This window comes from Teleopsis dalmanni, chromosome 1 (genome assembly GCF_002237135.1).
Source record: "Teleopsis dalmanni isolate 2A chromosome 1, ASM223713v2, whole genome shotgun sequence".
NCBI lineage: Eukaryota > Metazoa > Arthropoda > Insecta > Diptera > Diopsidae > Teleopsis > Teleopsis dalmanni.
In genome coordinates, this window is record NC_051846.1 from 73,553,008 (window position 1) to 73,697,186 (window position 144,179).

A 144,179-nucleotide genomic window follows, 5' to 3' on the forward strand; every position below is an offset into this window, starting at 1 on the left:
CTTTCCCCTCAAGCTGCAAAAAGGTAGAATTCCATTTGTGTTTTTCTTGGGATTTTAACAAGTGATGCCATTTTCACGGTTTGACAAACATGTTTCCTGAGCTTGGGTGCCTCATCAAAGCAAGTCGATGAGGAAAAAATTTTTATATATAAAAACTGTAAAAAGGACACTTTTCTTAGGAATTCTTTTAAATTAAATGAAAAGATGAAATCTTTATTTTTAATTTTAACGCTTTATTTAATTATGTTGAAGATGTAACAACCATGCTGATGTCGGCTATGATGATGATGATGACTAGACTACTTGAGTTGAAGGTTGCTAATAAAATATAAAGGAATTTTTGGTTAAAATTCAGTAAAAAAGAAGGAAAAAATGATAATAAGCTTATGCATGTGGCAAGGGGAGTGCAGATTTTTTTAATAAAGACATCTTGAGTTGGTGCACAGGAGTTGGTAAATGAAAGTTCAAACAAGTGGCGATAAAACCTTTAGATTATGTGTCCTTTTTTGTATGTTTGGACTTTTTTATGGCCATTGCCTTTTGCTGCAATGTAAATAGTGACCATTTGTTCCTAGTGTTGATGGCGTTTGCAGATAAGGTAGCTTCAAAGAGCAATTGCGGATAAGGAGAAGTGCGTTGTGCCGCCTGCTTGATGCCAAATATTACAAAGGTCATTATGTATTTCCTGTTGCTATAAAAAGGCGGAAAAAGTGTTGATTTTAACGCAAGTTTTTAACTTTTTATGCAGTTTTAGATAAGATTTGTTGTTTTTTTTCTTTACTGTAAAGAGAATATTTTTTGCTTAATGTACATTGCAATCTAAAGTTAATTAAAAGTTCTTAAATGAGTTTTTTTAAATTATTTTTGGAACAAAATTCATTTTTTTAACGATTAATAAATAAGTTTAAAATAAGTTTAATAATCTTAATAAGTTTAAAATCCAACAATTTAAAGGTGTACATATTAAACATACATACAGTAGTTACATTTACGCAGTTACTGATCTACGAAAGGCTATAGTTAGCAAAAATATTGTCTTATAATAGTACCGCTAATTAGTTAATGTTATATTACTTTTGAAACTTCACTTTCTATATATTATTTATTTTAAATCAGCAACGTAACCAGGATTGTACCAAACAAGATTTTGGTATTTATTACTAAAATCATTCAATTCATTTTAATAAAAATTAACAGCAATTTGATGCAATTATATGCTTATATTCATATGGAATATGTAGAAAGTAATATTCTTATTAATCTCATTTTTCATAAATTTCTTTATAAATATAAAAAACGTAAAATATATATATAGGTTTTTATATATTTATACTCATTGCTCAAAACCTGAACCGAACTATTCAATAAATTTTTATTCACACATCTATTTATCTACTTATTTACATATTAAAATAAAAAAAATGCTACATCTTCCCCTTAAATTAAAAAATACCAGCATTAAAGAAAAATATGGATGGATTTTGATTTAATAGATTTTATAATATTAAACCTAAGTGAAATTTTATTTTCTATTTAGATCTTATTCCAACACGAATTAAATTATTTCCTAAACTAAGGTAACAACTGAACAACTTGTAGAAATCATCATTTGAAATATTGGAACTATGCCCCGCGACTTTTATTTTACTATATCCATTTTTTATTCTAATGGTGTTTTCGATTGATAAATCTACAACAATCTTTTCAACCAAGATGCTCTTTTAATGCACTTTAAGTGCAATTTTCATTTTCGATTGATAAATCTCGAGTGAAATGTATAACACTTGAGATTAATTTATAACACTCTAGATATTTTGTTAGAGTATCAAAATTACCCTGAAATTAACAGCTAATTTGACAAACTGTGATTTAACTCGATATATGAATATATGTTTGTGAAAAATATAAATGTCTACTAATAAAACAAAAAAAATTTAGATTGCTATAGAAATGTTCGATTGGACAGAGAAATGTGACAATAAGATAATTTTTATTTTATTTAGTTTATTAGAATAAGGTAGAAACTTATCTAAAAACCTACCTGTTTATAATTCATCCAAAAAGTCATTATCTTAATTCCAGAATAGATGCACAGTCTTTACATAACGCTACCACAAAAAACTTTAGATAAAACAGACCTAGGTATCATTTACTCTATCTATACGACATTTTAACCCGCGTTTATTAGAACCAATGTAGTTAGACACGCACCTATAAATACATTTTTAATCAGTATTTTAATAGTTTAGCGTGTCACAATTAAGCGAATTAAGAGGTATTGAAATGTGTTAAATGATTCAATTAATTCAATTAAATAATTTTTTGTGTAAATAATTTATTTAACAAATAGATTTAGAAAATTTCAATTTTCAAACAAATTTTAATTTTTAATTTGATGTTGATCCTATTAACTACTAACATAACTTTCAAAGATGGGATTAAAATACGCATCTGTTAATTCTGTAAAATTGAAAGTATAACACTTATCCGTCCTATCCGGTCGTACCCTACTATTGTCAGCAAATTGATTCAATACTACCAAAAATTATTGTTGGTTTTATTAATAAATATTAAAACATTCAGTCGAACATTTTTCGAAGTATGCGAAAAAAAGTTCGAAAAACTTGCATATATAAAAATGGTCTTTGGTAAAAAAGAAACAGCGACTAAGCACCATACTCAAGCTGTAGAAAAGTGGTATGGACTTGATAACGCCTACGTTGAAGACGACTAAAAAGATGTTTATTGATTTATATATTTCTTGTGTTTTTTATCGAATAGTTCTATATACTTCGGTTACTAAATATATTAAATAAAGTGAAAATTATTTTATTTATTGAAAAAAAATAAGTTTAACAATTTATTTCGATTAGTGTTTATGTAATTAATGAAGTTATTAAAAAAATTATTATTAGAGGTTTTACGATAGCAAAGAAAGAAATAACAAACACAAAAATTTACTTAATTTTATTGAAATTTGGCTAACCATACAACGCTGTTTTGAATATTGCCAAGTACTCATCATCAGTGGTCTTAGGAAATATTGGAATTTTTTAATTAGTGTATAGTCCGTATATAATTTGTTTGAACTGTAAGTGCCAGGCTTAGAACTCGTGCCTGTCAAATAAGAAGTGATAGCTAATCGTGTTTTTTCACAAGTAGCCAAGGATGTACAAACTTTCAATGCTCATTCCTTGCTGTCTGAAAACCCTCTAAATTTTAAAGATAGCTTAATTGTCATTATAAGAAAGCGTAGCTTTTTCGGCAACAGTAATAAAAACTTTAAGAACTATTATTAATAATAATCTTTTATTAATAATTATATATTGAATGACTCATCATTTGGGTAGAAATCCTAAAATGGGGGTAAACCTCATAAAGATAAAATATTTAGTTGAAAATTATAAATTTTTTATTCTGGTAGAAATTATTGAAAGTTGTAAACATTTCAGTAAAAACACAAAGAACTGACACGGAAGCTCATCCAAAAGATCAAAACTTATACACTCAGTATTAAAATAAATGACTTGCCTTTCATGAAAAATATGAGAATCGATGTGGTATTTATCACTTTAGCTAAAAATCCTATTTTTTTACTTAAATTGCATATCCTTTAATTATATAAAAATGATCTGTATCATGTTCTTTCCAAACCATAAAACCATTGCCAATTTGCACTGCAAATTGATACCACTTAAATAAAATCTTGCCAAAATCTCATAAAATAAACAGAACAATATCGATAACAACGGAAGTTTATTCTTCCAACTGATTGCCAGCACACTTAGCAATCAATAAAATAAAAAGACTCTAAAAAAAAATGTACGGAAAGTCTCCCTCAAGTAAAGTTGCGAAAAATGTACAAAAATAATTTGCTTTTATTTGACATATTGCTGAGGGTGAAGAACAAAGGTGACATCCAAACTGATGCCCCTGTTATTCCTGAACCTGTGAACACGAATGTTATCCTTAATTTGAATAAAACGTTTAACGTGGAAATTAGTTCAACAGCATTTGTGAGTAAATCAGTCAATAAGTCTAACGATTCACCTGTTGTCAGAGACGTTGAAGAAAAACGGAAAAGTAAACAGACAAGGTTTAAAGTTGAATTTCAAAATTATGCCAAGTGTGCAAAATTTCCACTTCTGACTTTTATTGAATTTCAATCTTTAAAATCAACAACTTTTATTTGACAAGAAGGCAGGAACTTTATTTGTAAATATTTCCTTTTTTAAATTGATATTCCTACAGCAAATTTAGATTACATAGAAAATTATTTCTAAATAAAATGCATCAACTACAGCAATGCTAATAGAAGCGTGAAAATAGTTTCCTCATTTTATTCCGGCCAGTGCCTAAAGGAACAGACAGCAAATTATGTGCATATTTCGTATTTGAGGTATGAAAATTCATAAAAATTGTCAAGAAAAATATGAAAATTTATAGAATCTGAGATATTGTAAATAAAAAATATGTACATATTATAAGTACTTAAACACAATGTGTGAATTGAATTTTAATCTGCATAACATATATCAGCTTTAAAAGAGTTAAAAATATGATATATTGTATATTGCTTATAGGTTATAAAATTACATAGAAACGATTAAATTCACACAAATATTTTATGTTTATTAATAGACAACATATTTCAATCACATCCAACTCTTTTCTAAAGAAGAGTTTTTAAAGAAGAGTTTTTTTTTCAAAGAAGAGTTAACACAATATAAAAAAAACATAGATTGTCTAGATTGTCTACAAAATATGAAAGGTTCTATATATGCTGGTTAAGGTTCTAGTTTAAATTAAATAACTAATAATTATAATAACTATCGGTAATATCTACATCGTAGCTTAGCTTAAGAGAGATTTTGTAGTGTGCAGCTAAAGTGTAATATTGCAGTGAATGTAAGAATTTTTGTATTTTAGATAAAAAAATAAAGTCCAAAGAAAGTAACCAGTAGATCACCAAATCTCAAAATGTTGGTATTCAAAATAAATAATCTATTGCAGAATAATTGAAGATGTAACGAAATTTTGTCAAAAAATGAGTTTTTCATAACATCAAAAGAGAGTAACATACATACGGAAACGAAAATTGCCACTCCGAAGCAGTTTTTGGAATTACTAAAAAAGTGACATATGACTGAACCATTAACATAGCCAAGGCAATTGGTGGTGCAATACGTAATACGTATACGTACACGTATTACATATAACCATCCATAAAATGATAGAGACACTAGTGTTCAACAACCTCTGTTGAGAGATCGTTTTTAATAGAATGGCTTTTTTTATTTCATTATTCTAACACTAAGGTAAATGCATTCTGTTTTAACTTTAATTTCTTAAACACATTTATAAAATTTTCTAGTTTCCTATGCTACTCTGAAAGTTTTTTTTTTAAAATTTATATACTTAAACGCCCAAATGCTAGCAATGCTAATATATTTATATACATAATTTATATTACACTAGTATAATATAGTAAAAATTTTATACATAACTATATAGATACCCGTAGTGCTTCGTTAGTACTCGTGTATTTACTGGAGTACTAACAGGACACTGCCATTAGCCCTATGCTCCAAAGGTGGCGAGTTTCAACATTTGGATTATGCAGGAGTGCCCAAGATGAAGAGGAGGTAGAATCTATCAACCACTTCCTGTGTCTCTGACCAGGCAACTTTAAAGTCTTAGGGATCGTTTTTCACTGGCTTGGAAGTGATACCGAAAGCAAACTTATCGGATCTCTTGAACTTCATTTGGAAAACCAAATAGTTTAATAAGGATAACAAAGGTTAGCAACTCGTCTCTGCCGGCAAAATTTTTGAGGGCATCACAATGGGTAATATATGCCTCCGAGTGGAAGTACCATAGTACCATAGCTAGAGATAACTAACGCCTTCTAAACTTAACTTAACCATATGCACCATAGTTAGAGATAACTAAAGCAAACTAAAGTTAGCAACTTCCCGCTCCCGGCAACTTTTTTGAAGGCATCACAACGGTTAATATACGCCTCAAATGCGTAAACAACAATGCTGACAACTGTCAACACTCGCCTTCAGAACCTAACCTAACCTAACCATATAGGTAATCTCTTGTGAATGTGATAGTGTTTACTTCACCACTGACTATCGGTTAAAAGATAATTTAATTTAAAAATAGAGAAAATAAACTTTACCGCTTAAAAAAATTAAGTAATAAAACCAAAAATGGTCATATATTCGTTTTGTCTAACAGACATCAATAAAAATATTTAAAAAAGTTTAAATATTTATCATAATTTTAAAATGAAATAATTTAAATTGAATAAAAAGATTTTGTGAAGGAAACATTTATTGACTTACCACTGTGTAGCATAGAAGTATAAACAACGGCGAAAATGCTGTCGCTGCGCTGTTTTCAAAGCAAATTGAGCATAGTTGGCAAAGCAGCGCAGCAAAAGTTCTGTCGCTGAGTATAGTGGGTATAGTTGTATCCAGTTATTAATTTACTGCTACGTATAAATAGATATTATATACATACTTAAATTGCATTATAAATTTTTATTTGGATAATTATAACAAAAATGAATTATTTATATTTCTGCACACATTTCGAATATAATTTTAAATACATATTTTATTAAAAAAATGTACACAAAAATTATTGACAGAAAATTTGAATTCACTGGCATTGATGTCACAAAATTCAATATGGCGTTACATATTTAGTTTTCATAACCTAATAATATTTTGTCAATATTATAATATAAAAACATGTATAAATAACGAATCATTTGTATATTTATAAATTTAACTACATTAATTAATTAATAACATATTTTATATTTCAAAATTCAATATTTATTTATTTTTAAAATTTAAACAATTGTTTGACACTCGCGGACATTTTTTAAAAACAAACACAACGCGCTGTAACGGACGCACTTTAACTGATGTCAAACTTGTATTCTGGTTTAATCATTCCTCTCTTTGTTCTTATGTTTGACATTATTTTGATCATAATTACGGCAGATCAGACCTTTGCAAAGGTGACATTATGCAAACATAATTGATTACAACTTCACACAAACTACAAATACAAATATGTAGGTTTGAAGTAATATAAAATTGTTATTGTAAATATTTTTATTTTGGCATACTTGTATGTTTATAAGTTGAAATTATAGAGAATGAAATATGTTGCATGAAAAAATTATGTACGGCTTTTTATTTTTCTGCTGCTTTTGTATTTACTATGCGAGTTGCATTGTAAATAATCCAGTGTGGAGCCATTCCTAACTTAAAACCTTTGAACTGAGGAACATGTCAAACATATTGACATATTTTAAATAGCCGTTCAATTGAGATAAGCTGAAACACACAATTATCTGAAACCAGCTATCGTATTTCAAAAGTAACAAACACATATCGTCTCCAAATAAATAATATAGTCATCCAATCAATTATATAACTGCAGTATAGCGTTTCCTAGCAAGAAATTGATTTCCAACCATGTGAGTAGTTCTGCAGTGTGTTAAGAATGACACAATAAGAATTCTAATAAGACATACTTAAAACAAAGGTAGAGGGCACAAAGCCTGTTGTTAACGTAAGGGCCATGTTATACTACGTTCAGACAGCCAAATTTCCTTAATTTTATAAAAATTAAATTAAGTTCATTTTGAATGTGTTCATACTGAACAAATTAAGAAAATCATATGTTTTTCCCAATTGTATCTGGGAAATTTGAAAAGTAGATTATTATAACTATAATGGATGGCATCCAGTAGTTTTATTAACTTAAGGAGATTTCAACTATGTGAATAATTATTTTACACTCTATTTTAAATTAATAAAAGTTACGGTTTTTTTCTCTATATTCAAATTTAAAAATTTGCACTACTTTCAAAATCTTTTCCCGGTTTTATTAAACTCAATTGTCAGTGACATTTATTTAAAAAAAAACATCATTTATTCGTTATCTCAACTTTATCTTTTGCATAAAATTCATCTTATGCAAAGTTTCATTTGAAATGTCTCTTAATTTCAGCCTTCGTTTCAACGATTTAATTTCGTTTCGCCATTTTCTTTAATTTCGTTCTAACGTCAAAACTGAGTTTTGTATGGAAAAAACAACTTAATTTCACTGAAACAAAGATGAAATTAAGATTTTTGCGATATTAAAGTGTGTCTGAATATAGTATTATGCAAAATGTCATGAGCTTTCTCTCTGACTGATGCTGTTCATGCATAATGAAACCGGTGCGTTTCTTTAAAATTTTGAAGGTGTCGGTAACTTTACTCGACGGTTTACCAAAACGATTTAGTGGAAATTTTTGATATTTTCCAGAATTATTACCTCTCTTAAGCGACCAGAGGGTTCGGCTTCATCGGTGTTTGTGCGACTGCGTTTTAGATCAGCAAACCACTTCTCTAACATTTGTTTCGATGGAGTGGAGTTTCAGTAGCACTTGTCAAACCATGATAAGTTTCAAGACTCGAAATAGCTTTGAATTTATTTATCTAAAAATATGAAAAGTAAATGTAATGAAATTTTGATAGACATTATTTGAAGTTTATCACTTTATGTAAAGTTTTAAAAAGTTGAGCTTTTAGTGTGTGATCTTACGAACTTATCAACCTATGTGTTAATTATGTGTATGTATACCAAATCTACATCATCTATGGTTGGTTTAATGGGTTACAGTGACTGTACTCTCCAGTGACTCTCTTCTGCCACTTCAAGGATATAGTTTTTAGTGGATTACAATTCCAAAGGTTTACATCAAATCATTAACGCTATAGAAAATAAAAAGTACTTATAATACAGTGAATAACGTGAATGCGAACGCGGTTTAACTCACAGCGAAGAAGGAAGTATTAGGCGTAAACAATTGCTTCTACGCTTTATTGCCAGTTGGATTAGCAAGATAGTCACATGTGCAAAATATTTTATACGTCAATTTTTGGATGATTACTAGGATTTAAAAGTATATGTAAAAAATGTTTAATAAACACCAATTGCAAAAAATTACCACAAATCAAGCGTAAAGTGGCAAATAAAAGAAACACAAGTGATTGGATTTCCCTCCAGGAAAATAGCAAATATCTAATAAAATAACATAAACACCCGGAAAAGTACATACACACAAAGAAACAATTATAATGCTTTCTTAGATCGGAGAATCTCACTCATATTGTTCCCGTGTAGCGGGGTGTGAGTACAAGGGGATGGAAAATTATGATTTTTTTCTGATGTTTAGTGTAATTTTCTTTGTGAATTTCATACTCCCTTTTATGAGCGAATATTTTTTTTATAAAGCGTTAAGCTTATGTTAATAAGCACTGAATTTCAGGTCGCAAAAAAGGCATTGGATGAAAACAAAAAGGCGCGGGGTGCAACCGCAAAGTGCACAGCATCTTAATGTTCGGTTGTACCAGTAAACGATGCCTTTTGATAATTACGTTTTTATGAGCCTTTTGCCTTTTGGCTTGTTTACTTGACTGCTTGAGGGTCCTTTTTTGTGTATTTACAAGTGTTTTTTTAAGGAAAATAACAGCAAAATAAATTACATGTCGAAGTTTCCAGTGAACGACTAGCGTGAAACGCTACAAATCGATTAGGAATGGTAGTAGATATCATATGGTATATGTAGAATAATATGAAGAATAGAAAAGATTGCACGGAACCAGTTATGAATAACTTGATATGAAATCCCAAAAAATTCTGAATGTATTATAAAATGCGGATTAAAAATTATTAATAGAAATATTAATTATATTAATATCGAAATATTATTAAACTGTATATACTCTAAAGTCGATAAAGCTATCAAACAATCCACCAGATAAGATGAAAAAAATACATGAAAAATTTAATAGTCAAATGTGAATGTAATGATGAGGAGAGGAAATCATTGGATATATATTGAACTTTTCAAGATGGCTTGAATTGCTCCATTTGCAGCATCCTCCAATGGATCAATGGAAACACCACTGGAATTTTAATAGTTATAGAGCTACACCTCTATAATATTGGAGCATAAATTCTGAGCATCAAATTTCTATAGTATTACAATGCTATTTATTGGACAGCATCTTACAGGCTCGCTTAACATTATCAATATATGTATATGTATATATAAGAAAGGTGAGTTTTATGAGTTAAAGGTCACCTTATTACGATCTTATTCATTAAAGTGACCATACCATATAAATAAAATCTAAAAAAGTATCCATATTTTAATTATACATAAAACCTATGCTGTTGTATAGATGAGAAACATGATTCGTAATAGCATGTTTAAAGCAACCTACTTAAAATCTAGAACTTATAGATCTACTGGGTAGATCGAATATATAATGAAAAAGAAAACAATATAAAGCTAAGAAAACATTATGCTTGTAAATATCAATATTCTAAAACAAAAACTTCGATAGTTTGGCCAAATATTGCATAAATCATCAAATGTTGCCAAGAAAAGGTCACCTTAAAATAACAGCATAATTCAACTTTTAAAAAAATCAAGTAGTAATATATACAAATAGTATTAGAAGTATTAGAGAGCTAATACTATTTTTATATACTCCAAGTTTTTCATTGATTTCTTTTAAAGTTGGCTTTCTCCGTTATTTCAAGGCGACATTCTTCTGGCATCATGGCACTGCAAAGACAATGGATATTTACTGTTTTAAACTTATTCTTTCTTTTTTCAAAGACTACAAATTCTGTATTTTTATTGTATTATAAGAAATACCATTCTAGGGCATACGAAAGTTATGAACGGATCACAAAAATATATTTTAAGAAAAGGTTATTGATTTCAATATTTTATCAAAATAAGTGCGACTTCCTTTTCCATAAGAATGCATTTCAATAGCTTCGCTACATCCTACTACCATATTTCACTTCAATTATTTGATAACAATTTTAACTATATCTCTAGCAGAAATGTGTGCAATATACAGGTGTGTATACTTTAATTCTAAACGCAATTATCAGAACCTTAAAAAAGCCATCCCAACTGATAGCCAGTCAGCAATAAAAGCATTCGCAAAGCTATCCTTGACTAAAATAATTGAATTCAGATCCTATGGGCACCAGGTCACGTTAGAATTTCCGGCACTGAAATTGTAGACAAACTAGTCATTATATGGATTGGAAGCAGATAATATCTTTTCATTCGGAAAAAAGAGAAGAAACAAAAAATGCTACACTATAATAATCTATAATAGTTATCACAATCGAAATCACTTATGGGGACTTTGTTAATGATTTAAGAATTATACACAACTAATTGCAAATAACTTAAGAATCACTACAGAATTTTAGCAGGGCATTGTAGGTTAAACCATCAACTTATAAAACTATGGAAATTGCGTTTATGAATATTGTAGAGAAAAGAAAGAGAACTCAAAACACATAATGTAGTTTGTTCGACACTGATATGAAAATAAAAAAAAAAAGTTTGCCATCTCATGTTAGAAGACAAAAAAAAAATTAAACTCTGCAATGTAGGTTTAATACTACAATATTAAAAGAAAATAGAACTTTAATTATACTTTTAGTCTATGAAGGGGACATAATAGAAACAATAGAATAATATCAAGAAATATAATAATTTCAAAAAGCCGTAGTTTCGTAAGTTGAACCCGTTTCCTAGATTGCAAATCAAATAATATCAACAAATATATTAATTTCAAAAGGCTGTGGTTTCATAAGCTAGATATGGAATACATCTATCGTAGCCTAACATGAGTGTATGATTTTTTCCCCTTAATTTTAGCATTATTCCGTATATAATATATATTAATCTTAATTAACTATGTGTCCACTTTTACTTTTTTCAAGTCTGCAAGCTTGCTTATATATCGCGTTATCTATGTAATACTACTATTTTGAAATCTATAATAATATAATAATATTCTCTAATAATATACATATGTCTAGTTTCATTTATTAACATATATCATTTATTTTACTTTATCAAAGTTTTTCTAAAATGAAATCGCAAAGGGTCTCTGTTTTTCATATCTTCCTATTTATATCAAAATGTCAGAATGAATCAGAATGTAGTCTGTAAGAAATAACATAGTTGTATGTTTTAATATATCCAACTTAAAGTAGTATCTTTGTTTAATCTCTCCTTATACATACTAGTAACAGCATGGAATATACTTCATCTAAGGACAGTAAAATGCCTAATGTAGAGTGTCCTTCAGACTCTTAAATGAAACAAAAAAAAATACATATTCCATATTTTTTATCTTGTAATTTTCACCACTTTATGTACGGTAATTTTGTGCTGAAAATCATACTTGAGCTTATTATTAGATAATATTCTTATGGTCGAATAAATTTAAAAGTGATAAAAAGAAACATTTTGTGGTTATTGAGGTTATGTTTTCTACAGAATTACAAGATTTTATTTTTATTTTTTTTTTCCTCTCAGATGAAAGCTTAATAAGAAGAAATAGTAATGTGACTGATGAAAGTATGGAAATAGATTAGGACAAATGTATTATTTATTTAACTTTTTTTTTTTTATCTATATTATGCAGTTTTTTTTTGTGAAGCAAATTTAAATTTCAAGAAAAAAGTATCAACCAACAAACTTTGTTTTGGAATGCAAAACGGTTATAAATTGCAGTAATATCCTAACAAAAAGGACTGAAGTTCCGTACAGATAAGTCCTGTACAGAATTTTAATTGCGTAAAAAATTTACTGCACAAACGGGTTGACCACGTAACAGACCAAAAAAGATCCAATGTATGAACGAGTACTACTCTCCCACCACAAAATATCTGAGCCAATATTTTTATTCTGATTGAGGCCCGTCTTGTTTCATTACGAGAAAAAAATTTAAAATTGGCAGTGAGAAGAAAAAAATTTCAATTGTTATATAAAAAATCCATACTATTGTAACAGCGTCATTGCACCGTGTGCATTAAATAACCCAATCCAGACGAAATGACTGGGAAGGCAGATGGAAAACGAACAAAATTGAAATCAATGACTAATTTGACTTGACATTCAGTCATTCACGTTTGCTGTCAGTGCAATTAGAGAAATTTTTAATATTCAAAGTTCATCGCAAACATATTTTCGGCAACAAGCTCAATTGTTATTACTGCAGAACTGTGGTTTTTTTTTCAACAAAACCTCAACAACCTTTAGATAAATTTGAGAAAACTAGATACAACATCTATAACTCTTAATATAAAAAATATAAATTATTTTTAGAACAATTCATTAGTTATCTCATCCCAATCATTGAATGTGTGGTTTGATATTGAAACTACTATGTATTATCATGCATTATGGAAATGTTATTCCAGATTAGTCGAAAAAAATAAATAGATTAGAAATAGATTAAAAAACTTAGATAATTTTTCTATTAATATTATTATTATCTTTAGGGAATTTACCACCTAAAGATCTACTGTGTCCTCATGGACTTAAGAGTATTTCTAAAAATCCAAATTCCTTTGCAAATTGTAGTTTAAAATCTATATTATAAAATTTTATTTATTCATCTCCAATATGAGATACCCCCTTACGTACTTCTTTCGCTTATATATCACTGCTGTGCAAACTCTTATCATGTGTTTTGTGGTCTCATACGTTTTTTTGCAAAATCTACAAGTTTCGCTAGAGTAAGTTCCCAGTTTTATGAGGTGATAGTTTTAACTACAAAGACCTTTCAGAATTTCTGAAATAATTCTTAAATTATTCTTACTTAGTTGTATGCAATTATTTAACCGCTTATTATTAAAAGTCCATATAAGTTATTTTGATTGTAATAGTCCTTGAAGATTATCATAGTATAGCTTTTTTCCCTTTTTTCTGAAAGGTTAAAAGTAAAATAAATTACCTCCTTCCAATCCACAGAATGGTTAACGACGCTGCCTATTTTCTGGGTCTGAAGTTTGTCAGCAACTTCATTACAGGAAATACCACCGCGACCTGGAACCCATAACATCTATATGTGATTATTTTCGTCAAGGATATTCAACACTCCATAACCAGTCTTGATATCATCTGATGAGAACTGGGTGCCTGTTTTGCGGACTGGTTATCAGTTAAGATGACTTTTCTATAGTTCTGACATCTAAGCTTAAAGTATATACACCTGTCTATCGCATAAGTTTCTTCTTAAAAGGTAGTTGTGCTTTTGCCAACTACTTTATCTAATAAAAAAGAATATGACTAATCAACTAATTGAAATTCGACAATTCATTATATTTTTTACTACAGAAATTGTTACACACTTTTATAAATTGTAATACTTCAATCAATAGTAAGTAAATTCAATTTCTAAAGCCAAGCGAAAATGACCGTTATCGAATCGAAGTGAGACTGCTGAAATGGTGACCAAGCCAGGATTGACGATTATGAAGCTTTTGTTAAGTGTTTGGTGGGATTGGTAACGAATCATCTACTATAAGCTGCTTCAATACGGCAGAACTCTTAACTCAGAACTGCATTGTCAACAAATGGACAATAGGAGAAGAATTGTGTTCGCCAAAAGCTCCGGGAGCTTGGTTGGGGTGTACTTTTATATCCACCTTATAGTTCAGATGTGGTACCAAATATCATCTGTTCCTGTCCATGACGATATAATTTTTTTGTGAAAAATTAGCTTCAAGAGAGGCTTTTGAAAATCAACTGTCTCAATTCGATTTTCAAAAAACTGTCTCAATAGTGACAAGGACTTGTATGAGAGAGGCATAATGAAATTACCATTAAAACGGTGACAAATCATCGAACAAATCGATGCATATTTGACCTAAATCGGAACATTCTAACTATAGTAAATAAGCCTACAATTTTATACAAAACTAATGGATTTCTTTTTACTACACCTTTTATAATAATATATACTTATATATATATTATATATATCTTTGTATATATAATTCTTCTGTACTTCTTCTAAAAGGCTGAATCGATTTTGATGAAATTTTTTGTGTGTATTCAAGTGGATTCAAGGATGGTTCAGATTCACAATTTGGTCCACTGGTCAATGTTTTTTTTAATTATTATAAAAAAAAATTATTTATATTATTATTATTATTTATATTAGACATTTAAAATTTATTCATGCTTACTTTGATTTGTTTAAAAAGTTTAAAGTCTCTAAAATGAATCATTCAACTATCCTGTTGAATTTTTGAATTCGCTGGATTTACCAGGAATGCCACCACATAACATAAAGGAAAAATTGGCTCACCTATAATTATGCTACGGAAGTTAAATGCACCTAAGCTATGCAACGGCACAAGATTAGTCATTAAAAAAATTATGGGCAATGTACTTGAAGCTACAATTTTGAATGGCAAATTTGAAGGTGAAGCTGTTCTCCTGCCACGAATCCTAATGATCCCTTCAGACTCACCTATTCCATTCAGACGTCTACAATTTCCAATTCGCTTGGCATTTGTCATGACTATTAATAAGTCACAAGGTCAAACAATGTCGATTTATGGGATAGATCTAGGAAATCAAGTCTTTTCACATGATCAATTATAAGTTTATTCATTTAAACTCCTCAAGAATTGACTAAAAATATTGTTCATCAACTCGCATTAAGATGAAATTAAACAAACATTATTGATTATTACGAATTGTTTCGTAATTATTTGTCTTTCATTTCTTACTTTGTTTAATATCCTAATCGCTTAGTATATCATGCAAGACAACATCTGTCGGGTCCGCTAGTATTATATAATTATTATTATGCAATTATTATTAAAATTAAGACACAATAATAATTATATCCAAAATTATATATGAATGAATCGAAGTTTCTTTTTAGTTCATTTAGGTCTATTTAACCTGAAATAATCCACGATTACCATATGCTAACACAAATTAAGACGTTGCATAAACATGCTTAACATATATATTATAACACCTACAGACATGGTTGATACATTATTTTATGCGGGAATGTTGCAACATTCCAACAAAGTTATTTTATGGCAGTCTGAATGGGCATGCCGTAGTCATCGCAAGTTAAAGGGAAGTGCAAAAAAAAAGCTACCTATAGATGGAAATATTTCTAGTGAAGATAATACTAAAGAGGTATCTGTTGGCATCCCAGAAAATGTTTGCCCAACTTAACTAAAATCTATATGTGAAATTGTATTGGCTAACAGTTGACGTATTCAAAATTTCGATAGAGAAGAAGATGAACATCCCAAATCAATGATGCACGGTTATTCGAAACAGCACAGAGGCAAAACAAATGTACCGCGTACTTGTGCGATCACAGAATATAACAAATATATGTGTGTAGTGAACAATTTTGACCAAAATTTTGCGCATTACCAACGTAATGCTATGTGTCAAATGTGTCAAATGTTATTCGATCTATCATACAAAACCATGAAGGATTTTAACTCATAAAACAGTTCATTTTCATTCAACTTCAATAATTGTCTACTTCCCTGCAGATTTTCTTAATAAAAATGCATTACTTCTTTATAAAATAGTCTTTCTTTCTCATATTTTCAAAGGAAAACACGAAAAAAACCGTTTCCTTTTAAAAAAACACGTACCCTAGGCGACCCACGGTTACCATATGGTAACGCAGGTTTTTCATATTTTCCGAAAAAGTGTCAACACGAATCAAAAAATTGACCTCATATTATTGCTCCAGAAGTCAAAATACACTAATATCCGTCTTATTAACAAAATCTGCGACAAAAATTTAGGTGGGCATTACCGGGTTAATATAATTCAATCTTGAAATAAATTATTATTCTTTACTTTTATAATCATAATTCTTCTTATAAATGAATAAATTTTTATTTAAAGACCATTAAATGCATTCCCTTAGGACATCAAAATTCCATACTTTATTTATATAACAATGCTGAAAAAACCTTCTTTATTCCAAAGTTACTGCTATGTCAAAAATTCCATAAACCTGAGTTCTAAAATCATATTAGACTCAGTCACATTTAAATCGGATGCCAGAGCAACCAAATTTATAAAAAAATAATATTCTTTCATTTATCAGGTTCTGCATCAATGTTTTTTGAATCCGATAGCCTGGCAAATTCCTAACACGGTTGGCGTAATCAAAATGAACTCAAGTCATAATATAGTTATATATATTATATTTTTATCAGAGTCAAGAGATTATATAGGTAAAAAAAATTTAAGAGATTGCAAGCAATAAGTATCGGATGTTTTTTTTAGCTGCATGAGAATTAATGATACCGATAACTATGGTTTGTGTTAACATTCCTATTCAGTAAGGTTTGGCAATTCATCATGAATCGTTTAACGCTAGAACAACACTTCCAAATTGTGGAAATTTATTTTGAAAAAAATAAATAAACGTCATACTGAAGAGAATATTGCTGCTGTAGCACGTGGTGTTAAAGAAGACGCTGAAATAAAGAAGGAGCTGTCGGTGTTACGGTGGAGTTACGGTGAATGGCGAGCGCTATCAAGCCATGCTGACTGAATCTTTGTTCCCAAAAATTAATTAGTTAGACATCGACGACATTTGGTTCTAGTTCCAACAAGACGGCGGAACTTGCTGTACAGAGCGCTTAACAATCGATTTATTGCAAAATCAATTTGGTAACAATTTTATTTCTAGAAATGGCCCTTTTAACTGATCCCTCATTCGTGCGATTTGACGCCTCTCGATTGCTTTTTATGGGGCTATGTTAAGTCATTGGTTTATGCCGACAAACCAGTAACTCTTGAAAAATTGAAAGCCAATGTTCATGTCACCATTCACGCCATACGGCCACATTAATTGCAAGAAATAGTTAATAATTAGACTGATCGAATGGACCATCTAACTCGTAGTCTCAGCGAACATATGCCGCAAATCATGTTCAAAAAATAAATGCCAGAAATTATCTCCCAGATTATAATAAAATTATCTACCAGATAAAAAATTCATTCCAACAATATTTCTGTCTTGTATTATCATATTGATGCATATTGATCATGCAGCTAAAAAAATACCCGATAGAATTGCCCGCAAATGCTGGGAAAAAGTGCTGAACCAAACTACTTACATTAAATTTCCGCCTATAACTTTTATAATTATTTGAACTACATTTATATATTTTTATATCTTGAACTCTAACTCTAACTCTACAAATATAAATGTCTAATATAACGTTCAACTTCAAATATAATTAGCGATGCTATAACTTTTGTATCTCAAGAAGCAGCATTTTCCTCTATCACCCTAAACTACACCAGTTTTTTCTTATTTTTTTTTTTTTAATTAAATGCAACATATATTATATTATATATATACTACTGATATATATAATTTATGTGCAAGTTAATAACAATTATTAAAAACATACAAAATTATTTTATGGCACATGCCAATTTCAAAACAGACATAAGGTTTTGAAGTCAAGAATTATTTATGAATCTTTAGTCTGTAAATTGTAATGAACCCAGATCTTGTCAATACATCGGTTATATAAATAAAAAACAAAAGGTTCGCTTAAATTCGAACCTCAAGATAAAGTATAAAAGCGCAGGCATACCAAAATTACTCCAGAGAATTAATAAAATTTAATTCTGAAAGCACCTTGTCACCACTCAATTAAAATGTCTCCATTACGTTTTAATCTTTTTTTAATTGGTAAATATTGTTATAAAAAATTATTATATCTTAATAAAATAAATTACATTCTGTCTTACATATTTTAGTCTTCATATCTACTGTCTATCTATCATATGAGGAACCTATTTTGGGATTATTAAGTCCAGTTGTTAATATCCTAGGTGGAGTAACTGGTAGCGCAACTGCTACTACTGCTAGACCAGCCACAAGTTCAGTTACTGTTGCATCTGCAACGGGAGCAACCGGAACTGTATCTGCGGGTGCAACTGGAAGCACAACTACTGGTTCAAATGGAGTTACTAGTACTAGTACTGTAGTTACTAGTACTAGTACTTCCACTGTTGGCACATCCAATGCAGTGTCCGGTGGTGTTGGCAGTATTCTAGGAGGAATAACTGATCCAATTACAGGTGTTGTTGGGATAGTTACTGGAGCTACTGGTGGTGATGTTCTTGGTGGATTAACTGGCGGTGGAACTGGTAGTGTAACTGAAATATTGCCCGGTGTTCTTGGTGGATTAACTGGAGCTGCTGGGGGAGGTGCACTTACTGGCCTTACCGATACAATTACCGGTGCTATTGGTGGTGTTACCGGAGCTGCTGGTGGAGGTGGAACTGGTAGTGTAACTGACATATTGCCCGGTGTTCTTGGTGGATTAACTGGAGCTGCTGGGGGAGGTGCACTTACTGGCCTTACTGATACAATTACCGGTGCTATTGGTGGTGTTACCGGAGCTGCTGGTGGAGGTGGAACTGGTAGTGTAACTGACATATTGCCCGGTGTTCTTGGTGGATTAACTGGAGCTGCTGGTGGAGGTGCACTTGCTGGTCTTACTGATACAATTAACGGTCTTATTGGTGGTGTTACCGGAGCTGCTGGTGGAGGTGGAACTGGCGGCACAACTGTTCCTGGTGGTGTTATTAATATTCTTAACGGTGCAACTGGATTAACTGGTGTTCTTGGTGGTGCTAATGGAATTCTTAATGCAGTTCTTGGTATTCTCGGCTTATTACCTGGTGCGGGAACTGGATTACCTGGTGGTCTTGGTGTAATTCCCAATATTTTTGGTTTATTACCTGGTGCTGGAACTGGATTGACTGGTGGTCTTGGCGCTCCGAATGAAATTCTTAGTGTAATTCCTAATATTCTTGGTTCAGTAACTGGTGATCTTGGACTTCTTAATGCAGTTCTTGGTATTCCTAATGAAATTCTTAGTGTAATTCCTAATCTTGGTTCAGTATCTGGTGGTCTTGGAATTCTTAATGGAGTTCTTGGTATTCCTAATGAAATTCTTAATGTAATTCCTAATCTTGGTTCAGTATCTGGTGGTCTTGGAATTCTTAATGGAGTTCTTGGTATTCCTAATGAAATTCTTAGTGTAATCCCTAATCTTGGTTCAGTAACTGGTGGTCTTGGAATTCTTAATGCAATTCTTGGTATTCCTGGTTCATTAACTGGTGTTGGAACTGGATCAACTGGTGGTCTTGGTGGAATTCCTGATATTTCTGGTTTATTACCTCTTTTAACTAACTTACTTACCGGTGGTCTTGATGGAATTACTGGTAATAACCCACTCACCGGAATTCTTACTAGTATATTTCCTGATTTGCCTGGTTTATTAGCTGGTGGACTTGGTGGACTTGAAGGACTTCATGATGTTCTTAACATATTAACTGCTGGTTGTACTGGTACCACAATTGACCCAGTTACCTGTGCTCTTAGTGGCATTGTTAATGGTGTTGGTGGATTAGCTGGAGGAGCAATTCAAAGCGTAGCTAATATACTTTTAGGTATTGCTGATAAAATCTCTGATGCTACTGCTGCATTAGAAGCTGGTTCACATTCAATTGCTCTCAGCATTTTGACGGATGTACTTACTAATATGTCAAGCATTATTTATAATACAACGTGTGGTGCTACCACAGCAACGAATATATTGACAAATCCAACGGGTGCATTTACAATTCTTCAATCATTATTGCCAGTGTAAGCTTTCGCTTATGATTTAATTGATTAATGTTTTAAAATTACATAAATTTTTAAGCTTTTATGTTACATTTATGAATTATGTATTTTAGATTAAATTCACTTATGTTTTTAAGTTAAGTTCGAAATTTTTTGAATTATTAAATAAACTAATATATTTTTACAGAAATTTATGCATTATATTAGTTTGGGTCAGATGTAAATCATAAATTATAAAAATTTAAATAATTTCATATGTCTACTACAGTTTTAGAAAGACAAAGCAATTTAAATAAGTAATCTATTAACTTCGTAAAGTTCAGAATACAATTACCTATGAAAATATAAGTATCCTTAATGAAGTAAAAGTCTGAAATCATTTTTTTTTTGTTTGAAAATTATGAAACAAAAGACTATTCTATCTAAGAAACAATTTTAACAATATAAGGACAAATTTATTTTATACTAATCACTCACTCACATAATTAATTTAAATTTAGACTTTTGATTGCATTCCTACTTAGAAAATATGCTTAACCTATCATTCCAGTTCTTTAGAAGTCCCCCAATCAGAGTTCTAATGTCTCACGTCACTTACATAAAAATAACACACATCACCTCTTTATAACAATTTCTCTTCAAATATCTTAATACTGAAGAAGTACAGTATTACTTCACAACTAGAGTTAGCGCATATAGCAATAATTACACCTATATATTTCGAGAACATCATTAATTTAAAATAGATCCTTTCGAAAATTATCCCATTATAGCTGTTATACGTAATTCACCCAACAACAATATTATTAGAATGTCGTCTCATCTTGAAAACAGATGAGACCTATGGTCAAAAACTTTATGTTTGTCTAGCTTTGATCTGTACCAGAAAAATATTATTGATCCGTGAAAACGATATCAACGAAAATATAAATAAATGAGAAATTAATATTGTCATTGCTAAAGATCGACGTTCCGCAGAACATACGCATTTCAATTAAACTTATGTATTCAAAATTTGATCATACTATCTATATAAATAGTTAAATAGGCAAAACTTAAGAATTTCAGTACAGCCACTAATTGCACTTTAATTACTTTCAAACGGTTAACATTTTGTCTTTCATATGAAGAACTGAGTATCTTCTCCTCAATTAAAATCGATTAGCAGCACAAAATATCATGATCGTAATGCCCTGCACTGATGAGTGACTGTACCAACTCTTATTCGTATATTATCAATCATTCTCCAATTTAATATTGTAACCAATAACCTATATAAATTTAATTCAAGTTCATGGGTTTGCTTGGAAACCAACTGTATAAACAAATGTATAACTTAAATAAACTGATGAATCATTTAGATATAAATTATTGTTTATCTTTCTACGAGTTCACAAAGCGTATGACAGTATCGGTTATTTAACACATTCGAACTTTGCTCACAGATCATTCATATACTTTTCTCGACAAATGGTTTGCACTACGCCATTCACTCCCTTGAAAATCTCGGTGATAATATAACAAAGTCGTACCAGATCTCGTGCGTATGCAGACGATATTGCAGTCATAGCAAAGAGCGATAGGAACCTATCAAATGTATTCAAAAAGCTAGACGAAAGCACAGATAAAGTTAGTCTGAGAATTAATGAAACTTAAACTAAATATCTTAAGCTAACGAGAAGGAACAAGAATATGGGTACGCCACATATAGCAATTGGTGAATACAATTTTGAGGTTGTAAGCTACTTCATCTTATTAGGTGCGCTGATTAGCAACAATATTGATGGCAAAATTGCAATAAGAAATAGAATACAGGCAGCAAATAAATGTTTTTACAAATATTTGAACTTAATAAAAACAAGATTACTATCTAAGGAAAGTAAGCTACTTATAGCTCAGAAACATGGACAATGACAAAAGCGAACATAGAAGCTTTTAATCTACAGGCCAATCCAAATTGATGCAGAAAATATATAGTAATATTGTTGGACTTCAAGAAATATAGAAAGGACACTATATTTATGAAATAGAAGTCGAAAGTATTGCCATTTTATTAAAGAGTTCTAATCGCATTTTTCATAATTTTGTAAATTTCATACAGGATATTCCTAAAATCTTCATAAGGCCTTTTCTTTTGTAAGCATATCACAAAAGAACAACTGCTTACTTTAAAACATATGAAACAACAATACAGCTGGCTTATTTAGTCCAACCTTTTTAAAATTGCTTAATTAATAAGCAGCTCAAATCACATGGTTGCCAACACTAAAAATTCATTATATTAATTATATTAATTCATTATATTATATAAAATTCAAATATTGTGCACGATTTTTGGAAATACATATGAAATTTCCAGTTATCTGCCAACGAATGATTTCATTAATTATTCGTATTGGTGTCGTCATTGTTCGTAACAAATATGTTATGTTTTCTATTTATTATTTTACTGTTAAAAAGCACGTAAAATTATACATATATGTGTACAAAAGAAAATACCTATTATAGTTTTCCTCTAAACAGCTGACTAATTGACAGCTGCCTTAAGAATGCTTTTAATTCTTGTGCGTAAACGGTCTAAAAACTAATTTTAAAATCAGCTTTAAAAGTTATTTTATTTGGTATATATCTCACATGTATATGAGATTAATACCGAAATAAAACTGAAAAAATTTTTCATTGCAGCAATTGAGCATATTTAATTATTAGGAAAAAAAATTTATCTATCTATTAGGAAAAATTTATAATAATTTATCTATTAGGAAAAAAAATTGATATCTATCTTGTTATCATGTCTTGTATTCTTTAAAAAAGTTACCAAAAAAACTTTGAAGCTACCTTCTACAGCGAAATGGTAATGCCAAATTTCAACAGTTTAATCAGCTCCGGAACTAGTTAATTTTAAGGACCTCGTCAACTTGTTTTATATAACATTAACATATGATTTTAACAGTAAGCCTAAAAAGGTTGCCACTTTCGAAAAAAATATTTATTTAGTATTAGTGTCGCCATCTATGTGTCAGTCACACACATTATTGAACGAAGTGTTATAGTTCATAATCAGCAGTTATATGCTGCTTCGATTTAAGCTGTCGATTAAGTATACCGATTTTATTATAAGCAAAAATTTTAAATTGAAATTGAGGGCGAAAACTAATATTCGCTTCATAAAGCAATATATTACATTTTTTTTTACACAATGCAACACTGCCAAATTTTTTTTTAATATGAAAAACGGTACTTAACCGAATGCCCGGCGTCATTTCATATTTGATGCGAAATGCCCAGTGTTCATTGTGAGACTAATTTAAGCTTCAAAAATAATTTTTAGAGCTTATTCCTGTAAAATTATTTTTAAATAGTTAAAATACACTCAATAAGTTATCGATTGTATTTAAAATAATGACAATATTCTTACTAGATATATATTTTTATAATAACAAATTTTAGCGTCCTACGCTATTGAGCAGTGTCTTGTATTGAGTAGTGTCTCTAAATTCTGAATAACAACGATAATCAAGATGACAAACCTTTTATCAGAAATAGAAAATGGAAATGGCATGAACGATGAGTTTTGTGAAACTAATTTTCAAGCTGAGGGTAAGAAATGCAAAGACAAGCCGAATTTGTTTCAGGAACTTGGTTTAAAACGTAATGAACAGGGTGGGCTCGTGAATTATTCTGATAACGATGACGAGCAGCCAACCACTTCAAGTCGTGCAATAAAACAAACCCAAGCTGCTAGCAAATCTGTTAATAAACCTCAAGTTGGGCTTGTAAATTATTCTGATAACGATGGCGAGCAACCAACCACTTCAAGTCGTGCAAAAGAACAAACCCAGGCTGCAAGCAAATCTGTTAATAAAGCTCAATAAAGTAGGCTTATTGAATATGAGAGATTGCGTAATCTTCTTTTAAAACTGATTACGTTAATATCTATGGTAATCAACATCATCGTAATGTCTTAATGGACGATTATTCGCCAGAAAAATTTATGCAACCATTTTTAGAGTGTGAAGAAAAAAATTTGAAAGAGGAAGCAGATTTGCTACAAAAATATCGGTGTAAGCTGGAAGATAAAGAACAATCCAGAAGAGTATAACAGAACTCTTACCCGTTACAATATCAGCAAGCGTGGGGGAATTGAATAAAAACAGTTGAGACTATTAAAATAAATTTTTTTTTATTATGAATTGGACATATTTAATTTTTTTTATATATAATTTTTTTTTATTTAATTTTTTTTTATATTTAATTTTATTATATATTTAATTTCATTTCATATTTAATTTTTTTTTTATATTTTTTTAATTTTTTTTATTTTTAATTTGTTTCGACTTATTTTTTTTGTCTTAATTTTTATTTATCTTTTTATTTTTTAATTTATTTTTTTTTTTTGATTAAATTTATTAATTTCGATCTAAGTTAATTGAGTCGCTGTATGACTTAAAATTGTTCCTTAACATTTAAAGTGAAATATATTTGACAGAGAAAATTTGAAATTAAAAGCAAATATTATTATGTTGAGGCTACTTGAGTCAGTGCACCTGAGCACTTTACTCTCTATTAACTGCGAGGTTTCTTCAAAACCCCTCTTTCCGCCTTGACTAGATTATTATTTATCACTTCATCAGACTAAGCAATAATTGACCTCAGATTTGCATACCTCCCCGAGGAGCCTGTAACCATTCTGAGATTTGATAACGCGGTATTGGTAAGTCTGTCAGATTTCGTAAATAATTTCAGGGCTCTATTCTTTATGTATTTTTTAATAGGATCAATCTTGATGTCCCTGAGGATGTCATTCGTCTAAATGAATCTCGACCAAAGTTTAATAAGGCTGAAATTAGTTTGTGTATAAAGGTATAAAAACAGGTGGGCTGCCCCGTAGGGAATAGAGCTACAGTTAGGGTACACATTAGATATAGACGTATACATGCATTGCTTGATGTATTTGTTGTAATAGTTTCTGACTTTAGAAATTTTAACGTACATACTAGCTTACAAAGTGGTAAACATCAGTGACTATTCGAGTTATGCTTATTATTTATACACTGTGTTATCTTCAGATATAGGACACCGTTTTTAAAGTGCTCTCTTTATGCTATCCCAGTTTTACGCTATTGAAAAATCTAACAACCGGTGCAATTTATATATTTATTTTCAAAAAAAAAATAATGATATAACTAACGGACAAAAAAGTATTGATTGATGAGGTCTTGGACTTTTCGAATATGGGTTAAATATTAACTAATTTTTGTTTGCGGATTTAAGGTCTCAAACCGTGTATAATTGATTCTATGAATATTCACAGCATCACTTCCACATAATATGTCATATATTTGATTATTATTTATTTATGTAATATGTCTTACATTTGAAATGTCCCCTAATTTTTTTCTTCGTTTCAATTAAATTAAAGCCATTTTTCTTAATTTCGTTCTAACCTTAAAACTGAATTTTGTATGGAAAATACCACTTAATTACGCTGAAACAAAGTTGAAATTAAAATTTTTGCTAAATCAAGGTGTGCCTGAACATAATATAAAACATGTTTTAAAAAATCGTTGTGTAAATTGGTTTAAAGAATTTGCAAGCATAAATTTATAAATGCAACCCTGTTGTTAAAGTTTTTGTTCTCCCAGAGCGTTTATTTTTATGACGTCGACTAATAGAAAAATTCTTGGTCGCAAATAAGAATTTTTACATTACATTAAATGAAATAATAAAAATTAATTTTTTTCTTTTGTGTTCAGAAAGTTAAAATATTTTAAAATATTCGTTACATAAAAGAAAAAATGTATAGATGCTTTTTAATTAAAAAACTAGAAGCAGAACAAAAATTAGCATGTGACCTCGATTGAACTCTGGTCCACACAAAGCTAAAAAAAAATGAGTAGATATAATTATAAAAAAAATTTTAGTCAAATGTAAAATATTCATTTTAAAAACTAAAGTACTTAATTTAGTTTTTATTTTAAGTCGTGTAAAAAGTTTAGTTGAAAAGTTTTATTTCGCGATGGGCACAAGCGGGGGCTTCAAAAGTGAAGGTAGGCTTCAAGGTTCTTTCCACATATGTATATACGAACGCATATGTATTCTACTGAATATTTATCATACATTTTTATATATATTTTTGCAGATAGCAAAACACTTGTCAATCACAATGCACATTCTTCCGGCGCTAGTAACGTTAGTGTAGAACTGTGCCTTGTGTGTGGTGATCGAGCGTCAGGTCGGCATTATGGAGCAATTAGCTGTGAAGGCTGCAAAGGATTTTTTAAACGTTCCATACGTAAGCAGTTGGGATACCAATGTCGAGGCGCCATGAACTGTGAAGTAACTAAGCATCATCGAAATCGTTGCCAGTTCTGTCGTTTGCAGAAATGTTTGGCCAGCGGCATGCGAAGTGATTGTAATTTTCATTTAAATCGTCGAAAACATCTTAGAAAACATATATTAATTTATTAACAAAATTTTTTATTTTTATTTCTGTGCTTGTGTTTATGTTTGTCTTTGTAAAATATAAAAAATTTTAAGCATATTTAAAAACAGAGAACTATTCTAGTTGCATGTATTGTATAAATGTAGTAAAAGCATTTAACTTTAAAATTTAATTCGAACCTTAACTAAATATTTAGAATTTTAACTTTAGGATTCATTACTTTTAATTTTAAATATTTATTTATAGTTAATTGATATATTTATATAATTAATATATAAATTTGTATTTTTTTTTGTTAAGTTCATTACTGCATGCATTCATTCATTAATTTTTATTCTAATTTTTATTTTCACACGAAATAATTATTGTTTTTAACTTAGCTGTTCAACATGAGCGCAAGCCAATAGTTGACAAAAAAGATATACTAAACAACACAAACTTAAGTGCTACGGGTTCCACTACTGCAGCGAATGCTGGAAATTTACTGTCAGTCGGAAAATCTAAAAGTCCAGTGTATCAACAACAACTATTAAAGCAACCTGTTTTTAATCATAATCTGAACACCACATCGACAGTGACTTCATCTAGTGTCACAGCAGCTGCCGTAGCCGCTGCGGCTCTATCCCTGGATAATAACATATCGAACGCTAACGTTTTTCCAATGGGTTTAAATTTAGCTGAACTAAGACAAACTTTAAGTAAGAAGTCTACACAAGTCTAATATTTTAATTAATATCCAATTTTTATATAACAAATATTACTATTACAGTGTTAGCAAGCCAACAACAGCAACAGCTTTCAACTCAACCAAACCCAGCTCTTTTCTTTCCCACAGAATTTGCCAAAGCCAGTGATGATGAGGACTCTATTGATAATAGTAGCACTTTATGCTTACAAAATCTTTCAACTACTACAAACAATAATAATTCCCAAAATCACAATTTCAATGTTGAAAACTCACCAAATCCCACTACTTCGATTGGCTTTCTGCAGTCGTCATTGGATAGACGCGCTATTAATAAAGCCTTACAACTACTGATTCCTGTGCAACAGCATTTAGAGCGTATTGCAGCATCGAATAGTGGTTTAAATACATATAATATTAAGAAAGAAATGGAAGACTTCGAAATGAGTGACGGTGAGTTGTAATTTTATGGCTCATAAATATATTATAACAAAGCACCAACCTTTTTTTTTAAGGTAACACCGCTGGCGATGGTTCTGACGAACAAAACGAAATGGATGATTGCTCTACTGATCGCTTTGAATTTATTATTAATGAAAATATATTTGAAAATGGTTTGTTAAGTGGCACACAGATCTATTTTAATTTGCAGGCTCCGGCCTTAGTGTCATCGTACTTAAGCATGCATTACGTTTGTGAGACTGGTTCACGTATTATATTTCTTAGTGTGTATTGGCTGCGTAAAATTGCTGCATTCCAACAATTGGATGAAGAAACACAAGCTAAGCTTTTGCGTAGCGCGTGGCCCGGACTTTTAGCAATTGCAATTGCACAGTCGACTAATTTATCTGTACCAACTATTGTGTCTACATTTATTAGTAACATAAGACAGCTATCGAATATTGATAAAATAGAACCACAAAAAATTCGCAAACATAGTGAACATGCCACGAATTTATATGTCTTTATACAGGAGATGCAAACAAGCGAAGTGAGCCACATAGAATATGCTTTACTACGTTTGGTGTACACATTCAATCCATTTCTGATTATCGACCCAAAAGAACGAAATTTACAAACTTATATAAAACGTGTACAAATGTACGCTCTAACAACTCTGCGCAATCACATTGCAACCTACAAAACAGCTGCGGAAGTTGAAGAGCGTTTCAATGAACTTGTTATGAATTTACTACCGTTGCGTGCCTTGGAAACGGAAACAATTGAGGAGCTTTTCTTCGCCAATTTGGTGGGACAAGTGCAAATAGATAGTATGATACCATTAATTTTGACGCTTAGCGCAAATTATGGTGTTTAGAACGTTACAACCCTAACCAGTGTAGCTATTCTAACATACCAAACCCAACGGAAATATCGTTCAATGGGATTTTTTAAAAGAAGCAGAAATATATAAATTTATATATAAAGACAATATCAAGCATAGACTGAACTCGTATAGAGGAAGCTTTAACTTGTCCAACGTTTACAATTTTTTTTATTTTATTTTATTAAACCTGTTGAAGCAACTTTCCTTCGTTTTTATAAGAGTATGTATACAAAATATATGGAATATATTTAAAATGCAATTAGATGTTAAGTAAGATTTAATCTTAAAGACATAATTTTTTAATATTAATACAAAATATAACTATTGAAAATAGCGTTGTATAAATAAAGGTTATACAAATATTTAAAAAAAATGTGTCTCAATTTATTTTTATTCCATATGTGAAACTTTCGATAGAAAAGTTCTTCGTTAAAAAACAGCAGACATAATCCTTTTCCTTTTATAATTGTGTGAGCATACGGAACTGAGATTGTTGCTTTATTTCCGTTATCATCTTGAATATCTAAGGCCTTTTGCGATATTGTACTACGGTTTTTGTTAATATAAGTTGTAATTCAAAGTAAAATTTTTCAGACGAAAATGACTATTATATTTAATAGAAACTTAGAAAATTTCATAAAGAGGTTCTTCGAACAGTAGTGAACTACAACAACAAAAATTTATTTTATATTATTTTAATGAATTGAATTTTTAGCTGACGATACAGCTGTTTCGTTTATTGACAAATACCCATCATCAGTGTTCTTGGAAATAATTCTTGTATTTAATTATTCGTTAATAATTTTTTTCGACTGCGAGTGCTAGGAATCAAACTCGTGTTCTGCCAAATTGGAAGCTCAGAGTCAGCGCACCTTTTTGGATAATTTTATTAAGAATGCAGGCAGTTGTTGTGTCGCAAACGTGCGGAAAGTCAGACATATTCCCAAGCAATAACTTTGGAATAAATGAAACTGGTACCACATTCAATCATTTCAGGTGATTCTACTTATCCGCTCTTAAAATTTATAATGGTTCCGTACAGGGACAATGGATACTATGTACAGATAAAAAAAATTAAATATTGCTTAAGCACGACAAGAGTTTTCATAAAGCAAACCAGTAGAATTCTTAAGCAAAAATTCGAAATTCTGAACCGTATTAACGTTGGAACAGTACAAATCATTTCAAAAGTGATATCTACTTGTAATATATTGTATAACTTTATAATTAACGATGGTTAAACTTTAAAACACATTACATAATCTCACTACGGACATACATTTATATATGCTATGAATGTTGACGCTGAATGTAGGTCAAATTGTTTGCTTCCAACAGTAGACATTGACGATGGTCTCGATGACACCTCTACACCCAACAATTCAACAACACTATTTATTTCTTAAACGGTCTTTAAATTCCTTTTATTTAAGTTCCGGTGGTATAATAAATTATAAAAAAATAAATCAAGATATTGATCACTTTTGAAGAAGCTGCTCCAACATATTTTTTATTTCCACCATGTATTGGATTCACTGTCGTTTTACTTCAAGTTTTTCTCGTTTCAATTCAATGATTTTGTTATAACGAGTCTATTCCTTTGACGATTCTTTACTTTTGAAGAAGCTGCTCCAACATATTTTTTATTTCCACCATGTATTGGACTTGCTGTCGTTCTACTTTAAGTTTTTCAAGTTTCAATTCAATGATTTCGTTATAACGAGTCTATTCCTTTGAGGATTCTTTACTTTTGAAGAAACTGCTCCAACATATTTTTTATTTCCACCATGTATTGGACTCGCTGCCGTTCTACTTCAAGTTTTACACGTTCCAATTTCATGATTTCTTTATGACGAATCTGTGCCCTTGAAGATTCTTTTTCCAAAAACTGTAGAATATCTCTACTACTGCAGACTTTTTGCCTTTTGTTTTGTCGAGAGCACGACCCTTCATCCATCCTGCTTTTCATATTTTGGCTATCGTCAACATCTTGCTGTTCTATGGACGATTGCAGATTTTCTTTTGTTGAATGAACGGAGTGTCTAATCCCATAAACTTCGTCAAAACTTTCAAAAAATTCCCAGTAAGTTGCATTTCTGCCCGTACGTTTGTTTCTGTTTTTTATACGTTTGTACGTTGTGAGCAAGTTAATAAATTTCCGAGATATTTATTCTTTCGTCATATTAACATCAGGCATTATCTTTTCCATTTCTGCTAGAACTTTCGCCCATAGAAACGATTTCTTTTTTCGACCCGCACTAACCTCGCCATCCAGCTGCAACTTAGTTTCCACCAGCAATTTAAGTTTCTTTTCTGGTACGTTATCAACTCGTTAAGTAAAAATAAATTTTATATAAATATTTATTTACGAAAATAAATATCTTCAACTTGCTCTTTTTCCATATTTTCTGATATTCTTTAAAAATCTATAATGCAGTAATAATGTTTGCAGCACATTTTTTTTTTTTGCAATAGGTGGAAGCATCGAAAGCCACCGTGTGACACTTGAACCCACTAAACCACCTGTTTGGAATGTAAGTGAAAGATTGCACCCGCAGATGCAACACCATTCCAGAATTAGGAGAGACAGAAAATAAGAGCTTAATATTTGTATACAAATTCCTCTAAGCTAGGACTGAAAACGCATGAGCGTTGAAATTAGAGGTGATGAGAAAATCCTAACAAACTAATGAGTGAAGATGACTACTAACGGTATACACGATGTAGGGGATTGTAAAATCCACGGTTGTATAACGGGATGAATTGAGGGGAACGAACTATTTCATCAAGGTAGACAGAAAGTGATTGAGAGGGCTTGTAAAAAAGGGCTTGAAGAAACTCAGAAGGAAGATCCTCTTTACGAAGAATATTGGGGGGAGATTGTGTCGACGAGTTAAGTGTCTGCGCGCAAGTGAAAGAAGATATTCGTCAAGTCTTTCAATCTTGGCAGAGGAGTAGAGTACTCGACAAGAGTGGTGATGTCCATTGGGTTTCCGCCTGTAGTTGATGCAGTCGCGAAGGATTTTCCTTTCAAGAATTCGGAGGCGTTCCATTTGCGCTGAGAAAATCCCAAACCAGATAGGGAACGCATACGTACAGATGGGGCGAATGAGTTGCTTATAACATAGTATCTTGGTCAGGACGTTGAGGAGGTTGTGCCTGTGCAAGGCGTTTTTAAGTTGGAAGTGCCGGAAGGCGGCATTCTGAATGGAGTGGGAAACGTGTGGAATGAAGTTGTGTTTGGGAGAGAAAACAACTCCGAGGTATTTAAATTTGTCGACTATGAGAATAGAAGTGGAGTTGATTTGGATGTTAAGGTCAGAGGAACTGAAACATCTTGAGCGATCAGTTATGTTTGCAGCACAAAAATTATTACTGCTTATATACTGCGCAACAGCTGTGTTAGTACTGCATTTATGAACACAGGATTGCAGTAATGTCGCCAAAAGCAGCATTTATAAACATGTTGCATTACTATTGCAGCAACATTGTTGCATTTCCGAACAAACCAAAATTCAACATAATGTATTGGTCCATTTATGTTGTTGTCAATTATTTGGAATACAATACACCTTTGAAATTCGCTTAGGCAGATAGATGGTACAATTATTTTCTTTTTTTTGTCTTTTTTTTGTATTAACATTCATATCACAGAAAAAATTGGCGATTTCCATATGAAGACATATTTTACCGTGTGAAAATTTTATAATAAGTTTTGTATCTATTTTTAGCACGATATGAATTTATTATTAGAGTTTACAAAGAAAACAACATATCTTGTAAAATAGATTAAAGATATAGGTTCCACGAACGGCTGGGTCTACGTCCCGCAGCTGTTATTCAATTTCGATGACCAATTGCAGTTCATTTGTCTAGTATTATTGAATAATCCAACATTATTTCAATAAATTAACTATTTATTACACAAGTTTAAATTTAAGGACGTTATACGAAATATCATAGTGTTATTTAAATACATAATATATTCTATTTATAATATTTATTTAATTATAACAATATTTTATTGTGTAATTAAATCATTGTAACCAATTGAGCACGTTTTCGCCATTCATTTAATGCAGGTGTCAAATCTTTTTCCGTAATAGCTGGCATACGTTTTAGAGAAGTATGTACACCAATATCTGCTATGGACATTTCATTACCTCCAAAGTATTTTTGTTTCTGTAGGCGATTATTGAGTGATCTTATCATGTTTGCTCGACTTTTAGCGGTTGTGCAACGTAGGAGCTGATAGCAAATATCGAGGACAGCATCAATTTCATTGCAAAGTGGTGAATCCTCGTATCTATACTCAGCAGGGCCAACACGTCCTAAATAACGAATGATATTCACTTCACCATATATGGGTACGTACATAGTAGGTGAACTTATCATTTCTGTATGCTCACCTAAAATGAAAACAAGAACTTAAATTATTATCAAATATATAATGTATGTATTAAATTTGGATAGGCAATTTTTTTCTTTTATTTATTATAATTCATTTTATTATGTTTTTACCTTTGACGATAATGTAATAGAAACATATTTGCATTTTCATTAAAAAGCAAAAAAAGGAAGTATACTGAAATGTTAAGCAATAAAGAGCAATATTATAAAAGGATTTTTTGTAAAAAAAAGAAAAATTGTAAACAGAAAGTTTGAAAAAGGATATTCAGATTAAGAACTGGGCTCCTTTACTTTTACATCAATTAAATGAAGTTAATTAAAGATGTCAATTATTAATAAATAAGTAAAAATATTAAAATAAATCGACAATGCCATACAAAATTTAAATATATTTTTCAACAATGTTTTATGTAGTTAAAGATTTTTGAGACTCTCCAGTACATAAAAATAATAAGAGGACCGCAAGCCAGAAACATTTTAGGTTTTGTTTGAGAATGATCAAGATTTTACACACTATGACCATCATTGAAATATGTATAAGTTCGCAGATATCAAAATATCTTATTTAAATTACATTTAAACAAAATCTGATTTAAACAAAATCGTCAATTCTGCGTATAAACTCTTGTTGTATATATAACGACGCCATTATTTGTTTTAAGCGCGTCTCATTAAATCAGAAACACTATGTTATTTTTACATTTTCGGAACATTCAATAAATCGATTCATATCAATTACATTGTAAACCCCTTAACTCCATGCGTGAAAGTCTTTTACTAAACACTAACAAGCATAGTAAGCATTAACACCTATATTCCCAATGTGTGTCGAAACTGTCGTTTATGCCAAGTTGTTTTCTGACAACTACTAGTCCCAAACAATCCACCCAAATTTTTATTCTATTGATACATGAAGTAACGAGATTTCTTCACAACATCCAGTATAACTTTAACATTCCTTCTTTACTTCTACCTTACACCACCTTCACTCTCATCACCCTGCCCTATTCTTCAAATTTTGTCGTTATTAGTGTAGTAGCCTGTTGGGACCTGCTTGTGTAGTTCTTATGGAGAGTGTTAAACGGTGCTTGATCGTCAAATGGTTCCTGGATGTAGACCCGACCGTTCTTGGAATCTAAACTTTGTCATTTGTGGTTTCTTTCTTTACAAATTGAATTACAACAACAATTCCATAAACGCAAGCATACTCAACTTATCTCACACATATATATCACAGAAACGCAAATGAAAAAAAGGAAAAAAACAATAAGTATAGATAATAAAACAATACTTTCACAGAAAACAATTTCATCAATTATAAAAATTAATAAATGTAACAAATTTAACAAAAAAAATTGCTTACAATTTTTCCAAATAAGTGTCACATTTATTTTCGGTATAGACTCATTTACAGGCACTGCTGCCAATTTTTTCTCGAACTCTCGCGCATCAGGTCCAATATCAGCCATTGTCGAATGTGTAAAAGTTTTTATATCAATTGTGAACAGATCCTTCCACGCATTTTTAAGAGCCAATAAGGCATATGGTATAAAATTTGGATGTCCATTAATAACGACATCATGTAATGGTTCCTATAAAATAAGAGATATTTTATTTGGATCTGATATATAAAATGTGTTATGTCAAACCTCTCTCAGTCCACCATTTTTACCAACGTATTGATTAGTATGCTGTGGACCCTTCTGACATAATCCTAATGTAGACCTTATACCTGCGAGTTGAGCTTTAAGTTCATTTAATTGTTGAAGTACTTTATCTTGCCGCACAATTATAGCCTTTGATTCGCTGGATGACTATTATTTAATTAAAAAAAAATTTTGGTTTGACACATGTTGTATTATTTAAACCATAGCTAATTTAATATGATAAAAAAAATTGCAATAATTGTTAATGTATTATTATAGTAAGAGTGACAGCTATATAAAGGTATAAACAGCGCTATGAATAAATAATATAAATGGTTCGGTTTATTGATCTAGTAATCTAAGTAACTAGTTCGATTCAAAAGCCAACCAACGGCACAAGATTTGGCTCGCCTCTAAGCTCTGTATTAACGACTCAAAGCAGAATTTTGAAAGCCGCAGTGATTTTATTAGCGATTAACTTGAATTACCCTTAAATGTCAAAGGTTTCAATTTTAAACTGGTTCTGTTCAGAACTAGTTCACAGCGCTGGTTATATATTACTTGTAGTCAATAAATAAATTAAACATAAATTTTGTGATTTAATTTAAAAACAATATTTTGTTAATAAGACAAATATGAAAATTAATTATCAAAATAATAAATTTATAAACAAAAGCTTGCAATAAGGCAAATATGAAAATTAATTATCAAAATAATAAATTTATAAACAAAAGCTTGCAAAAAAAACATATATATATAATCGGAGATATATATGTATATAAAAAAGTTTTATTTAAAAAAAAGAAACTTTAAAAGCACTAAAAAAATTATTTCTTTAATTCCGATCATATATTAAGTTTTGTATTAAAACTTTTATATGATCTTTTACACATATTTTATATCTGATATTAATATATTAGTTAATAGTATTTATAATACAATGTTAAATTAAAAGTAAATTTTTTATATATATATTAGAAATATTAGAATTAGATTTCTATTTATCACGTGTTTATCACTGCTTGATTAGTTAAGTATATACTGCGATCATACTGTATACTTAAGTATGTCATACGTTCTTCCAAAGAGAGGAAATATTACTCCCGGTAAATAGATTTAAGTAAACAAATCGGTTTTAATGTAGATCTGAATAAAACTACCACAACTACTTTTGTCTCATTATTTAATCTTCCAATTAATTATAATTTATGGTAAATATTAAAGCTTTAAGCTTAAAATTAATTAATGTCAATTATGAATTTTATATATTCCACACCTCTTTCATTGTTTCCAATTAAAATAATTATTATAGTTTAATATAAAAATTAAACTTTCTTAAAAAAAAGACGTGTCACAAATTATTTTTTAATTTCAAGTGTGACCAAAATAGATCGAGCGCATGGCAAATATATCTCTCAAATATAAGGCAATTTTGAAACATGTATCTATATATATTTATGTCTGTATTTTTAATATATAAATAAGTGAACAAAAAATATATAAATGTAAATAAACAATTGTCAGAAAACAAGTTGGCATAAACAACATTTTTAGATAATTAGTTTTTTTCTTCTAATGGGTTTTTAAACAGAATAATTATTATCAATATTAATTGCACTAAGTTTAAGTTTTTATACACAAATTTAGAATTTTAACGAAACAATTTGGAATTGTAATTTGTTTGAGTTTAAAAGTATGTACAAACCGAAAAGGTACTATCGTTTAACCATAGGAAGACCAAAAAATTAATAAATTTAATAACAAATTTTGAATTTCTGATTTTGTTTAAGTTTTAAACTATGTCTAGACATTAACCACTTTTAATGCCTTTTAACGATAGAAACTAGTTTGTAAACATGTTTCAATATTATTATTGCCAATAAAACTAGTTTAAATTATTAAACGAGAACCAAACGCAGAGATGCATTTGATGCCATAGATTTTTTTGTTTGGTAAAAAGAGTGCAAGCCTTTTTGACATATCGTAAATATATGTTCGTATGGACCATCATTTCAAAACTTGCATTTAAGCATTGTTTTTATAGTCAAATAAAGTAAAAAAACAAAAAAATTAAAGCTAATTTTTGAGTTTGTTTAATAAGTCTAAATACCACTGTTAGTTAAAACATATTAAACCGATTTACGTCGGATTGAACATAGCTTTATGAAATAACGACAATGATGTAGTTGAAACTGATGAACAATTAGAATGATATACAACAAACTTTATAGAACATTTATCGAATACATATTGTGCTTATCAGTTACTGAGGAGTCATGAAGTGCTAGTTAGTAATATTAATAACAACCACATTGCCACGCCTTTTTACAAACAACAGTAACTTGCATTGATGAGTTAGAGTTAGTTTCATTAAAGTTATCTTTATTAAGCAATTAATTTTCATAGGCATTTTTACAACGTTATTAATTTTGATAAATTTTAACATTATTTAAATCTTAAAACTTTTTAAACCTTTAAAATTTTCTGAACTTGAGCGCTCAATATATCCAGATCAAGTACACACGGAGGTTGAGATGAATTTGAGGTAGACGTGGCAGTTGTGGCGAGATTTCCCTTTAATAATTGTTTTGTTTTTAATTTTTGTATAGTATTTTTAAAAAGATATAAAAAACTTCTAATTTATTTGTCTTCATTGAAACTTACATTGCATATGCTGTCTACACCATTGCTAGTGTTATTCCTAGCACATGCATCGGCTGATAGACTCACGTTTTTTAATGCGTACATACAAGTTGGTAGTTTAATATCAAATTGAGGTAGTAAAGTTTTTAACTCATACATTATTTATATTAAAATTAGTAACAATTAGAAAAAATATTTCATATAAATTGTCTTTAAATATAAAATATTACAAATATATTAGATGCAGCAAAAATTGCTTATTTTATTCACAAATTTCGTAATTAATTCGCACAATACATTTCGTTTGACAGTTGGCAGTTATAGGGTTTACAACCTTATTTTTTGTTTTTTAATGTTATATTAGCATTTGGCTGCCATTTATATGTCAAAAGAAACCCTTAAATTCACTAAGCCATTAAAAATATTTATTTCATATCGAAATGAATTTAAACCGAAAGTGAAAGTGATTAAATTCAAATAAAGGGAAATAAACAAATTTTAGTTTTGTTTCTGCTTAAAAATTTTTTAACTTATAAATTTTAAAATATCATATATACATATATTAATATATAAGTTTCGTTACAACACATTCTTTACATTTTTCATTACATAAAATGGTAAACAAATGCAAAAAATCTTAATTTTATATACATATATAGTATTATATAACATAAATTATTGTAAAATAAGTAATTTATATAGGCAGTGTGCGAATTCGAGTAAATTGAGGTAATGTAAATTGAAATTTCCTTTGGTTTTTTTGTATTACACTTATGAAGAGGTTTTTTCGAACAGTAGTGAACTACAACAACAAAAATTTTATTTTTTATATTATTTTAATTAATTAAATTTTTGGCTGACCATACAACTTTTTCGAGTATTGCTAAATACCCATCATCAGTGGTCTTGGAAATAATTCTTGTATTTAATTATTCGTAAATAATTATTTTTTGAGATTGCAAGTACCAGGATTCGAATTCGGGTCCTGCAAAATGTGAACTAATCCAAAGCCGTACTTGACTTTTTTGTTCGCATATTTTTCTGGAGTTTTGTTACTTTTGCTATGAAAGTTTTTTATTAACAATTTTACTTGCTGTGTTTATATATATTAGAAGTTCTAATTTAGAATGAAACCATAAACCAACTGTAGAATAATTAAATTAATTAATTAATTATATTTTTATTTTTATTCATAAAATTTCAATACTATTCTTTTCGTTTTTTTTTTTTTTTGCAGTAGGTGGAAAGTATCGAAAGCCACAGTGTGAGACTTGAACCCACTAAAACCACCTCTTGGGAATGAATGGAGAAGATTCCCACAGCAATGTGGAAACTTCATTCCAGTAATCAGGTGAGAGAGAAAATAGATAGACTTAATACCTAGTAAACTAGGTTTATCTAAACCAGAAAGGAAGGGCATGAATTAAGGAGAAAGGGTAGTGAAGAAGGGGATGGGGTTACGGCTAAAAAGCGGAGAAGAGATCAGAGATAAATCTTGTGACCAGGGTCACGAAAGCCGCGGTTATAAAGGGGAATGGCGAGAGGATTATGATCCACCTCGTCAAAATAATGGAAAAGGTATTCAGGAGGTTTAAAGCGAGAAGCTAAAACAAGGTCTACTGGGAGAGTGTTAGGACTGGAGACGTCAGGAGGTACTATTCTTTTCGTTTCTTTTTGTTCTTTCTTATGTATAGAACCTAATCTAGGAACGTAATGCTGAGAAAGTCATGCTAATGTTACTCAAATAATCGCACGGGCGAGACCATTACACTTATGTAAATATTTGTTTCTTTTTTTATAGCAGTTATTAATTATTTTTGGTAAAAGTTTTTATATTTATTTATTTACTTATTATTAAAAAATTTTCACAATGATAACACCTAATTTACTTAATTTTTATCTAATTTAACCTACTCGAAATTCTGATAAATACCGACATTCGCTGCCACACTGACATAATTTACTATTTTCCTCAATTTTCCACCAATTTACTCGAACTCGCACGGCTATTTGAAACCACCTCATTAGTTTTATATAAACTATGATATTAGTTTGTTTTACTTATATATCCAGATGGGTGGAACAAAAGAGTGGGTGGTAATCAATTGAACCCAGCTTAGGTTTAAGTGAAGGAATCTTGCCATCTGAATGGAACGAGCCTAAATGAATATGGCTCAAATTATTGTGTGTAAGGGTAAGACTGCATATGATCAATATCTTCGTGTCTATGAGTGACATTTTTACCATTTGCTTATATCCGAATCCAAATTTTGACAGGATAAGTACATGGCTGTACATAACAGATATGTTGCATCATCAGAGATATCAGGCTAAGTTTTTTTGAAGACTTTGTTGCGTTGTAACCATTATCCGTAAGCGATTGTCGAGATTGGACTCCAGTGTAGGTATCGACGTATTTCTAATCCACGAATAGATCGTATAACAACCGTGGCGTCACCGTGACTCAATTTCATTATTTAAAAATCAAACCATTTAATTTAACAATTTATTTATTTTACTACTAAAAAAAATTGATAGATTTACAAATTTCATTGAAATTACACACACAGAACGTTTTACGCTTTTATTGTACCTTGTGCAGCTCTTTCAATTCTTCGATCAACGATGTGTCTCAACCTGCGAGCGGGTTTAATTAATTCACTTTCATCCATTGGATCTATTATTTGTCCCTTTTTCGTTATAACATCTGGGCGAGTTAACATACGAAAAGCTGTTTCGGGCACAAAATTACGACCAATAGGTGCACGTATACTGGCCTCATAAGCCTTAACAGACTTAAATGGAAATGGTACATCCGAGACAAAATGTTCACGCGCTTCTTTACAGACTTCTTCGTTAATATAAACACCTTTTTTATTATCATCCTGACGTTTTTCTTTGTTAGGAAATTTCAACACAAGACGTTTATTTCGTTCAGCTTGTAGTTCCTTCGAAACACCAGCGCCAGCCCATGCACCCCAACCAGGCAATGTTAATTGTAATTCAGTATTCTTGAGTTCTGTGTCTTCCGCTTTTTCTTTAGTGAAATCGGCAATAATATCATCATCTTCAAATGCTTCGGTAATTGTCATTTGTTGTGTAAATTCGTCGTCCTCATCACTTCCTTCTATATCGACATCATCCATTACCGAATTAACAATATCAAATCCTCCAACATTATGTTTCAATTTAATAGTGGCTAATTTATTAGGATCAATGGTATCGCTTTGTGCAGATTCTTCGTGTTTGGTGGATATATTATCAATATTAGTAATATTTGTTAAATTATTCTCATTTGAAGAGGAATCGGTTTTGTTTTCCTCAGCATTTAATTCCTCATCAATTATGGGTTTGGTCGCTTGTTCTTTAAATGAAAGATTCTTTAAATTCTTCAAAGCATCTTTCTCCTTTACAACAGCACTCTTTTTCATTTTCTTGACTTTTATGTTTTTAAGTTTTTTTGCCGTCTCCGCTATGTGGTTTAGTTTTTCTTTTAATTTTATTCGTATTTGTTCTTCTTTTGCATCGAATATATCATCAATAGATTCCTCAATTTTAGCAGCTGATTCGTTAATAGGTTCAACCACCCAACCATTTTCTATTTTAACCTTTTTCTTCGCTTTAACTTTGGTGTTTTTATTAATCGGTTGAGAGTTATCTCCTTCCTGTCCATTATTTTCTAGTTTTAAACGCTTACCTTTTATATTAGTCGTGTTTTCGATAAGATTAAGACGCTTTTTATTTTTTTTTATATCTTTATTTTCAGATCTTATTTGAACTTCCTTTTCCTCGTCTTTTATATCTTCTTCAGTTTTATCTTCATTATCTATGTTTGTTGGAAAATCCTTTTTATATTCTTCTAAGAGTTTCTGATTCTCGTTTCTCTCTAACCAATATTTACGCCAATTTTCATCAGTTGCTATATTTTCTGTATTACTCTTGGCAGCCTGAGCTTTCGTCCATGGATTAAACGGATCAAAATCATCATCGTCTTGCTTCTTGATTTCATTCTCAGATTCCTGTTCTTCCTCACTTTCACTATCATTTTTCTTCTGAGTTATTTGCCGACTCATTTGCAATTGTTCGGCTAAATCTTTGCGTACATCCTTATCATATTTAGCACGCACTTGTAGATTTTTTGCCCAAGAACCAGTATTTTTATGACGCAAACTAGCCCGTTCAAGTACACGACTTTTCTCTATTTCATTTAATTTCTCTAATGCGGCCTCGGGATTTGTTTTTTGCAGCAACTCAAATTGTTTCATCTGTTCTTGTATCTTCTGCCGTTTCATTAATTTGTGATACTTTTTGGATTTTATTTTATTTTGCAAACGTGCTTTAGCTGATTTTTGTGATTCACGCATTTTTAAATACGCCAACTCTTTACGCTTAGCTATAAGTTCCTGACGTACCATTTCTCTTTTATACAATCTCTGTTTTTCGTTTTCTAATTCTTTTTCATCTGTTGTATCACCCATTTGTTCCCTTTTTAAAGCTCTTAACTTGGCTTCGCTTGCTTCCATTTCAAGCATTAAGTCAGATTTCAGAGACGAATTAAATGGTTTTGCGTGTGCTGATGTATCAACATAAATTGTCTCAGTTTGCAAAGGAAACACCTGTTGAAAATCCAAAATAAAAAAATAAGAAAATATAATTTAAAGAATTTACAAACTTGCGTCTCAGAACTACGATTTTTAGCAACTACTGCATCCCAGCGTGCTAAGGTTTTCTTTGTGTTCTCATAGGCAATGGTGCGGCGTATACGATCTGCTGCAGTTTTTTCCAGTGGTTTTTCAAGAACCTTCTTTGTTGATTGTACATTTTTCAACAGTTTTCCGGTATCTAAATGTTTTTTAGTTTTCTTTAGCACTTGGACGACATCATTAACTGCAAGATTAGACTTGGGTACATCTGTGGATAACTTCGCACGCTTTACCAACTGAAATTCGTCGTGCTGATTCCTTATCTCGCCACGAGTAGCCTTGCGTATATGTTGGGTTGTTTGCAAATTGCTAATGGCTTGTAGTAAACTTTTATGAGTTTTGGGATCATACTGCTCCTCAACGTCACTCATGTTTAATGAATTTATTTAATTTTAATAAAACGTTTACCGCAGCAATAACACAACAACACACCATGCGTTCGCTCTGCGAATGACAATCTAAATACGGTCTCTCTCTCTTTACTTAGTGATGTGCATCTAAATTGTCAAAGTCAAAGAAAAATAAGTAATTGGTACTAAACCCTTTATAAACGGATATAAGTCATATATATAAATCATGAATATTTATAAATATTGAAATATGAGTAATATATATACAACAATAAATAAGAAATATAATTTATGTTACAAATATCCTATTAAATAATTTAAGTGTAATAAACTACAAAAGATAATGACAAGATATATTGTTTTTATATAAATTAATAAATTTATTTCCGATTTCTATTTAGCATGTTAAACTCATTAAACCTTAAATAATAGTCTCAAAATATTGTCAAATATTCTATTATTAATATTTTGTTTGGATATGTGTATATTTTATAACATTTTGATATTATTAAATATCAAAATTTAAAACTTTAATTCGTTACATTACTAATACCAACATAATATTAAAGTTATATAAAGTCGTTTAAATATTAAAGTTATATAAAGTCGTTTAAACCATTATTTTAATACATTCTTAAATAGTTTTAAAAACAAAATGTTCAACTATTTATTAGTTTATTATTTTTTTTTTTTTGTTATGTCATATTATTTACTTCTTGTTTTTCTAGCTTAATGAGTGTGTATTTTAAAAATACGCTAATAGAGTCACAGAAAAAACTTTTTTGTACTTTGGTATTTTGTTTTTGTATAGAACTATATTTCTATTTAGCAATTTAAGACGTGTGCGAGTTAGGCTAAGTTGCGTTCTAAGTGAGAAAAATTCTAAGTTATGTCAATAATGTAGTGATGTCTCAATACGTATTGATAAATGGCTAAATGTGTGCAGTGCAAAAAATCCCAAAAAATCTCCCATTTGGTTTTGCATCAACTTAGCCTAATTCGCACACGTCCTTAATACTTTCGATATTTAGCACGATTTAGATGTAAATGATTGTTATTATTAAGTTTAGGGAATCTTGCACTATGATTCAAAGTTTTAATATGATCCCTCCCTTTTTAATATATTCCCTGAATCATTGAATTCAATTAACTCAACCGATTTAAGATGCCCAACAATGTTTCCAAATATATGTTGTGGCATCTTAAGAGTAAACCGCTAATCTTGTTAGATGGTAATACAGTCCAGACTGCCCTGTCAGATTGCCTCCAATAAGTATTAGGTTGCTTTTTTTTTATTTTTATATAAACTTTAAAGTTTAAAGTTCCTGATAAATAAACTCAATATATTCTTCCGCTTTTATAAAATTTTTCTGAAATGAATAAAAAGAACTTGCTCTTTATTAAAACATTAAATGGGCTCAGAAACGAGCCCATGCGGAAAAATGGCAAAATTGTTTGTCTTTTTATTACTGAAAATGCAAATATGACAGAGTTCATTAAATAATTATCTGATTAATGCGGTAAAGAATAATAAGCTTTTCAAGACTGTCTATCGTTAGTCCTCATGTCATCCAATGTGAATTGAGTGCCTTGATTATTGTTTAACTATTAGTAAGGACAGCTGTACTCTAATTCTTGCAGTTCAAGGTTCAAGGAAAAGCGAGGAAATTATGGTAAAACTTTATGGCATAAATGTTGTGAAAGACATTCCTTAATGTGTTGGAGGACTTCTGTTGAAGTTGATGGGTCTAATATTCTTTAGCTTATATTAAAAATCACAAACTATATAAAGATATATTTAACTTTTTGAAATAAATAAAAAAAATTTACTTTATTTAATACAAAACTGCAAATGATATTCCTCAATGTGTTGGAGGACTTCTGTTGAAGTTGTTGGGTCTAACATGCTTTAGCTTATAATAAAAATAATTTATATAATATTAAGATATATTCAACTTTTTTGTATAAATGAAAAAAAATTTTGTTTTATTCAACTACAAAACAATAATAATTTTTAAAAATCAATGGAGCGTCTTCTTCTGATATGAAGTTCCTTTCCGGCTTTGTTGAAGCAAATGGGTTTATAGTAGGCGGTAATATTATGTTAAGACATCTACCACTATCTTGTAAAATCTGTTTCATATCCAAAGGACTTTCGTAAGCAGTGTATGATGTCACGATAATTGGACATTTTAAATTAACAGCGGCATCAATAGTTTCTGGCCAACTATCTTCCATTTGAAAACCAGTGGAACGGTATAGTCCAGCATTGAAGAAACAAACTGCAAAATAAAGGAATTAAAAAAATATTTGGATTAAACGATTAAACAAATGAGGGCATAAGATTTTAATATTGAAGCTGTAAGTCAAGCAAAAGCTAAATGAGAATAGTTTAAGAGATAGAAACTAATCACTTGAGATATTCCATCTAGAAGCTTACTTAAATTTGGTTGAGAAAATGTCTTTCCTTTACGATAATCATGATAAACAATATTTTCAAAATAATAATTCAATTCACGACCATTTTTACGACATACACGGCAGCATCTAAATGAAAAAGAAATTTAAATATTGTTTAATTGTTTTATTTATAATAATATAAATATGTTTTTTACTTAGTTTTTTGCAGTTGTTCAAAACTTATATTTGTCTGTTTCAGTTCAGGTCCTATAAATACTATATTTAATATTTTTACATGTGGTGTTATGTGTAAAAAAAATAATTCCCATTTATGAAGCGTATCGACTTCGAACTCAATTTCAGCCCCTGTAAGACAGCAAATTAGATTTAGATATACATGAGTATAGTACCAATCTACAAACCAATTAAATGTATAGTGACTTCTTCATTACTCTTTAACTGTTCGCAAAGCTTTAGTGCATACCAAGCCGTCAAAGGACCCGTTGCAATTTGACTTAGAACTGCATATTCACAGGATTCCTTGATATCTAAAAGAGATTCAATATTTTTTTAATGTATATTTCAAAAAAATATTATATATATATAAGTTATACCTAAATTCAATTTGAAAAACATGTGCTGTGTATTTGAAACGGCGCCTGGTAGATCCTTTAAAACTTTGGACGGTAATGTAGGTTCAAGTCTTCCATATTTCTCTTGGAATATTATTAATTTCTTAAATAATCTAAATGGTTCGCACCATAAGATATGATCTGCTTTTAAATGATCTGGTTTATCTTTACAGAATGCTACCTGAAACCACAAAAAAGTAATACAGATTTTAATATTATTTTACCAAATAAATATATATTAGCGCATTTTAGTAATAATAAAATTATTATATATACAATTTATATAAGTAAAACTGTTATTATTCATATAAATTTATAATTTATCCTTTATTTACAAATTTATTTATAAGTCATATATGTATAAAGAATAAGAGCAAAATTATTATTAAAAAAATAGATATATTAATCCTAAACATCGCATGCACGATATCCATGTTTTACGTATTTTAATTATAACTGACTTCACTTGCTAATAAAAATATTATTTATGATAATTAATATATATTATTGTTGTAAACTAACTCTAGAAACCTAACTTACTAGTTACATTAAATACTGAAGGAATCAGGGTTCGTATTTGCTCAGAGCGTGAGCCCAAAATTTGCGTGTATTGAAAAACTGCTCATCAGCGTGAGCTTTCAATCTGCTTATATTGAAGAGCTGCTCATGAGATGTTCCAAGTCGAGAACTCACCCCATGAGTATTTATTATATTGAATAGTCTTTGCTGCTGTAATTGCGCTCGCTCGTATGCATGAGCAATCGTATGAAAAAAGTTTCTTGCCCGCTAACGAGCTGTGGGAGAATGAGCAGAAAAGAGCCGCTCATGGATAGGCAAATACCAACTCAGAAAGGAATACTAACAAGTTGAGTTAGGAAGATATGGTTCTAAAGTTTACTATTCGTAATATTTAGTTTAGATAGTCAGATTAGTAAGTATTAGGTCACGGTTCAAACAAATAGCTTAACTATTACAGTTAGTACAGTTATAGTACAGTTAGTCAATTAGCAGGGCAATTCTGACAACGATCTTTCACCTCATCACTCTCAAAAATCTTGGTAAAGATCGATTGAAAAATATTTCGTATTCCAGTATCGATCTATTGTAAGACCTTATAGCTGAAAGCTCTTTGTTTATAAAAATTTGATATTAACTGACCTGTCCGCACTTTTTGCAATCCATTAATTTACTAAATCGATATTCCCTACATTTGTTGTTGGTACATATTCTTGGAAATAACACTATTTCTCTTTCGGTAGGTGTTAAGGTGCGATTGATTATAGATTCCACTTGTCGGACAGTGACAATTCGGTAAGATCGAAATTGATCCATTGTAAACACATCGCATTTGTAGAATATATATCCACCTGTTATATATATATAAATATAATTTCACATTTCATTAACTTATATTGTATTAATTATATATTTATAAATTAATTAAATGAATTGCATATCATTAATTTTCGCACATATTCAAATAATTTTGCACATTTTTTTTTTATAGATTTCAATTAATATTTAATTCATAGCCATTAACCAAAAATGTTCTCATTAAAATATTCATTTAACATATCCGATATGATTTGTGTGTCTTGTTAATTTTTTTTTTCGTTTTTTGAAATATTAGGTATGACCTACCACAATTTTCGGCAACTTGCCTCAATGCATAGCAGCATTGCCGGTGCTGCTCGTCGCTCTTCATGTGTTCCGGATTACAGTAGAAAACCATTCTGCAGCGTTTACACTCGTGGAGCATCTGTCCATTTAAATCACATTTGCAGTACTTGAAGAAAAACACATTTTTAAAATTAAATTAAATAGCGATAAATCTTTATACGAATAGAATATATTTATTTAGGTATATATAAATAAAAGCAGACAATTTTTTTTCTCTGTAAACTTACATTGCACAGCGAAACGGAAAAGTATTGACGTGGTCTATACACATACTCAATGTATTCCTCTTCATCGTCGGTAGTCTCGACATCGGTAATCGGCGTTTGATTAATAAGTTTTTGTAAATTCTCTAAAAATGTATTTGATAGATCGATGGAATCTGTAAATTATTATGTTATTAAGAATTATTATTATTATTGTGTTTAAATATGATTATTATTTAAGAATATTAAAATCAATATTTTTACAAATTCATATTACAACGTCATGAATTAAATTTTAAAAATAATAAGTTCTCAACATCATTTACAAAATAAATTGAATGATAAATAGAATATATAGCATTGCATATAAATTGCCATTCTAAATTGCATTCATATCAATTACGAAGTAAATCCGTATACTACCAATCAGTGGGTAAAATAAATTCTTAACAAAAATGTTAATTAGAGCTTTTGCTAACAGAAGTGTTATTTGTATCAATGGATCGAGTCTAAATGTAATCAACTAACGAAACCCCCATAGTGTATTATTCTATGCAGTTAATATTCAATTTGGCTGAAGTATTCGTAAAAATAACTAAAAGTAACGTGCCAGCTAAAAGCATCAAAATCTACTCCACCAGTTTCTACTTTATTAACTGAAATGGTTAAAGTACACAATAGTATCTGCAGACATTATATATTTCCTCAGCAAATTATCTCATGAAATATAGGTCGTGTGCGAGTTAGGCTAAGTTGCGTTCTAAATGAGGGAAATTCTAAGTTGTGCCGGTAATGTAGTGATGTGTCGATACGTGTTGATAAATGGCTAAATGTGTGCAGTGCAAAATATTCCAAAAAATCTCCCATTTGGTTTAGCATCAACTTAGCCTAACTCGCACACGTCCATAGTATTCTAACCACATTCTTCAGATTTGTTAATTATCTGGTATTCCTAGATACCATTTAAAATAAAATATATACATTCTTTCAATAAACAAACCGCATTATTACCGATTTATAATTCTGTAAAGAGAAAACCTACTGAAAAACATTTATTTTTTCTGAACCAGAAACGAGCACGATATATTATATTGCTACAATTTGACTTTTTAGGCATGTTAGTTCCATCAAAATCCAGTTGATATAGGTATTTTTTATTAAACGATATTAAGAAGGACACAGTTTTTGTTATGGTAAAGGTGAGTTGGTAACATTTTGATATTGTATGTAGCAAAGAAAGTATTTGTATATATAATAGATTTCAGCATAATGTCTTCCTTAACAAACGGTTTCCTTTCAAAAGCATTTAATTATTTTTATCCAATTTATTTTTACTTACTCGTCTGATGTTTCAATCTCTGTGAAACTGAAAGGAAACTGCTGAAGATGTTATAAGAAATTTTGGTATTCCATAAACTTTAGTTTGCTGCTAACAGTCATGTCAAAAATATGCCACAAATCGATAGAAACATGTTCCATTTTTAATAGAATAGACTCTAATGACACTCTGCCTCCCAAGAGACACGACTTACTTAGCCGTATGAAGTAGTTTAACTACTTCTATGGCTACTTTTTGACATAATATTTTATGTTTTAATATTGATAAGAAAATCAGAGTAGATATATATGCAAAATATATACACATTATCGACAGTTTGTTTAGAAGTTACTGGCATCGATATTAAAACCAAAGATATAAGTGAAGTTATAAATAAACAAAAAAATACAATACAAAATAAGTATTAAATTCATAAATCAATACAACCACGAAAACAGACCTTGCAGTGTAATTTTTATATATAATATAAACTAGAGTTCGAACTACAAAATTACTTTCTCGAAAAAAGCACATAAATCTCAATACATTGCACTTTAATCTCAGACAACCTTATATATGCTACAAATATCGAACAGAAAAGTGATGTGAAAAATTTCTACATTTATAGGTTTTATAATAGAACCTTAGTAGGATCACGATAGTTGATATGGATAGATAAAGCAAGTAAATCAATAATGCTTTTCACATAAAAATCAACATAATGAGGAAATATGTAGAATACACAGTGGTGCCAAAAATTACACCACTTAAACAATGGTGTTTTTGGACAGCAATATTTTAACATTTAACATTATTTTAACAAAAAGTCTCTACAGCTGACCTTACTATTTGTTAGCCAATTTAGTTTACATATTTAGGATTATTCCGATTTCCTAGACACGCCGATTTAACAACTGATTTTTAATAGAATCAACTGTTTTGAAAAATAATTTAATTTCGATATATGCCAATATAGGAAAGTACTCTAAATATAGAAGTTTAAAAGTGTAATTTTTATATATATATTAATTATACAAATCACAATTAAAAAGAACTACACATACCAAATGCTGGGACTACTTATTATATATAGTTTTAACGTAAAAATTTTGAACTTTAATGTACAAAACTCGAAAACTGAACCATTTTGACGTAAAACGTCGTGGAAAAATTTAATCTGAATAGATGTCTTTATTGAAAGCTGTTGCTAAATTAGCGTATCTAGAAAAATGGAAAAACACAGATATGTAGCAGGGGCTGTACGAAGAATGAAAACATCGATTAAATTAAAAAACTAAAGCTTGAAAATAGCTATATAAGTCTTCGGAACTTGGCTGAAAAGAAGGCCATATCGTTAAGTTCATTCATAACATTATTACTGTTATTATGGGCAAGAAACACATCGCCACATAAATGGTGCTAAATGATATCAATTTTGTTTAGAAAGATCATCCAAAGTAGATTACTACAGACACGTTTTCCCGAACCTTTATAAATCCTATGCTTATGATGCGCTTAAAAGCTGGCGCAAACTACGCAATAAAAATTATATATACAAGATTGGGTCAAACTCTGGCATAGTTATATTGTACTCAATAGGACCTATTTTGAAGATGAGAAAATAAATTAAATAAATTAATAAAATTGACTGTTATATATTAAATATATGGTATTAATTTCGGAAATCAGAAATATTGTCCTTTGAACTCATATTTCTAAGTACGCGAACAGATTACCTATAGAAGCTATAACCTATGTTTATTACTTTTTACTTTGAAATTAGATTAGAACAATGAGAAATATAATATAAATATAAAAATTATAATAATTAGTTATGGTTGCCTGCAATCATTCAAGGCATACTTAAAATATTAGAATAAATCTATTTTGATCTATTTAAAATAAATTTTATTTTCAAATTTGAATTTATGGCATGCAATTAGTTAAGAAAAACAGAAACTCGTCTGTTCATTTATATGATTAATACTAATTGCACATTCTCAGACCTATTCTTACAGAGACCCACCATTTGCCATTACGTGCTCGACTTGTTTTTGTAAATTCGTTATAAACGCACTATTTTTAATTGAATTTTTCGCAACATTTTCTTTTGATTTTGATTTTTTCACTTCTGTCAAATTTTCACTTGAATTTGGCTTAGAACATTTTTTGTTAGATTTTTCACTAGAAATTTGATTTTGATTTTGATTTTTTAAAAATTTTTCACGAATTAATTTTTGTATAATCTTAATAGCTTCATTATCTGTTGAACTCTGCTGTGTCTGAGCCGCTTCAGATTTTAGTGGAACTTCACTGTTTTGTTCGTCTTCCGGACCGATATTTAGTTCTGATACCCGATCATTTACACTATTACAATTATCGGCTGGAGTTTCACAAGTGAGACTCGCCTCAGCATTCAACCTATTGGCTTTATGTTTGGGCCTATTACGTTGCCTCGGTTTTTTCTTATGACCACTCATTTTAGTAAGTAATTTTTTAATTCAAATAAAAAATTATGCAATTTTCCTTTGCTAATCCGTTGAAGACCAACGCATGCAATCTTGAGAATTCACGAAACTAAAATGCACCAAATTCTATTTGTTTTATAAACGAAATAGGCTTGTACTAGCTAAATTCTTTTTCTTTCGAACTGCAGTACATAATGTAAAATGTAATCATTCATTGTGCATGGGCAAGTCTTATTCTTTCTTTAAAATTGGCCAACTGCCATTTCATTTTATTTGTTATTTCTTAATGCTATGGTTAGTTGTGTTAGCATAAATAGCCGGCATTTAAAACAAAGGTGTATAATTAGTAACCTACCTTAGGCTGGGGTAGGCTCCTGGCAATATAGAACACAAAAACAATTTATAAATCCTTCCTTCAACAATAAGACCTGATCGAATACAAGAAAAAACTGTTATTAATATAAAAAATTTTTCCTTTTGCTTTATTCTTGTAATTAATAAAGAAAGAAGTAGTTACGTTACTTCTTTATCATTATAAATCTTTATAAACTTAAACTATTTAAATATATTTTCGTATCTTGACTTACTGGTCCTGCGTAGTAGAACTCAGAGACTTTGTAGTCTCTGAGCAGGAAAAGCAACCATACAATCTAGTCTTATAAGCTCTTGATTGGAAAAGTTACAAATAAGTTTGTTTTCTCGATAAAAATTAGAGGATTGTTTAAGCTCCGCGCTATTACCTCTAACTTTGCTTATCTCTTTGTTGGTAAAAATTTTAGAGTCAAAACCCTTATAGGTTTTCTATTGCTCTACTTGTTTTTTCTATTCATTACGTATTTATACTTATACTTCTATAAGAAGAATTCTTAAACAAATTTACAAAAAAAAAATTTTAAATATTCATACCGCATCTAATAATTCATTATTTTTTTATATATAAGGTCCTATGCTTCAATGGGAGATACAGGAATTGCTGATGATGATGATTTTTATAAGAACATGTTAGAGAAACATTCGGACACAACTAAGCTTGTGGGGCTTAAAATCAACTGAACAAAAACAAAAACACTTTGTATCAATGTGATCAGTCAACAACCTTTTACTATCGTTGGTCATAGATTAGAGGACGTCAACAATTTCTGTTATATTGGGATTGATTGATGCCAGTATGGAAGTCCAGTACCTGCCTACCCGCACAATATTGAACATTTATAACTCTAGCGTCAAATCGGCGATGTTGTATGGGTCGTGGGAGGTAGCATACAAAAACTGGAAGTCTTCTCCAATCAATGTCTGCGTAGAATATTGTGCATATCGAATAACAACCTCAGAGACGGCAAACCAAAGATAAGTTTCTCAGGAGATAAGCATAGAGAATATTTTTAGTAATAAGAATATTATAGTGTATAAAAGAACAATCAATATAATACTATAATTGTCTTAAAACAACACATATAGAACCTAATGTGGTCATCATTCAAATTTATACTTAATTTAAAATATTTATCGAAGCATATGTATTTTATTGACTAATATATACTCACAATGTAAAAGAATCAAAAATGTTACAACCTGAAGTCGTACTTGTTTTTCTTGTTTAATATTACAAGCATCGATTATTACATCGATCTAACTTTACCAATTTGTAAGTGCAATTTTTTGGCATATGCTTGAAGCACATACTAACATATGTCAATATTCTATTTCAAATGCTTAGATTCAATATATGTTATCACATACGTTCCTATTTTATGTGTTTGGATTCGAAAAGAACCATCAGTAATACTTTTTCCTTTTTTTTTTTGAAATGGTATTTGCGCATATATTTAAAGCTGGTTATTTAATAATAATATATAATAACCATACTTCACATCCGTATACAAAAACTATGCAAGTAATAGATTTATATATACGGATTTTTAATATTCTTCATAGAATCTTAGACTTACAGAACTCTATATACTTTATATACTTTCAAAATATAGAGTTCTTTAACTTTTATGAAAATAAACTTGAATTTTTTTTGTATTGCTATGATTGTATTATTATTTAAAGTTAACAACATGGTCAGATATTAATTTGCTCGTTAGTAATGGTAATTCTTTATTAAATTCCGTTTATTTGAAACGTTATAACTTGATTTATAAACTAAATTTAAGATTTGTATAACCAATCATATATATAGAGCACATAGAACACATGTATTTCTTATATGGTAAAAATTTTACTTATTTGATTTTTTTCTAATTCCCTGATGTACACAAAGACAATAATTACTCCCATTAGTGAATATTTACTTTTACTCATCTGACGACATGATCCTCTTTCTGATTTTCTTCCCACATTTATACCGCTTGATGTATCTTACCGATGGACCACTATCCTTTTTTTTTTATTTTTTTTTAATAATTATTTAATTAGGATTTTATATTTGATATAAATTTGATGATATGATATATAATTTTATATTTTATTACATCTGTAGATTTTCTAACAATGAATCAAAATACAACAATTCAATCAATATGTGTTGTTATGTAAAGTACTTTTTAAATATTAATTGCCTGGCAACTCTGGCCTGTCATTATTCTATATTCCTTTTGTAATTATTATTCATTATTCATTTATAGTATAGTTAATAAAGCGAAGTAAAGAACATGTTAAAAATACATCGGACCGTGTTTCACTTTTGCTAAAAATATATAATAGGTTATGGGCCCAGGACGCTTCCACTGCGAAGTAAAAAGCACGTGCACATAAAAAAGTAGATTTAATACGTGTATAAAAATGTCGGGAACGGTGATTCGAGTTGAACCGCTTAACGCGGAAAACTACGATACATGGAAATTACAAATGAAAGCTATTCTCATAAAAAACGATTTATGGTCATATGTCGAAGGTACTGCGTCGTGTCCAACGGGCGAAGCGGCTGCAAAATGGATCAGCTTTGATCAGAAAGCGTGTGCTGATATAATGTTATCAGTAAGTGCATCAGAATTAAGATTAATTGCAGAATGCACAAATTCAAACGAAATGTGGATGAAACTACAAGCCACATATTCATCAAAAGGGCCTGCGCGCAAGGCGACGTTGCTGAAAAAGGTTGCACTTTCGCGCATGAAGGAGGGTGAAAAGGTTAGACAGCACCTCAACGATTTTTTTGAAGCCGTGGCAAAATTAAAGGAAATTGACGTCACCATCGGGGATGAGCTTCTGGCCATACTGCTCCTATATAGCCTACCCGATTCTTTTAATACTTTCAGGTGCGCGTTAGAAACGCGCGACGAGCTGCCAAAGCCAGACATACTTCGAGTGAAAATATTAGAAGAAGCTGAATCGCAAAGGACAAAAGAAGACAGACATAGTGATGAAAACTCTCTATACATAAATCGAAATAAAAGCCGAAACGCAAAACAAAACAAACGATACAGTGATTCTAAACGAAACAAACAATGTTTTAATTGTGGCAAAATCGGACATTTTGCACGTGAATGTAAAAATAAAGCAAAAGCTGAAAATAACACGCAATTGAAAAATTCGGAAAAACCTGTAAACAATAATTTTAGCTATCATGTTGAAGATGCATTTATTAGCTCAATAAAAGAAAATTATTGGTGCCTAGATAGTGGATGTACTGCCCATTTAAGTGCAAACCGTGAATATTTTACAGACTTTCAAAAATCGAATAAAGTGCTTAACTTAGCAAACGACAACACAACAAATATAAACGGCGTCGGTAAAATGAAAATAACTGTAGACGTATACGGTCGTGATAATAACATTGATCTTAAAGAAGTTCTATATGTCGAGGACTTGCGTACAAGTCTACTTTCTGTATCAAAAATAGTAGACAGCGGATATGAAGTGCATTTTCGCCCTTCAGATGCAATCGTATTGGACAAATATCAGAAGGTTATAACTAGAGCGAAAAGATGTGGAAATTTTTTTATTGTTGAAAATAAAAATCATTTTGCACAAGTTGCTGAAGAAAAATGTGACATTGAAAAGTGGCACCAGAAAATGGGCCACATAAATGAAAACGATCTTAAAAAAATTGGCTAGTAATAACCTAGTACACGGATTAAAATTAAATCCTAAACAAAAACTTCCGACTTGCGAAATTTGTATTAGTGAAAAACAAATACAAAAACCATTTCCTAAGAGTAAAGAAACTAGAACAAGTGATTTATTAGAGATCGTGCATAGTGATGTGTGCGGACCAATGAGAACAGCATCAAATTCGGATGCAAAATATTTCGTAACATTTATTGATGACAAATCACGCTATTGTCAAGTATATTTTATAAAACAAAAATCCGATGTATTAAATGTATTTAAGCAATACAAAAGAGCAGTAGAAACATTTACGGGTAAACGAATTAAGGCTTTACAATCAGACAATGGTAGAGAATACGTTAATTCTGAATTTAATTTATTCTTGAGGAAATTTGGTATACAAAGACGCTTAACTGCTCCATATACGCCGGAGCAAAATGGTATTGCTGAACGTAAAAACAGAACTCTAGTTGAAATGGCCCGTTGCATGATGAAACAAGCTGAAGTTTCGCCAAATTTTTGGGCAGAGGCCATAAATACAGCGTGCTATATTCGGAATAGGTGTCCTACAAAAGCATTGAACGGTGTAGTACCGCACAAGTTGTGGACTGGTAAAATGCCAACTATTGTACATTTTCAAGTATTTGGCTCTAAAGCATATGTCCTAAAAAAGGATAAGACTAGAGATAAATTCGATTCTAAGTCAGAACCTTACATGTTTGTTGGATATTCAAACGAAGCGAAAGCCTATCGGCTGTGGTCACCTACAAAACGAAATATAACAATAAGCCGTGATGTCGTGTTCGTAAACAAAAATATCTATCATAATAAATACGAAAACATTTATATTAACAATGAAAACGACTGCCAAAAAAATGATTATATCGATATTGCGTTCGAAAATTGTGAAAATCAGAAACTGTCGGTCAATCCGAAAATTGTAGAAAATACAGATACGCGAGAAGAAAACTCCATTCGTAGAAGAGGTCGTCCGAGACTTATTCGCACAAATTCACGCGGTAGGCCTCGAAAAGAATATTACACGTCAAATCGGAATGGTGAAGAATCATCCAACGAAGACGAAAATACAAGTTCAGTAAGAAAAATTGGTGATAAAAACCATTCAGATGATGAACCTGACAACAACGTTTTTGAAGATTGTGAAATGGCGTTTCTCACTACATATCAAACTCCAGTAACGATTTTGGAGGCACTTGAAAGCGATGAAACAAATTCCTGGTCAAAAGCGCTAGAAGACGAAATGGTGGCACAACTAAAGAATAAAACATGGGAAGTGGTCGAAAGACCGAAATCACGAAGAGTTATTGGGAATAGATTCGTGCTTCGAACTAAAGATGACGGAAAACAGAAAGTACGATTAGTAGCGAAGGGTTTTGCACAACGACCAGGTGAAGACTTTCATGATACGTTTTCTCCAGTCGCTCGTTCAACATCTATAAGACTACTTGCGGCACTGGCAGCAAAAATGGATTTGGAGATCCATCAGATGGATGTCATTACAGCATACCTAAATGGAGAGATCGAAGAGAGTGTCTTCATGGAAATTCCCGATTATCTTATACCATTCCTGAACAAAGTTGTTTCATCAAAACCAGTGGGAAAAACTTCAACAATATTGTGTGGAAAAGTTAAAGAAACAGCGCAGCATTGGTTAAAGGCGATTAAATCAAGTAAGTCACCTGTATGTTTATTAAAGAAAGCTCTTTATGGACTCCGTCAGTCTGGGCTATCATGGTACATGAAATTGACAAAGAAACTACAGAATATGGGTCTAAGTGCAGTACAACAGGATCCTTGTGTATTCACTAAGCGAGAAGGCAACGACATTGTTTTGATGACAATATATGTAGATGATTTACTAATAGCGTCCAATAATAAGTTTCGTATAAAAGAAATAAAGGCTGCACTTGCGAATGATTTCGAAATGAAGGATTTGGGAATAGTAAGTAATTGTCTTGGCATCGAGTTTCATCAAAATTTAAGCAAGCATCAAGTTTTTCTTTCACAAGAGAAGTATGCAAAAAGCATCATTGAAAAGTTCAATATGAAAGACTGTAAACCAGTGAAGACTCCCATAGAATTGAACATTAAGTTAACGAAACCAACAAAAATTGATGAAGGTGTTATGAAGATGTATCCCTATCAAAGCTTGATAGGAGCATTAATGTACTTAGCTGTTACAACTCGACCTGATATTGCGTTTGCTATAAACTTTCTTAGCCAGTTCAATTCAAATTATAACGTGGAACATTGGAAAGCAGCAAAACGAATTCTAAGATACCTTAAAGGTACAAGCAACTATGGTCTATTGTATGAGAAAAACAATGAAGAATTGTATGGTCTGGTTGACGTTGATTGGGGCGCTGACTTAAACGATAGACGTTCATATTCAGGGTATGCGTTCATTATATCAGGAGCAGCGATATGTTGGGAAGCTCGAAAGCAACGTACAGTAGCGCTTTCAAGCACTGAATCAGAATATATGGCCATATCTGAGGCCACAAAAGAAGCGTTATATCTAAAGGCAATCCTTGATGATGTTGGCATTACAAGTAAAACAATTGAAATCTTTAATGATAATCAAAGCGCTCAAAAATTAACGGAAAGCTTCAGGTATCATCCACGGACAAAGCACATTGATATTCGTTATCACTTTATTCGCAGCAAGGTTAACGACGGCACTGTTAAAATCAAATATATGCCAACAGAAGAAATGCCCGCAGACGTCCTTACCAAAGGACTCACTACAGAAAAGCATGTTAATTGCTTACGGAAATTAGGAATGAAATATTAAAGTCATATTTTATACATAATAAAAGCACTTTAAGAGGGGGTGTTGTTATGTAAAGTACTTTTTAAATATTAATTGCCTGGCAACTCTGGCCTGTCATTATTCTATATTCCTTTTGTAATTATTATTCATTATTCATTTTTAGTATAGTTAATAAAGCGAAGTAAAGAACATGTTAAAAATACATCGGACCGTGTTTCACTTTTGCTAAAAATATATAATAATATGCAATCAATTAAATAATATAAATAAATTATTATATTTTTTAAATTAATTTTTTATAAGTCTTATGTGAAATTATTTTTTGTTTGTTTTTTATTTTAATTTTCATTAAAATTAATTTATAATTTTATAATTTATAATAAAATTAATTATAAATAAAATAAATTGAGCTACGAAATATTTAAAAATTGAATTTAACCATTAATTTTAATGCGTTCGAATTTCTTGTCATCAAACAAACGTCAAACAGCTCGCTGTCAAAGTTCTGTCAGTTCTCAGTCGATGCAACATCCGAAGCTAAAAAGTAAAAAGTAGTGCAAATTAGATTAGAATACATAAACACTAATCTAAAATTCAATTAAAAGCGATAATATTGAAAGAGATTTATAAATGGCAACATTAGAAGATAAATTATTAGGCGAGAAACTGCAATATTATTGCAGTAGTAGCGAAGGTGAAGATAATGATGAAGATGATGCTGAAGGTAAAGAATCTTGTAAACAAAGTGCTGGAGCTACTTGCTTAGATCCTGGTGCATGTCCTGAGCCACCAGCAGGAGGCTATCGATCGCATACTTCAACTAATACTGGTCCAAAAGGTGTCGTACAAGATTGGCAACGTTTCAAACAATTGCAAGCTGAAAAACGTGAAGAAAATGAACGACAACGTCTCGAATTAGCAAGAAAATTGGCTGTAACTACAAGTACACCACAAGAAGATGAAAAACGTAAAGAGCAGGATGACATTGATGCAGAATTAGCAGAACTAATGAGCGAAGATTTTTTGCAACAATTCCAAAAGCAACGCATGGTAGAAATGTTAAAGCAATGCGGACACACCAATCAATTCGGTAAAGTGATGCAATTAACCACACACGAAGAGTACTTAGATTGTGTAGAGAAAGAAAACAAACACATCACAGTTATTATACATATATATGATAATGCTGTAAGTGCTTGTGCTACGTTAAATAAATGCTTAGACACATTAGCCACTGAATATCCGTCCATTAAATTTGCTAAAATTGCTAGTTCCGTTGCTGGCATGAGTCGAGATTTTCGCGTGAAAGGCTTACCAGCGTTGTTGGTATACAGAGCACAACTCTTGATTGGCAATTTTGTACGCATTACTGATGATCTCTCCGATGATTTCTTTCCATCCGATGTTGAAAGTTTTTTAATCGAAAACGGCGTTCTAGGATAAAAATTTAATTTAAGTTTTTTTAAGTATACATTATTCATTCAAACGCAAACCTAAACACTCATTTAATATTTAAAATTTTTATTTAATCTATTTAAAATTATAAGTTAAAGAAATGCGATAAACTGGGTAAACCCATATTTTGTGTAACCATAAAATCATATCTTTATATAACATATTAAGTTATTGTGTTGTTTAAATATTATTTGTTTTTTATATTGTTTTTAGAATATTTTTCTTATGTTTAAATAAAAATGAATTACTTAATAATTAAGAACTCCTAAAAAATTATTTGAAATCTCATATATCTCACTCGATTTATTTTTATAACAATTATTACTCTACATTTTTAAAAATGAATTTTCGTAGAATAGATAGATATGTGTTCATCCTTTACAATATACTTTAGCTTGTATATGTCGATATTTCATATACATGATGTAAGCAAGGCAATATTTATATTTAAAAAAATTTTATATGAATATTATATACCCAGTTATACATATAATCTTAAATGTATTACAATTATGAAATTTAAAAAATCATATTAATCTTAACATACTAAATAAATGTAATTTTATTTATCCCCATCTAATTGTTTAAATTTTATTTATCACCTTTAAGTACAAAAAATATTAAAAAAATTGTATGTTCTTGTGAATGGTAAAACGCCAAAGGAAGGAAGCGCCACCTGGCTGTCATAGATAAGCATGGGCGTACCAAGCGCCGAAATTAGGGGGAGGGGAGCTGGTATGGTGATATGATATTATCATATGTAAATAAGTGACATCATAATCTAAATGTGGCTGTTGCTGAAGCCATTTGTTTGATATTCTAAATTTAAAAAAGTTGCTTAAAGGGTCTAATCTTTGTTTGATCATTCTAGCAATATATATATCATATATAATATATGGATTTAAATTCAATTAAACATTTAATACTTACGTTTCCAATTATAAATTTACTGCTTTAAAAATCTTCAGTAAAAAAAATTTTCTAAATTAAGACATTTGTTTTAAAATTAAATTTAATTAATTTATTATTATACGCAATTGTTAAATGCGTATTAAAATATTTACAATTGATTTTGCTAATTATAATAATACATACACAGTTGCTGATAACATTTATATACTTTTATAATAAGTAAAAGATAAAAATATATACAATAGTATATACAATATAATATATATTATATTACTTATAATGTATATATTGACAAAAAAAAACTTAAAATTTGAAGTTATATATAGATATAATTAATACACATACTGTCACAATTTTCAAAAACACCCTGTATTTTGCATTGTTATACATTTTATTTTTACAATGAATTTTTTTCTAATATCCTATGATTTATATAATAATAGCTGAATAAAAATTTAATTAAATTTATTTTTAACTAAATTGGTGTTGTTAGTTCTATTAAAATTAATTAAATTATTTATTATTATTATTTTAAATATTAAATTTAAAAATGCTTATATAATTACCACACACAACGCGATTTAAATATAGTAAATTTATTTATGAATATATAAATATTATATAGATATTTTTTTATTTATTTTTATAATATGCGTTTATTTAATAATAGTATATTTTTTTGTTTTAAATCGATAGATTTGAAGAGATGTGATTAAATTTTAATTCATGAATATTTTTTTTAAATGACTAACAATTATTTTTATAAATTTAAAAATGTTTGAAATAATAAAAATATTACAATTATTTTTATATTATATAATATTTTATATATGTATACTAGTAAAATTTGAGTGGTTCTTTCTATATACAAAAAATCTTTTTAGTTTAGTTTCGCTTTACCTATTCGTAATCTTATATTTTACGGAATTTTTACTGCAATACTACTTTAAATAAATAATTTCTTAAAATACAATATATAAATTTTTTAATTTTATGACTTAAAATAATATTGCTCAAATACAATGATTGATCAGATTTTTTAAAAATTACTCTGCAGACTAAAAGAAGATGCGTCTAGGGCCGTACATCCAAAATATTTTATGATATAATACATATTTAGGTAATTATTATATATGGTTTTGGATAGTCCTATAGGTGGGTAAGTAATATTTCTTTTTTCTAGTTGAAGACAGATTCTAAATTACATTATTAGATTTATTTATTATTTTTGTTTTTCGAAAAATAAAAGATTGGATTTTCTTTAATAATTAGGTAAAGTTATTAGGAGTAAAAAGCAAACATTGCCGAGAAGCAGAAACTGGTTAATAATTGGGTAAAGTCATTGAGAGTATTTGTTTTATATCATCTGATGTCTAGGTCCATTTACAGTCCCTTAATAATAGGGATCCTTAAATTTAATTATTATTTTTTTTTTTTGAATGGTAAAGTGTTAATACATAATCCGATCAATCATCGTTGTTGACATATATTATTTCTATTATTTATTGTAGACACCTAATAAAAATTGTATATTTCTTACATTTTGCTTTTTAAATAAATGCAATAGAGAATATATTTATTCATTCTTTATTAAATACTTTTATTTTCTATACATTGAAAATATAAGTTTTAACAAAAAGTTTTCATCACTGAAGTTCGAAAAGTGTTGGAGAAAATTTATTCGAGAATTTATTTTAAAAATAAATAAATTAATAACAAATATTGAAATAATATCTGAAGGTATGTATATTTGCATGTAGTCCGGAATTAATTTATTAGAATTAATATAAAATATTAATACTACTTCTCAATAATAAAAAAAAAAACTCTATGTGTAGACAGACTATTATCCTATAATTTAGATATCATAACATAAATATGTTGTGGAAAATACCAAAAATAAGGAAACAAAAGTAATGTTAGTGTAATTAATAATAATATAAAATTAATTAATTAATTAATAATATAAAATATATAAAGTTAGAGAGCAGACAAATTTAAAAAGAAAATCATATTTGGAGTGGTACATCAGGTTTGTGAATCGTGTTAAAACCGCTTTCAAAATTGGTTGGAATATGAATAATAAACTTTAAAGTAAATGAGAATTATAATTTTAAAAATTAATTTTATTATTCTGCCGCTGTTTTAAATTTCGTTTATTGCTAAATGCGTTTTCATCATTAATACAATTGTATAAAATTGATTCACATTCTGTGTTTAATGGGTATGACTCTAAATAAGCATTTATCATTATAAAATAATGATAATTTATATAATCTGATTATATACATTATTATAATTAAATAAAATTATTGTATGTTGAAACTTATTGTAAGTTACTTTATTAAGTAGTGTTCGCTCATAGCCATGTAGTTCACTTTAAAGAACTAGATAAATTTAAACAAAATGTTTTTTATTCTAATGAAAACGTATTGTGAAATGGTCTTTTGCATAGTGTATGATAGTGCACTCAATGACGAGAGTATATTAAGCAATGAAGGTCTAAAGATCTACATTTTTAAGTAAAATCTGTTAAATTGTAAATTATTTGATCTATAAATATTTTTTCAGGAAATGAAGAATATTTCCTAAGACCACTGATGAGGTAATACTCGACACAGATGTATCATAATCATCAATTTCTGTATCTCCCATTGGACACGTCTCCTAGGGCCAGACACAGTAGTATGATCAGCAAAAAATATTATATATAAAATTTGTATCGTTAAAATCCATTACGGTTTGAAATGTTCTATTTGAAATTAGTATCTATAGTCATAAGTCATATTTGATATAAAAACATTTGATCTATATAAATTTAATGTTTTTAATTAAACAATTTAAGTCATTAATGATTTATTGTGATTTAAAGTTTTAAGGTCCCATATGTCTGTCTCCACATCTCTATCTTTTTGTTTTATCGTGATATAAAGAGTTCAAGGTCCCATATGTCTGTCTCCACATCTCTTTATTTTATAAGTCTATATCTTATATGTAATTTGGTGTTTTTTACTGCTTTAGCAATATAAAAATATCTAAGTCAAGTTTATACAAAAGAAATGTTTTGAAACGGGATGTAAATAGTAAAAATAAATATTATATATTTAAAGGAATGTGTCTTAGTGTATTAATGATTTACTTTCCGACTTCAGTGAAAACTTTTTAAAAGTTTGATTTGATTTTCATGATAAATTAGAGTATGAATTAATTATACTAGAAATATCATGGCTTTATAATATTTTTTTAAATGTTATAAAATTGTGTGCAGTAATATCTTTAAATCTTATAATTACTTTGAGTATAAACAGAAATTTACAAATATATACTTTAGTATCTATATCTATTTATATGTTTTATATATATATATATTTTTTGTTTATATTTAAGATTAAATTATAAAATAGGTTCTAATAAAAATTTGGCAATCAATAATTGTAAATCCAAAATACAATTGTTAAATACAAAAATATTTATAATAATTTTAACTAAAAAAAATCAGCCTTTTTGTAAAGTTTTTATAAATATTTGAATATTTAAATATAAAATGGATATTAAACATTTACAATGGAACTTATATGATTATTTAATATTAAAAATTTTTGAATGAAGAGAATATGAATTATTAATCATTAAATAATTATTATTTTCAAATAAATTCATTATCAAAAAGTCAAATGCTGAACTTAGTAAATTTTTTTTGTATTTATTTAAATGCAATAATTTTAGAGCTTGAATAAATTTCAATCATTATATATATATATATATAAATAAAATACATATTATATATTCACATAATGTCACTAAATATAAGATATTTTATCTATTCATTTTTATCTCATACTCTTGGTGCTTTAAATGTTATTGTTGTACCACCCTCGTATGGAAACGTTGGTGTTAAAATATTATTTTGCATAGCAACGATATTGTTACAACACTCTGCAATCGAATTGCGTACTGATGAGACGGCATTGTTTCCATTACTGCCTCCACTCGAGTTGCTACCAATTTGTTTTTCTCTATTTCGACGTAACGAGGAACGCAAAGGATACTGGCGTGGTACGTTCACGCCGATTAGACGTCTCGGCGGACATTGTACCGATTCGGCACTGTTACTCAAACGGATGTTGCCAACTAAAATAATAATTTTGCAAGTTTGTTGTGGGTAACGTTGTTGGGAGTTGGTCGATTGGTTCATTGGTTGATAGATTGGTTGTTTATTTAATTGATATTGACGGTGCAAGGAGTAGTACAGGTTTTAGAGAAAATTGAAAGCAAAATTTTAATTAAATAATTTTCAAATTAATATTTTTAATATTTTATTTTGGAAAACATAGTTTTCAGTATGTGAATGAATGGTTCTTTTAAGTGAACGGATGAAATATTAATTATTTGCCATGTACAGTAAGAGTAAGTAGTAAGGGTATATGTGGTTCAGTAAAGGGTCAACTTAGGTTCGGAAAGTGCTCACATATCTTTTTATTTTTTTATTAAATTGTTTTAATAAGTTTAATAATAGCATTTCATTCACAAAAAAATTCATTAATAATTGCATAATTCATATTATTTTATGTCATTCTTATATAGATAGATACTTTGTATAAGTTTCAAACTGGTTTTTATGGTATAGGTCTGTTATCTTTAATGTGGTTATAGTTAATAATTACTATTATAATTATAAATAATAACTATTAAAGTAATTAAAGATAATAATTATAAATGTAATTAGTTCTTACTACCATTATAAAAAAAAACATCCTAATCTACTTGAGTTATAGTCCATTTCATTAACAAAATTCATTGAACAATAACAACTACGTACTAAAAAATAGCTGAAACAGGATTTAAAGTATATTTTGTTGTGTTACGATCCTTATTGAAATTCACTATATGATAATATATAGTTCTAATTCTAGATTAAACCTCTGATGAATAAAAGGGTACATATATTTGCTATAGATATTTAGTATTAGTATTTATGACAAATATCTGTGTCTCTTGTTGTGTATCTTTTTGTTAACTTAGCATATATTTTATTAAAAATAAATATTTCTGAAATCCTTTGACTTATTTTTAATATCTACTGAATGAAAAAAATAAACTATAAATGTTCCTTACCCAATCGTTCTTTTCAGTAAATCACTATTATACCATATACCAATACCATATAGATATTTACAATATCTTAGACCCTGACTCTATGCTGACTAAGTGGATCTCAATTTTTGTAATCACCATCCTAACTATCTTATATTGTATACAAATTTAACAAATTCACACTCGGTAAAATAATAAAAATTTATTTTTATTAAATTTCAGTTCTTCAAATCAAAAGCAAACATTCTATTTCTTACTCACATAATGGCTAATTTAACACAATCTCTTCAATAAATTTTATCACCAACTAACAATATATGTGAGCACATTCCTTCTCCGGATTTTGTGTGTTTTTTATATTTTTATATACAATAATTATTTGAATGTCGTTAGTTTGGTAGGTATATTAGGTTAGTTGTAGAATAGTTGTCATTACGAGGTTTATATAGAGAGTACTGTAAAGTATGGGTACAAACAACTCAACAATCACAAAATTAACAATAAAACTATAACAAAAACGGAACACTATGAATTTTACTTATAAACGTTATATGTTTTAAATGTACCAATAAATATTTTATTGAAACTATGAATTTACAATGAAATCTTTTAAAAAGCGTATAACTTTACACAAAGTAATAAATAAAATAAACCAATAAATATAAAAATTTAAAATTAATGATATTAAATATTAAAACAAATAACGTTATATAGGTATTTATTCATTTTTGCAATTATTTTTCCAATGAATTTTATTTTCAATTCAATGACATACTTGTACAAAAAAGAACATAAAATTTAAATAAATTATTTGAAATTATAATTAACACAAATTACAATATTAATATATTGTTAGACACCAACATTAAAATTATTAACATACAAAAATAAATAATAAATAATTAAATACATTAAATTATAAACATTACAAAATATGCATATAAAATAAATGAATTTTAATATAATACAAGCTGTTTTCAAATAAATTATTCATATTAATAAAAATTAAAACATATAGCTTAAAAAATGATTTTTATAAATAGTTTTGAATTTTTAACAAACAAATATACCAAGTAAATACTTCATAATTTATATTTTAATAGCACAATTAAAATATTTTTAAAATGATTGGTTAACAAAGTTTTCTTTCAGTGTACTGAATTATTTAAAAAAATTAATTTTATTTCTTACTTAAAATCATTCTATTGTAAATGTATATATAAATTAATATATTATTCCTATCAATTATATTTATATAATTTAATATTCACTAAAAAATAATATATAAATAGTATAAGATAATATGGAGATTACTTAAATATCGGTAAACATATTTCAGTTCTCATATATATAATAAAATAAACGAATACGAAAAATAATACCTTAAAAAGATAGATATAAGGAAAGAGAGGCATAGGGGAGAAGACGAGATTGACAAAGGGAGAAAGAGAGGAAAGGGGGAAAAAAAATTTAAGGACAAATGATTTCATAAAAACTGGAGTAAAAAGGAAGGGACAGTGGAAGGGATACAGAAAGAAATAGAGAGATGTAAAGATAAAAGGAAAAGAGAAAAATGGAGAGAGAGACAAAGAGTCACATATAGTACGGATGTATCAAATTGAAAATCTAATATATCTGTACTATTGAATAAAAAAATAAAATGTGTTGATAATATTTAGGTTACAGAACTCAAGATTTATATGATACAAAGAAATAAAATATATAAGCTCTAGATAGATTTGTAACAAACTATTATTTATAAGGTGAAGTCTGATTTTTAATATTGAACTATTTTTAATATGCAGAAACAGAAGATTTCTTTAAGATGTTGTTGTTAAGACTTTTTTTTATCAATTAATCAAAAGATATTTAGTATGGTCTTACCTTAAGGCACGAATCAATTGCACTAGCCTAAAACATTTATTAATAAATAAATTTGGGACTATTTAAAATTTTTTGAAGAACTTTTTGAAGAACTCTAAATTAAATAGTTAAAATTTGAAATTGATTATACTTTTATCATTCAATAACTTCATGATGCACTCTTAGTGCATATGAACATATGTTGTCCTGCGATTTATTTCTTGTGCCATCAGCCTCTTGTTCTTTGATGATGAGATAAGTCCATAGTTAAGAAGAATAAAGTGGAGCAAATCATTCCGTGAGTAGCATTTGAAGCAAATTTTGATGGAAAAGGAGGATAAAGGTTCTTTGCTCTACCGGGAAAAGATGGTACTGATCTAAGATGGTTAATAAGTTTTTAGAACAAAATCGTCCAAAAACTGTGCTTAAAATGGAGGAATAATAGATTAAAACTTGTTTCAATGTTCATATATAGCTAAGACTTGGTGTTTTATAAAAAACTTTTATTCGTTATATATTAGTGCAATGTTATACAGGCAGCCATGGTCACAACGAATATGAAATTTTCACACTGACGAGGTTTTCTGTACCCCGTTACGTTAGTCAAAACACTATTGTTTTGATAGTTAGAAATAATAGTTAGAAAATGTGTTGTTTTAGAGAAAATATTAGCTTTTAAAATTAGGGATATCAAAAAATATTAAAATAATAGTATAACATTTTTTTTGATCATGACCATAAAGAGCTTAAAAGTGCCGCCACCATTCGTCATATAACTGTCTAAATAACATTCTAAGAGATCAAAAATTTTAGTCGCTTTGGGAAATAATTGGATGGTAAATGTGATCTTCCAGGGAAACCTAAAATAAATCTTCCAAATAACTTTTTCAAAGCTTATTTTATAATCATATGTCAATATAAAATTTTATCTAAAAAATAGTTTCAAAAATAAACAAAATTTATTCTTAAAATTTAAAGATTTCCTTAAATATTTTACATTTATATTATTAAATTAAAAGTGATCTAAAATGGTATTTTATATAGTATGAACTACCAATAAAAAAATCAAAAATTGTCTCTCTCTCAGCGTCAATATATCTTATAATTCATGATCGAATATTTGTAATATAATATTTATAATAGTTATAATATAATTATATTATTATTAATAATATTCGATTAATTATTACAATTCTGAAATCTTCGTTTGATTTGTGACATTTTCATATTACATTACTTACATGATTTAGATAAAACTATAAAGATATTTAAAAAAAAAAGGCAAAAACATTTTCTCCAATACAGATAAACTCTTGAAATATTTTAATTTGAGACAGACCTTGAGATAATTATTAATAGATGTGTGTGACTAAACTTAGTCCTACAATAGAATAGTAAATTAAATTATGGAAAAAATATTTAAAGTATGTGGTATAGTTGAGTAATAAAAGAGAAATTTTAAATTATTAAATACAAAATTTATATAAAAGATTTGTGATATTTTCAGTCTTTAAAAATTTTTAGAACCGATTGATTTTTTTTATCAATGATAGTGGGGAATACAGTGAAAACTCTCTTGAGTGGACAGTCATTGATAGTCACTTTCTGTTCGATTTGGAGAGATTTTCGAGTAAAAACTGTTCCAAATAATATGGAAAAGAAAATTTGTCTTTAGAAATGCTCTTCACCCAAGATAGATGTCCCTTCAAGAGGGGGCTATCTTATAAGTGCTATCACTGTATATACATATTTATATATTAAAATAATGAAATTATTAATTTTTATAAATAATAAAAATATTAAAATTAATTCAAAAGTTTTTTGAACAGTAGTAAATTACAACAACAAAACTATTATTTTTAATTAATAGAGAGGTTTCAAACAACTAAAATTATTTTTATATATTTTTTTAATTAATTACATTTTTGGCTGACCATACAGCTGTTGCGAGTATTGTTAAATACCCATCATCAATGGTCTTGGATATAATTCTTATATTTAATTATTTGTAAATAATTTTTTGAGACTGCAAGTACCAGAGACCGAACTTGTGCCCTTGGCAATACTCGAAACAGTTGTATGGTCAGTCAAAAATTCAATTAATTAAAATAATATAAAAAATAAAATTTTTGTTGTTATAGTTCACTACTGTTCGAAAAAACCTGATTATATTTTTTATTAATTAAATTTTTAACTGTTCAAATAACCTTTATATTAAAAAATAGTTTCTAATAAGAAAATACTTTCTTTTGTCATAATTGATTTTAAATATCAGATTTAAATGTTAATTTATTTCAACAAAATCTCAATATTAAAACTATAAAATACACAAAAAATTTACTAAAAATTACAACAATAAATTAATTAATTATCTAACATAGATTTTTATAAGTAGTTAAAATTAATTCATATTCAATACATATAATTCTCTAAAATAATTTGTTTAACAGTAATAAACTATATAATTAACATTGTTAACCAATTTTTATTTGTAATTTGGCAGCAAGTTTTATGTTTATTTGATAATTAATTTATCAGTACAGATTTAATTTATTTTTTTTTCTTAATGGAATAAATAAAACAACAAAAGCACAAAGAATACACAGTTACAAACACAAAAAAATTTTTTTTTTTTTGTACAAAATACATAAACACAACACGAAAAGCAAATAATATATTTTGTTTTTGTTTTTATTTAGGTCTTAAGTTTTTGTTTGTTTATTTAGAACAGAAAATCTAAAACATTGAAAATAACGGTGACAAAATTATTACTTCCGCTGTTGCTTGTGCTGGCATTATGACGACCGCCATTACTGCCGCTAACATTGCCGCCAGTGGATCTGTTATGTGCCTGTAATGTGGAATTTAATGACTGATAATGTGAAGCTGAAGAGGAATCAGAGCGCAAACGCTGACGATTAGTGCCACCCAAGCGCCGTCGCTGTGACATGGGTGTCGAGTGGCGAAAGCGTGATGTAAACACATAGTCCACTTCTTCAGCTTCGACTGGCATGGATATTGCGTCAGTGGCAATAGCGGAACCGCTTATCGATTGATGTAACAATGACGTAGGCGCGGTATTAGTTATGCTAGTATTTGTGACATTCGGTGTGGCGAAAGGAAAATTAAGTTCATCCGCTGTAGCCACAGTTGAAAAACTACAATTCAAGTCACTTACGGAATTGGCACGTGTGGATAGTGTCTGCTTGCGTGGACTATGATACAATTTGGTAGGTGTTTTTGTGTAAGTGCTTAAAAATGTGGAGAGATTCGAATTAATGCAATTACCAATTGTCGGATCATCATAGTAGCCACGTACCACAAACTCATCATCAGCGCCCACAAATGAAACATCATCGTGATCATCATAATGCAACGCATCAGTGGAGTAATAATGTGAATTACAAAGTGATTTTGTATTTGTGTGTGTTTTAGTGGTTTGTGCATGCATTTGTGGAATGTATTTGACATTATTATTATTACTGTTAATGTTACTGTTACGATTACTGTTATTGTTACTGTTACTGTTACTGTGACTGTGACTGTGACTGTTACAACTCATATTGGACAAATCCAATGATGTACGTTTCTGTTTGGAGTGTATTTTGTTGATTTTCATTAAATGTTGACGATTACTTAGTGTGTAATTAAGAGAAAGATTATTTTCTTTGTTGCTGCTGTTGTTATTGAATTTTGTATAGTTTATGTTGTTGTTATTGCTGTTATTGTTGTTATTGTTACTGTTCGGTATGTAGTTATGATTATTATATATGTTACTGTCAATACAAGATGTAGTAGTTGTACTTGTTGTTATATCATGATAATTCTTATTATAACTGTTATTAGTAGAATTGATAGTAGAAGTATTGGATGCAACATAGCTACCGGAATTTGTATCTGCAAATAGGCGACGATTTCCTCCAATTGCTGCAAATGCATTGTTGGATTTTTCAACATCAGCTACTTGTTGTGGTATTAGAAATGCTCTTCTTTGCATTGCTGTGGAATGTAAATGTGATTCATAATCAAAGCTTTCGTCCGTGTCCATATGCTCTGGTTGTAGATACTGCTTTGGTTGTTGTTGTAACTGATGCTGACGTTTTTTGTGATACATATAGAATGCACTGCCAGCTACCTCATCATCTTCATCATCATCGCCAAAATCAGTGCAATGTGGTCGCATATCTCTAGTGCTGCCACCACCTAAATAACGTTGCTGATTCTGATAATCATCGTATTGTTGTTGCTGTTGTTGTTGCTGCTGTGTGACGGCGAGACAACAGTTGCTACATGTATTTGGCAATTGCAATGCAAGACCGTCTTTAGGACCCAAGAACCATTCTGAACGTGTGCGCATGCGTGCAGTTTGGCGTTCATGGACCTTTTTTATTGCAATTTTTCATATATCAAATTTAAACATAGTTAATTTGTATAGCATTTTTAAAATTGTAATTTTATTTTTTAATTTGTTGTAGAGTTGAACGTGTTGTAGTTGTTGTTGTGATAGTGGACGTTGTTGTAGCAGTGATAGTAGCGTTGGTGGTAGTTGTGATGGTGCACACGAGCGACACATTAAAATACAATACGAGTATGTTTTTATAGAGCATCATAACGGAGTTGGTGTGTAAGTGAAAAGGGGATTTACAAAAATAAAAGTACTTAATTTTGTTAATTGTTTTACGTAATTTCAACTAAATTTCATTTGAAACAATAATTTACTTTAAAAGAAAATTTTTAAAATATTTAAAATAAAAATCAAAATTTTAAATAAAATTTTAAGTGCTTGATATATATATATATGTTAAGAATATGTAGTAAAATAAAGTTGAGTAGCAAGAGCAAAAGTTTAATTAAAAAAGCAATAAAGAACACGTTTTCATATATAGCAAACATGGCCGACATAAGCACACACACAACTTCATTTAATTATGCATTTTAATGATCTGCATTCATGTCAAATATGTATTTCAAAAAGTTTCATTAATTACAATATATTTAACAGCCAATTAATATAATTTATGTTTTAAGCCAATTCAAATGTGTTTATGGTAGTACGAGTTGCAGCATTGCAGTGCCTTTAATGTGTAGATTGCGCAAAAGTATCCAATGGACAAACAACAAGTGTAGTGGAGTATGAGTGGAAAATAAAGTTAAAAACTACAATCAATAAAAATTTTATTAAACTATAAAATAAATAAAACTAAAAATAAATTCTTAGTCTATCACTACATATACACAATAAATGCTTTATCTGCATAATAAAACTAATAAAGTTCTGACATACTTGAATACATCATACGATAATGCCTAAGCTTACTGTTTTGGCAAACGGTCCTCACCTTTTCACTTCTATATTTTATTTTAAAAATAAGTTAATAACTCAAAAAACTTTTTTATTATACGTAACGAGACTATTTAAATTTTATTTTTAGATTTAACAATAGAAATATATATCATCATCAGTTCCATTATCTTCCTCTGGACCATATGGTTACCAACAATATATATACATACATAATCTGAATCTTTCAATGAAAATATGTATAACATAATTATAATTAATTGTATAAGAAAAAATAATAACTAATACACGTATTTGTAGCATTTTCGAGAAAAAAACTGTTCTGAAGATCTATGGTACCTTACGGGTTGGCAACTGGCATCGTTATAATTGAATGGAACAATAAGCAGTATGAATTATATCGCGACATTCACACAGTTAAGCGCAAAAGAAAAAACTCAGCAGCTTTACTGGATTGATTATATTAAGATATTTGCCTCGGCACCCACTGGTGAAAAATGTGATAGAGGACATCACATCTTCGGTGGAAATATCAAGTGCCAAACGATATGAAGGAGTTTGATAGTTCAGTACTATCAACTAGTGATAAAAAGTCACTGATTGCAGTTGCTGTCGCTACTGGACGCGGCCATGAACGACTCACGTCTGTAATGACTAACTAAGTAAGTAAAGTATTTGCATTAGTTCCAAATGAACAACTACATCTTCGTGTCATGAGGAAACAGCTGGCGTTCTCACTTTTTTGTGATATGTAATATAATCAAGGCAACAACAAAATCGACATAAAAAAGTGTATAAAACGTAAAGTGAATTTGCGTGATACAGCTTATATCCTACTTATATTAGAAGATAGTGTGTTTTGAATATTTTTACGAAAGTTTGTACATGCATATGTTGCTTTTAAAGTGGATACGGCCTTTGTTCTCAAGGGACCAAAAACAACAAATCAAACAATGATTTATAAACACGATGATTAAATTATATGAATCACGTTTCCAACTACTACCTGACCAATCGTACATTGCAGATTCGGCCCATAGCGACTGCTAGCTTTTCGCAGACATCCAAAATATACTCAAGAAAAAATACATTTAATATGAATGAATGATTGATGTCCGAGAATCAGTCAAATTTCTAAAAAAATTTGTTGACCAGATATTTATTGTGCTATATGTTAAAATTAATAATAATACATTTTTGGAAAACGTAGCGATGCCATGTCACATAAGTCGTAAAAGTCACCAGTAGCAACTGATTTAGAGTTGTACATTATCTAATGAAAGCATCGTTGAAGGAAAATAATGCCTATATAAATCTTACTGGGACTTAGACCCAGGAAAATCATTAATAACAATACTAAACTTAAACAATCATATATATTAATATTAAAAAAATATATTTTATATGTTAAAAAATTTTATGGCCCACTCTGTAAGAGATGGCCAATATTTTACATACAATTTTGGCTGTGATACAGCTGCTAGTAAAGTTGGTATCACGTTTACTGGATCAAAAGCAACAATGTGTTAAAGTTCTAAGCGCTACTTAGACATATTTAAGCTGAATATGCTGTCAAAAAAAAAATTTTTAGCATCACTAATAATTAATGTAAAGACATTAAAATTTATAGACAAAGAAAAACAGATCCCTTGGACTGAAATACAGATTATAAAACAATTGTTTTTCTATAAAAGAAAGTGGTAATACAATGAATTTTATGACAAACAGTCTAATGCTAAGATAAAAAAATAAAGATGCCATTAACGAAGAGAAATTTGAATTATAATAAAAACGAACAGTAAATACTTCAAGAGAACATAAGATAGAGTCATCATCATTTTGGCATCACAGTCCAGGATGGACCATTGCCTTCTCTACAATACGCCTCCATTCTTCTCTGCATTTCGCTTTTTTTCTGTGATAAGATAGAGTGGTTTACACAAAATTCAGGGTCTAACTTTTAATCGTCTATTGTATTCTAATATTTCTAAGTTATTAAAAAAGTGATATATGAAAAATTATGAAAAAACTACTGAAATTTTTTTTAAAAAATGTGAAGTATGGATAACAGTAATCATTTTCGTTACTGTTTTTAGTTTTAAAGTTTAAGTGGCTTAAAATTTTGTAACTAAAGCTATACAAATAACTCACTTTGACACATCATTTAAAATAAACTACTCATCCTTCTAACTAATTTTTTTAGATATCGAAAATGCTTAAACTGAGGACTCTATTTTATTTTCTAATTTATAATTTTTCTCTCATTATTTGTTGCGCATTTATTCACCAATTGGTTATTTTCGTTTTACTATCTTCTTTTTTTTTGTTTTTTTGGTGCTGTTAGCTGGAATTTTATATATGTAAGAGGTACTTGGAACGTGACCTGCTGATGTAAATAAAGGAGTTTTTTTATAGCTGATATCAGTTCAAATTGGTTTGGTAATTTACATGTAATATGGCATTATAGATAACGCCAGGTAATAAGACATTATGAACCTATACTGAAGATTTTGAAATCACGTCCCACATTTATGTTGCTGGGATAAGGCATACCCTGTTTCTCGATATATGCAAGAAAAATTTGACTTAAATGTATGGAATCAAAACAGCTTTGTTAGTTAATTAAGGAGGATTCGTTCCTCCCTCCACTTCACCTATCCTGACACAATTTTTTCAGTGAACATAAAAAAATATGGGAACAGATATTTGTTCAGCAAAATACATACTAAAATGGTTTGAAGTTCACTTTTTAATAATAATATTTACGTTATTGAAGATTTTATTATTTATTACTTATATAAATATCATCGACATTTCGAATATTATATAGATAATTACTATAATATTGTTGTCAATTTAGATTTTAGATAAAATTCTATAATTTTTGTAAGTATTTTATGAATTTTTTGAATCAATAATAAATAATAATAATAATTACTATATAAAATATATCAAAAATGAAATAACTAATATTTTTTTATTTCATTCTTATAAGCCTTTAACAAGATAAGAAATTAATAATAAACTAATGTAGCTTTAAATCATATATTTACCATCATATTATAAAATTTTATATTAATAAATTGAATAAATAAAAAAAATATTTTAATATTTAATACATTATAAATAAATATTATAAATAATTCAATAGCTATTAAAGTCCTAATATATAAAATAATCAGTTTATTATTATTTACGAACTAATTTAAAATACATTATTAGATAAACAACATATTAGTAAGATAATAACAACAAACAAATAAAAAACCATTTCCGTGCAAAACATAAGCAAATTTAGAAAAACAAATACTAATAAAACACTTTTCTTAATAATCACAACTGATAGAATCTAAAGACTAGAGTTTAAGTTTTATAATAACACATAAATGAGTAATTGTGAAGTCTTATAGTTCAGTTTTAAACGGTTAAGATAAAGTAATTGCCTGCAGAATTATGTTAGTACTACAATATCAGTTTCAAAACAAATCATTACAAAATCTTTAAGTGAAGTAAACAACACTCAACTAATTTTAAAAATTCTGAAACAATTAATTAGAAAAGGAGTAGTGCCAATAGTTGGGGGGAAAGGAAGGTAAGAAATAAATAATTAAAAAATTAAAAGAAATAAAAATCAAATTTATATTTTAGTTTTTTTAAAAAAATTTTACGTTTTTATTTTTATAAAATTATTAAGAAATTTTACAAATTATATATATAAAAATTTTTAAGTATTTACAACATAAATCAAATTAATATATAAAATATAAAAAAAAATTATTTAAAAAAAAACTTAATAAAATTAAAAATACGAAGTGCAGCAACAAAATAATAATTTTTATAATTTTACGTCAAAATATTATAATCTATACAAATTTAGTAATAGTAATAGGTTTATATTGTTATAGAATTTCAATTTTAAATAAAAATATTAAATATATATATTTGTTTTATTATATTTGTAATTAAAATAAACTACAATTGTAATTTTTGTTAATTTATTTATAGTACTCTTTTTTACATTCATTAATTTAAAAAAAAAATATATATAAAATTCTAGAAGAAATTTTGTAAATCTATATTTACTATAAGGTCTATGTGATTAATTAATATATAGTTTTTTTAAGCATATATGCTAAAGCTGTAAAAAATGTGTTATTATTCTGCGGAATGTTTAAATAACGAGGAACTTTATCCACCAAAATAATTTGGTTTTATTATAAAATTAGCATAACTATTTTAATATTATTATTATTTTCTAGTTACTGCCATTTTGAATTGAATTTTATAAGTACTAAAAAAATTACTACTAAAATAATTAAGTAAGAAATTAAAACGTACACGAGTATATATGTATATATATAATAATTTTTCTTCAACAATATTACGTCAGTCTGTCAACTAAATATGTATATACTAAATATTATTAGCATTTAACTAACTTAACTGACACATATTTGAGACAAGAATACAGCTGTTTGTTCTTATAACAGAACCTTGTGATAAAAATTTACCTATACTCCCTAATAAGTATTTTATATATAAAAAATGATTTGATTACATCGCTCTCATGAGGATGGGAATTGATAGTCAAACTTATTACAATGTATGAAAAAAGGGTGAGAACTTAATGCAAAAAATAGGCACGCACGCGTACTAATTTTTAAAATTTTTTATTAAATATTATTAATTAAAATATTTCATTTTTTTCTTAATATTTTCGTACATTTTTAAACAAAAACTCATATGAATTTTATTGAAAAAATTTATGTTTATTTAAAAATATGCAATATGCTTAAAGATATTTCCAATACAAAATATTGTTTGTACTTTGCAGCTTTAAAATTTTTTATTATTTAGATTTTATTAAAATACTACATTTTATTTACGCGAAATGGTAAATAAAAATAGTAAAAATTTTTTCAAAATGGAATAAATGTTTAGATATAATATTTGCAATATTATAATTAATATTTTTATATGGAAATTATTTTAAAATTAAATTAATAATATCGCTTATTCGATTTTATATTCAAGAGATTTTTGCATTCAATATTATTCTGATTTTATAATTTGTCTTTATTAGTTATATATTATAAGTTATATATAATTATATTTGTTTAGAATTAGAAAAATGAAATATATTAAAAAGAAATAAAAATTTAATTTAAAAAGAATATGAATATTTAAAATATATAATTTTGAATTTTGCGCAAATTCTTTGAATTCATTATTAAATTTTGAAATGCTTTGAAGTGTGTTTCTTTGTGTTGCATGAATTTTACGTATATTTGAGTTTGCGTGAGTTTAATAATGATCATTTCATATATTTAATGAAATATGTTTGATAATTATTCGAAAACATAACTATATCGGTTTTAGAAGTAGGACATACACAACAGAGCATGGCAATAAATAGAATATTTTAAAGTCCCTCAAATGAAAAGGGTACTAAATAGTCTACACTCAATATATATAACTGCCAAAAAGTTATTTTATAAATAAATCGTACTAAAACGTAAGGCAAGAGAGAATCTTCTAAGATTAAAAATTTCTTGGAATGTTTGAATTAAACAAACATTTATAAAACATTTTAATTTAGCAGTAAATCAATCTGCTACACCTTTCAGTTTAAAAAAAGATCACATTTTTTTAATTTTTTAAATCTATTCTCGAACAATCGTTAAATTTTTTAACATTTATTGCCAATGATAGAAAACTTAGGTAATTATTCTCTCTTAGGTCAACGCTTAAAGAAATTTCAATATCACTCTTCGTTTAGTCTGATTTACTTGATCGTTCCAACTGAACAGTTCATATTGAAAAGTATAATAAAAATAACATAAATTAAATATAAAATATAACAGTACAAAAAAAAAAAAGAAAAAATTACGGGTAAACAAAAAAAAAACAAATAATAAACAGTAAATGTTATTTATACCGAAATCCGTGAAGCAAGCAAGAATTCATCCCTCACCTGTGGCAAGTAGGATAGACTCTTTGTACTCTCTGCATAACGATTAACAGCACGTAACTCCTCCATAGTCATGCCACTTCCATTGGCAGCAGCACCTGCAGCGCCACCTCCTGTCGAAGAACACGATGATGAATGATGACGAATGCCACGATTGCAACGACTGCAATTTCTCGTTTTAACTGCTGCTGCTATCATATGAGCATTTGATTCTTTTGATTTTGCAACCGATCCGCTTGATTTTTCATTAGGTGTAGAAGTCGCTCCCATATTACAGCGTTCATCAAGACTTTTGGACCCAACACGTAAACGTCGTTGATGTTGTACACGCATTTGCGTTGTTGTAGTTGTCATTTTCTTTTTATTCTGACGATAACGACGCTTCACAATTGCAATATCATCATCATCACCGTTGTCATCAATGTCATCATAATCGACAACTGCTTTGGCACCTTCATTTACGGCACTTTTACGAGATTTTTTCATTTTAATATTTTGCTTTTTCGGCTTATTTTCAATATCATCATCGTTGCTTATTTCTAATTCAGCAGCAAAATCATCTTCGTCATCATCGGCGTAATTTTCCTCATCGTCATCTATATCGTCGTCATTTTGTTGCATATCGTGAGTATTACGTTTTGGTATTGGTGATGAGCTCAATGCAAAAAGGCCAGGACCCTCCAGTGAAACAGAGAGCCGTGCACATGATTCAATGAAAGAATGTTCTGGTGTTACGCCCAAGGAAAGTACGCTGTTGTCTAAAGCTGAACTCGAACTGGTTAATAGAGCAGGTGTTGAACGAGATTCCTCTTGGGCTACTGTAATTCGAGATATTGGTAGGTGTAAGGAAAGAGAGAGAGAGAGATTTGTTTCGTTTTTTAAAGGATTTTTTTTTTTTGATGGCTTAACAAATAAATAATAAAAGAGAAAAATTCCAAAATCACATGATAATGCAAACTAAATTCCAAATAGCTTAACACAATATAAATAATGAGAAATGATAGTGTAATATTAAGCAACCTACTACAAACCAGAAAACCCCATTTATATTTAAATAAGAAGACAATAAGCAATAAGCATTAGGAAAAAAAAAAATATTTGTATTATTTAAATAAAAACCTCCTGTTAATTATAAAGATAGATTTTGTTAAATATTAGATTTATATTAAAAATGTTAGTAACATTAAAAAAAATACTAAAAATATATTTGTAAAATGTTAAACACTTACGTAGTCCCCATCGTTCACATTGGCATTGTAACCAAGTCTTTTCAGCCTCTAAAGAGTGTTGTACTGTAAAAATAAAATAGGAATTAGCTTATTTAAAATAAAGTTAATTATTTCATCTGAATAAAATTAAAAATAATTAAAACTAGCCATTTTTATAAATGTTAAAGCTTACTAATAATTAGCTACCTAAAAATTCTCTACACAATTTATATAGCTACTTTAGGCTCCCTATAATTCCAATTATAATTCCAATTCCAAGGAAATCTAGAAACCGTTCGAATAATGGAAGTTTTGCTTTATCGTGTTTTTGTTTATTTTTATTTTGAATGTATATATAAAAAAAGGTACTGTTAACTTTTATTATAATTAATTTATTGAGCTGCGAAACAAATTTTTAAAAATATTTTCTAGTATATATAGAAATTAGATATATACTAATTTGTTTCTATATATAGAAACAAATTTTTAAAAATATTTTCTAGTATATATAGAAATTAGATATATTATTTTCTCCTTTCTAAATTATATTCTCCTTTGCTCCTATTTTTACAATATAGGCCAAATGATGGTAAGGGGAATTTTTATTAATTTATAAATTTTTATATAAAAATTAATTCCGCATTAAAAAGGAATCATAATTAAATTGTAATCAGTAAAATTGTAAAAATCACTAAGATTTTTATAAATATGTTTAATTTGAACATCACACAATATTACAATCATAAATAGAAAAATGTTTCTATTGTAATTACCAAAATATAATATATATAACAATATTTAATATATATTAAATAATATATAATTTAATTAAAAAGATAGTAAATATGGGATTACTAAGAAATTCTAATGATATAGAAAAATGCAACCCATATAACATATTTCTTAAAGATACACTCAAATTAGTAATAATAAATAATATTGTATATTAAGCCTTTCGTATATATAAAATGAAAAAAAATTCATAAAAAAATGTGAAACAAAACAGAAAAAAAAATAAAGTATGAAAAAATTTAATATTCATTATAAAATTACATTAAATTAAATTTATATTAAAAAAATTAATAATTAAAGTATAAAAAAAGTAACTGCTTTAATGCAGTTAAAGTGACCTCACACTGAATACTTATAAAATTTAAAGTAATTTAATTTTACACAATCTATAGCATTTTTTATTATAGTATAATTAATTATTATTTATCATTTGTCTACGTTCTTATCTAAATAGTTTTTTTGTATTTATAATCTCTCAACAATTCAAAAAACTACATTACAATTCTTATCAACACATTAAATTAATGTATAAAGTATAATACTTTATTTGTGATATATACAATCTGAACTTATAAGTACATAAGTTTAAAAATAATTTTAAAATCTTACATGCATATTTTTGCTGTGCTAGTTTCTCTCTTGGAGGTGGTGGATGTTGGAAACTGCATATCCACTCGTCTTGCACTTTAAGTATACGTCCTGTCACTCGGGCATAGTATTCATAATTATCGCGTCCAAAAAGATCGTGTGTTGCAAATTTATCAATTATATGTTTCATAATTTTTGTCGCGACCTGGAATTATAATACATTATTATAAAATTATAATAACATATAGTGTGTGACGTTATATGTACTCCTACCTTAAATTTAAGTACATCCTCCATACGAGCAGTTTTTCCATCACTAACACAAGATTGAAAGAAGCTAGGCGCAACTGATACTCCCAGTGCTTCACTAGTCATGCCAGTACCTGCATGTGCAGCATTACTTGCAATAACACGGAACGTTCCGAATAATAACACCAACAGATGTTGAGTATATATGGGCAGTGAAATTAATAATCTGTAAGAAAAAAATTTTAATTATTATTTTTGAATATATTTATCTAATAATATAAATATTTAAGAAAAATAATAAAGATAATAGAATTATTCATAATAATTATAATAATTAATTAATAATTAGTTAATAATAATATTAATAATTATATTAATGGCTTAAAGCATCAGTAATAATTTAAGGTTATCGATGCCCTAAAATAAATCAAAAATAAATTACTTTTAAAACTTAATAAATTGTATGGATAATAGGTCGGTCTCTGGACTTTTTTAGCATTCAAAAAAAAGTGCATTTTATAAGTAGATAATTGGAATTGATTTTAAATTAATTTATTTATAATCAAGCCTGAAACAGTGGAATATCAAATCGTCATCTTAACTAACCGCATGTGATGATATAGCAAAAGGTAGAGGCACAGCTATTTTGCCTTTTAAGAATACAGTAAAAACGGTACATACAACTTGTTCGATTTTCATAGAATAACAAACAAATGATTTATAACAAATCATAAAGTTTAATTGTATAAAGCTTCTCTATGTTTCCTGGAGCTTATTGTTATGAAATTATGAATAACTAATGAAAAATAAATTATAAACTCAACATCAAGATAACTAAATAAAATATATCTACTTTAGAATATATAAGAAATAAAAGTTAAGAACTATATATGTGCAAAACTATAGCAAAATGTCAGTTTCAGAAGTTAGCACACTCGTTTTTACACATGTGTATACATAACTTTAGTAAGTAGACTATATATTTATCCATAACAATTTATTGATTTATGGAGTAGCTTATTCCACTGGTAGCAACGATACTCGTCATCCATAATCGAGTGTCGCTTACAACTATAGTTTATGTTTCACCGTTGACAGCACGGTAACCCAAAATTAGAGTTCTGTAGAATAGTATTGTTATTTATACATAATATATAATATAAAAAAGTATATTAACTAAAAAAAACTATACTGTTTAAATTGTTTAGGAGTACTCTAGTACACGTCCTTCAATAGAATATGACCGTTAAAAAGAATCGTTCAGAAGAAGAGAAAACCAAACAGAAGTAATTGGGCTGCACCAATAAAATAAATGATAATGTTTCCTTTTTGTTAGTCTATAAATATTAAAAGCTATATCATAACTCTGTTCAATTTCCTGAATGGGAAAGAAGTCACCAAGATTATATAAGAAACTAGAAAAAGATTGTTTTAAAGATTAGAACTGATTCATAGCTGTAACGCTAAGAATGATTATGATAGATAATAATAATTATTCATATCATAAAAATAAAACTGGTATAAATATTACTAATTTTGTACGTTATTTTTTGTTAATTGTATAACTAGACACTAATAACTACTTGATAGAAACATACTTAGAGTGAAAATACTTTCTGAAAAATATTGTAGAAGTTGTGGAGGTGTAAAATATCGAGAAACAGTATAACAGTTATTCTTAGTTTTAGCCAGATGCAGAACAAACTTCTTATGCAATTATATATTTATCTCACTCACAGAACAGTTCAGTTCGATAAGTTTAAAAACATACCGCTGTTGATTATGGTCTCCAAATGGTAGTGGCGTCATTCAACTAACTAAACTATCGTTTTTGTGATAGTTTTTTTATAATGACAAATCGTTACGTACGAAACTGGAAATTTTCATGAAACAAGCTATCACAAATACGATAGTAATCGAATTTCCCCATGAATTTTTTAAATATGTAATTGGTTTCTTCACGAAAAGACTGTAGTAAACATGATAGTTTCACTGAAATATTAAAAAAATATCACAAATTTAATATAAATAAGGTAGCTCTCGTTTATTGGTCTTTGTGATATAATTTCTTTAATGAAAATATTATCGAAGTGAGTTGTTTAGTGCCGCAGTAACCTCGCCTAACCTGGTTTTGATTTTGATATTAGGAATTATCACAAGGATTATGAGGAATACTCAAATTAGTCAGTAAGGTGGGTGGGACTCTGCACAAACCCTCCAGCCATCTTAGAGTAAAAATGTCTAGATGCACTAACTCAGAAAAGGCTCAATCAACATAACATTTATTATAGGAATTATTTTCATATTAGAAATTATTTATAACTAGAATCTAAATTTTAGAAAATTGTAATTATAAGAATAAAATAAAAGAAATTAAAAATTTAAATACCGGAAATAAGATAGAATCTTGTCTATTAATCTTGAAAAATTACATTTCTCTATTTATTAAAATTTATGACACTAAGGGAGAAGTTGTAAAATATGATTCATATAATTTTAAAAAACATTTTGTTAAATTCAAATAGAAAAAGCAATTGCATAAAAATGACTCATTACTATTTGAAATGCTTAGCAGGGTCTACAAAATAAGGTAATAAAAACAGTGCGATTTAATTAAACTTTTAACAATTACGTTGATATAATACGCAAATGCAAAAAGTAGTAACACTTTCTTTTTAGAGGTGATAAAAGTTTTAAAATTCAAAGCCTGTACATAAAGACCGACTGACCGAATGAGTTTACACAATCAACCAAAAAAGCTACCAGTTACACATAAATTTAGTTTAAAAAAAGAAAGTGAAAATAGCGTTAATATTATAAATACAAAACGTTTCCATAAAAATTAAGTAAAGAAAAATAAATAAAAAAAATTTTTTCTTGATGGTCAAAACCATTTTAACAAATAACTTTTGAATTTTAACAAATTAAAAATAAATAAAGAAAAATAAATCAAAATAAACAAAATAACCGTACAATAGCGTAAAAGTTTAAACATAACATCAGACAAAAAAAAACCCACAAAATATATTTTGTGAATGAATTTTATTTACGAGTATCTACGAATGCGACACTTTATTAAAATTATTCATAAATAATACACTCGATCATCAGTTAACACGTTTCTCGCCTTTTTTCCTCTTTAACTTATTAATAATAATAGTGACTAAAAAGACAATCTTCCATATGCCTTACAAGCAGCATTGCGAACAATGGAGTGCGTATGGGAGAAAAGTTTGAGTCATCCAATTTAATTTTAAAACTATTCTTGTAACTCATTGTGAAGTATAAATGAATGAATATAATACCCAGCCATTATAATGAAATGACAATTATATTATTACAAAGACGTATAAAAGTTTTTGTATATCTATGTAAACCATTACTTCTGGACGTATTATTCGGAATTTCGTAATTGTTCAGAAAAAGGTGAACATATTTCATTCATTTTAGAATATATTAAATATGTACTCATATATATAAACAGATTATAATACAACAATAATAACAATAAATAATAGCAATATGTTATAATCCTAACTATATTATAATATAAATTTACGGATAGCCTATTTATATACAAATAAAAGTATACGTTACAATAGTCTGGAGATAATAGAGCAGATTATTTATAGTCTAAAAAACAAATACTGTTAGTAATATGTATACATTTATATGTTAATACATTTTTTATATAATGAATAATAAAGAGGTTATAAATTTTATTAAAATTATATTATAAAAATGATAATTTTAAAAAAAGCATTAGAAAAAATACACATAAATAAAAACAAGAATACTAATGGACTTTAGTTTATACTGAATATATTATTACCATTATTTATTAGTTTTTTCTGTACTAATAGTACTAGTTTTTGTATTTAAAAATTCAGTGTTTTCTAATAAAATAGTATAAATCCAAGAAATAATTCTTTGTATCCAGGAAAAAAAAAACTATATGGCAGAAAAGTAAGAAAGTCCAGTTTTAATATTTACTGAGACATATGGTGTCAAAATAAGTTTACCATATACACACAGCCCCACCTACATGAGTTTTTTTCTGTTTTTTCCAACTACATTCTACATAGTATTTTGTTGGAAAACAGCACTAAAGCTAATTCTCTTATATTTTCATCCATATTTTGAGCTAAAAATTTATTTTTATATTTATTTTTCTCTTGCTCCTTGAAAGCATTTATTGAAAATATTGAAAATTTTAATCATAACTTTGATTTTTACTTATCTTACTATCTTACTAAAATAAATGAGCTTATTTGAGCATTGAAGCAAGTGGTGAGTGGAGTGAAAAGGTTAATTTTAAAACTAATAACAATTGTGACATGGCTGTGTTGAAGGAAGTATTTATTTACTTAGTATGATAGTACAGTAACTCATTATTATTCCTATTATAAGACATATATCTGCGAAGTACATCAATTCATTACTAAATAATATATGATTTTTATCATCAGTCTTTTTTTGGTACACTTCCCTATAGTAAGGTCTCTACTAGCTTCTATGTGTGCTTAACATTATGGCTATGTTACTAAATTTGTGATAAAATTTTAAGCTGTGATTATATTATTTAAAATTGGCTGCAATTGACCAAATCATATCATTACTTTGCTAAATTTCAGTAAATTTACTAATAGACTAAATAGAGCTAAAAGAAATAGAGAAGTTTAATAAAATGAATGCTGTAGATATACCATATTGTTGTGATAAGTGATCAGTTTGAAACTATATGAAATATATATTACTTATATATTACTTTTATTACTAATAAATATTATATTTGTTATTGTCAACCATTGATTTAGCAAATTCACAATTCGCATGGAATGAACAATTTGTTGAATTTGAAATTTTATACACAGTTTGCATATAGCATATATGAAATTTTAAGATCGTGGATTATGAGCTGTTAAAAAGAATTTTTTATTGTTCTAAATTTTTTGTTGCTAATCTCAAATTCACGAATGATTTTTTGCGCAGTCTTTTCTTAAATCGAAAATTTTATTAAATCGAATGAATAGGTTATAGAATCCTGTAGTTTTAAGTCAAGAAGCTATTTCGTATACAGTGTCAATTGCAATTTTCTGTGGTCTTTGAAAGCATATGATGCTCCATATATGATTTTTGGACAGCAAATGTCAGAAATTTAGCCCTTTTAAATTTCGAGTATTAATACAAGCTGTTTAAACTTGAATCAACGTAAGCCTAACTTGCTTATGTTGAATTCAGTATTTTCTAACGCATATATACTACAGCTATATAAATTAAATAAATATTTATTTACTATTTATTCTTTTTCTATACAAAATAAATATTTTGTTATAGGACACGAAAATTGTTTCTTAATGGTATCTATTGATTTTTACATACTTTATTTAATGGATTTTGTAAATTTATTTTGGTGAAATGTATATTATTTTCTGTAGTCTATTAGAAACCTTTATATGGAAACCTTTTTATTGAAGTATTTATGTTAGGTATTTTTTTTTAGATTTACAAGATAACTCATCAAAGTTTTATGTACTTTTGTTTTTGTAAAATAAGAATATTACTGGATTAATAATATTAACAGTTTATTATTAATGTAAAGTGTTACAAAAAGTTGAAATTTAATTTTGACTTCGGATTTGTTGATAAAAATCGAGCTAAAGAAATATGAATATAAATACAATATTAATAAACAAAAACAAAATCAGCAATTTGACATTTTAATTTTATAATTCTACAGAGAAAGAACTATAAAAGGATTTTTAGACGTTTGTAATTTTATTATTGAGCTAATAATACTCTACCTTTGTCGCTCATTTTGTGAAATGAATAAACAAATTTCTATTTGTTTAATTTATTAATTAAAAAGTACAAAATTTTAAAAACTATTGTAAGTCTTTTACGCTATAATTTTCATAATTTACTTTAATAATTTTATAGATAAATTATATGCAGTTGTCAGACTAAAGCAATGATCACTTGTTTATAGAATATGAAAATAAATAAAATTAAATTTTATTAATAAATTAATTAAATAGAAACTTTATGCAAGTTTCAAATTGACAATCACAACTTTAAGGTTATTTTTTGGTGACTTTAGCCTTCACCTTATTATTATTACTTTTACTTGAAGATGATGCGATACAAAATGCTTAATATAAACAAAAAATTTTTTTTTGTTTTTAAACATAATTTACTTTATGTATATTAAGACGACAAACATTTTTAAAATGTTAACTAACCAGTTTAAAATTTTTATTTATACCTGTAATCATACATACCACTACTAAACAATGAAAGATAAAATCTATAAATTAATGAATCAACAGACTGTTTCAATGAATTTTCTGAGAAATATTATTTATCATAGATTTTGATCGGCGCTGTAAAGCTTTTAACACAATCTTGCTTTGACTTGACTTGTTAATTAAAAAATAATAGAAATGAATATAAAAATGAATTAATAATAAAACTGCTTAAAAATTATCCACAAATTATGCATAAATACACAAAAATATAATGTTAACAATCAAATAATGGCAACCTAACAAAATCATAATTAATACTTGTTGTTTTCTTTTAATGTCAAGTAGGAAAGAAACAATTAAAAATACAAACAAAAAGTTAACAGAAAAAAAACATAATCACAAATACAAACCGATAAACAAATAAGAAATCACAAGTGTTTAAATAATTTACAATAAGAAATAAAAACGAAATTAATTATAGTAGGTAAACAGCAACATTAGAGATATAAACAAAATGTGTCATCAATCAGCAACAAATTTAACGGAACTAAAAGACCGCGTCGCCTCTCAAGGCGCCCTACATTCGGTACAATCAATGCAGGCATGCGAGGGCTTTGTATATTTAGCAACTTTAAAAATCTTTTTCTGTGCGAATTATTTATCTAAATATGTTTTTCTATAAATTTTCACAAAATTTTGTTTAATAAGCGAAGGCGTTAGAAGAACTTGCAAATTATAAAAAAAATAGTTATTGTTTGCAAATGTGGGAAACAAATAATTATTTTGTGTGAAAAAGCATTATTATGTCAAGGCGAAAATATAGAAAACTAAACAATGATTGTGATTTTGTTAAAATAAGTTCAATGAACTAATAATTATTAAATAATTACTACACGCATAGGTAGAGTAGAAGTAATTATATATACAGTATTATTTTTTTTAAATCCATGTACTAAATCTGTATATAAAAAAACAATGACAAACAAAGCTAATAATAAATAAAAAATTTTTTATTAATTTATTAAATTTATTTAATAACAAAACTAAACTTCCCAGAAAAAATTTTTATACTCAAACAAAAATATTCTTAAATTCTCAAAAGGTAATTAAAGGTTGATAACAAGATTGATTGCATTATGGGTCATTATGGTCTGAAATATCACCTGTATAAACTACGATTATCTCCTAATTCGAAATGCAAATTATGCCTCAAAGATGAGGAAACTACTATGCATATTCTTTGTGACTGTCCAGCTTTAATAACACACAGAAGAAGTTGTTTCATATAGAATTACTGTCGCCAGAACAGATTAAGAGCTCTTCTCTAGATATAGTTCTGGACTTTATTTACAAAATTTTAAAGGGCTTTGTGTAGTCAATAGTGATATTGGACTCCTCTGGCCGCAGTACCAGCAGTTGGGCGATTTCACGACAATAGTTTTAATTATAATAATAAAAAAACTCTTAAATAAATTTTCTAGATTTGATATATATAAAAAATTGTGTATACAAACTTAACATCTACTGTTTAAAGGATTAAAGCTATCTTTTTAGGTCTTTTATTTAAATGCTGTATCTGTAGATAATTCGTATGTAAAAGTCGTCGAATTTTATTTAATTTCTATCTAAGATGAAAGTTTTGTTAAAACTTATAATACTTATTTATAGTACATTATATTTCACTTGCTTCATTATTTTTATATATTATTATTTTATGATGTTTTACAAAAATGGAATGTCTTTACATATTTAAAAGAAAAGTGCTTCATAACTGTACAAATTATAGATAGAACATAATATTCCTAATTTATTATCTATAACAACTTCCTGTTATCTCTCGTTCTTATGTGTGGTAAGTTTTCTTCTGACACACTTCAGTCAGAGCACATTAGGGTTGATCGCTATTAGGTATATGCTACCACTGTTCTTTTTAGATGACGTTGTCCAATCCTCTTTGTCTTTCACCTCTTTGTAGTAACCTTATACATACAATTCTACTTTGGAATATTAATTTTAAATGCATTTCAAAGATTACGATAATTGTTTCTCAATATTTTCATTTTATGATCATATATGTAGTATTTATACTTTACTTATAAACTCTTAAGATGTGTGTCCAATTTTCATATAGTTTCTATGGAGTGACATTTGACGAACAACAATTTGTTACACTGATAAACATTTGATCAATTTTATAGTTCAATGAACTAACATATTTGTTTTTATTTGACGCATATGAAGACATATTTCAATTAATTCTTCTTTAATTGAATTAATTACTACATTCATTATGTTAAATGTCTTTAGCTTAATTCAACCACACCTAGTTTCAGCAATTTCCTCAGTTCCAACATGTAAATGAATGCATGTCATTTGTGTCTTATGACTTCTTCAGAAAGTTAATGCACTTTTGTGTGCATCGTATTGGGCAGATACTATTGCAACCACATCTGGGCACTGCAACTCTGTCTCAGTATGGAGGAACCAGCAGTCATTGCCACCCAAAGTGACAAAGAAAAAAAATTCTATATATTCTTTTGTATACATAAGTTGTTGCTGTATTCATTATATCATTTATATTCATGTATTTATTGTTGTTGTATATCTTTCGCAAAAAACAAACATTTATTTAATAATTCTATTTGTAACCGTTTAGGTGGCAGTTTTTGTATCTTTTGTTTATTACTTACTGTATACTGTATGGTTGAAAAGCATAAAAGTAAATGATATTATGAGTTGAGTTTTGCTTTATCTTATATTGACTTTTCTGTTTTTTTCTCCTCATCCAACTTGTTTGGTTTTTAATGCAATTATTTCAGAATTTAAAAAAATAAATAAGAAAAACCGTACTGAATGACAATTCTTAAAGCATTTGTAATCGGAGTAGAGCAGAGGTTTACAGTACTTATGCTTTTTATGTAGTTGCATATTCAGTCTGGTCTCGCTTTAGTATTTCCTACTGTTGCAAAAGGGTTTAAAATAAATAAAATTAACAAAGAAAAGCACAATTGAGTAATATTGTAGTTTCAGCATTTAAAATCAAGCAAATAACTTCACTCTGAAAATCTGCTAAAGTAGCTTCTTTGTGTTTTGCAAACAAACTGTGACACAAACCAATGTTTCTAAATCAAAATAAATAAATTAAAACAAATAAATATTGTTAAAAATTATCGCGAATGTGCAAACAGAGAGTTTTATTAACAAATCAGCACGACTGCGTTTTCAAAGGCTACTGCAGCTATAGAATTTGTAGTAAATTTTCAATTTGATTAAAATTTCAACTTTTAGATATTAAAAAATTGTTTATTTATTTTTAAACCCAAAACTTGCAAATATATTTCAATTTATTTAAATAAATATGTATTTCTATTAAACAGCCTTAACAATAAATAATCTAATACATAAACAGCACATTTAAATATATATAAATGTATATATCTGCTGTATAAAACTATTCAAAATTATTAAATAAAATAAAATATTAGTAAAATATAATACAAAAAAAAAAATTAATTAATTGAAATTTATAAGTTGCCTTTTAAGTAGATATTATCAAGTGCAATAGAACTATTATGTCTTCTAAGTAGACCTCATTAAGTGCAATAGAACTATTATGCCTTTTAAGTAGACCTTATCAAGTGTAATAAAATTATTATGCTAGCGCTCTCTCATTTCTTTTTTCACATACTGAACAAATTTTCTTCTACGGCCACAAACGACTTCAAATATTTTCAATGAATTAATAATTTTAGTGAAAAAAAAAGTCACATGGGGCATTTCCGTACGTACACTACTGGGTCGATCGCACTTGTCATGTTTTCTGCCAAGAACTCGAGAAAACATTGAGAGTTTGAGAACTATCCATACAATCTACCCATACGATCTTGTGCTAAAACCAATTACTTGACCAATTACTTGATCTTGATGATCGCCAAAAACTAAGGCATCGTTTATATTCCAGAAAAATATTTTTAACTTCATGCTTTGTTCATTTAACTGCTAATCATGTGGCTGTAGCAATTAGAGTTGAGGCTTTTGATTACAAATTTTTGATGTTTTATGGATGTAATGGTTTTCGAAGTTGTTTGAATTATGCATCAAGTAAAAAATGAGCCTATACATAGAAGAACACTTCTATCTGGAAAATAATCATGTAAATGGTATTGATCGCTTAAAGTGTAAAATAAATAAATGCTAAATAGAACAATTACAAAAATAATAAATCAATTATATATCCTAAACAACATCAACATATTGATAACATAAGTTTCACCAGCTTCCAAAAATTAAGATAAAACCTTAAGAACACAGTAGGTAGGTAGTTAAATTATGCAGGGCTAAAATAATCTGTTGATTTATCATTTTAAGTAATAAAAATATACATTAGTATATTCTTTCTACTCTTTATCAAACCATTGTATTTCATTAAGAATACTATATTATCTTAATATTAGTTTTAAGAAAAATAGAAAAATATAAAATAATGAACTGTATTTAGTAAAACCATATGGTCTAGTCATTGTTTTTTTTTTTTTAAATAAATATGTGTATAAGAATTGAGTCTTTTTTGTTCCGTATTATAACAATTCTTTAACAATATCAAAAATAAGTGTTATTATTTTTAACAAAATTTATTTGTCAAATATCTTCAAACTGTTGAATTCTATGGAAAATCACAAATACAGTGAAGCCTCTTTTAGGAGAATATTTATCATCAGCACTTCTGTTCACCAAAAGTAACCGCTTTGTTACAAACAATGATAAAAAAAATTATCTTTATAATATTTTTTTACAAAATAGGGATCATGGTCAGCAGAGGTGTGTATTAGGAAAATTTTCACCATATTTATATTCAAACTGTACACTGTATTCTAAGACAGCAAATAAAAGGTTTCTTAATTGCTCTTAAAAGCAGACTGTACGAAAAAATCCTTTCTTTTTGTAAAATTAAATTGGTTACTACAAATTTCTCCTTTTTTAACATGACAATACAACCATGCTAATATTCTCCATTAGGAGCCTTCAGTTTGAGGCCCTATGCTCTACTAGGAGAGAAGTACAGGAGTAAGTATATATTATGTTCTTAGTAGATTTAAATGAATGAATACTTAATCAAACCATCTCTTTTTTGAACACCCTCTTCTTTTCCCGATATGCACACAAACATAAAAAAAATTATATATCAAAATTAATCTAACAAGATCTTAGACAAAAATTATAAATAATAACAAATAATGAAAGTAGGTTAGAACATATAAGTTGAGATTAAGGAAAACTTCACTAAGAAATATAAGTTGAGATTTAGGAAAACTTCACTAAGAAATATAAGTTGAGATTAAGGAAAACTTCACTAAGCAATATAGTTTCAAAAGAAGGTACATCATTTTTTAATATATATATTAATTATTATTATATATATAAATAAATATTTCTATATACATAAACTTTTTCTTAAATATTGAAAATAATTTTGATTATAAAATAAAACATACCGAATAAGGAGCAGTAGATAGATCTCTTCAAAGGACAGTTGAAAGAAAACGATAGCTGATGAAATAAAAATTCTTGGACAAAAAAATATAATAATCAGAAAATTTGCTAATCAAATATTTATCAAAACAAAAATGTAGCGAAGTAACAAAAAAATCAACTTTGAACCGAATATTGAATATTTATTTATTGGACTATAGAGGTTTTGAACAGTAGTGAACTACAACAATAAAAATTTATTTTATATTATTTTAATTAATTGAATTTTTGGCCGATCATACAGATCATCAGAGTTCTTGAAAATAATTATTGTATTTAAATATTCGTAAATAATTTTTGAGACTACAAGTACCAGGAATCGAACTCGTGTCCTGCCAAATTTGAAGCTCAGAGTCAGCGCTCCTTAACCAACTGACCCAAAGTCGTACTTGACTTTTATGTTCGCACTTTTTTCTGCAGTTTTGTTAATTTGCTGTGAAAGTTTTATTAGCAAATTCACTTGATGTGTTTATATTAGAACGAAATCATAAACCAGCTTTATTGGACTATACCGGAGATCCCAAAGGGGGGTCCACTAAGGCCTATATGCTCATTTTAAGATATAAGAGTTTATTGTCTGAATATTTTTTTATAGTAAACTTACTTTTCACACACTGTAACTCAGTAAATATTTAAAATGGATCCACCCACATCTATTAATTATATTATTTCTCGGACCACGAAATTTCTGGATGTCCAACGTGCTTAACGTTGGTGCGAAATAACTTTTATGATTATTAAAATTTTATTATATATATAAATATTTAAAAATTTTATTGTACTAAAATGTAGTAGTTTGAAAGTACTTTTGCAATAAAAATTATTAAATAATCATATTTGTATATATAAATCAACTACTGAAAATAAAATAAACTTTATGATGATTCAATTTGTTTTTAAAATGTCAACAATTAAGATTTTCACACTTCTAAGACAAGAAAGTGGGGCGTGCAAATTCAATTAACATATTTATGTTTTACTGTTTATCTGTGTGTGTGTGTTTCAAAGCCAGTTTTAAAATCTATAGACCTTACTATCTATCTATGTTAAATAGAGTTTCGTACATAAATACAAGTGCAAAATGCAATTAAAAAATGTCAATTTGCGCAGCTTTAGTTGTGTTTCTGAAATATAAATATTAAGGCTGTCTGCAACCCACATGCGAATAAGAACAGCAAAGCTAAATAAGTAAAAATAATTACACTTTTCTGCAGAAACCAGTAAGGGCGATAAAAAAGTAATTTAAATAAACTAATTATTTTATAACTAGAAAAAATAATTTTAACAAATAAAATATTTAAGAAAAAACTCTCTTACTCTTAATAGACCCTATTAAGGTCTAAGGAAGGGATGTAAATATTTTTTTTAATTACTTTTAAATATCTGCTTTTCTATATTGACATTCAACTTCCATACAATTACGAGTATTTACTAGGTGAAGGTAATATATGAGTATATTTTAATTAATACTCTTATACAATTAAATTATTTTGTGCAAATAACTGCCATATTTTACTCTTTTTATTTTTTGTTGTTATTAAAAAAACTTAAATAAATTATTAGCTTCATGATGTTACTTATTTTATTTATATTTATATATCTATTGACAAATTGGAGGTCATTGTTACGGTTATACATATTATATCTTCAAACACAAGTTGATTTTGTTCATATTTCAATTGCAAATATTTTTGTTTATTTTTTATTGTACCGAATTTGAAGTTTTTATTGCTATATCTGCAGTAAATTGCTGTTAAATATTTTCATAAAGCATTTTTGACATTTATCTATAATTGTTAAAAATTTTAAATATGAAAAAAGCAAGTAAACCATTTTTGGCAAAGTTTGATACATAAAATTAATGTCAAGGATTTTATGTGTTACAGTAAAGAATAGCAATACAAAATGAATTTATTTTTAATATGTGTGCGAATACATATATTCTCATCAAAAAGAATATAAACAAGTAGCCTTGTATATTAAATGGCATTATATGAATACGAATTACAAAGTATTCAGTTCAAAATATATACGTAAGTAGCATAAAATAATTTAGCTCGTAATGTTAAAATTATTTTTAAACTACTAAATTTTGGAAAATATATATAGCCACTAAACATTAATAACATTACAATTTTTATATAAGTTACACACTTTTTAACGAAGTTATACCATATATTGTATATAGGATATACTAAAAAATATAGATATCTTTATGGTATACATAATTTTAAGATTGACCAAAATCCTAATTGTATATTGTAATCGCAGACATCACTTTTATTTTTTTTGCTAAGTATTTCTCTTTGCTTAGCTTTTAAGATACTTGCACAGAACATATTTAGGAAATTATTTGTCCTATTTTGCAGTAGATATTTCTCTTTGCTTTTTTAGTGCTGTTAGCGAACACTAATTAACGTTGAAAATGTTTAGCTTTTAAGATATTTGCACAGAATATATTTAGAAAATTATTTATCCTATTTTTTTAGTAGAGATTTCTCTTTGCTATTTTAGTGCTGTTAGCTGACACTACTTAACGTTGAAAATGTTTAGCTTTTAGATATTTGCACAGAATATATTTAGGAAATTATTTATCCTATTTTTTAGCAGTGTTAGGAGGCATTATTATAAAATTATACTCCTGTTTTTAAGGCTAATAGCTAAGGACTTAAATTTACTTGTTTGGGTTTTTCTGTGCAGTAAAATAGCACTTTTGTCATTTAGTTTTATATATACTATTTTAGACTAGCTCCAACAATTAAAATTTCATCTAAAAGTTGAAGGTTTCGTTTCAATTTAACAGCTTAATATTAGAACTGTTTTATTAATTGTATTTCATTGAAAATAATCTTAAAGTATTTTCATTTTCTCATGATATTATATATATTGTCGATTTCTTGTATACATTGGAGTTAAACTGAGCATTCAATCTTCTTAAATCCGAGCTAGGATTCCACCTGGTTACGGAGCGAATGGTCACTGTACCATGATATTATATTAATTGTCGTTTGCCTGTATACATTGAAGTTAAAATGAGCATTAACTCAATCTTTTTGAATCCTAGCTAGGATTTCACCTGGTTACGAAGCGAATGGTCTAACATTGTGCCACTGTGATCAGTTTTATTGTGTTAGTATATAAAGACGTGCAAATCGTTTAACGAGTTAAGAGCGATGGCACTAAATAGAAACCAGTGGAAAACTTTTGTAGACTCCTTAAGCTCCTAATGGAGTATGGAAATAATAATAATGTAATAATAATATATAAAGAATAGAAAATAATATATTAAAAATTGTAATTACATAGCATAATCTTTAGTTTTGACAATCTAAAAATTGTAATCAATATAATACAAACTATAATTTAAAGCAATTTAACTTTATTAACTAATTGAGGTATTCACTTGTGTAAATGTTTGATTAATGAATGAGATGAGCTATACATTCATTAATTAAATAGAGATAAGGTGATAGCATTATTACTATATTAACACCAGGCATCTATTTGCAAATGTAAATAAAGAAAAAAGAAATGTATTTAGTACGTATATTGTTCTATAGCATTATTAAATAATCAAAACGCGAAAAACTATAATAAAATAAAATGGTTCATAATACTTGGTAAACACTACTACAAATGTGAAAAAATAAATTTTCTCTACAAATACGCTGGGAATAAGAGTGAAAAATAATGCAAAAGCATTTAATAATAAACTTATTAATTTAACAAAAAAAAATGTTTAATTTCTATTACTATTCAGTTTTTTAATTAAATTTAAAGCGATAAGAAACAAATTCATTTTATAGAAATTTATATTCAGTACAAAAAATCAGTTTAAATATGGGCCTTCACGGAAAAGAGGTCTACATTCTAACTGACAGTCAAAAAGCTATTAAAGCTATATCAGCAGTCTGTTTGTCATCGAGATTAGTAGAAGAATGTAAGGAATTTATCAGTGAACTAAATGAGAGGTCCAAGGTTACTCTAGTCTGGGTTCCCGGGCATTCTAATATTGTGGGAAATGAGCGGGCTGACGAGCTTGCTAAACTAAGCGCTTCTTCCACGGATGCTCCTATTTCGATCCCTGCCCCTGTTAGCTACGGGCGTAGGCTGATTTAAGACCATTTTTTGCGACAAGAAAATAGTGAGTGGACCCTTACTGCCTCAGCAGCCAGGTCAAGGGTTACTTGGCCCATCTATTCCAAATATAGAACCTCTGACTTGATTTGTAGAAACAAATCTGAGATATCTAGGCTAATATCTGTCATTACGTGACACTGGTCCATAGGATGACATGGAGCTAGACTTGGCCTTCCCTGTAGTACCTCTTGCAGTGCATGTCTACTAGCTCTTGAAGAAATGACACCAGAACATTTGATGTGTTTTTGTCCATGTTTGGCCAGAACTAGGTTTAAGTGTCTAGGGGCCCCACTATTACCCACTATTACGAGGTTTTTTGTGGATTCAAAACGGCTTTCCTTTTTTTGTTTAGCTAATTGGGGAGGATTCATACTCGCTCCATCACAACTAACTAACTAACAAAAAATCAGTCATGGTCCGTTGTGAGAACCGGTATATCGTGCAATAGATAATACATTAGAAAATATACAGATTATACGATATACTGATATATTTTTTTTAGAAAATTATCTTAGCTTTCAATATATCGATTTCAGTAAAAAATATTAGATTATTCGAATATATTTTTGTCTAATCAATGTCAATGAGGCACATATTTTATGTTAAAACATATTTTTTTCCAGGTGAAAGTTTCTGCATTAAATTAAAAGTCTAGTTTCAGGATTCTTACATTACGATTTATATTTTTTGGAACCAAAATTATAATATTGTCTTCAGTAATTAGAAGTAAAAGTTTTTGCATACACTGTTATGTTAAGGTATCGTTACGAGGCTGATAGATATAGACGTACAATGATAACAAATTGGGTGCAAAACATATCAAAACGTACTCTACCAGTGGAGTAAAAATTTGTAAAATCCTTATACACCTAACTATACCTATATAGTATTAATATTTTTTTAAACGTAAAATGTTTTATATATTTGAAAGAACTAAGAACCTCACAGAAATCTAGTTATATGGCTAAAATTTTCACAAGAATTTTATAAATATTCAATGACAAATCTTTGCATGTATGAATAGTTTTTGAACTTTAATAGGTAAATACTACAACATTAGTCATTTCACAAAATGACAATATATATATATATATATATATAAAGATATATATAGTATTAAAAACAATAAAAGATTTTATTGTTATATGAATATGACCTACCCATGCGTTTATGCGTTTAGAAAATTTATAGTTTTTACCTACTTTTTCTTATCTAACAAACAAGCGTTTTCAATAGTTTCCAGTAAAAATCTTATGCTACTTAAAATACCGTACCGCCGTGTTGCCGTGAATGAATGTATTGCAATATTTTACCTATGCCAAAAATTTTATTATATCCGCACATCTTACGAGTAGAAAGATTAAAGATATTGTTACCGTCAAACAGGCAAGCAAGGTAAAACAACAATAAATCTACAAGCAAATCTTTTTGTGTGTTTTGTACTTTCACACATCAGTCAAAATTTTAAGTAATTTTTTTTTTGAGAAAAGAAAATTAATTGTTTATTTCAGAATTACTATTACGTTGGCTTGCTATTTTTATATGCCTTTAAACTGTTGGTATATTTTTGTCTTAACAATTGATAGCCAGCATCTGTTAGCCACGGTAATGTATATTTGTATGTATCTTCATATAAATTTGTATGCATTTCAAAGAATTGGTAGTAACATTTGTAAATATTTCATTTTACTGTGCACACTCGTATATATATACAAACATATATACAACATATATATAAATGCTTTAACACAATTCGCATATATCTATACAACAAAATTCTTGAAATTTATAAATGTCATAATTTTTTATTATCAATTAAAAAGTTCAACAAACCGATTAAATATCTTAAATTAATAATTTTCAAAATATAATAAATTCAGTCCGAGAATGCAGCGACGAGTGTTGTTGGTAAATGACGTACAAATTTCATTGGCGCTAATAATGCTTTGTGGGAGACACTTCAGTTGGTTCGACTGGATATGTGACATATATCACATATGTTTTAAATTAAACTATTACATTAATTAGCAAAAATTTCTTTTTATTTTAATTATTGAAGGAAAAAAAAATACGAAGGTTATAATTTAATTTATATAGTAGAAGCAATAAAATTCAATTTTTATTCCCCACAGTATCAAAATAAATAAAACTAACTTATGCGCATGTACATGATATCATTACGACTCCCTCGGAGAGCGAATATCTGGCGTCATTAAAAACGTGGCAACACCTTTTTCTTTCATATTTATCGAGTTTAGTTCGCACATTTCCACTTTGCTTAGTTGTTTCAAAAAGCAACAGGCAGTCGTTATTTTACAACAACTATACCAGTTCGCCACCCTGAGAGATACCAGACCGTATATGCTGCCACCCCCCACGAGAGCATCCTAAATTAAATGTGTATCAAAGTCCGAATAGGAATGGAGAAAAGAATATGAATACCGCAACAAGTTGCCAAGAAATTCGCGTGTTTTCATTAATTTGTATTTTTATAATCTTCAATGTTTACGTTCACACTAAGCCAACAACAACAAATCGATTTAAAAATACAAAAACTATAATTTTAGCCGTATTTTCACTATTATTAGCGCATCTTTAATTAAACGTGAAAATACAATTTCTCATGTACACATATACAAATCTTTATAGGATTTCCAAAAAATTTCACAAATGAAATATTGAAATTATTATAAAAATAGATAATATAGAGTTAATGAGGATTATATTGCTAAAATCGGCACACGTATAGAAATATTTTGCATTTTATGGAATATCTCAAAAATTTTCATTTATCTGTGAAATGTTGAAAATTATAAAGAAATATTAATTTAAATATATTAATTTTATTTGTTAAAGCTGAAATAACTATTTAAAACATAAACTTAAACTTAAGTTTATAACATGCATTTTAGCTGCTAAGATTCTAATTATATCTACCAATCATTAAAATCGTAATAAACTAATACTTATGATAAAATTCGACTTATGATAAAATGAAAGTTTATCATAAGTCGAAGTACCATTTTGCAAAGAAAAAGTTCGACTTACGAAGACTTTGGGTTAAAGAATTTTTTTGTAATAGTATATAATTTACTCTCTGAACCCTGTTGCACCTTCACTTAGTTCGAGTTATGGAAGTTTGACTACAGTTGGTTGATTGCAGTTACAAAGCCATTAGACAACTTCCATGTACCTCAATTAGCGATTTTTCGCCGTTTTGCTATCACATCCCTTGCAAGAACCCCGAAAACTAAATTCATCCCGTTGAATTTAGATAATTTAATAGATCACTTGTCTCACCGATGAACAGTCTGATAAACTGTCAAAGAAATATCTTCCTAAAAACCTATTTCTTCTGAACGCCAAACCCTGGCATTCAGAGAGAAAATATATTATAGTTTATTTTTCCTGAGGGTTTCCACAACTCCTACAGTAAGGATTATGGGGAATGCACAGTTTCTCTATGTGGGTTCCTATACACCAATTACCAGAAAAAACTGCAGTAAACCTTGCACCTTGTGTTCACGCGGTTTCTTTTGCTGAGTTGCGAGGATCTAATTTTATTATAGGTGGACCATGTTAAACTGGAAGTTGCACATGACTTAACTGCTTTCAATCTGTTATTGGCAGATTAAAGAAAATAGAAGTAGGTACTTCTCTTAATGGTCTCTGGGGTAATATAAACCGGTACCGACAGAAGCACATCCTAGGAAGCACTAGAGCAGACTAAACTATCAGGTTTCTCGTTCCCTTCGATGTTCCTATATCTGGAACCCAGATGAGGGTGATGTCAGTCAACTGATTTAGTTTGTCGATTGCCTCTCTACATTCTTTTACTGTCTCTGATTTTGTTGTAAAGGATTTAAGACCTTTAATTGCTACTTGACAGTCAAGTTTGACTGTATTTATATATATTTTTATACACATATTCGACCTAATTCCAAACGTGAAAAATTGAAATAAAAAATTTGAAATAAATTTACAAAATATAAACTAATATTTTAATATATTAATTATAACTGATAGGTATCGTAGGAGTCATAACGCTAGGCAACAAAGATTTAACAAACTTAAACCTTTGATTAGTTTACGGCAACTGTTTGTTCTATTGGCCCAAATCTCTCATAAAATATCTAATATCTCAAATATTTTAATTAGACATGATAGATAGGCATCTCAGGTGTCATAATTCTAGGCAAATAAAGCTCTCGAAAGATTTAAAACTTAAATCTTCGATTAGTTCACAGATGACCTTTATCCCTTTTTTATTTAAAATGAAATCGGGCTAAAACCGTATTGTAATGAAATGAGAATTCACGTTTGTGAGTCCATCCATTTTGCTATAAGATAGCCAAAAATTTTTGTCTATTTTGTCATAGTTAGCATCATACTGAATTTATTTATATGACATAATTTAAAAAGTCTTCTCATTTTTCAAAATGGTATTACTTGTTTTTCTACTGTCTCTTTGTATATTTTTGTATATAAATAAATAATCTGCAGTCCTTAATCTCATGACACATTTCTTCATTCGTTTCCGAGATATTTTTTTAAAATTATATATAAAATATTCTACAATGTTTCCGCATATTCCGATATTTGCAAGCATTAGTCATATTGTTTAAATAATGTTGAAATAATTTTTGGTGAAACGACATATATGTAAATAAATCATACAAGATTTATAGATTTATAGATCAGCTAAAAAAATGCACTAAAATTTATAATCTGTTAGTTTATTTTGGTTTAATGTATATTAAAGTACAACAAAAATGTTCAGTTTTTTATTATAAATTTTTGTTATACATTGGTATAAATTATATTTTTTTTATATTACATTATTATTTTTCATATTTTTTTAAAACTTTTAATTATATTATTTTTTTAATATATAACATTAAAATTCTCTATATCAAAAATATTAAGACTATTATTATAATTTATTATTACTATTGCAATATTGAAACTCTAATAATGGAAATATGGGGCAATAAAATAGTTCAGTCTTTAATGTGTGATGTAGTTTCTTCACGCCTTCGTCATTATTTAAACGATAGGTCTAAACCTTATCTTAATATATTATTTTTGACTTATTTATTATAAGTTTTCGTTTTTTTTTTTGTGAGTACAAACATTCATCGTAGGAATTATAATCAGTTTATTAAAACAAGCAAATCTAATAAGTGTGTTTTAATTATATAGGATGTGTGCGAGTTCAAGTATATTGATGGTAAATTGAAGAAAATAGTAAATTATGACAGTATGGAGGCGAATGTTGGTATTTACCAGAATTTCTTGTAGGGTAAATTAGTTAAAAAATTATGTAAATTGTGTGTTACTATTGTAAAAATTTATAAGATGTTTAATAAATAAATTTAAAAACTTTTAACCACAAATAAAAAATAAGTACAATAAATAAATAAATAAATATTTACATAAGTGCAGTACAAAAAATCCCTAGGAAATTTTAATTTACTTTACCTCAATTTACTCGAAATCGCACTCGACCATAATTATTCAATATATGATTTGTGAAAAGTATATATCTTCTCAAAAAGGTGATCCTGCAAACTGCGCCAACTACCGCGGGATCAGACTTTTAAATGCGTATGCCGACGATATTGATATCATTGGTCTGAACACCCGCGTCGTCAGTGCGGCATTTTCCAACTTAGAAAAACAAGCAAAACAAATGGTTCTTGTGGTAAATGAGGACAAAACAAAGTACTTTCTGTCAACAAACAAATCTGCTGAGCGTCTTAGGACCTACGTCACTGTTGACAATTATAAGTTCGAAGTTGTGAAAGACTTTGTTTATTTAGGAACCAGCTTAAACACCAAAAATAACGTCAGCCTAGAGATTCAACGAAGAATTACTCTTGCCAACAAATGCTACTTCGGGCTAAGTAAGCAATTGAGAAATAAAGCCCTCTCTCGACAAACAAAAATCATGCTCTACAAATCCCTTATCATGCCTGTCCTGCTGTATGGTGCAGAAGCTTGGACAATTACCAACAGTGATGAGAAGGCGTTAGGAGCATTCGAGAGAAAAATTCTTCGGAAGATCTATGGTCCCTTACGCGTTGGCGACGAGTATCGAATTAGATGGAACGATGAGCTGTATGAGCTATACCGCAAACATTGACATAGTTAAGCGCATAAAAATTCAGCGGCTACGCTGGCTTGGTCATGTCGTGCGAATGGAAGAAAGTGCTCCGGCTAGAAAGGTATTTGATTCGGTACCCGCAGGTGGAAAACGCGGTAGAGGACTTTCGCATCTTCGGTGGGAGGACCAGGTGACCAACGATTTGGGGGCGCTCGGTACTACCAACTGGCGTCAGAAAGCAACTAATCGGGCTGACTGGCGGAGGCTACTCGACGCGGCCAAGGACGACACACGTCTGTAATGGCCAACTAAGTAAGTAAGTAAGTATATATTTTCTCACATCACAATATAAAATAAATATCAATTATGTAGAAAAGGATTTTTTAAGACAAAAGAAAACGGATACCCTAGAAAAATTGATAGTCCCTAACTATAAATAAAATGTTAAATTTAGAAATCTATTACAATGTAAAATTTATAACAAAATTGAGCAACCTCTTGCCAAATATATATATATATGTGTATATTTAAAAAAATAAACATTTTTTATTTAGCGTTTTTATAATCAAATTTATGCATAATTTGGCGGTCAAATATTACGTAGACTTACAGATAGATTCATTGTATAATTTACAAATTAGTTTAGGTTTCTGTTTAAATTTGTTTATTGTTATATTTCTCTTTAATTTCACTCTTTTTTATTTATATATTATAAGAAAATGAAATTGTTTTGGGTTGAATGTTTAATTTTTCGTTTTTTTTTTCTTTTTATTTTTTCTTGAATAAATTTTAGACATGCGAGACTTTTGCTGAGTTCGGTGGATGCTTTCAAGATGTGTGCCCTGCAAATTGAAATTCGTAGCACGATAGTGCGATTGGGATTGGAATTGCTACATTACATACTTGCTGGATAATATATTTTGCAGAAATTATTTCATTAAATTTATGCATTCGTTTTTTTTGCTGATTATTTTTTAATAATAATTTTTTGTGAATCATTAAAATTTTTTTGTTGACTTGTAATTTGTTTTTATAATTAAGCAAATTTGTATGATATTAATTTTCGCTTTCAATGGCAAAAGAAAAATGAGTTCGAATCTGACTTACATATGCAATAAAAATATAATTTATTTAATTAAAATTATATCAATTAAAACTGACCAGTTCCATTAAATAAATTTTTTTTTATTATATTTTTATATTATATAATTTTATATATGCTTTGTAGGTCATGATAGTTGTGTTTTATTGCATGTTGATTTTTTTAAATTTAATTAATATAATATTTCAATTTTTATTAATTATATATATATATATTTTAATAAATAAATTAAATTTCAATAAACAAATCATTTAATAATAAAATAAAGTATATTTACACAGCAATAAAATTAAATATAATATTAATTATACTTAGCTATTTGATTTTATTTTATTCATTTAATATGACACCATGTCTAGAAAGAACTGGACTTATGAAATTTCTTTTATTAATACGAATTTATTGATGCCTAGTTTTGGTAGCTTCCTCTACTCTTCAAGTAGCACATGGAAACATAAAGTTTTAAAACTAAACTCCTGAGCGATTGATAAAGAAGATTTTTATTCAAAAATATAATTTAGACTAGTCACTAAGCGCAGTGGTATGTAGTTTTCCAAATAGAAATATCTTAATCTAGTCAGGTTATACGCATTTGAAAAGAAAAAAGAATAATTAGGGGAATTTTTAATAATCGTGTTACTTAGATTTGCCCACTTTAAATCTAGATCAATGTATTTGTCATTTTATGCTAATATATTTAATTTAATGATGCATTCTTCAATGAAAATTGCCTTATAATAAATGCTAATTTTTAGTTATTTTTCATCTATCGTCAAAAATTCAATCTTAAAAAAAATTATATATACTCGTTAACGCCTATACATCACTTGTATTTATTACGAAGCATATTTCTTTAATTGATCACATTATTATTTTCGTGTTCAAATGTTTTAATATTAGTAAATATACATATATGTATCTATCAATGGATACATATGAATACCACATATCTATAACACAAACAGCCATGCATTTCGAGTACAATCTTGATTAAATTGATTAAAAACATTGTTCTAAAATTTGTTTTGCTCTCAAGTGTAATGAAAGAGCTAGCTTTATGGAAACTACAGACAATCCATACATACAAGCAGCACCAACTACAATTTTTTTAGACTTATTACTTGCGTTTCCAATTGTAACCCACTACTTTTTCGGTCTTTGGTATGTAAAGCCTGACGCATAAAACGCTTCGCTGTGCATAACGCCCCCTTTTATTTAATAAACCCCTATTTCGAACACAAGTTCAACAGCTTATGTGTTTCGTTTTCGGTTTCGGTTTTTGTACAATTAACACAAATTATTCGAATTTCATTGAAAGACAAAAAAAAAAAAACGAAACTTTTTTTAGTCGTTGTAGGTGCATTAAAAAGCATATGCCACGTTTTGGTTATTTTCGGAGCTATGAAAACTACTTATGCCAGTAGTTAAAAAGATCACAAAACTTCGATAATTGCCCCCCATTCTATGTAGTTGGTAGTGTTTTTAATAGTACGACTGGCTCAGTGTGTCTACGCTGCTCTTTTTATGTATGGCAATTATGGAACCCAATGTAATTTTAATAGTTTTTTATGAGTTTTTACTAACTTCAGTAAAATTGAAATTGTTTGTTAATTAAGTTTTGTGTAGCGTAGACTGTGAATAGAATCGAATTAAAAATTTCAAAAGAGAAAGTATTTTAGATACATATATATATTTTTTTTTGTTGGAGTAATGCATCTGTAGAAAATTGTTACCGCTATGGATTTTTTTTTTTGTGATATTATTTTCCAATTTTATTACATTTTTGTTTTAGACAATCTAATGGTTTAATTGCATTAAAGTGATTTATTTTTACTAAAGAATCAAAGCAAACTGAATCAATTTATAATTATATGCATGCAGCACAATATATAACTAAATTATATAATAATAGAAATAAAAAATATCGATAAAAATTGATAAGATATAAATGTAATTATTGCCCTTTGGGCACTCTCATTAAATATCTATTATACTCTGTGCAAAAAAAAAATTCCATATATTTTATACATACATAAATATGGCACGTCAAATGAAGGGTGATAAATTAAGCCTAATATGAAAACAGAAAATTACTTATAAAAATTACATATATATAATGTGATAACTGTAATAAATGCTTCTCCAAAATTAGTGTACTTTCCATATATATTCCTGCGTACTTAGTAATTTCTAAACATTTGCCAAAAGAATGTCTATTCTTTAAATTGATACTTTGTAATCTATTAATAAACTAGACGTTTTTCAAATAATATTGAAGTAATGTAAGAAAATATAGTTTATTAATATACCATAATCAAAAAATATGAAACTAGTTTTTAGAAAATAGAAGTTCTACTTATAAATTTCTAAATATAAATTTCAAGCATATCAATCAGTAAGAACTGAACCGTCAGTTCGTCTAGTGGCGGTATATAGTTTCCATTTGCTGCAATATGGAACTATAATTACAATTATTCAAATTAATATTCTCAAATTTTGCTAGTGGCGATATATATGTTAGTTACCTTATTCAGCGATATGGAACTATAGAACTCTAATTGAATGATTAAGTTGAATTTACTTGATATTCTTCAATTTTACAGCACATTATTAATTCAAGTTTGCTAGCTTGTTTTTTTTCGTGCCTAATTAGCAGCCTTGTAAATGCCTGCAGTAGTATCTTAGATATATTTTAAACATATTCTAACTAAAGTCATTTCTTATGTTGTAGATTCCGTTTTGTAATCAAATCGGTCCAATAATCTATCCCTTTTACATTCCACTAGAATATATAGATATCGATCAAACATTCTTCATTTATGATTCAACTTTATAACCTTGTAATTAAATCGCGTTATATGCTCGTATCAAGAACTATTTGCTAACCGATTCTTAATTAGAATTACTAGAAAAATTACTTTTTACTTAATATATGACTACATTCAAAAATTCACAGATCGGCAGTAACAAAAAGTGTCTTATCTTAATTTCTCACATTTTCTTTTAAATTTTTTTTTATTACAATTTATCATTATTACTATGCATATAAATTTGCAAAAGAATTTAACACTTATGAAATGCACAAATTTGTGAAATCAAAACGATCCGCAACTCATTATATACATTTTTATACACAGTATTCAGCTACTCTCTGCATTTTCTTGCATATCGGAAATGCCCGGAAATGATCAATTTAAGCATTTTTGTTATGTGTTTATTCGAACTGATTGCATATATGAAATAAACCGACAAAACTTTATAATGAAATTTATAAAATTGCAACGACAAAGTGTGATATTTAATTTATATATAACTCAAATTAAAAGATTTTAAATTCGTCTTTAAATATGACTCTGTATTCGTGCTTTATGGTATATGAATATATATTTTGTAAATTAATTTATTTAATTTCTTATAGTGCACATGACACCGAATACTAAAAAATAATAATATACATATATGTATATAAAAGATCTAGTATCGCGTTCTCAATATTTTCTTATTTATAATAGGGGTATTCACTCTGTCTTGGAAAGTCATTGCAAAGTGCACGAAATGCAAGAATACTGAACTAAAGGTGTAAAAGTGCGAGAACACCTATGTTGCAGTATTTCAACATCAAAATGAAACAGCTGTCTTTGCAGTCTTCCACATCCACATAAGAAGCAACAGATGTAAAAACAGCTGTTTTTTTCCTATTTTGTTTTATTGCAAGCATATAGGTATGTATAGGTTTAGGTATAATAAGATTGCAAGCAATTGCAAGAAACTTTTTGAGTGTATTTTGTTGTTGTCCATTGCAAGCTCTTGCACTCTATGCACGTCGTCCACCTCCTTGCAATGAAATTGCAAAATAAAATGAATACCCCTAATATTTTAAGATGGGAATTATAATAATATATTTTACCACTGCACTTACATATCACATAAAGATCCCAAACAATCTCTCTTTCCTTCCCTCCTACATATGTGTTTAGCTTGTAATCCATTCATATAACTGTTCCTAAATATCTTAATAGGTTACTGGCACAAAAACCTCTTTTATCTGATGTCATATTTTTGACCGAGGCAATTCCTATACCCCAGGCAATCCAATTTGACAACGGTTATAAGTAGAATTAGCTGTTTTCACTAACTCTTTCTACTATGCTAAATGACAATATTCTTTTCGTGACATAGAGCTTAAATTTTTAAATTATTTACATTAATTATATTAATACTGCACTACTTTCAGCAGTCACTATTATATGCAATTTTTAAATTCATTACACACACAATGAGTAGACGTGTCTACCTATTTTTATAGAGAGAGGTTTCGGAAAAAGTAGTGAACTACAACAACAAAAATTATTTTTATATTATTTTAATTTATTGAATTTTTGGCTCATCAAAAAACTGTTTCGAGTATTGCCAAATACCTATCATCAGTGGTCTTGAAAATAATTTTTTATTTTATTATTCGTAAATAATTTTTTTAAAACTGCAAGTACCAGGAATTGAACTCATCCCCTGCTAAATTTAAAGCTCAAAGTCAGCGTTCATTAGACAAATTTGTTTTTATGTAAAAATTTCCAATTTTGAAGCGCAATATCTCAAAAATTAAACTATAGTGATATATAGCGGATTTTGGTAAATGGGATGCGTACCTCTTGAGCTAATAAAATTGCATAAAATTTATCTGAGTATCTAAAAAGATTATAAAGTCAATACTTATGACAATTTTTACTATATATAATGTATATTTAGGAACTTACATTGCATTAAAGCTTAATATGCATTATAATTTGATTAACCAACCAACAATATATTGGTAAGTAAAAAAAAATATGATTTCAGTGACATACTTTTTGTTTTTTTATGTAGAGTTTTATATATAGTTTTTTTATATATAGTGTTTTGTATATAGTATTTTATATATAGTGTTTTATATACAGTGTTTTATATATAGTGTTTTATATATAGTGTTTTATATATAGTGTTTTATAGATAGTGTTTTATATATAGTTTTTTATACATAGTCTTTTATACTTAGTGACTTATATAAATAAGTCTTCTTCAAGAGAGAAATTGTGTTGGGAAAAATTTATTAGTCAAATAAAATATATATATATTACGCATTTAATCGCTTATTACATGTAGACTGGTTTATAATTCAATGAAGGGAAAACACTATTTCTAGCAGTACCACTATAATTATCTACTTATATTAAGTATACAAATATACCTACTTGATTAAATGGTATGTTTTTAGATCTGTTGTTAAATTCTTCTATTTGAAACAGTGACGATTTTTTTAATTGAAGACATAATTGAAATGATTTTCAAATAACTTTATGACACTAGTATTATACAGAACAAGTATATTTACTATTAATTTTATTTTTATTCTTTTAGGTTTATATGAAAGTAATGTATATAGATACATTTTACTAAAGCATTTTTCTATACAAAAAATTATTAAACAAGATTGTCTTAATTGCATTATTGGTTTCAATTGCATTGCCTTTCACTGCAATAACTGCATAAAACCATTCGATAGTTACTTTATTATATTGTATATTGTTGTTTGTATGAAATTTGTATATACATATGTACATATTTTTAATATATTATTTTGACGCCAATATTTCTGTTGTAATATTGCCAAGAATTTGTTATTTCATTCAGGCGTCCATTCATTTATTCTGCTCTAATTGATAATGCGTTTTGTAAGCTGCCTCCAGCAAGAGACTAATTTCGTATACTTAATTTTTTTTTTCATTTTTTTTTTTTTCAAATTTCAGAAGAACGTAAAGTATCAATTCATGCAATTTGAAAGCGTTATTATAAACGAGATACTTTAATTTGCAATTCAATTTGCCATCATTTTTGTTTTCATTATTTTTTACACTTTAACTAATTTATTGTTCTGCAAATACTGGTTTCAGTGTAAATGTGAGTATGTGAAGGAAAGCAAAATTTATTTATAAGCAAAATAAATCGAAAGTGTTTTTGTTTTTTACATACATACATACATACATATGTGGACAGCGACAACCTCAACATTAATTATTTGGGTTTTGTTTAAATTAACTGGTTTTAAATTCTTTCACATTTCTGCATCGTCTTCAACTTTAAATTATAAAATTCAACCTAAATTAGGGCATTTAACTTTAAAAATGCTTATATTTTGCATATCAATTTAAAAAAATTTATATAGTATAGGAAAAACACAACGCATATGTTAAATAAAACTATATCACTTTAATTAATATATCACTATTACAAATTTATAACTATTCATGTTAATTAATTAATATAATAAACTTTATACGAACTATAAACTAAATAAAAAATTCGAATATTTCCTAACACCACTGATGATAAGTAGGATGGTGACAATACTAGAAACAGCGTTGTATGGTCAACCAAATTTCAATAAATTAACTAAAATTTTTGTTATTATCATTTGATTTCTATTTGAATCCTTCTAACTTTTAAATAGTTTCTTTTTCTCATAAGACACGGTACTTTCGGCAAATAAAATTAATATTAAATAATAATTAAAAAATAATTACTGTTATTCTAAAATATTTATTTAATACAATAGGTAATATACGAATTTTTGTTATAGATATTCAACAGTTTTTTTTATTATATATATTTATTGATAACTAATCTCCCCTTCTCACACTAGTAGATCCTCACGACTGACATTTTGGCTTTCATTCGAAAGGCGGAATGTTTTCTGTTCAGTTTGGGTCTATTGTAGCTGGTACACTGTTTATTTATAATTCTAATTCTAGAAATTATATATTTATTATTATTTAATTAAACAGTTATATTTATGAATTAACATAGACGTTTACTCTCTTACTTCAACACTTTTTCCTTGAAATAATATATAGAAATTGAAGTTGAAAATTATTTTAATAGAATAATGAAATAGTATTAATTTTTATGATCTCTTAAACAAAGTATTGAAATAATAAATAGGCGCCAGCACTACGTATATGCAATGCATAAATTATATTTTATTACTCGACTATATTACTCACATAAACTAGAGCTTTGATAATTTATCAAAAGTATATAAGTATGTATTAAAAAATGTCTACTTTAATTTGCATCCTCCTTCTGTTATTCAAAGCTGCTAAGTATGTCAACTCAGCTCACTTGAAGATAAAAACACACAAAACAAGTAAATCAACATAAACTTGTTAATCGCATCATCGCATTTAAACTTCATTAAATAAAAAATATAAATAATAACATTTAAGATAAAAGAAGTATGTGTTGACTTATTTTTATGAAAGATGTGTAGTTTTCGCTTATCATATACTATATATACAATAGATGCTTGAGAGTGGAGAGGTTTAAGCTCATAAAAATACAATATACTAAATATAAACAATATCTTTTTTTTTTGAAAAATCTTGCTTATACTTGCTATGATTTGATTATATATTTTTAATACAAAGACTTAGTATTGTGTATTTACATTTATATTTTAGTATCACTTTTTTTCTGGAATATTCATAACAAAAGAGTAATTCAGGTTAATAATAGCTTTTCTTTAGTTAATTTATCTTAGCAATTTAATGAAAGTGCAGAGAATTAGTGAATGGTGATTATAGAATAATGTTTATTATTCTACAAAGCGATATCTACGAGTATATCACTGATAATTATTTAGTTTGCATGCAATATCAATGAAATACTGTACGGTAGTACTCGCTTAAGCTAGTTTAAGACTCTAGGACAAATAACATGAAATACACTAACCAGCGACTGTAGCTTAATCGTGTGCAATTTACAGAAATGCAGTTGCTCAACTTCATTTTCAAAGTATCTAGATACTGTAACCAACTACTGTAATTTAATCGTGGGTTGGGCATTTTACTATTTGTAGTCAATGAAATTTCTCATGTTTAAATACGATATGATTTATCAATAAGTCTTTTTATCTAGAATAATTTAAAGCCAAGTAGCTTTTCATACTTTCTGAAAATCAATCCATACTTTTTTGTCGTTTGTTTGATTTTATGAATAAATACGCTTTTAAAAATCTTCCTTTTTGTAATTTTAATGAAGTATTAAAACTATTTTTAATTACATTAAATTAGATATATTTTAAAGATATAATAACTACTATAAGCAAATAATAGTTTAACTATAATATAAATGCACACTTTTAAATCGCTTTTTATAATTACGAGAACTACAAATATAAAAATTTTAAAAGAATTGAATCTATTCTACAAATATATATATAAAATAATGAAATATATAATAATAAAATATATAATAGTAATATATACAATAATAAAATATATAATAATAAAATATACAATAATAAAATATATAATAACAAAATTGTTAATAATGAAATAGTTAATGAATATAGGTTATTTAATATTCAACCTCCTAAAAAATATCTCTAAATATTATATATTGAGATATGATCTACATATGTTTAAAAAGAACACATAGTTCATATCTAAGGACTGTATAACAAACTGTAACACTCAATATAAACTCTAGTTGGACGTAGTATAATATATATATATGAAAACAAATTTAGTGTTTTTAATAGGTAATACCAGATTAGACACATAGAGAGAAGTTTACCAAGTTAATAATTGGCATTGGAGAGTATTGAAAATATAAGATTACTGAGTAAAGGCAGATATCAAAGGTACTCAAAATGTTATGTGCAATTGAATGATTGAAGAAATAATCTATCTTAAGTTTATGAATATTCATTTACGTGAGCAGTAGATATCTGCACATAGTATAGATATTTTATATATGTGATTAGTAAGATTATACCGCAGTAGTTATTGACGGGTCTAAAAATGATGTTAAAGAAATATCATTTTTACAATGATAAAAAAATAAGTATTAAAAAATAACAATACAGAAGTGGATACATCTGACTAGACTAGTAGAAAATCCAACTAGTAGTAGAATCCATCTAGTTTATCTAAAATTAATTAAAATTATTTAAAAATTAAAAATGAATTGCAACTAGATGTATTCAACATCTGCACATAATCGAGATGTACTATGTATTTAGCTGGATTAAATCAGAACAATTATTGTCTATATTATTGATAAAAAGATGTGTTATATGTTAAACAGGAAATTAGTTTCAAAGAAGTCAGAGCACAGAGAAGGGAAGAACTGACTAGACTATCAAAAAACATAAAACTAGAATAAGAATTAAGTCTTGAGAGCTAACGCTAAAGGAGATAAACTGAATATAAATGAGATAATAGATAAGTATAGTAAATAAGATAGACAGAGAAAAAAAATAGATAAATATTGCCAACAGAACAAATTATTAGTTATGGCATTTTAATATTCCCAACACAGCTGTAATAGACAACTCACCAAATCTGTAAAGTAGCCCCAAAACCCACTTGAGTTTAAATAATGGTCCGTTGTAATTCCATGCAGTACAGTTATTCATACATAGACCAGAGGGATTCCAACAAAGCTGCAGGGTTTAGCGTACGAGCAACGCTTATAAGTATGAACGCTAATAAGTAAAAGTGAATCAACCGGACAAGTCTATAAAGTTGGTTAAGTCCCTAATTTTGTTGGATGACAGCTCTAGCCGGCTGATAAAAAAAGACATCCACAGATTTTGAATCTACTCTTAGCCAATAATAGACACTGACACTGACGCATAGAATACAGCTTTCTTCTCCTAAATCTACCAAAAGCTATAATAGAGTACAGTTAGACTTCCCTAGCATGTCTTCCTAGTAGGCAGTGCTCTGTCAGCACCGATACCGTAGTGCTGTGCAGGATGCGCATTATTTAAAGCATCTTACTGGTACGTTTCAGTCCAGTTTTGATCCGGTCAATCTTAAGATCTGACGGGAATTTTCATCTGCCCAAGTTTATTTAGCTATACTAGTTATAGATTAACTAGTTCAATACAACATATTAACATTGTGTCAAGCGACTATGTTCTCTGGAGAAACAAAAAAAAGATAAACTAAGCATGAGTTATTCTTTATATTATTTTTTTTATTTTAGTAACGGGATGCACATACATACATACTTATGTTTATATTACACATGTACATATTAGCATAAACTCTTACAAACCTTACTATTTTAGTGGCATTAATTGTATTTATTCAAATATTGCTAAATAGTAAAAAAAATTGTTTTTATTTGCCTAAATTGCACAGATTTTCACCTAAGACCTTAACTTTTGCCATAAATAAATAAAAAAAGCACAACTTCTAACCAGAATTTAAGCATTTTTTTAATGCTTTTTTATCTGCGCACTTAACGCTCTTAAATTTAATACCTTTTTTACTATTTTGTTGAAATGTGAAAACAAGTTCTGCAACAAATCTAACAAATCCAACAACAGTACAACTATACAAGATTGAAAAAAAAAATTAAATAAGAAGAAGAATATTGGTGAAACGTGTGGTGCTTACGATGCAGCGCAGCAGTGTTGCATTTGTCAGAAAATGTGTTTATTAAATGTTTTCAATTCATTGCGTTTACAAAATGTAAAAAATGTAAGGAACAGCAGCGGACAAACAAAAACAAAAACAAAAGCTACCAACCTTTCGCAAATACAAACTTCAACAGCGCACAGCGCACAAACAAACATATGGGAACATTGTAAGTTGCGCCCCTCTGCCAATATGTTAACTTCACTTCGGCGAAAAAACGCACAAAAGAGAGAAAAACTCTTGAATCAATCACACAAAAGGTAAAAAAATAAATTTAAATATTTATAGAAATTATAAACAAAGTCACTTTTGTAATGGTTTTTTGGATATATTATGAATATTTTTTTAATTACTTACCGATGCAAGCGGTCACATTGCTCCAACTCATTTTCTAATTCGATGATGGCAAATAATTCCTTTTCTCCAGAAAGTCCGAATATACCATTTGGTATTTTTCTCAAGAATTTTTTTAATACGCTCGCTATTGTGTATACGGAATAATTATCAACATTCACTAAGCGCCCAGATTGTAGAAAATGTATTAATTTTTTCATAGCACCCTGATGGCCTGGCGCCCGAAACACATCGCGTCTATTTGGTGATTCTTTATTCAATTTCAATATCAACACCAATAGTGGTCCAGGTATATTTAAATTATTTTTGCAAACTTCTTCCAGAGGTACTCCAAATTTAACCTTTTCCAAACGGTAAGGATACGTTGTTCCAGTGCCTGAACCCGGGTGACCGCATGATGTGACAACGTTACCAAGATCAGCAGCGCGTCGATGTACGCGCTCAGCCCAGCTTGACATTTTGTTTTTTGTTGTGACGTTGTATGAAAATTCAACTCAAAACGTAAGTTGAATTCTTTTGGAAATGTTGAATTTTATTTATTACGAAAACTTTTATTTTTTTTGATTTGAAATATTTCAGCATTAATACATTTTTATAGGAATGCTTTTTTTTTTATTAAAAACAAATAAAAAATTATTACAATTCACTTCACAATAAATTTAACGAAAGTGTTGTTTTTCTACAACAATATTTTTGTTAAACTATTAATTCCAATTTCTTTTTAATTATTTAAAAACAAAAGCAATACACATATGTGCTTTAAACACAAATTGTAGAGATGAAAATGAAAAAATGGGGTCGTTTTAAAATTTTCACAACTGGTTTGCCACTCCTCCTTTAATATTTTACATTTTTCGCTAAAATTTTACTATCTTTTTATCAAAAATAGTTTAAGTCGATTAAATTCGCCATTGGTTATTCAATTTTATATTTAGTAATCTTAAATTTTCTATCAACATTATATTTATATCCACTTATAACTTAAAATTACTTTTCCCCCTAACTTTATTGTTTCTCTGTACACAAGAAATGAAAGCAGACTGAAATTATTTTCCATTTCATTTCCAGCCTAACTGTGTACTGTGTAATAGCGCGCACGCATATCTGTGTACTAATACTGAATCTTTTTGTGTAATTTAATATATATTTTGTGATTTTGTAATTTTTATGTACAAAATTACTACGTTTATTGTTATTTAAAGAAACTCTGATTTATAAATAGTAAAAATAAATAAAATTAAGCGAAACTTTTATGAGAAAATACAATGGAAATATGGAAATATGGAAATATTTTTTAAAAATCAAATTTTTTGTTTTCGCTATTGTAAATCCTAGTTTGAACTATAGCACAATACTTAACTGCAAACTATTGTGAATTTAAAAAAATGTTTGATCACAATAATATAATCTGAAATATTAATTTGTAAATACACAGGTAGTAAATAATGCAATGTAAAAATTATGAAACAGAATACATTATTTTGAATTGTTTATGTTATCAATTGCTATAAATTTAAATAAATACAATTTTTCATTTATATGTTTATGTATTGTATTACGTTTACACACCATATTATGCCAAAAAAAACTGATTTGACAAATACAATGTTTACATTGTAAGGTTAAAAGTGAATTAAAACAATCCTCAAGGTTATACGGCGTTTGCATTGTATGATTAAAAGTATATTAAAGCAAAAATACTCGTTGTTTAATCTCAGATTTCCAATACAAAACTTAATCTCCTTTTGGTCGAGATTAATTTTAAATCTCCTTCGAAATCGTAATTATTTTTCTGTGCAACTTTGCGAACGTCTTAATATGGTATATTTTTTGACGTTATTAGAAGAATTGGAAAAGAAATGTCAATATCTATTCAAAACAAAGATTGAAAACTTGAAAATGCCAAAGTGAGAAATTCTTATTGAATTTGTTTAACATAGTTTTGTACTATTTATTAAATTTATATTAATTTATTCTTATATTTTCAGAATCTTAATATCGTTCTCTTAATCTCACAATATAAACGTAGTATTACAATTACTTATGATAACACAATTTTGATATCGTTTACGATATCTGAAGCAACACAGAAAACGAAATACATGTAATATTAAATTTACTGGAAGCTTTTGTTTGTAATTTTGGCTATCATGTTTGTAATTTTAGCTGTCAATTGTTGTTGCTTTTAATATAAAATAAACATTTTTGACAACTAAAATTATAAACATAACTGTCGTGGGAATCCAGTATAAGGCTGAAATAACAAACTTTAAAAAACTTGTTAACCAATTGTAGTGCCACAAAATCATAATTGAGAATTAATTTAATCTAGCTTTTAAATTAAAAACTATGTAATGTATATAAGTAATTAATAACAATTGAATTTCATATATTTTTTATTTGAAATATTGATTTATGAATTTATTTTATTAATAAATTTTATACATTTTTTAATGAAAACAAGTATAATTATGTATAATCATATTAACTTTCAATATAATTTAATTTAATTATGTGTAATCAAGAACATTCATATTTCATTAGTATTTCAATCCAAAAAATTGTTTTATTTTAGCGCTTGGAATAGATTAATAAGATTAATCTTCAACTTAAGATAATAAGATATATATTCTCTGATATGAAGTCAAATAATTTAAATAAAATATTTAAAAACAAAATGTTTGATATATATACATTTTAAACTCTATATTGTGGGAAACGTCTTGATATCTATAAGTGATTAATAATAAAATATTGGTATTCATTCATATATTTATAGACCAGTAATTCTGGACATCATTTGAGCTAGTTTAGTTTGTCAAGATGGACTTAATTTTCTAATTTGCAAAAATTTAATGATGTAGATTTGTTGTTGTTAAAAGTAATCATATATTTATTTATGTTTTATAATAATTCTTTATAACAAATACTAACATTTAATCCATACTAAAAATGTAATTTTAGCATTGGTATTAAAATAATAATCTACAAAATTTTATAGAAGAGTGAAAAAAATACCTTCAAAATTGTTCAGAATAGCGTTATAATTATAATATAATGTTCCTAATACAATAATAATAATAATTTGTTTATAGCTAAAATTCTTTAAAGTGTCAAGCAGTGCATATAGCAACAATAAAAAAATCCGGAAAACAAAAATATGATAAATGAGAACAAATCTTGAGTGAATCTAGATTTAAGGAAAACATAAGAACCAAATTTTGTGATTATATGGAAACTACCATATATATTAATAAATATAATAAATTTATATAAAAGCACATTTATTTATATATGTACATATGTTTAGATATAGACATATATAAAAAATTATATATCAAGGATTTTCTCAATTTTAAGCCTACTTATTGACTATTTACGGATACGTACAAGAAAATCATCAAAATTTTTGATTATTTTAAAGATTACGTGTTTGTAAATAATAATCCAAAATTTCTTTAATTTAATAAATTTTTTATTTAATATCGATATTCATTTGAACTAAATAATATAACATTTTTCATATGAAATAATAATTATGTAAGCTATTATGCATATATGGGATTTAAGTAATTTATGCTTAATTTAGAATAAAACATTCGTTCAAAATTTGCAATTCGCACTGCCTCCGCAGTTAAAACTAATTTAGAATTTATCACCATATTTATTGAATATTGTGGATGAGTGCTTAGCCACCCACTAACTGTGTTTGATTTGACAAAAATATTAAAATGAATCAAAACAAATGATAAAGAGATTAATTTTAAGATCACTTTTGGAATTATTTAAAAGTGGTACAAAATTAAAAAAAAATATTTTCATAATTATGCAGTCATATTAAATTCTTTATGAGAACTTAAGAAAATATAATACTAATAATATTATTAATAATAAGAAATTATTTCTACGGGAAATAAAGAGTATAAATAAGTGATTTAAATATTGCAAACTTTGGCACACGAACGAGTTTCATTCATTATTTTGCAAAATCACAAACACTCGCTTCTCACCCACATATTCAATAATCAAAACACAACAAAACAAAAATAAAAACTCAAAACAATTTAAAGCACAAACATTGTTGCCATCATTTCAAATTTAGGTATAATTTAAACGCATGTTTAAATTATAAAATAATAATATATGAAAATTGAGCCCTTATATTATACTAAATATAAAAATATAACTAAAAATATTTTGATTATTTACATTAAATTAAGTGTATAGTTAAAATTCAAAATTTGTTCTAAATAGAGTATTAGTTAATTATAATGTACTTTTATATTAACCACTTGATTTTATATTTTACAATTAATTATCCAAACTTTATATTTCAATTGTAATAAGTAGATTATTATTATATATTAAGAAGATGTAATTATCATAACTTTAGGAACCAATTAATCTGATAAGGGCCTGGTAACACTGTTTAACTGTGCCTAGAGTTTATTTGAAAATTCGATTTGTGTTTGTTGTTTGATGTCCGCGTTGAGAAGCAGACATGATAACGTCGGGAATTGTGCAATTTATTTGTTTATTTCTGATTGTTAATTGTTTTATATATTTTTAATTTTTTTTTTGTTAATGTAATACTTGAATTTAAATAATGTATTGAACTGAAATACTTAATTGTGGATCAAAGCTTTAAAATTGAGTTTTGCTTATTCAAATAATTCGTTAATAAATGAATTTTATTAATGAAGAAAGCTTTTAAAAACGATTTCGGTCTAATGTGTTGTGATTAAGTGATAACAAATTTATTATTTAAGAAAAACATATTTTAATACAAATACTGATTTTAGAAAACATTATACAAAGTGCATAATTGGCGATTTGTTTTTATTGCTGTTGGATTATGGAATATGAAATCGCAATGGTCAGTATTTAACATATAATTTTGTATGTTTGTTTATAACAACGCTTTGTTGTTTAATATAATAAATTTATAAAAAAAATTTATAAAAATGTACTCAACAATGTTTAGCATTAAAAGTTTTTAATAGAATTTGAATAATATTATTTTTTGCAAAGATAATTAACAGAGAGAAATTCTCAGGCCATTCACTGCATCGTTGTTAAATGGAATTACTAAATATTTCAAGTAAAAATTAAGAACAGATTATATTTTTAATGTTCCGATAAATTATTTATATTTGTTTATAAAGCAATAAGTTAATATACAATATAATCTTTGTAACTGTGGTAGATTGTAAGTTCTGTTGCTATAATTTGCAAGGAAATTATAGTAAATTAAATTATAGTAAATATGTATTTTATTCATTCCTGTTGGCAAACTTGCTTAGGAATGAAATAAAGAGTTTCTTTGTTGGTTTTATTATATAAAAGTACAATATAGTCAAACTTCTATAACTCGAACTAAATAGAGTGCAACAGGGTTTAGAGAGCAAATTACATACAATTACAAAAATATTCTTTGACTCGAAGATTCCATAAGTCGAATCTCTTCTTTGCGAAATGGTAGTTCGATTTATGGAAGTTAGATTAGGAATAAAATAAAATAATTAAGATAGCTGAATTTTGTATTTTTTCATCTTGTTGTAAGACTGGAGAATCCGATCAAGACGAATTATAAGATGTGCTATGTATATTTAATTTGTTGCTATATTAACGATAGTCAAAATATCTGTAATAATATATCGGTTAATTTTATAAAATTATTTATATAAACATGTATTATTAAAATTTATCAACTAGCCCGTACAACAATATATATTTATTTTTTATATTTTATATATACATTATATATATTTATATATATACATATTATTATATATATATATACGATATTTTCTGAAATAAATTGTCTTACTTAAATAATTTATGTCAGTATCTTTTATCATATCTACTTTTTTTTAATCTTTTTGAAGGAAAGACAGCTAATAAATAAGCTAAATAAGAGCTAATAGGAATAAATTAATCGAAAGCTTTCGTTATAATCCGTAGTTTATAAAGAAAAACCAATTGTAGCATTAAGAGCTGATTTTACAACTAAAACCTCGTAACTAACAAGTATGAATTCTGAGAGCAAAGTTGATTGCTTAAGCATGACTTAGGTTAATGTTGAAACTTAAATTACCCTGTGAAGTAAACCCCTAGTATTAAGTAAACTTGCAGCTACTCGTGGCATGGTCGAATAAGTGTTATAGTACACCATCCGAATTGTTGTTTAATATGTTCATTTAAGCCTTTTATATAGATTTTTTGAAAAAGTACATAGGTGGGCATTTTATACCGGATGAAGAAACAAAATTTTGTAATATTGGTACAACACTACAATATATAGAGAAAGTTGTAATTAGAGAAATTAGAGAAGTCAATGAAGGGGGCACAATAAATCTCTAGGTTGCAGTGAAAATTTCCTAAACATAATAACTATAAAAAATTGTTTATAAAATGCATTCCTTACATTGACTAATGCATTTTTCAGGATTGTTCTATAAGTTGTGAATATAACTTCTAGATAGAGTTCTTGTCCGCAAATTATATGGAAAATGAATTTCATCGAAAAGACAAACTTTAGTACCAAAACAAGTCAATACGGAAACTCGGTGGTGTTTTAATTACTCATGTAATTTCTAATAAATGTTTTTTTTCTACAAATACCTGTTATAGAAAAGTCCTGTTTATTTTGATAGTCACCCTTTACAGTATATATTGTTTTGTAACAATTCAGATTTTTATTGAAATTCTTAAATAGGTTAACTGATAAATTTGCATATAGTATGTGTATATATGTATATTTGTACTTTTACTAAATTTTGCTAATTACAACAGGTATTTTTACAAATACCTGTTATAAAAAAGTCCTGTTTACTTTGATAGTCACCTTATACAGTATATATTGTTTTGTAACAATTCAGATTTTTATTGAAATACTTAAATAGGTTAACTGATAAATTTGCATATAGTATATGTATATATGTATATTTGTACTTTTACTAAATTTTGCTAATTACAACAGGTATTTTTACAAATACATGTTATAAAAAAGTCCTGTTTACTTTGATAGTCACCTTATACAGTATATATTGTTTTGTAACAATTTAGATTTTTATTGAAATACTTAAATAGGTTAACTGATAAATTTGCATATAGCATATATAGTATGTGTATATACGTATATATGTACCTATACTAAATTTTGCTAATTAACCCATTGACGCAAACTTAATATACCTCATTTGTATTTTAGTTGCATATGAATTCCAATCCAAAGTTTTAGAACTTAGACAAACCTTAAAAAATGATTATGGTCATTTAGCAATAAAATTAATTATGATGACCTTAGCTGGATAGAATCACACGAAGCACCCTGTTCGAATGTACTCGTATTCATGTATTCATAAAAATGAACCATATTCGATGAGCAGAAAAACATTAAGCAAATTTGTAATATCGCCTCCAATACAAACGAATTAAACAAATTGCAACTAAAAATCCAATGCTAATACGCATAAATTCTGATATTTCAACAAAGCTAGCAACAAAAAATTAAAAAATAACAACTTAAGTAAATTTTTCCATAAACAGATGAAATGACTTTTTGACGCGCCTCTACATTTTACAACATTTATGCCAGCGGGCACGGATTATCGCATGCAGTTTTGATCTCATTTACAATTCTGGTATTCTGGTGCCTGCAAAAGTACCAGAGTTTTTAGTTGCTGACATGTGCTGTGCGCTTTTAGGTTGACTAACCGACTTACAGGCCGTTCAATTAATGTTGGTGGCAAATAAGTACCCACAGGGTACATAATGCACAAATATTTCTTACATACTTATTTTTATTATTATAACTTTTTTTTTCGTTTTTTTTGTTATTATTAGATACAATTTTCGAGCGTAGGTGTACAGTACCAGACATATGTTTGTATGTACAACTTTGAGAAAAACTAATTTGGCTAAAATACACCAACAAATAAATCCATAAAATACCAAATATACAAATCAGTATACACTACAAAAATAATAATTGCAAAATATTCACATAAATTAAATTAAGTTAACATTTCTGACTTCGCTCGAGATTTATTGGCACTTAAACTTGTTGTGGTCGTCGGTAGCCGCTATGTTAAGAATGTATCTTATAGAACATAAAAACATAAAAGCATAAATATTGTGTATACGGCGTGAATAATTTCATTAAACACATTGTTCCATTCAAAAATCTTTTAAATCATTTGTTTTATTAGATTTAAAATGATGTAAGCATTTTAGTAGACAGTAGACAAGACAGACTGTAAATTTTCTAATTACATGCGTTTGTACTTGAGGCAGTCATAAAAAATTTGATTTTTATTGAAATATGCTAAATTAGATGTTTTCACCATTTTTGTTGTTTTTAATTGCAATTTCAAATTGACTTGTCCACCCTCTATATTTCGCAAATTGGTTTCAAAAAAATTATATAAATTCAGTGCAAAGGTGTACGAGTCTGTCTAAAGATACATAATTCAATGTGTATAGAAGTGAAATAAAATTACATCATGTCCAGAATATACAAAAATGTAAATTTTTTTGCTAGAATTCATTTTTAAATTGTGCATCCCGTTGTCTGGACTATTTGCACAATACTATATAGAATGATTATAAACTTATGTAAAATCAGGTTGAAGTGTCAGCGTAGGGCACCAAAGCTCACACTAAAGCACTAATAATGGCCCGCTGTGATAGCACGGTGAGACACCATTAGTATGCCAGACTTGAAGAACCACCTTAAAAGTGCGGACAAACATTTAATGCATGAACGCTATCTGTTTGAGAAGGTATGACTACCTCATTCTATTAAAAGAGAACCAAAGTCTATAAAAATAGCTATATCATAAATTTAAAAGCACAGGTATGCGAGATCTTATACAACAAAGCACAATTCGTCCTTCGAACTTCACGATTTTTGTAGATAGTCAGGCAATTGAAAGCAATTGAATCTAAAACGGTTAAATTCAAGATTGTATTAAAATGTCGTGCCTCACTGATGAGCATCAAACATCACAAGATCTCTTTTTGCTGGGTTCCTGGACATTGTAATATTGAAGGGAATGAACTAGCAGATGAGACGCCGAGCTCTCAATACAAACACCGATATGTGAACTGTTTAGGATAATAGAGGAAATTATCAATGCGGTGACTAGCAATTTATAGGCTTACCGCGAAGACTGTGAAGTAGCTAGAATTTTATGGTCTAGTTTGGACAAAAATAAAACGAGGGTTTCAGCAAACCTGTAGTTCGCGTACTTACTGGAGTATTAACGGGGCACTGTGCTATTGCGCCTATGTTCCAACGGTGGCGAGTTCTAACAAGTGGGTTATCTAGGAGTTGCCAAGATGAAGAGGAGATGGAATCTATCACCCACTCCCTGTGTCTCTGTCCAGGACTGCAGACAAGGCGACTTCAATGTCTTGGGGATCGATTTTCCACTGGCTTGGAAGGGATAACGAAAGTAAACTTATTGGATCTCCTCAACTTCATCTGGAAAATCAAATGGTTTAATAAGGATAACAAAGGTTAGCAACTCGCCTCTCCTGGCAAAATTTTTTGATGGTATCACAATGGGCTATATACCATATACCTTCGAGTGAATGTGCTAACAACTGTCAGCACGCACCTTTTAAACCTAACCTAATCTATATGAAATCAATTCGGAAAAGAACCCCAAAGACTTTGAGACTTCTCCTAGTCAAAAATATGAGTTGGAATACACCTTCCTCCTCATGGTTCCTCTGGAACCACAACTCCGACAAAAGTCATTAGAAGGTAGATCAAATGTTGTTGAACGCCTTTCGAATAAGCTATGACTTACTAGTATCGATACGATACATATTTCGAATAGTTTTTGTCGGACGACTGTGTGTCATTCATATTCCGTATTTTTTTGTTGTTATAATCTAATATAAAGCCCTATAAAACTTTCAAAAATCTAGAATACCAAAGACATAAACAATATAATAACAATATCGAAATCTAAGGCGCTTTTTGTAAAATACCAAGCATATATTCAAAACCTACATTAACCGTTTAGGTGATGTAGATATATTCTATATACTTGATTCTTATTGGAAAATGAAAGACATCATTAGTAACTGATTTCAGAGTATTAGAAATCAGGAAAATAAAATTTTATAAATCATATAATGGATATCCAAATGATACAACTGATCGTACAATCATAACACCGCAAATTCCGATTTTTGCATTTGTATAATGAATAAATCGACTATTGTCACAACGGTAGTATCACTTTTGATATCGACCAACATTAAGAGTTTTAGTCCTTAAAGAGATATGCATTATATTTTTAGCAATTACCATCACATAACAATACAATTCGTAATAGTCATCGATGGCACTACCAATTGGTAACTAAATACAGGAGAAAATCGTAGTAAAATTAATAACATAATATTGATGCATTAAATGTTTTCTTTAACTTTAAATTGTTAGTAATATTTTGGTATATAAGAAATAAATTACGATCTCAAAAAAAGTATACTAAAAAAGCACAGTATTGAGATAAAACAGCAAACATTTAATAATAAATAATAGAATTAAATTTACAAATTGAGAGAATTCGGATAGCAATCAAGAAAGCAAATAAAACACCTGAACAACGTAGTGCACATATTAAAGCTACCCTTGAATGAGCGGTAAAATTTATTTTAATAAATAAAGCTAAGTTAAATGGATATGTATTCGTTTAACAATTCTCATATTATTCAATATACATTTGTAAGTAAAGTAAATAAGTATTTATAATTTACATGTAGTTAATTTGTAGACTTATAATAATTGCGTAGTGTTAGCCATATATAAACCTATCTATGTTTAATATGTTCCCAAACCACAACTCTACAATTAAGCACAATTGATTTGGAACTCTGTCTTATTAGTAGCAAGGAGCTTAAATATATTTTAGAAACTTCATTAACTTAATGGGAATGTGCTCTATCCCCATTTTTGTGCATAACAGCCTTGGATGCTGTACCAGAAATTTCCATCATCGAACAGAGGGACATAGATTGGGAACTGCGTAACAAACTATCCGACCTTGAACATGCTAATGACTTGCTTTTTATATCTGTCACCCAAGAATGCAATCAGAGATAACATATGTCGAAAATGTATGTACAAAAGTTGGACTCAACATCAATATTGACAAAACAAAATCTATGCGGTTCAATGCTGATAATTTTGTTCGATTTACTATAAGTGAAGTCTCTGTACAAGACGTCACACAGTTTGAGTACTTTGGAAATATTTTAACCACCGACAGTGATGCTCTCGATGATACAACTAAAAACAAAAATAAAAATTTTTAACACTTGCGTTAAAACCGTACTCCTGTACGGTTCGGAAGCACTGTTTGTAGCAGTCACTATCACAAACAAGCTACAATCTTTTATCAATAGATGCTTGAGGGAAATTTTAAGAATATGGTGGTTCAGTAATAACCGACTGTATAACAGGCTATAACAGAAAAACAGCCAATTGATAAGCGAATCTTAAAAAAAAACTATAGGTGCTTGGGCCACAATCTATGCAAACTCTTCAGCGAATTCGCACATGTCACTTTAGAATGAAATATAGACTAAAGACTACATGGAAAAGGACAATCAGCAGAGAATGGAGCAAATTTTTCAGTAAGCTAAGCGCTATAGCGCGTGATAGAAAAAGTTGGAAATCTTTTGTGATTAGATTAAGTTCTTAAATTTATATTTTTGAATATGTCAATAATATTTATAATATTGCCTTAATGGAGTAGAAATACAATTAATTTTACCTCAAATTTATATATGTAAATTGTCTGTGAATCTGATAAATTGGCCCACTACTTCTTACGTTAAAGAAATGCGGTTATTACAACTACAAATTTGAGTAAACATTTACGCATATGGAGATTATCTGATTTTTAATTAATAATAATAATAATAATTAATTATTAAAAAGTAAAATTAATTGTGTGATGTATCAGTTGAGAAATGATGGTCTAGTATAACTTTAATTTATAAAAGTTCTTTCCTTTTGTTTGAGACTTTACAGTGCATTTTATTCAGTCGGCAAAGTTCTATTTAATCTTAAGAAGTAAAACTATTTTAATTATAATTTTTTCTAGTATTTATTGGCTTATTCATATAATTTAAACTTAAGTTATTAAGAACAAATGACATACCTACTACACTAACATAGTTAGAATAATTATTATATATTATATTCAGAAGCAGAAACGCCCCATGTTGATGATTCTAAAAATGACGCACTTGGAAAAATGTGTCAAATAATGAAAATACCAATTGAGAAAAATTAAATATTTTTTAAAGATTATGTATTACTCAGAAAAACACTAAACAAGCATTTATATTTATATTATGTTTATATATATATATATATTTTATTGATGACATATCTGAAATTATAAACATAACGACTAACTATAAAATGGAATACGATCCTTCAATTTTGTTCGATGATACCTTATATCTTATAAGGTATATCTTACGTATAGAATTGTGAAAGGTTAGAAATGTTTATTTATATAGATAGATACTCTTCAAAAGGCAAAGTATTTGATAAAGACATTTTGTGAACAATTTAACACATTACAGTTATTTGACAGAAGGCTGTATATATTTTTAAGCACAGTGTTCTTAATACATACATTCATATGAAATTTCTCTTTTATAAATATAGAAACGTGGATGCAGTGAAATTAAATTATCTCTAGTAATTTCAAACCATCGTAAGATAAGTTTATGAACGTTATTTTCAAATGTGTATTTAGTACTAGCATATGCAGTTAGAACAAAATGAAGATTATTTTGAAGAAGATATAATAAAATAACTAACCCTTTCAGTATAGTTTAAGTATTTTAGACACTCTTTGAACATGAATATTATCTTTTTTTATATAAGGACCTAAGCCTGTTTAACAACATCCTTCTATTCTTCTCTGTTTTTTGTTTGTGTTTTCAAGTTTCTTATGTTCATTTTTTTCTATTGTTTTATTGAACGCCCTCTTCTGGTTTCTACTTCATTCTCATAAATCTAAAGCGATGCTCTCATATCCGGCATTCTTATCACATGTCCAACCCATCTTAATCGCTGCTCAATAACATAATGGTATTTAAAATGAATAAATAAGCTTTTTTATACCCATATTTCTATTCTAATCAAAATTAAATACAGTATACGTCCAATAGGAACAATATAATACTGGAATCCAATAACATTCCTGTATAACGAATATACAATTTAGCGAAAGATCAATTTAACGAAAGAAATCCTACCTTTGACTATTCTTTATATAACAAATTATGCATTCGTTATAATTAAACGAATATTGTTGGGATAAGTTGCGAATATGAATAAATAAGCAACTTTTCACGCACATTTCTATTGAAAACGAAATTACATACAGTAAACGTCTAATAGAATATCCAATTTAACGAATGTGTAGCGACAATATTGTGTAAATTAATATTCTTTATAATGAATAATAGATTCGTTATAATTTAACGAATACGAACATGAATAATTGAGCCCCTCTCAAGAACATTCGTATTGTAAATGAAATTACAGTACACATCCAATATAATGAATATTTAAATTTAACGAATACTCAATTTAACGAAAGACGAAATTTTGGCATTGACTATTCTAGGTATATAACGTATTTTGGATTGGTTATGATTTGACGAATACGAATTTGAAAGGGAGTAAATCGTTGAAATGATACCTAAAACACCTCACAAAAATCAATGAAACTTTGAGGTTATTGTATCTAATGAATTATAGATAACAATGTGCATTACACCAAAACCATAATTTCACAAAACTCACAAAAAGAAGCACATGAAAAATCAATTTGGAGTATTAATAAATAAATTAATTTTAGTTTTTCAAAGAATAATTTTCAAAAAGAACTGAACTACTACATACTATATCTCTATTGGCGTTTTCGATATGTAAACCTGGAGACATTTCAATCGAGATGCTCTTTAAATGCACTTTTAGTACAATTTAATTTTCGATTGGTGAATCTGGCGCAAAATGTATAATACTCTAGATTAATTTATAACACTCTAGATATTTGGCAGAGTAGAAAGATTATCCATTAATTAATACGTGTTTTACATGATTTCACAGATAAAGTGTGATTTGTTTCGATATATGTATTTATGAAAAATATAAATGTCTACTAACAGTACTACAAAAATGTCAGATTACTCTAAAAATGTTCGATTGGGCAAAAAAATTTAACATATCCAGAGTAAAACTCGATTCAACGAATAGGCTGTTCCTGAAATCATTTAATAATTATACAAATTCTACTTTACATATTATTCTACTGTACATATTATATCTAATAAGTCGGTTTATAAATTTTTTATAAATAATTTTTTTCTCAGATTGATAACTCATCAAATATGCTTGATCAAAATACTATATAGTATATATAATAAGTCGGTTTCGACCGAAAACTTTCATAACACTTGAATTCAAAAAAGTATTCCTACCAGGTTACCCACTTATGTACCTCATATGCAATTACATGTTCTTTTTTTGGGAATCCGTACGTACATACAGCATCATTACGGCGTAGTAAGTCCCACACAGTCTTTGTGTGCATATTTTCTTCCATATCGAAGCAGTAAAAGCCAAAAATGTTTATACGAATACGTAAAAAACAAAAATTATATGGCCACCATATATGGTCGAAATTCCAAATTGAGTCCTTTAAATGCGGCGCACATGTTTGCATTTGGCGTTTGCTCATTTACTCAAAAGTGACGTCGCTGTATCTGCGGTTGTCGCTCACGCCCACATATCAAATCCGCCAGCGAAGAACTTTATCGGCTGTGCTTCTTCATTATAGTTAAGCTAAAATAAATTTTTATGAAATTTTTGGCAAATATGGAGAAGTGCAAAAAGTTTTCTTCTCTTTTAGTAACCCAGAAACGAAAAAAGTATATATATTCATATATATATAAGCATTTTTTCTGCAATTATTGTTTACTTTTAAAGAAGGAAGTTTCGATTATTTTTAAAAATTATGGTCATCTTCCATATGCGGATGGCACTGAGAAAATTGTTGTTATTTTTATTGTTATGTGTTGAAAAGTTTTAGTGCTGTGTTTTACAATTTCTATTACTTTGATTTATAAAAATAAAGAAATTCATATTAATATTTAATTTGATATTCATTTTATTTATTTATTTATAATTTTTTAAAATAAAATTTCTAAATAATTTTGGGATACATCAGATACACCATACATCAGACTCGTAGTCTGATAGTCTACTTCGGGAGCTTTCAGATTTTTCTAATTTGAAAAAAAAATTGTGTTATTAAACAATTAATGCTAATTAAAAATGAATATACATCTACCTATTTGTAAATAATTTTTGGATATAAGTAGACGAGTTTGCATTACATCTGGTCCGTAATCGGAAAACTATTTCGGGGGCTTACAGATTTTACTGAATAAAAATGGATATACATCAGTGACGACGCGTGCCCTACCTGGAGGGGTGTGCGGCCCTTCTATAATGTTGTTTTTACATGTACCACTTATATTAAAATATATGAGATCTTTTATTAATAACTATATTATATAAGGCAACAATATATTCGCAATATTATATTAACAATTCATTAACAAAATAACATATTAAACAAATTAAATTAATAATTTATATATAAATTTAGTATTATATCAATATGGAAGAAACAAAACTTTTCACATAATTCTCGTAACATCAAACCAACTTTTTTCAAACAAAAGAGTTTTAACTCAGAACCATACATGTTTATCCAGTGATCAAACAATATCAAACCCACTTGCAACGTATAAATGTGCGGACAAGTACTCCGCACAGTAAGAACAGAAATTCGTGGGTGCTACTGTTAAAAGGGGAGAGACGAAATGTGATAGAAATGTATGGTGAGATGAGCTGCAAACTTTAGCCGCTCATGCAACCACTTTGGCAAATCATCATGTTGGATTCGTATGCATGCAGTTGATATTCGAATAGAACAGAAAATTACTCTCATACAATTCCTACTATATAAATCTCTATTTCTGATATTACGAACGGGAGCATACGCACATTATTTTGTTCATATGCAACGTATGAATGTGAGGACAACTTCTTTGCACACAAAGGGGAGAGATGAAATATAATAGAAATGTTCTGTGATTTGAGCTGTTAATATATGAGCACAACTAACAAGTATAGCAGCTAACAGAAGCAAATTAATTTGAGTTTTCAGAGACAATTATATTTAATTGCTTTTGCTAAAACTTTAAAAATATATACATATATGGAAATGTAATAAATAATAATAATTGTTGATGTGAAGATACTTAATAAATTTATATACGTTATATACGCTATGTTATTTGACATTTTGCAAATTATGTTAGGGTGTTCACCGCACACCTCCGCACCTTAGAGCAATCGTCACTGGAGTATACATGTAATTATGTAAAACTAAACGTTATGACTTCTTATGGGCTCTCTTTTCACTATAAAAACTGCTTTTGTTAAACTTTTTGGGAGAAAATGGCTACGCTCATAATTTGATAATCATTTACTCATCATTATATAAATATGATCCAAAGTTGCTAGTCCGTATATGTTTAAGGAGAGAGTATCGACATAAAAATGTTGGATAATTTCTAATTAATTTAAGTTAAAAGGAACGTTTAATATATAGGTATATACTACGTTCATTTATTGCAATAAAATGCATCTTGTTTTGAGCACCCCCGAATCACCCATCGGAAATTTCCTAATACATAAGTACATTTTATGTTGTGATATGAATTTATGTAAAGTCTTAGACTACATTTTTATTACATTTGCTGTTTATTCTTCATTCAAAATGAAATAATTTCTTTAGATAGTCATCATCTTCCTGCTTTTTTAATTAAAATAAATTAAAATTTTTGGCTCTGAATAAATTTTCTAGAATATTCTTGAGCTCTTGTAACATTCATCGTTGTTGGATCACCCATTATAAATTATGTTCAAGGTTTCTAATTTGTATTACTTGAGAGAAAGCTTTTGATTATTGAGAATAACTTATATTAAGTATAAACTTTCTTACAGTTCTTTTGTACAATGTAAATTATATTAGAATAATTCAACTCTACTTTCGAACGGTCGTTTTTTTTTTGTTAGTTCTTCACATTTTTTATATTCGTTGTTTATCAGAAAAACACTTGTGATTTTACATTTTGGCGCCTAACGTGGGGCACGAGTTTAAAAGTGCATATCCATTTCTCGGGAATAAAATTAATACAATTTTATTTATATTGTGTGAATCGATTAATGTACATTATAATATAATTATTGCAATTATATTTTGTACAATACACAACAATATAGTGTTTTCGTGGCTTGATAAAATTCAAGAATACAAGAGAGAAAAACTTGAATAATATTTGGACATATTGTGTCGGTATATTGAAACTCTTGCTAACCTCGTGGTTAAATTTCTAATACGGTTCTTACAGTTTACTTAAGGCTCAGTTAGACGGTAGGTAACGTAAGAAATTAATTCAAAGCAAAATGCACAACCAACCAAACTTGCGTATTTGATTGTGCATTTCGCTTTGAATTAATTTCTTACGTTACCTACCGTCTAACTGAGCCTTTACTCCCAGTTACTCAACACTTATTCAACGGGCTTCTCTCTTTAAGCACTTCTGTTTTCCACTAATATTTCGTCGAACTGCTTTTAATACTTATCGACCGTTTTTTTGTGTTTTCTTTTTTTCGCCGTTTCGCATCATTTGGTTTTTAATTTGAGATCGACAATCACATATCTCAACAATATCAAATCCTACAGAACCAAAATTAGCAGAACAAAAATTAGCAGCCTTATAACAACAGCGTGCAAGTACAAAGGCGAATATGACTCGAATTAAAAAATAAATTGACAGCAGTGCAAAGGGGGGAACAAAAACTTTATTGCAGCCAGAATTAAAATGTCCATTGGGAATCCTGGAGTCATATTTTAAGCAAATTTTATCGTTCCAAACAGATAACAAACAGTTGGATCCCAATGATCAGACAAGAAGTGAAATTGAAGAGTTGTATATTGCACCGAATTTAGCAGCTTCTGAGCAACAATGAAAAATTCAATCATTTATTAGGATGTTTAAAAGGACAGGCATTCGATACAGTACAAGCATTCCCAATTAATTTAATTTTTAATTAGTTGGCCATTACAGACGTGTGTCGTCCTTGGCCGCGTCGAGTAGCCTCCGCCAGTCAGCCCGATTAGTTGCTTTCTGACGCCAGTTGGTAGTACCGAGCGCCCCCAAATCGTTGGTCACCTGGTCCTTCCACCCAAGATGCGGACGTCCTCTACCGCGTTTTCCACCTGCGGGTACCGAATCAAATACCTTTCTAGTCGGAGCACTTTCTTCCATTCGCACAACATGACTAAGCCAGCGTAGCCGCTGAATTTTTATGCGCTTAACTATGTTAATATCGCGGTATAGCTCATACAGCTCATCGTTCCATTTTAATCGATACTCGTCGCCAACGCGTAAGGAACCATAGATCTTCCGAAGAATTTTTCTCTCGAATGCTCCTAACGCCTTCTCATCACTGTTGGTAATTGTCCAAGCTTCTGCACCATACAGCACGACAGGCATGATAAGGTATTTGTAGAGCCTGATTTTTGTTTGTCGAGAGAGGGCTTTATTTCTCAATTGCTTACTTAGCCCGAAGTAATATTTGTTGGCAAGAGTAATTCTTCGTTGAATCTCTAGCCTGACGTCATTTTTGGTGTTTAAGCTGGTTCCTAAATAAACGAAGTCTTTCACAACTTCGAACTTATAATTGTCAACAGTGACGTAGGTCCCAAGACGCTCAGGAGATTTGTTTGTTGACAGAAAGTACTTTATTTTGTCCTAATTTACCACAAGACCCATTTGTTTTGCTTGTTTTTCTAAGTTGGAAAATGCCGCACTGACGACGCGGGTGTTCAGACCAATGATATCAATATCGTCGGAATACGCAAGCAGCATTACACTTTTTTAGAATATTGTGCCAGTACGGTTTAAATCTGCTGCTCGAATTATCGTTTCCAACATTAGGTTAAAGTAGTCACACGACAAGGAGTCACCCTGTCTGAAACCTCGTTTGGTATCAAACGGCTCAGAGATGTTCTTTCCAATTCTAACGGAGCTGGTGGTGTTGCTCAACGTCATTTTACATAGCCGTATAAGTTTTGCTGGGATACCAAATTCAGACATAGCGGCATAGAGTGTGCTTCTAGTCGTAGTGTCAAAAGCAGCTTTGAAGTCGACAAATAGGTGGTGTGTGTCGATTTGTTTTTCTTGAGTCTTTTCCAGGATTTGACGCACTGTGAATATCTGGTCTAGAGTGGATTTGCCAGGTCTGAAGCCACACTGATAAGGTCCAATCAGTTGGTTGACGATTGGCTTCAATCTTTCACATAGTACGTTTGATAGAACCTTATATGCGATATTTAAAAGACTGATCCCGCGGTAGTTGGCGCAGTTTGCAGGATCACCTTTTTTGTGGATTGGGCAAAGCACACTTAAATTCCAATCGTTGGGCATGCATTCATCCGACCAAATGTTGCGAATTAGCTGTAGCATGCATTTTGATAGCTCTTCGCCACCAGCTTTAAACAGCTCAGCCGGTAAACCATCGGCGCCTGCAGCTTTGTTGTTTTTGAGCCGCGTTATAGCTGTTTTAACTTCATTATGATCGGGAGGCGGGACGATTATTTCATCGTCAACGATTGAAAATTCGGGATCATCTTCGCTTTCAGTCACATTGCTACTACCGCCATTTAGTAGTTTCGAGAAGTGATCCCTCCAAATATTAAGCATGCTTTGGACATCTATCACCAGATTACCGTTTTCATCTTTGCAGGAATTAGCTCCGGGTTTATAACCACTTGTCAGGCTTTTAATTTTTTGATAGAATTTTCGAGCCATATTCCTGTCGCCCAGCTTCTCAAGCTCTTCGTACTCACGTCTTTCTGTTTCCTTCTTTTTTCGCCTGAAAAGACGTTTCTCCTCCCTTCTCTTTTGCCGATATCGCTCTTTAACAGCGCGCGTCGCAACTGACCGCAGGGTGGCTTGATATGCTGCGTCTTTCTCTGCTGTAGCATTGCGACACTCTTGGTCGTACCAGCTGTTTCTTTGTATACGGTGATAGCCGATCACCTCTTCTGCAGCGGTACGCATAGAGTTAGAGATGTGGTTCCATTGCGCGCATATATCGGCTTCTTCAGATGAGTTTTCCAGATATTGGGAGAGTCGAGTAGCGAAGTCATTAGCTGTCTGTTGTGATTGCAGCTTTTCGACGTCTAGCTTTCGCTGTGCTTGTTCACGTACCTTTTTCATCGCACATAAACGTGTGCGGATCTTGGCTGCAACAAGGTAATGATCCGAGTCGATGTTGGCTCCACGGATAGTACGTACATCCAAGACACTGGAAGCATGCCTTCCGTCTATCACAACGTGATCAATTTGAGATCTTGTGTTTTGATCAGGTGACAGCCATGTTGCCTTATGTATGTTGAGATGCTGGAATCTGGTACTACTAACCACCATGTTTCTAGCCGCGGCGAAATCAATCAGCCTTCTTCCATTGTCAGAAGTTTTCGTGTGAAGGCTGAACTTTCCGACAGTAGCACCAAAGATACCTTCTTTACCCACCTTTGCGTTGAAGTCTCCAACAACTATTTTGATGTCATGATGGGGACAGCGTTCATATGCTTGTTCAAGTTGTTCATAGAAAATTTCCTTGGTGTCGTCATCTTTATCTTCCGTCGGGGCGTGCGCACATATTAGAGTGATAAAGAAAAATTTTGCCTTAATCCGAATTTTTGCGAGCCTTTCGTTTATTGGTGTAAACGTTGAGACCAAATTTCTCAGCTTTTGGCCTACCGCAAATCCGACTCCAAACTCGTGCTTTGTTGCATGGCAGCTGTAGTAGATGTCACAATGATCTCGTTTAGAGCATCCTTGTCCCGTCCATCGCATTTCCTGGAGAGCGGTAATGTCAGCCTTATATTCCTTGAGGACATTAACCAGCTGTATAGATGCACCTTCTCTGTAAAGAGTTCGGACATTCCAGGTGCATATTTTTAAATCGTGTTCCTTAATACGTTTGCGTTTGTCGTCATCAGTAGATCGTTTCCTTATCCGAGGCTGCCTCTTCGTTTGCATTGAAAGGATTTTTTAAATGGTGGGTTCCAAGCCCGACGCAAAACCTCATATATCCCTGAGGTGGATTTCGCTGCACACATTAGTTCACTACGCACGGATGATTGTAGCTATCCAGAGGGGCCACGTGGAGGCTGTGTGTCAACTTGGAGAGAACAGTGACAAGGATCGCGCTGGCATTTACCATGTTAAATGCAATCAGACACTTTACCTTGTATGTTCAATCCCATCCCCCCAACTAATGACTAATCAACTAATCAATCCCATTCCCAATTACTAATGACAATTATCCAAAGGCACTCGAAAGACATAAGACGCGATACGACAACAAAACATTGATTTTTATGGAAAATCTTTCAATATTATTCGAACTACCTTCAGTACCGAAACGGTGAGCAAATCATTTAAGAAGTTTAGTTGATAATGCTTCGGCTCTATATGGTTCTCTCTGCTCATTAGGCAGTGGCAAGCAAATTTGTGAGGCAATGCTGATTAATTTTATAATGCTAAAAGTCGACGGCCAGACCTATCGTAAATGGAAGGAATCGCTAAGCTTCACTTCGCTTCCAACTTGGGATCATTGTGTGAAAATACTTGACAGGCATTGCCAATTTTAAATTCAGTAGAGGGTAAGTGCAACCAACAACAACAAATGCGTAAGGTTGACAATAAATTACCATATAAAGTTCGTAATAATCAATTCTCATTTTCGATAGTTATAACAATTAGAACTTGTTGCAAAATTTGTTACAAGTCTTATCATAGTTTCTTGCATCGTTATTATAATTTTGTGAGAGAACCTATTGCTGCTATACGTTCGGAGGATACCTCCGTTACTATCCACACTCACCTGAATAGCTGCTCAACCGACCAAATCATTCTTGCAACTGCATTAGTCTTAATAAAAGACAATTTTGACGTTTATAAACTTGGAAGGGCGTTGCTCGATTAGGGCTACCAAGTTAATCTGATGACAAAAGAATTTTCACAAAAACTTATGCTGCCTAAATACAAAAAACCTATGAATATCACTAGTATAGATAATTCGTCGACTAAAATTAAAAATCAGATCATAATATTATAAAATCCCCCGTTAATAATCTTGAATGCTTTCTTGATTTTTGCATAACTCCTCACATTGCTGGTTGATACCAGATTCAGATTTCGACTTTTCTGAATGGAAATTGTCCGCGAATACACCATTAGTTGATAAAGTATTCTCCAAATTAAAGAAAATTGATATTCTATTAGGTGGGGAAAGCTTTTTTGAGTTTTTATACATCAGTCAAATTAAATTAGGTGAGAATTTGCCTACTTTTCAGAAAACTTTACTGGAATGGGTGGTATCCGGAAAATACAAATCACACAATGTTGTATGATTGAAATGTTGTGAAAACTAGAGGAGTAAGAGGTAAGCTCAAAGCCATGGTCAGCAGAACATAAGAGTTGCAAGTCGCTTTATATTAATTCAATGCATCAAAATGCAGTTGGTAAAGTTGTAGTCCGTTAACCATTCAAAGGAAATCCAAATTATCTTAACTAACCTTACAACATTGCGTCACGTCGATACTTAGTTCCAGAACGTCGATTATCATTACAACCACAAATTAAACTTGCCTATATAGAATTTATGAAAGAGTACGAACAATTGAGCAACATGACTATGGTTAATCAGTCAAAACATATGGATCCGCACTACTACATTCCACATCACTGTGTGATAAAGCCTACAAGTACATCTACTAAATTAAGAGTAGTATTCGATGCGTCATGTTGCACAACTAATAATGTTTCTCTCAACAACACCTTAGTGGTAGGACCAATAATACAACCTGAATTGTTTCATCTATTGCTTCAGTTTCGTCTCTATCGCTATGCATTGACCGCAGACATTGTAAAAATGTTCAAACAAATACTTGTCGATAAGGAGGATCCAAGGTTCCAACACATCTTGTGGAGAACTTCCGCCGCGGAACCCATACAAACATATGAGTTAAACACTGTCACTTATGGTACGGCTTCAGCTCCATTTCTAGCAACTAGAAGTCTGAATTATTTAGCTGATAAATATGCTTCATTACATCCAGTCGGTGCGGAAACGATAAAAACTTAATTTTATGTTGACGATTTTATAGGTGGAGCTAATTCAGTTACCGAACTCACAAAAATTAAGAATGAAGTTAAAACTATCTTAGAAAACGGAGGCCTCAAGCTAGACAAATGCCATTCTAATCATCCAGATTTCGTTGATGATAGCACAGTGAAAGACCTTAATCCCGATGAAGGCGCACTTACTAGTACCTTAGAAATAAAGTGACAACAAGTATAAGATATCGTGCTATTTACATTTAATAACAACTCAAATCCAAATGTTATCACGAAGCGAGTAATTTTATCGACAGCATCGTCTCTCTTCAATCCATTAGTTTTATTAGCACCATTAATAATAGTGGCTAAAATTATTCTGCAAGAGCTGTGGCTATTAAAACTTAAATGAGATGAATCAGTTCCACAGAATCAGCATTTAACATGGAATAACTTTCTTCGTAGCATGCAATCTTTCGCACTAATTAATGTCCCAAGATATTGCTTGGTTACGAAGTGGACACACTTACAAATTCATGGGTTTTGTGACGCATCAATACGTACATATGGTTGCTGTTTATATCTTCGTTCAACAAACTTCAAAGGTAATTTACACATACAATTATTTACTGCAAAATCTAGCGTGGCTCCCACAAAAAATCGTTACCGAAATTAGAACTGTGTGCTGCTTTGCTGTTAGCCAAATTATATGAAAAGGTAAGCAGTGCTTTTCAGGCTATGAAGGTCAAGTATATCTCTGGACTGACTCACAAATTGTGTTGCACTGGTTAAAGCAACACTCTTCAATATTATCGACTCTCGTAGGTAATCGTGTATCAGAAATCCAGGACCTTACACCACAATGTTCGTGAAGACATGTACCTTCAAAGATTAACCCAGCTGACATTGTATCTCGAGGCACAACAACAACTGAGTTGGTAGACTCATATTGGTATACTGGACCATCCTTTTTGTATACCAATCAGGAATTTTGGCCACCCAATAACTGCGACGAATTTGATGTAAACGAAATTAATAGGGAAAAACGCAAAGCCATTCTCGAAAAAAGTAACAATTACCTTCTTCAGGCGATATCTAAGTTCAGTTCGTTCTCAAAAATACTTCGAGTAGTAACATACATGAAGCTGTTGTGTTTAACAACTAACAAAATCAATATGATTAAAACAAGTGCAGATTTTCTTTCTATTCAACATTTAGACATGGCATTACTTTGCATAGTTTCGACAATACAGCAAGAATATTTTAAAGCTGACATCCAAAATCTTCATAAAAATAAGTATCTTAACCCGTTTTTAGAAATTTCTTAAGGTTACTCACTGCTAAAGATTGGAGGTCGTTTGGAATTATGTGATATGACCGAAGGCCGGAAGCATCCGATACTGCTACCCAAAGCGTGCTTTTTTGTCGAATTATATGTAAGACATTTGCACCTTCCAAATTACCACGCTGAAGCAAACGCGTTGATCGCTCTGATCCGTTTGAAATTCTGTATAATCAATGCTAGAGATATAGCACGACACGTAGGCAAGTCTTGTATTCATTGCGTTCGTTATAAACCTAAGCTGCTACATCAAGTCGTGGGAAATTTTCCGGTTGAACATCTCACCCCAATTCGACCCTTCGCGAGGACAGCAGTTAATTTTTGTGGTCCAATTCCAACCTACCGCCATATTCGTGGAAGAGGTCTTACCATAACTTATATAGCCATTTTCGTTTGCCTTTCAACTAAAGCTGTGCACATTGAAGCTGTATCAGATATATCTATAGATGCATTTATTTCTACTTTAAAAAGAATGATTGGCAGAAGAGGGTTACCAACGGATATATTTTGTGATAATGCTACAAATTTCGTTGACACTTGCAATAGACTATCAGATCTGAAGCAATTTTTTTTAACAAAATAAACCAAACAGCATTACAAAGGTATTGTACATCTGAATTTATTAACTTTAACTTTATTCCACATAGAGCTCCACATTTCGCCGGTCTCTAGGAAGCAGGGGTGAAGTCCGCGAAGGATCACTTAAATCGAACAATGTTAAACGCTCGTCTCACATTTGAAGAGCTTAATACCGCTCTTATCGAAATTGAAGCAATCCTGAATTCTCGTCCAATCACGCCGTTATCTACAGACCCTAGTGATTATGAGGCATTGACACCTACGCACTTTCTTACTGGGGCTTCACTCAAAGCTTTACCGGAAGCTTTAACAGACAAAAACATCAATTGTGTAGATAAATGGAAGTAAATCTCCTTCATAAACCAGCGATTTTGGCGATTATGGTCTCACGACTATTTAAATAAATTACAGTCTCGTACGAAATGAAATTCACAACAAGCAAATGTTGCAACTGGGGCCCTCGTATTAATACATAATGACAACATACCGCCACAACGTTGGCAAATGGGAAGAGTAGTAAACTGCATTCGCGGTAGTGACAATCAAGTTCGCGTAGCTGATTTGAAGACTTCCGGTGGAAGTTTTTATATTTGTTGTTTATCACAAAAACGCTTGTGATTTTACATTTTGATATAACATTTTTAATATTCTTTGATTATCACAAAAACGCTTGTGATTTTACAATCTCAATCAAAAATAAACTTTGAAATATATTTTCAAAGTTTTATAAATATGTATTTATAAAAGGTAAAAATCTTAATCAACTATTCCTAACTTTCTAACTTAAGTATCTGGTGGTCTTAGAAACTTTTTTATATCGACATACCACATATCATGTTTTGGGCATCTTAAGTCGTTGCTATTTAGTTGAGCACGTGTCACATTTGTTGAGTATACTCAGATACTGCTGAATGCTAATTTTGACATCATACTATGTGATATCACCATACTAGAAACCAACTTGCAACATTTCTGATGTTTCATCCAGTGCCATATCCTCAAACAATAGGTAATTAGAAACAAATAGATATTGCCCAATGAAATGTACAAGACTAAGAACTTAACATAAACTCACCCACAAACATCGAAATCTTTACTCTTCTTTCCTCTTTTGTTTGCCGACCAAACAATACGTAATTAGAGACAAATAGATAAGACCTAATGAAATGTACAAGGCTAAGAACTTAACATAAACTCATCCACAAACATCGAAATCTTTGCTCTCCTTTTCTCTTTTGTTTCTCACTTACATTGTGACCGAAAAGTTTTCGGGAAATTTTAAATAAAACGCAAAATTCTTAATCTTCATCAATATTTATTTTATCTCCTTCAAAATATGCTCATTAGAAGCGATACACAAATGCCAACGTTTTCTTCAATCATCAAACATTTTTTATAGGCGCTTTCCGGTATGGCTTTGAGTTCCCTCTGCGAATTCTGTTTTACGTCTTCTATGGATTCAAAACGCGTTCCTCTGAGTGGTAATTTGAGGTTGGGAAACAGGAAAAAGTCACACGGTGCAAGATCAGGTGAATACGGTGGCTGTTCGATGGTATTTATTGAATGTTTGGCCTTAAAATCGTTGATAATGTTGAACAAATTGAGGTGAATCGGAACAAGCCGGGCGTTGACACGTCGCATACACAAATTGTCCACCAAAATCAAACGAGCCATCTCACGACCGATGCCTAGCTCTCGTGCTATCTCTCTAACACTCACATGAGGATTTTTGAACACGATTTCCTTTGCCTTTTCAATGTTTTCGTCGGTGGTAGAGGTCGAAGGTCGTCCAGAACGCGGCATGTCTTCGACGGTCGTACGACAGTCCTGAAAGGCTTTGTACCACTCATAAACTTGAGTTTTCGATAAAACTGATTCCCCATAAGCCTTTTGTAGCATTCGCAACGATTCTGCACACGAAATTTCGTTCGAAAAACAAAATTTGATGCAAACTCTTTGTTCAATATTTTTTTCCATTGTTTTTTTCGCAACGCACTACTGAGGTGAACTGGTTTCAACAGCTGCCGTAAACGAACTGTCCGACAGATCGCGCTCATTTTGGCATAGAATTAGGACAGTGGACTGCCAAACTACATAAACTTAAAATATCGAAAAATATACAGCGCGCGAATTTTAAATGAGAATTTCCGAAAACTTTTCGGTCACAATGTATACGAGTATCAATCACAATCTAGCTAAATAAAGACCGTTTTCTTCAAAACTATAGAAACCAGTGCAATTAAAAAACACATTTAACCCAACTATTCAAATATAAATTTTTATCTTCTTTGAAATTGCGAAATATATTGAGAATCATATTGAGACTTATGGTATTATGTCGAAAGTCCCTTTCATTACATTGCATCATTGACAACACTATCCAAATATAATTAAGAACAGAAGAACATTTTAGTTATAGTTGCTTAAGATTACCGATTTATTTAAAATTACAGTAATTATTCAATTAATTATAAAGAAGAAATACACACATTGCAAGAGAATCGTTTCGTGACTATTAATGAAGAATTTTTTATTTAATCCTTGGGAGACATTTTCGAGCATCCTAAATAAACTCATAAAAGTTATAAAACTAACTACAAAACTTACAAGTGATCTGTCATTCGAATTCATTATTCACTAAGTACTAAGACAAGGCACAGAACAGTAATGTTAAATGTTCAACATAACACTTGAAAAGATGATAGGAGATACCTGAATAGAATTAAGAGAAATAATTTTTCCTAAAACATCACAAGTATCAACATTTGTTAACGATATTGTTATTACAATCTGTGAGCACGCTGATTTACGCGAGAGATACACATACATAAACTAAAGACAAACCGGACCATATTGGGCTCAAATTAAATGTAGTTAAAACCCCTACCATACCTGTTACGAAACGACAAAATTTAGGAGCATTCGATGAAAAATCAAAAACGATAAGTTCGGTTTAGTTAGTCTTTTATAGAGTTAGGATCAGTCATTACCAATAGCAATGACACTTATGAAAAGACATTAAAAACATAATCTAATCTGTTCACTGTATATATAATGGCTTTAACAAACTATTTACAAACAACCTGCTTCATATACAATCAAAAATTATGCACATATGACTTTTATAAAACCAGTTCTTCCTTATGCAATTATAGCATGAACACACGTCATAAAGCAAATATCTGATTTAAATATACTCCGAAAGACTGATTCTGAGAGAG

The 144,179-nt window shown here is 29.0% G+C and overlaps 7 protein-coding genes across 18 annotated transcripts; 3 read left to right on the plus strand and 4 right to left on the minus strand.

Moving 5' to 3' along the window:
• Window positions 1–18,520: 18,520 nt before the first annotated feature.
• Window positions 18,521–20,763, plus strand: LOC119672966 (uncharacterized PE-PGRS family protein PE_PGRS46-like). Of its 2 annotated transcripts, XM_038084153.1 has the most exons (3): window positions 18,521–18,626; window positions 18,695–18,905; window positions 18,939–20,763. In XM_038084153.1, exons 1-3 carry the CDS (start codon window positions 18,593–18,595, stop codon window positions 20,596–20,598), a joined length of 1,905 nt encoding a protein of 634 aa, XP_037940081.1. In that variant the 5' UTR covers window positions 18,521–18,592; the 3' UTR covers window positions 20,599–20,763. The 2 variants fall into 2 exon arrangements, with proteins under 2 accessions (XP_037940081.1, XP_037940079.1); XM_038084151.1 differs by having other exon boundaries at window positions 18,695–20,763.
• Window positions 20,764–26,332: 5,569 nt separating this feature from the next.
• Window positions 26,333–29,318, plus strand: LOC119668385 (nuclear hormone receptor HR78). 2 transcript variants are annotated; one of them, XM_038077869.1, is made up of 5 exons: window positions 26,333–26,623; window positions 26,716–26,982; window positions 27,399–27,716; window positions 27,788–28,156; window positions 28,219–29,318. In XM_038077869.1, exons 1-5 carry the CDS (start codon window positions 26,593–26,595, stop codon window positions 29,019–29,021), a joined length of 1,788 nt encoding a protein of 595 aa, XP_037933797.1. In that variant the 5' UTR covers window positions 26,333–26,592; the 3' UTR covers window positions 29,022–29,318. The 2 variants fall into 2 exon arrangements, with proteins under 2 accessions (XP_037933797.1, XP_037933796.1); XM_038077868.1 differs by having other exon boundaries at window positions 26,716–26,988; window positions 28,219–29,317.
• Window positions 29,319–33,013: 3,695 nt separating this feature from the next.
• LOC119671602 (probable aminoacyl tRNA synthase complex-interacting multifunctional protein 2) lies at window positions 33,014–37,959 on the minus strand. Of its 2 annotated transcripts, XM_038082315.1 has the most exons (5): window positions 37,751–37,959; window positions 37,559–37,660; window positions 35,090–35,254; window positions 34,804–35,032; window positions 33,014–33,439 (listed from the first exon to the last, which is right to left on the minus strand). In XM_038082315.1, the coding sequence occupies exons 1-5, from the start codon at window positions 37,886–37,888 to the stop codon at window positions 33,063–33,065; spliced, it is 1,011 nt and encodes a 336-aa protein (XP_037938243.1). In that variant the 5' UTR covers window positions 37,889–37,959; the 3' UTR covers window positions 33,014–33,062. The 2 variants fall into 2 exon arrangements, with proteins under 2 accessions (XP_037938243.1, XP_037938244.1); XM_038082316.1 differs by lacking the exon at window positions 37,559–37,660 and having other exon boundaries at window positions 37,751–37,957.
• Window positions 37,960–40,251: 2,292 nt separating this feature from the next.
• Window positions 40,252–42,895, minus strand: LOC119668361 (U3 small nucleolar RNA-associated protein 14 homolog A). The gene is made up of 2 exons (XM_038077836.1): window positions 42,402–42,895; window positions 40,252–42,345 (listed from the first exon to the last, which is right to left on the minus strand). Exons 1-2 carry the CDS (start codon window positions 42,801–42,803, stop codon window positions 40,306–40,308), a joined length of 2,442 nt encoding a protein of 813 aa, XP_037933764.1. The 5' UTR covers window positions 42,804–42,895; the 3' UTR covers window positions 40,252–40,305.
• A 1,774-nt stretch (window positions 42,896–44,669) lies between these two features.
• On the minus strand, window positions 44,670–51,597 carry LOC119673204. The gene is made up of 9 exons (XM_038084440.1): window positions 51,042–51,597; window positions 47,722–47,873; window positions 47,456–47,600; window positions 46,973–47,181; window positions 45,797–45,995; window positions 45,605–45,730; window positions 45,398–45,548; window positions 45,223–45,329; window positions 44,670–45,064 (listed from the first exon to the last, which is right to left on the minus strand). Exons 1-9 carry the CDS (start codon window positions 51,493–51,495, stop codon window positions 44,769–44,771), a joined length of 1,839 nt encoding a protein of 612 aa, XP_037940368.1. The 5' UTR covers window positions 51,496–51,597; the 3' UTR covers window positions 44,670–44,768.
• Window positions 51,598–58,746: 7,149 nt separating this feature from the next.
• LOC119667489 (rho GTPase-activating protein 20) lies at window positions 58,747–116,809 on the minus strand. 9 transcript variants are annotated; one of them, XM_038076790.1, is made up of 7 exons: window positions 115,716–116,758; window positions 81,792–81,993; window positions 81,540–81,723; window positions 80,160–80,222; window positions 78,898–79,748; window positions 71,543–72,038; window positions 64,501–64,831 (listed from the first exon to the last, which is right to left on the minus strand). In XM_038076790.1, exons 1-7 carry the CDS (start codon window positions 116,168–116,170, stop codon window positions 64,536–64,538), a joined length of 2,547 nt encoding a protein of 848 aa, XP_037932718.1. In that variant the 5' UTR covers window positions 116,171–116,758; the 3' UTR covers window positions 64,501–64,535. The 9 variants fall into 9 exon arrangements, with proteins under 9 accessions (XP_037932722.1, XP_037932745.1, XP_037932727.1 ...); XM_038076794.1 differs by lacking the exons at window positions 64,501–64,831; window positions 71,543–72,038 and adding an exon at window positions 58,747–58,870 and having other exon boundaries at window positions 115,716–116,749; XM_038076799.1 differs by lacking the exons at window positions 64,501–64,831; window positions 71,543–72,038 and adding an exon at window positions 58,786–58,870 and having other exon boundaries at window positions 78,934–79,748; window positions 115,716–116,749.
• On the plus strand, window positions 58,877–59,919 carry LOC119667529 (phosducin-like protein). The gene has a single exon (XM_038076835.1). It carries the CDS (start codon window positions 58,964–58,966, stop codon window positions 59,774–59,776), a length of 813 nt encoding a protein of 270 aa, XP_037932763.1. The 5' UTR covers window positions 58,877–58,963; the 3' UTR covers window positions 59,777–59,919.
• Window positions 116,810–144,179: the final 27,370 nt, after the last annotated feature.

Excerpts from the sequence above, each read along its gene's own strand:
- LOC119671602 (XM_038082315.1), bottom strand. The coding sequence starts at position 37,888 with ATGTATGAGTTAAAAACTTTACTACCTCAATTTGATATTAAACTACCA. Across the intron at positions 35,033-35,089 it reads AAAATGGTGGACTGAGAGAG|GAACCATTACATGATGTCGT; the intron begins GTTTGACATAAC and ends CTTATTTTATAG. Across the intron at positions 33,440-34,803 it reads GACACTTATTTGGAAAAATT|GTGAGCATACAGAAATGATA; the intron begins GTAAGCAATTTT and ends TTTTCATTTTAG.
- LOC119667489 (XM_038076784.1), bottom strand. The coding sequence starts at position 116,170 with ATGTCAAGCTGGGCTGAGCGCGTACATCGACGCGCTGCTGATCTTGGT. Across the intron at positions 81,724-81,791 it reads AGGATGTACTTAAATTTAAG|GTCGCGACAAAAATTATGAA; the intron begins GTAGGAGTACAT and ends TTATAATTCCAG. Across the intron at positions 80,223-81,539 it reads AGCACAGCAAAAATATGCAT|TACAACACTCTTTAGAGGCT; the intron begins GTAAGATTTTAA and ends TTATTTTTACAG.
- LOC119667529 (XM_038076835.1), top strand. The coding sequence starts at position 58,964 with ATGGCAACATTAGAAGATAAATTATTAGGCGAGAAACTGCAATATTAT.
- LOC119672966 (XM_038084151.1), top strand. The coding sequence starts at position 18,593 with ATGTCTCCATTACGTTTTAATCTTTTTTTAATTG. Across the intron at positions 18,627-18,694 it reads TTTTAATCTTTTTTTAATTG|TCTTCATATCTACTGTCTAT; the intron begins GTAAATATTGTT and ends TACATATTTTAG.
- LOC119673204 (XM_038084440.1), bottom strand. The coding sequence starts at position 51,495 with ATGAGTGGTCATAAGAAAAAACCGAGGCAACGTAATAGGCCCAAACAT. Across the intron at positions 47,182-47,455 it reads GCAAGTTGCCGAAAATTGTG|GTGGATATATATTCTACAAA; the intron begins GTAGGTCATACC and ends TATATATAACAG. Across the intron at positions 45,549-45,604 it reads AGTCACTATACATTTAATTG|GGGCTGAAATTGAGTTCGAA; the intron begins GTTTGTAGATTG and ends GCTGTCTTACAG.
- LOC119668361 (XM_038077836.1), bottom strand. The coding sequence starts at position 42,803 with ATGAGTGACGTTGAGGAGCAGTATGATCCCAAAACTCATAAAAGTTTA. Across the intron at positions 42,346-42,401 it reads ATCGTAGTTCTGAGACGCAA|GTGTTTCCTTTGCAAACTGA; the intron begins GTTTGTAAATTC and ends GATTTTCAACAG.
- LOC119668385 (XM_038077868.1), top strand. The coding sequence starts at position 26,593 with ATGGGCACAAGCGGGGGCTTCAAAAGTGAAG. Across the intron at positions 26,989-27,398 it reads CAGCGGCATGCGAAGTGATT|CTGTTCAACATGAGCGCAAG; the intron begins GTAATTTTCATT and ends TTTTTAACTTAG. Across the intron at positions 28,157-28,218 it reads AGACTTCGAAATGAGTGACG|GTAACACCGCTGGCGATGGT; the intron begins GTGAGTTGTAAT and ends TTTTTTTTTAAG.